Here is a 144,179-nt window from a genome sequence, read left to right on the forward strand (position 1 = left end):
TTTAGAACCATCAGCACGGCACCAGGCAGCCCATCCACCAGCAGACAATCTAATCCTAGTATTTATTCCTGAGCTAAGAAATTAATCTTTCTGATTATGAGTAGTCTTTATTTTGAAGTCTTTGGATTTTTACCTACATTCTGAGGGATCTGAGGGACTCAGGCAGTTTTCAATCATGTGTTCTGCACCATGCTAACGTTATACCACTCTTGGCACACAATGAAAATACTGCACATCACCAAGCCAGCAGCTGTGCAAGTCCAGTTGGTTGCCTCAGTGTTGTTGCTTTCTTCAGCCAAAATCCCAACCTCTTAATAAACCCTTGACAGGAGCAGTTCCATCAGACATGCTGTCTGGTACTCACTGTGTGTCTCCTCTTAAAGCAGGGCAATGGCACAGTGCAAAGCCCTCCCCAGAAGCCTGAATGGCCCTTTGGGACATTGGCACTTGCAGCCCTGCAAGGAAAAGCAGCTTTGATGTCTCCGTGGATGGCCAAGATGCTGACCAGCTTTCAGTCTGGGTTGAGGGAAATGGCTTCTATCTTCCCCCTTGCTCTCTCTCCAGTAGGTACAAAATTTTAGGAGATAAATTTGGGCTGAATATCTAACAAAAATAAATAATTTGAAGACTGGATTTGGTGTGTCCTGGTAAGGACAAGGAAATTTGGGTGCAGTGGCAAACCTGGTGAGCTTGGCCTTCAGCACTGGCTGTTGAATTGAAGATCAACTTGAAATTGCCTCAAAAAATGTGTGTGATGTGACAGACTTTGTGGGAGTGATCAAGTGAAGCTGTCTAGGTAGCCCAGCACTGAACTCTGTTAGATGAATAAACTCTTATAGCTATTCCCTCAGTGCCCTTCAGATATTTACTGTATCTCATGCATTTCTGTGCTTTCTTAAATTTTCCATCTCTTGCAGATGATTGCAATTTAGCAGGACAGACCCATGAAAATCATACAATAGACCCCAAATGAGGAGTGTACCAGTGGGACAAGGATTAACACAGCAGCTTTGGTCCCAAGACATTTGGATGCAGTACCACAACGAGATGAAGAACCCACTCTGTGGTTGGAGCAGCCTGGACTAGGCGCTCCCTGGTCCATCCACCTCTCCACCCTGCAGTTTGAGAGATGTTTTCTATTGAGTTCATAAAAGAAACACCACACAGAACCCCCTGGCCGTGGCAATAGATTCAATCAGTCTCAGTCCATTAATTTAACTAATCAATAGCTGTAAGTGCCATAACTCTGTCTCCTACTTCATCACAAAATCTGAGAAGTTACAGAAGGTCATGTGTAATTATGGGCACTCCCTCCATTAACTTTAGGAAAATTAAACAGCAGTATGTGGGTGTCTGCAGGCAGGTTACTTCTCTCAGTAAACCTGGCACATTCAACTTAAGCAGAGTTGATAAATGGAAGAAAAAGTCATGTTTTTATCAAGGCTTTTCATGGGATTATCATGTCACTGTCACCACAGCAGCTTAGTATGTGTTTTGGATGGCACAGCTGCATCTCCCCAGCTGCACTTTATGGTGCTTACCTCAGCTGCAGGGACCTGAGATAGAGATGTGTCCCTGGTTTTGAATAACTGCTAAGGAAAAGATCCCACTCCCTTGCTCTGGAGTTGGAAAATCCTTGATGAAAATTGCAAGAAATAACACCAAGGGAAAAAAAACCAAACAAGTAATAGTAATAGTAATAGCAATTAATGGTAATAGTAAACAACAACAATAATAATAATATCCCATCTTCCCAACTTTTTTGCCTTGTTCTCACACCACAAAACCTATCTGGGAAAAGGTGGTTCCAAAGTTTTATATTAATCTCCCTTTAAAGCAGATGTTTGCCTCTGGAAAGCCAAAGGTGGACCACATTTGCATTTTCCTGCCTGGAGGCTGGAGGTTGAAGCTTTAACCTTGCATTTCCAGGAGCATTCCAGAGCCAGGGGATACATCCACAGCCCAAGTGTGTCCTCTGGGCTCTGAGAGGCATGGTTAGTAAAACCCATTAACTATAGCAAGACTCTATTTTTTTCAACTATCTCTGCCATAAATACTGCACTTAACAAAGTTCAGTGCACTTTGCATTTTTGTGCACTGTACCAATCCTTGTGTATCCTAACCTGAAAGATGTTCCCTGACACCCTCCCCTACTCTTCTCAGTCCCCATAGAATCTGATGTGGCTGCAACAGGAGGACAATACCCATAGAATGACAAGGAGGTGTCTCCTAGCACTGAAATCAGGACCAAATTCCAAATTCCTTCTTTTGTCATCATTAAGGTCACCAGTTTGGTCAGAACAGAGACAAAATCAAACCCAAATAAAACACCAAATATGACCCACAGAACAGGTTCGTACCAGAGTGGAGCTTGCAAAGAGGATTCCTTCTCAATAAAAGCATGAATACACCTACGTGTAAAAAAACTCAGAGGCTTTTGTCTGTGGGAAGATGAGAGGTGAATAGGGATCAAAATAACAAGGTGGCAGTGCAGCTTTCCATTAAAACCCTGATGCCGTTAGAGTAACTGGTCCAGGGTTTATTTAAGCAGGAAAATAGCTGGGAGCTTAAATAACTTTCAATATACAGCCTCACAAAGGAGAGAGTGGGCAGGCTGGGGTGGATGTGTCGGTATCTTAAGGGAGGATATGGTGCTTGAAAGGAGCAGTGACACGTGGAAACTGCCTACAATGGCACCAGCTGGATTGAGGTGAGAGATAGAAACTGTATTAAAAAAATATTATTTCCAACAACAGTTGCAGGCCTGCAGAGCAGAAAGGGAAGGGAGAGAAGGAATCATGGCAAGAGATAAGGAGGGTAAGTGAAGAGGTGAGGACACCACGCCAGGAATGGCAATTGCTTGGGCTGCAACAGGAGAAGGAGCTCGAAGTATACAATCAGGGATGGAGCTGCCTCCTTCTAGGTCCATGCCATGCAAGCTGACAGTCAGGCTGCCTGCAGGCATCCCTCACCACCCACTTCCATCCCACACATGACCTTCAGCAAAATTCCTTTCCAGACAAAATTCCTCATGTCTGGCTTCAGTGCAAATAAATACACCTTCAGTTTAAGGCTTGAGCAGATAACTGTAATTTCTTTGGGAATGGCTTTTCACAGAGCAGGGGAAATCCACAGTGCTTTTTCTTTTAGGGAATTTTTAAAACGGCCTTTTCAGCATCTCTTCCTGAAGCATAAATGCACTCTGCAGGAAGGAGCTTCCAGTCAAGGCTCCTGTTGGCTCCAAATGAAGTTGTAATTAAAAAAAAAAAAAATAAATGACAGCACTATCCATGAAAAGCTCTCGTACACATTCACTCAAGCAATGTTATAGTACTGTGTCAAGGGCTTTTGCATGATCCATGTACCTAGCACTGATAAGTGCTTGCAAGGAAGCAGTGCTTTTGTACTGCTATTTCACTGTGAAATCCTGCATTTGCAATGCCTTTTGGCAGTAGGTGGTACACTCAGCTCCAAAATTAATATATTAGTTCAAACTGTAGTAAAAAATGTAGTATAAATTAAAGCATGACCATGTTCAAAGCCAAGCTACGGTCTGACTTTGGAGAGCAACTGTTTACACAGGCAGGTAATGATAGAGCAAGAGGGAATGGTTTTGAACTAAAGCAGAGAAGATTTAGATTAGATGTGAGGAAGAAATTATTTTCTGTGAGGGTGGTGAGGCCCTGGCACAGGGCAGAAGCTGTGGCTGCCCCATCCCTGGAAGTGTTCAAGGCAAGGTTGGACAAGGCTTAGAGCAACCTGGTATAGTGGAAGGTGTCCCTGCCCATGGCAGGGGGTTTGGAACAAGATGATCTTTAAGGTCCCTTTAAACTCAACCCATTCTATGATTTTATGGCAATACAAGACCCTGATGGGTCACAAACCATCTTGCTTTCCACCCTGAATAGCAGCCAGCATCCAAGGGTTTTAATTGCATGTGGCAGTAGTTGGTCATAATACTTGGCATTTTAAAAAAAATAGTGAAATAATTGTTAACATCAGTTTGAAAAACTGCCAAACTGTTTCTGTGGTCATAGATTCAGTTTGTTTTGTGGTTATGAGTTATACAGTGCCATTAAAACTCACTCTTCTGGGTGTGCTTGCTGAGAATTGAGGGCTGGAGAGGCAGAGATCATGCAGCGAGCAGCCCTCACTGTTCATCCATGCTGCTTGCAGGAGTATTTGATCTTTATTTTTCTTATTCCTCCACCTCTGACCCATTGTTAGGCCTGGGAGAAATAACAACAGCATGGCTGAGCTTCATTTCCTATCTGTGCCCCGAGGAGAGGTCTGGGGCCACGTTGTTCCCTTGAGAACATCCAGTGTTGCTGAGCCGGCTTCCCTCGCAGGCGCTCTGGCTGCTCACTGGTTCTCCCTTATCACACAGATTTTCATCAGTAACCTGTGAGAACATCCCACCACTGTAATGAACCTGGCAGAAGGGACAAAGACTTGAGGGTTGGAAGGAAAAAGAGAGAAGGAAAAAAAGGCAAAGAAAAAAAAGCAAAGGCAAGTGGCTGGTATGGAGACGCTGGGCTTGCTGTGTGCTAAGCCCCATGTTCAGGACACCCTCCTCTGTCCCAGGAAGCAGAACCTCTTCAAAAAGATACATGGACCAGTTTAGCTGCTTAGTATATAAAGGTTGCCATGGCAATTTAATGCCCAAAGGGACGCACAGGCTCCAGACTATACAGACACCAGGTGGGATGCCACCCCTGATCTGGCAGTGCCAGATGCCATCTGAACCAGGATCCCACAGGCTCCAAGACAGTAAATTTTGTCAAAAGGATGTGCTTTACCAGGTCAGCGTAATTTAAATGCTGGGTTTTGTCACAAGTGATGGCTTACAAACATCTGAAGTGTTCCTAATACAGTCATATTAATGCAAAGATTGTGACTACGAGAGTTGTAAGCGGCTACTGCCACTGGAGGGGAGTGAGTGTGCCTAAACCCTTTCCAAAGCTTAGCATAAGTTCCCACAGGAAGAGATATGAAGGGCATGAAAATATTACACTTCAAGCAGAGAGATTTAGGAGGCATGTGAACCACACCAAGGAGTTCCAGGTGGTATATCAGTTGTTAAATTATGCTGCGATGGCCTCCCCTGAGCTTCCTGCACTGACACATCAGAGCAGGGTGCAAGCAGACATCAGTGCCATGTGCTCAGGGGGATGATGCCTTTCCAAACACAGGATAGAAGAAAGGCCTTATAATTTTGGTTGATTGCTTTTCAAATGAGGCTTGTTCAGATTCTCTTTGTTGCACGAGCTCATTAGGGAACAGCTGGAGGAGGAGGTAAGGGGAAATTAGTAATGTGGGGAAGGTGCCAATGGGAAGTGGATATTGCATGGGTATAGGAAAGACAGGGATCTTCTGAGCCAGGAATATTTGTTTTTGAATAAATAAGAATCTGTAACTGCTGTTACAAATGAAAATTATTTAAAACATGAGCAAGTGTTAAGAGCTGCACGACTTCTGACCACTTCATGCTTTCATCATCCGTGGGTGTGAAGCTCCATTGAGTTAGTGTGGTACCAGAGGCGGTCCCTCATGACAGTCTCTGAAAAAACATGACCAAGATGTTGTTTTTCATTTACAGGTAGTTGGATATTTCTGTCAGTTCTGTCCTCCTATCACTGCATCCTCAAAAGAAAAAATAATTATTCCCATATATGGGTAAACTGCCCTAAGAATTGCTTTCTTTCATAGGGAATGATTATAGCTTGCTAAAACATGTAGAAAACCTAAATCAGCAGCAAAAGTGGCACAGAAGAAAAGCTGTCTCTTCTTCCCTGGCATAATTCTGCTTTCCCATAACATCAATAACCTGAGTCAAGTCTTTGCTGAGTCCTTCATGCTTCTTCAGCACAGAAACTAGTTTCTTGGCAGAGATTGAAGCCCCTGTTAAAAACAAGCTGCATTCAGGGCTAACAAGAAGCTGGTGGTCTCTTGTCTAGTCCATCACTGCTCGTGGCTTTGCAGGACAAGAGCTGAACCCTCTGGATCATTTCTGGCAGCATCACCTTCCACCAGCTCTTTCTGGTATGCAGTGCCAGCACCCTTTACTGCCTCCAAACCCAGGCCCTAAAATGAATAATGAACATTTTTTTCAAGTCAAATTTCTTTCTGATATTAACTCAATTAAGAATTTCAGTTTCAAATTGCTAATTGAAATGCTTTAAATTTTTTTTTCAATCTGTGAATAGATCAGTGATTTTTCTCACCAATTACAAACCAGAAGTTTGGAGCGCCCTATAATGAGATACTTCACAAACAATCTTTGATTCATTTAACTTCAGGGAGGGGAAAAGCAAAATTATTTTAACTAAGACACACATTAAAAAATTAAATCTGTTCCTCAGACATAGTTGAGAAGATAAAAGGACACATTTGTTGAATAAATTGTTCTTGGTAGTCAACTTCAGGTTTGTCCTGTTGTAGTTGCTCAGTGTATCAGTCAGGTATTAGTGTTTGCTTTCTTTTCTTTTTTTTCTCCCCTATATTTTTTCCAATATTTTCTTTCTATTGGCACTGTTTAAGATGCATTTGGACAATATCCTTAAAAGGATGCTTTAACTTATAGCCTGAAGTGGTCAGGTAATTGGTAGGACCTTTCCAAATGAAATATTCTATTCTATTCTATTCTATTCTATTCTATTCTATTCTATTCTATTCTATCCTTAGGTGATGATGCTTGTGCTGGGTTTGAGGAGGGAGAGCAAATCCTCACCCAAATCCCGTGGGATATTCACGGGGGGCAGATGTGGGGGAGCCCATCCCACCCACCAAAGGCTGCTGTACCTGTCAAACCCACCCCAAAGCCATGGTGAGGATAGGGGCTGTGAAGCCTGGACACCTTTCACCTGGGGCAGAGACAGCTGTGCTGCAGTTCCCTCAAGGTACTCCCATCTGGAAGGGTTGCTGCTGATGGGTTGCAGGAGGAAGGGGATGGCTGTGGCCTTGCAGCTGGCCCCTCTCCCCCTCTGAGGGAAATCTGCACCTGTGGCCACGTGTGTGCGCATGCAAAGCTTTGGAAATTTCCATTTTAATAAAAGTAACCTTGCAGGAGCATGAGCAATAACCTGTCTGCTCTTTGGCACTGACAGTTTGGTTGCCCTGAAAAATGAGATTTTGCTACCCCAGCGCAGCGCTCTTGTTATCACCCCCAGCTTACATCAGCACGTTTATTAGGAGACAGCAGAAATAATTCTTTAGACATTAAACAACGTCTTGCTTCTGCTGTATCAGGCTGGCTGGATGTGATTACATCAGATCCAGAGGTAAGCCCAGTAAACTCCTGATTCTCCAGGCTCAGATATTTGGTCCATTTATAGATGCTTAAATCTGGTGGTGAGATAAATAATTAGGTCGCTCCTGCCCAGACTTTTCCACTCCTTCTGCCTCTTGAAAATCCAGTTTCTTAAATCTGACCCACATACTTTGTACTCCTGCGTTTTATTAAGGTAGGAGGGACATTACACATGGATCCATCCCCTGCCTGTACCCAAGCTTAGGTTTTCTCAGCTGTGACTCCAGGCTCTGGTCCCTGCTCCAAAGGGATGGATCATCCCCCAAGGGAGGGTTGCTGCAGCCCTTCTCATGACAGGATGGTCTATTCCAACAATCCCATCCCTTCCAAGATAAAATCAATATCGCAGAACTTTAATCTCCTTCTTCACATTTAAGCAGCACTCAGTCCCAATACCCTGCTTGCACCCTGGTTTGTACTAACTTAGGTAACACTTCTCATTTCTGAAGCCAATTGATTCATCAGTTACCACAGCCCTTCTAAGTCTTCTGTGGATACTTTTGTGCTGCTATTCCCACTTCTGCCATGGGACTGATGAGGCTGCTGGAGCTTGTAAATCAGCACAACCTACAGGAAATCCTGCGCTGCAATTTCCCCTTCACCTTTCCTCCTTCACTGAGGGTTGTCTTCCACCACCACTTGGAGCACACCTGGGAGAAAAAATAATAACGATTCATTTGGACCAAGACCATGACATTTAACTCCTTTCTCCTTCTTCCCAGAGTATAAATTTTCAGCCCAAACCTGTGCAGATGTACTACAGAGAGGGAAATAATCTGCAGATATTGGCTGTTCCCAGCTCTCGACTCACTTAAGGGCCCAGTGACAACTGCTTGGGTTCTTGCCAGATTTCAGGGTGGACTTGTCTTACCCACAACTTTGTATTTTAGTATTACACTATGTCAGAGTTGGTCAAGTACCTACAGAGCTATGAATTGTCCCTTGAGGAGTCATGACAGAGGGATGCTTAATATTCAATAGCTATTATTTCCCAAATATTTGTGCCCTCAATGCTTGTAGGATTTCCTTTCAATAACTCAGCCTCCTGCTATCTAGGACAGTGCTGTATATAGGAGGACACACAGCAAAATAGGACAGGAATGTGATTTTTCTTAAGTAAATATTAAGAAGCTGTGGCTACCCCATCACTGGAAGTGGTCAAGCAAAGTTGGATGGGGCTTTGAGCAACTTGGTGTAGTGGAAGGTGTCCCTGTCTATGGCAGAGAGTTGGAATGAGGTGATCTTTAAGGTCCCTTTTAAACCAAAACATTCTATGATGATTCTATGATGTTAAATAGCGTAAAATCACATTAATGAACAAACCCATAGATCTGCCTGAGGGCAGTGTGACCAGCTTCTCTGCAGGGTGTCATTTTAAAGAGTGATGCCAGCTCCCATCCTGGCTCCTGTCCTTCTCTGCTGGTTTGTAGCCTCTGGCTCAGCACAGCCTTGCCCTAGGCACAGATGCCTCTGCAGCACATCATTATAGACACTGCTGGGAATGGAAGGTACTGGGGGCCAGGAAAATAAGGTCCAGGAAATGGTGCAGCATCCTCACCTCTCCAATTCCTCTGCACACATTAGACTGGAAGGGCTGGGATTTGGCTTAAAGCTCACAGAATGTGTCTCCAGGGGAAATTAAAGAAGCAAATTAACAGCAGCACCTTTTATTTTCATAGAGCACTTAAAAGCACCAGATGCATATAATCTTTATTTTTGGCTCTCTAAACTTAGGCTTTCACATTAAATGGCAACTGGCACTTGGAAAACTCATATTTAGTGCTCTGCAGAGGGAGAAAAGTGTGGGCCAGATGCACTGAGTTTATTTTCTTTAGGTCAGCTTGCACAGCTTTGCTGACACCTATTAATACAGATTTTTAGAACTGCACAGAAAACCAAGCAAACACCACTGACCTTGTTGTCCAGCTATGTTTGAACAGCAGTGGATAGAGCAGGATGGAGCCAGGATGGGGCTTTGCACGGCTGCTGCTGCAGCTGGGTTTGCACCCACAGCCTGGTGGGAGCTGTCACTGCAGAAGGAGCATTTGCTGGGACACTGCAAGCCAAGAGAAGCTGCCTTGATTTGTAGCTGACAGGGTACTTAGGGTTTCATTTTCCTTAAAACACCCCTTGAAAATAAAGTCATAGAGTCAGAGAACCACGGAGTGGTTTGGGCTGGAAAGGACCTTGAAGACCACCAAGTTCTAATCCCCCTGCCACGGGCAAGGAAGTCACGATTGTAGGTTTGAAATGGCAAACACGTTGCTGGTCTGCTTGCTCCTCCTGCGTGGCTTTGGCATCACTCTTTGAATCATAGAATATGATAGGTACTAAACACCATTCCTTGGGGAAGGGCTTTGTATCTCATTCCCTCAAAGTGTTCTGGGAATGGTATTCTGTATGGAGAGAGAAAAAAATGCAGCAGGTGCTGCCTTCCCAAACAGTCATCGTTCTGGCTGAACAATTTTAACTGTTGATATGAAATCTTCATTTCAGTAGACTCTCAGCTAAATGTCAAACTGCAGCCATTCTTCCTGTAACTGTGCCTTTGAAAGCATCGTTATTAATATTACTGGTATTATATTATATGACTTTCATAGTGTGAACAGTTGAACAGTTCATTTCTCCATCTAAGTTAAGAAAGAAAATGTCTTTTTTTAACTTAACAAAATTCCTTCTTGCTAAATATTAAGAAACAAAGAATAACTTGAGGCACACATGGGACAAATATTTTATTAGTGCCCTGAACACCAAAACACAATGTGACAGCAGACATGGGTCAATGCTTTTTTTGTTCCCTGGGATAAAACTGCTCCTAACAGGGCTGCAGAGGGTGCACACAACTCGGAAAATGCTTCCCATTGCTTGAGGAAAGCAAGGGATAAGAAGAACAGCTGCTGGCAAGAAAACCAGCTAAAGAGCAAGGTATTCTATAATGGTAGGGTTCTATAGGCACACTGCAAATGATGCTGCCCATCGCCACGTGCCGCACTCTGAGACAACTATTTCCAATCTGTCAAGAGCTGCGTTTCCTGTATACCCGTGGCAGCGCTTCATTTGTCATCCGTACTCTAATTAACACAGGGATAGGGCTCGGTGTCCGAATGCTCCCAGGGTTCTGGTGGCCGTGCCAGGTGTGTCCTGGGCGACAGGCGGTGGGGACCATGCAGGGAGTGACAGCGGAGATGTCGGGCAGGGTCGGAGCTGCCCCTCTGCCTCCAGAGGCAGCTGCCGCCGCACGAGGTTACAGTTCTGCCTTCTCCTTCGTCAGGCAGCAAACCCTCCCCCCTGACGCCACGTCGCAGTCCCGGGGGTGGAACGGCAGCGACCGCCAGGAAAGTGGCTGGAGAAGAAGGTGGGAGCACATCCCAGGCTCCCAGTGGCATCACTCCACGGGGGCCCAAAGCCCCGAGGGACAGGGACCACTCCACGTAAGTACGGCCTGCGAGCGAGTGCCAGCGGAGCAGATTCCATCGAGCCCCTCGGAGGGATCCCTCCTCCGCTGCCGTTCAGCGACAGACGTAATCCCGTGCTATTAAGCCCAAGATCCCACTGCAAACAGTTTACAGCTGAAGGCACGCTCGCCTTGTTTTCTGGCTTCACAGGGAAGGTTTAAAGGGTTTTACGGCGAGTTTAAAGCAGGTTTCACTCTGCTCTCGCCCGCACAAACCCGGGGTGGATCAAGTAACCGCAGCGGTAACACAGTGTCTGCTTTCAAAACTTCTCAGTCTTCTCAGGGAGCTACGTATAAATTTGATAATTACTGAAAAGAACATGCCCAAGTGAATATTATTATCCAAAAGTTTCTATCAGCCTAATTCGGAAACAATCCTTTCCTTCCTTTACTTGACTCATTTTTTAAAGTTAACTGGCTGCAATTCAAAGAGCAAAACACAGAATCAAATAAATGGGGCAAATTCAAACAGCCAAAAGCGTAATGAAAGAAGCGAGACAAATTCCTTGAACTGCAGCTAACATGAAAATGAATCTCAGCTGTTCATTAGAGACTGCTGAGCAGGGGACATCAGCAAATTAAATCATGAGAAGTAGGAGGAGGCATAGAAAAAAAGGTTTATTATCTAAATCTCCTCTTATTAACTGCAAAATATTTTTTCAAGATTGAACATAGTAAAATATATTAGTGGCAAATGGCAAAGCCTCTTTGCAGCTAAAATAAAAAGTGAGTAGTTGGGCAGAGCAGAAGAATGAGTAAACGAGGAATACACCACTGTGCTTTCAGGGTGGGTTAATAGTGAGCAGTTCTCACCTGAGATACATCCAGGAGTTTTCTTCCTTACTCTTTCTGGCAAAATTCATACTTCATTTTCCCAGGTTAATTCAGAGGTTGCTGGGAGTTCAAGCGCTGCTCATCTGGGTCAAGGAGGGGTTGTTGGTCAGAGACTGACAGGTTTTAAAGCTCTCCCATCTACTCGTTATCAGGCTTTTCTCATCATTGTTCTTTAACATGCTCTGTTTTGCTGGTTTTCGCCTTGAAAGCATCCTTGCTGTCTGAGAAAGTGGGGAACAGGGAGTGTGCCAAAGCTGGTCTGCCTTGGAGACAATATGGGTGGAAGATCACACCTTGAGTCCTGTTCCAGAGGTCTTCAGGAGAGCCCCAAGGACACAATTATCAGACACTGTTAATTGATTTCATGGCTCTGGTAGCAGCATGTGCTGGAGGAGCATTGTCACCAACCTTCACCATGGTCCTTCCTGCAGGAACCTTTGGGATATGTGGAGATGTGGCTCATGGGCTACAAAACCAAAACACGTCATGACTTGGATATTACCTTTGTCATGAGCAGCGAAGGAAAATGGGCAAAGCCAAGCAACTTATGTTGTCATTGGAAAGGGGGGAGGAGAGGAAGAGAGAACTGCAGCTGCTCAGCATGATGGCTGTCCCTAGAAATTGTCCTTCAATGAGGAAAGAGAAAGTGATGGCCAAAAAACATGGAAATATCAGGAAGAAATAATCCCAAGCCCATCTTTCTGCTGGTGTATAGGGGAGAAGGAGTTGGCAGCATTGTGTATGACATCCTCATAAACAAGTGAGGAAGATGTGGCCTTGATGAGACAGATATTGGGTGGGTAGAGAACTGCATTGTTAGGAAATGTGTGAGAAGTTCACTGCCAGAAGGGGAGGTAATGGCAAGTATGAACCAGAGCTTGCTACTCACTTGTGTTTCTGTTCACAATTTGGAGGAGGGACAAGACTGTTGTTTGATGTGCAGCTGGGAGGGACTTGAGCACAACAGAGGCCAGAACTATAATTCAAAGGGCCAGAGAAGTAGTCTGGGAAAAGCCCATGGTTTGTATTCCAGTGGTCATGCTGGTGAGAGAAGGCAAGGGGTCTCAGTAAGGTCAGGGAAGCCATCCTGGCTGTGCCAGGAGCCAGGGAATGTCAGCAGGTGGGAGGCTTGGCTGGAGACAGTCCAAAGAGAACAATAAAAATAATGAGAAGTGGCTGGGATGTAACCTCTGCAGGAAAGGCAGAGTAAAATGGTAAGGGACACTTACCCAAGGGACCCATGAGGAGGAAGAGGGTTCTCTTTCTCCTTGCCAGTTAGGACAAGACGTGATGGACTTAAACTGCAGTTTAAGAGAGGATGAAGGCATCTTTGTGCACTTGTCAAGCTACAGCCTGACATTTCCTGGTAGCACACTCTGCCTCCCTTACTCCTGACTCTCTCTGTAAGCCGGGTTTAGCACAGCATCCATTCCTGTAACTCATGTGGCTTTGGTGAATTAACTACTTAGCCCATGGGAATTGTACCATTATCTTCAGAGGAAGTAGAGAAATAAAGTGCATTTATAAGGTTTTTATTGTTTTCACCCCACTATCAGCATTCCCTTTAAGAGCATCAAAAGACTGAAAATACAGATAGAGACATCTGCCAGCATCTCTGGAGATGGGTGTTGCACTTTCTTCTAATCCAGACCCAGCCTTTGGAGCCTCTCCATGCCTTCACAAAACAGGGGAAAATTTCTTTTATTTAAGAACCATCTGAAGACCCTTTTACCGGGTTTTAACAGGGTGAGTCCTGTGTCAGCACAGTTAAAAAATGCTGGCGCTTCCTCTGCACAGATTAAAGATGATGTATTACCCTTTGCTGCTTGGACCTGATTTACAGCTTGTGTTGCAAAATTGCGTAACACTTCAAAGGAGCAGTGGCAGGGCCAAGGATGCGGAGCAAAGTCCAGGCACATGCTGACTTTGCCCCTCCAGCATTTTTTATTCCTTCTCTAGGTCTGAAAGGAGATCTGTCCCCTCCGTCTTGCACCCTTCTGACCCCCAGCATGGCGTTGCCCATGAGGAGTTTGCTCACCAACCCTGACAGATACCTCCGGTCGTTCCGCCTGTTCCTGGAGAAGTCGACAGAGCATCAGAGCATGCGGGAGTTCATGGAGAGGCAGCTGCCGGATGTGATAGCGAGGTAACACCGAGGTGGCCACACTGAGCTGAGGGCCAGCCTGGGGTACAGTCCCATGACGGTGATGGGCTTGGCTGGGCTCAGGGGGCTGCCTGCAAGAGGCAGATTGCTTCTCCCTGACAGCTGCCCCATCTGTAGGTCTCTGATAGGGCTTGGCTGGAGATTCCATTTGTACACACGGCTGGATGGCAGCTCTCGGGGACGGAGCCTGCCTAGCAGGGAGGAGATAAGGCTGCATTGTTTCCTCGCACACAAATACAGCTTACCCCGAATCAGCTCTGAAACACAGTAACAGATACTACATCCTAACATTAAATTTGATTGAAAGTAGCTTTTTAAAAGTAATCTTTTCAGGTAATATTCAGAGTCTCTCTGGTATGGCTGAACAATTCTCCTGCTTTGCCTGCCAGTGTCCTTTGCTGGACCCCTGGCTTTGCAGGCTGGCTCAGGAGGTGGCAGCCAGCTTCGAATCCTGGCTCTGGGGAGGCTCTCTTCAGGGCTCAAGGTTTCATGGCTCTGCCAAAGCCTCCCTCAGGGATTTTAAGAACATTGTACTCTCCTCTCTTCCTCCCCATTTTGCAAAATGTAAAACTTCTACAAATGGTTTTTAAGCTGCTGGTCGAGACCCAGGGAAGGCTCTGTTCCTCAGAGCACAGACAGAGAAGGCGTGTACCTGCTTATGTGTGCACTCATAATAAAAGCCTCTACAAATCGCCAAAATAGTGGGAAATGGTAAATCTCCAAAGAGCAGAGTTCTGCCCGCTCACAGGCATGCCTGTACATGCACAGATTGCATTGTGGTTTTGTCCTGTAAAATTTAGTCTTCATGGGATCTCCAGTGCTTAACATCTTGCATTTAGCCCTCTCTACTGGGAACTCTACTAAAATGCATAAATAATGTTTTTCAGTATTGGAAATGGGAAGTCTACAATCAATGTTCTCAGCATTGGTGGTGGAGCAGGTATGCTACAGACTTCAATACTGATGTGTTTTTATTATTTTTTTTCCAAAGATTAGAGGATTAAAAATTGCAAGGAGTAGAGTGGGAAATAAGTCTTTCGTTGAAAAGTCAGCTCCAAGGGACAAATGGTGTTAGTTGGTGTGCAACCATATCATCTGAAAACAGCTTGTGCCTCCCCACCCTGATTCTTTTATGTCCTCCACAAAACATCTCCTTTTGGACCATCACTCCTGAAGGGCAGAGAGAAGCTTGAATTGCCCCCTTAGTGTTTCTCCACACACGCACCAAAAAAAAGTGCTAGAATGTCTTAGGTTTCTCAGAATATTAAATTTTTACTTGCATTGTAACTATTTATTGAGGTGATAACTCCCCATCATTGCTGTGTGACAGTCATGGCTGAGCTCTGCTTTGCCTGTATGTATTTGCCGACCACAGTCAATGCAGAAACACCTCCTGGATCTGCTGTCCCCCAAAACACTGGAGCTGAACATAAGCTCCAGAAGAAATCCAATAGAAATCAGAAGAAATAAGTATTTTATCTCAAGTTCACTGGGTGGAAAAACAATACCAGTAAGATCAAGTGGTTTCTTCTTGTTGAATTCTTGCTTGAGTTCCCCCATAATTAAAACCTAAATTTTCTACTCTGCCAATTAAGTCACCACACTTAAATGTTATATGAAGAGTTAATTTAGCTTAAGTGCTCTAGTCATACCATTGCCAAAGACTAATCTCAGTTTTGTCAATCTCTCCTCCATACAATAATTGTACATAAATGGTGGGCATTAGTTATAAAACAGACAGTGTGATAGGGCAGGAACATTGCTCTCCAAAAGAAGGAAACCACTCTTCTGCCAAAAAAAATAATATTTTAATGGGAACACTTTACTCAGTGAGGTACTTCACTCCCTGACCAGGGACAGTCCAGCTTGGCATGATGGACATTCGATAATCAATAATATGCAGGCAAAACTCACTTTGTGATGTAAAATTCCCCAAATCACCAAAACCCATCTGCTCGCTGGCTTGTTCCCATCACAGGTTCTTGTGAGGTCAGGAGGGAGCTGACTCCCAGATCCCTGCAGCCAACCCTGCCCGATGCCGGAGGGTGGTGATGGAGCTGCTGCCCCGGCCCCATCTGCCCTGCAATTCACGGGGATAGAACATGGAAGGAAACCATTTCCTTTCCACTTTTCCCCCTCTAGAGACAAGGAAACCATTTAATGCAGGATCATATCCCATTACACCCACCCGTACATGGCACCTGCCTTCGCCCACAGCCGCTACTTTATTAAGTTCACACTCCAGCGCGTCGCACTCTGTACCTTTAAAAACCATAAAAGCCATCAGCACTGCTATAAAGTAGCAACTTGCCATAAACTATCCCGTTACGTAAAATGTTTAATTAGAAACTTAATGGTGAACATAGTGGTAGCCTTTAAAAGGTAATTGTGTTGGAGAGTTTAAATAATTCCGATAGCCTAATTGCCAAATTGTTGATAATGCAAGCTGCCACAGATCTGACTGTAAAATGCCTCAGGACACTTGTTTGCATATAAAACAGCTGACTGAAGTCAGTTAAGGCTGTGGATTAAATTATGAATCAAAGGGGTGGTTTTTTTGGTTAAAGACAGTACAAGGGTGGTTTGGCACGGAAGAGTGGAAAGGAATATACTAACCTATCTGCATATGGAAATACAAAATTCAGATTTTGGGGGGTTTTATCAGGTCCTGCACAGCCTTTTCAAAGGGCTAAATCATTTTGCAGAAAGTTGGTAAAACAACCAAAAATCAAGCTACTGCAGTAGTTTGTTGCTAATTGTTCTCAAACTTCATCATGGCAGCCTGCAGACAACTGGCTCTGCTCTGATTTTTCCACAGAATGCAGGGTTTACAGCGATAGCAAAGCTGCAGTTATTTCTGCTGCTTCAGAAATTCAATTTCCCTCCCTCAAAGAACGTGCTTCCACTGATGCCATGTAAATGTTGGTATTACTGGTTGCTTTGAGAAAGACATGTGAGTCCGAAAAAATGAAACTCTTCCTCACTTTATATATTATGTCCTCTGGGCACTAATGAGCAATTTAATGCTGAATATTTTCCTTCTGTACCTCAAATATTTTGTATAATGGAGCTATTGCTGACGTGGTGAGAGTTCAGGGGCACTGAAAATCATGAGGGTGGGCAGAGACTGTGCTGGCTCTCCCTCCACAGCCCCTCAGCAAGGGCCTGTCTGGCCATCAGGGCTTGCTGGGTGATCTTCCATTCAGAACATAACTTTGTGTATTTGCAGGGAATTTTGTAACATGGAGTTGTGTGCAAGCACAAACACATCTTTCAGGACAATACATTTGCCTGTAACGTGACCCTTGGCTCTATTATTCACTGTAGTTACCCTCTGTTTCACTCTTTTGACCTTAATTTATTCCTCTATTATTTTTTCCACCTAAAATCTATCCAAGCACAATAAGCAGAAGTGAGCTTGAAGAAAGCTAAGCAAGCCAGCGGGATATTGTCCCTGGACCCGTGCCTCAGTCAGGAATATCATCTCCCTGAGTCTGCTATACACAGAAGGGGTGAGATGCCAAGACATATGGCAGCTATTTTTAAATTTTGAAATGTTGGATCTACTGGTGCATCCATCAATCAAATAATTATAGCTGGCACGAACAGTGTTTAGAGAGAACTATCCCTCACACACAAAAAAAGAAAGTACAGTCATCTCCGAGGTATTCTGTAAACAGGGTTTGGATAAACATGTGCTCTATTCATCATTCTTTTGGGAAAAGTCACGGGACACTAAAGACAAACAGACATGAATATTGTCTCTGATACCAGTGCAAACACATATTTTCTTTGCCCTCCCCCACATGACCTTGTAAACCAGTGAGGCACTTGGCTAAAAATGCTCTTACTGACTCCTAAGGAATCCTGCCAGGTTTACTGGTGACTTGGGACCATCAGAACTGGCACTGTCAGAGTCATTTAGGATATCTCTCAAGAGGTTGGACCATGCCCAGAAAATATGAGGTCAAGCCACAGGCATGACTGTGGCTGATTTTCCCTTGGCAGTCAGAGAGGAGAGATGAAGATAGTTGGAATGGATATTTAGATTTTTCTGAAATCCTAGAGCTCAATCTCCAGTGGCAACCTACTGAAAATACAAAACAGCTGCACGTACCCGTGTGGTACGTCTTCTGTACAAAAACAGCAGGCACCAGTCTTCAAAACTGGGGATGTGATGGTGGTAGAGTTCACATTTGCCTGAGCTCTGCTTTCATTTTGTATTTCATGTCTCCTGCCTCCCTAGGTGAGATGGACCTGCTGATCCTCTCAAAAGTACAAGCCAGATATCCTGGAGTCGCCATCAACAATGAGGTGATAGAGCCAAGTGCTGACCAAATCTCCAAGTACAAAGGTATTTTTACTTTAAATAAATTAAATTTACATTAAGTACGCTAAATGCATTAAAAAGTGTTGAAAGCTGGATGGCCTTACATTCAAATGTTTTCTTGTCAGAAATGTCTCATAAAAGTTAAAAAATTCACTATTTTATGCTTTTTTTGCCATCATTGCTTCTCAACAATGTTCACTCTTTTAAAAATCTTAGGCTCTCACACTGCAAGAACTCTGCATGGCAAATGCTTGGCTAGACAGACTTTAAAAGCCCAACAAGGTGGGAAGGGATTGGTGATTGTATGGGAATAGAGTAAAATACCCACCTTTCAGAAAGTTTTTCTCCTTCAACTTGCACTGAATCAGGATCCTTCCTCGGCATCAAAGGGAAAATTTTAATGTCTCATGGTAATTCTCTGACATCTTAAAAATCGTTTCCAACAAGTAGCTAAACCTCACAGTGGTGCACTAAATTAGTTACCATGCTTTGAATTAGAAAACACGGACAGGAAAGCAAGACTGACAGGAAAGACTTTGGCCGTGTGCTCTGGGGCTTAGAGTTTGTTTCCTTCCACCAGCCCAAAGGTCTGAGCAACACTCAAGAAGAAAAGCAAATCGTTTTCCAAAGAGGATTGAGTGTTAACAAGGGTACTTTGGTCAAATTGCCATACAAAGTGAGCATTAAATAGCAACCCACAGTTTGATTATCACTGGATTAACACCTACTAGGCTTCACCTTAGCAAGTAATTATGGTGTTATGTGGAGGTGACACCAGCTACAAGTAGGAGCTGTGAGCAGCCCAGAGCACAGCACACCTTCCCAGAGAGGGGCTGCTGAATGGATGTGACAGTAATGAATGAATCTCATCAGCAGACTGTGTTGTTGGAAATGCTCCAAACCATAGTAAACACCAGACTGTAAAACCACACTGTAAATCTCCAACTCTTGCTCTTGCTTAAGTCGTTGAAAACGAAGCATTCTCAGTATGAAGCAGCTTGTGGAAGTCAAAGGAAAAAAAATCCCTTCTTCCTGCAGTGTGGGAATTCAGAGTGACTGGAAACACCAAAGGCTCCCAAGAAACACGTAATTTCTTTATATCTGTCTCTGTATTATGTGGACCTGATCTTTTGAAAGATGGTTCATACAAAATCCCATGAGCTTTTACATTGCTCCAGGCTGAAATGGTGAAGGATGGGCAACAGAGCATCTGCTCTGTTCATGAGACATTTGTGCACCTGCACAAAGGATTTCTGTCCTATCTGGGCTATGTAGGACTGGATTTGCTCTGAATATTCCTAAGTGGTCCCACCAGCTACCACCAACAGTCCTATCCTACTTCAATGAACTTCTTTCCAGAAGGAAGTTAAAGAAAAATATAACATGTTGCCCTTATTTTAAGTTTTATGCTAAACTGGAAATGAAATATTCATCTGAATTTCTTTCTTTAAACTTTCTTATTTGGTAATTAATCATGTCCCCAGTAGGTACCATTAATTAGGTTTCTGAGGCCTCAGATTTTCTATGGAGAATTAGAAGCATTATCTGCACCTCTGAGGATTCAGGAGTTATGTTTTCTGCCTTACCAAATACTTTCTCCTAGGGAAGTAGAAGCCAAGCTCACAAGAGAAACTTCACGCTGGGACATGCAGTGATGACAAACTCAGGTTTCTCTTAGGCTGAGACATACAATGGAAGCTCTACTCAAAGCTCCATGGCTGGGCTGTGGCTTTCCTTCATTCCTGGTCCACGGCCAGGTGAAGTCCTCTGGTGACTATAATTGGAGTGTTGGTGGCCCCAGGACTGAGCTGCCTTGCCATTGTACAACTGCAGGCAGCCCAGTTTTGAGGTCACCTGTCAGGGGCACATGACCAGCTTTGAACCAGACAACAGTCTGGGGTGAACTCAAGAGAAAATTAAGGAAAACTTTTCAGAATGGTTTCAGATGAATCTTTGGGCAGAAAATCCACATAATGAGTTTGCCTTTCCTGGAATTTTGACTTTAAAGGCCCACCTTGGCAAGCAATTCAGTTGTCATCCTAGCTCCTCCTTGCAGACAGACCAGCAGCTGAAAGGAACCAGATTGCACCAGATTATTGGTGGTGGGAATATGAACTGCTGCCGGATGATGCCTGAGTTTAAAACAGCAAACGAAGTCTGAACTGCAAGTGCTGGGGCCATTGACTGATAAAGGGAAGTTAACAGAGTAACAGCAGCAGCATCTGAAAGAGGTGGCCCTTTTCCAGCCACAGAAGAATGGAGATAAACACTGATGGAGCATTTCTCATCTGTCTGAGGGGGATGTGTCCCAATCAGAGCCCAAAAGGAGAAACATTGTCGTTAGTGGTGTAAAGGCACCGGTTTTAGCAAATCGTGTTGTCTTGAACATGTGTTCTGTAGCTAAGGCTCAGTCTGCCTTTGGGCCATTTAAGTTTTAAATTTATGCTAACTCCAGCGAAGCACAGGAATTGCATCCAGGCTAGCTTTGTCCTGGAGCAATCCTGGGTGCCAGGCAGGAGCGCAGTGAGATGAGCTCCATATGCCAGCAGATGGACATTAGTATTCCAGCATCCCCTAAATTATGAAATTATCTCTCAGTTTTGCTCCCATAAAAAGGAAAGAAATGCAGTGATGAGCCAGGCCTTCAGTGTAACTTATTCTTTGAATCCACTACTCCAGCTTTCTGCTTTTCTCAGTTGCTGATGTGCATTGTATTGAGGTCTGAAAACACTCCATATATCGCTCCTTGTACTAGTCTTTGCTTTAAAACACTGTCTTCCCTTTTACCTGAAGCAGTTGGCCAAAACTGTGCACTTTCAAAAAATTATTTCAACACAGCAGAAGCCAAAATGTCAAGAGTTAGGTCCTTGTTTACAGAGCAAATCTCCTTCCCTCTCCCACCATCCCAGTTACACAGTCTCAGAAGGAGACATTTGCTTTCTCTGCCATTCTCAGCCTTTAATTGTGCTTCTCTCCACAATAACCCACTCTTTGATCCATCCTTGAACTCCTGTATTTATTTGGGGAAAACCCTCCACCACAGCCTGGCTTCTGCTCAGCCATGTGGGTTTTGTGTGGCACTTATGTTATGGGACCATCAGTCCTTCTCCTATTCAATGTGAAGTGTGCTGCTTGTGACCTCATAAATGTTCATCCCAGCCAATATATTTTAAATCAGCTTGAGCCAATCATGGGGAAGAATGTATTTGTTTTGTTTTTTAAGTCAGGTAAAAACCAGAGGAGCCCAAATGAGGCAGCAAAGGGAAAAGCATCAGACCCTCTTAAGACTTCATCCTACAAAGCCCTTCACAGCCTCCTCCTCACATATGGGCTCAAGGTTTTAAATATTCCAGTGTTGTGTTAAACTGGTACCAAAACTCTCTGTCTAAATATGACTTTTGGATGTATTAAAGCTCTGAGTGGAAATCAGCCACATATTTGCAATTGAGATAACTTTGTCCTGCCTTCTCCTGTATTTCAGAGCGTGTGGCTCAGACATCAAACCTTGGGAAGGTAAAGTTTACCTGGCACGAGGAGACAGCTGATGAATATGAAAGTCGAATGAATGCAGAAAAGAAGTCTAAAAAGTGGGACTTCATTCACATGATCCAGGTAAGAGTCTCTGCAAAGTAAATGCTATCAAAGTCTTGGCTGTTAAAAGTATGCATGAAGTATGTGACCTCATTATTCACTCTAAGGGGAAGAAAGGTGTGAGTTTACTTCTCAGTAATTTGAAGTACTTCAGCATGAGTGAACTGCAAAAATGAAAAGCAGCTTTGAGCACAGTAGTCCTATTAACCAGGCTGTGGGTGGCAGTCAACTAAAAATACATTTTAACTAGTGTCTTCAAAAGCTCCTTGTCCTCTCCATGAAATTGCCTTTGTATTTCCAAGTTCACTGAAGCCGTTACAAGCCATCTTCACTGCAAAGAAAGGCGAATCTCTTTATCTCAGGTTAATGAATGAACATGAGCTTGGTCCTGGGAGAGCCAGAGAGCAGGCACAGCAGTGACAGCCTGAGCCTGCAGTGCAAGCCCACTGCCTGGCATCTTGCCAATGTGCCTTGTTGTCCCGCTGCTCACCTGTCAGGATTGCCTCTATTTGGATTATTTTACCAGTGGTACTAGTTTTAATAGTCACTCTGGATGGCACTGCATGTCTGTAAGCATCTCTGCTTTTTCCAGATGCTCTACTATGTGAAAGATATCCCAGCAACTGTCCGGTATTTTCACAGCCTCCTGGAATCACAGGCAAAGCTCCTCATTATCCTGGTGTCAGGTGAGAGTTGCTCCACCAGTGCTGCCCAGTCAGCCAAGAGCTGTGAGGACCTTTGGGGTTCCTGTGAGTTTAGCACAGGCCATAGAGGTGAACTGACATCCACTGAAACCTGTGTGAGTCATAAACACCACGGTGTTATGAGCCACCAAACCCACCTCATGGGCACAAAACATCTTCCTCTTGCCCTGTGCTTTTCCCCATCCTACAGCCTGTCCAGCTGTGGACAACAGCAGAGGCCCCACATCAGGAGAGAGGCTCCATCCTGCAGCTTTCACTCAGAAGAGCTGCTCCAGCCTCTGCTGTTTGCTGGAAAAGGCTTTCCAGGCTAGGTGCTGCATTATCTCACTCCTGGAGACTTGTGGTGTTAAGCAAACGGCCACGGCGGGGCTCGGCTGTGCCATGCAGCAGGTGTTACAGCACATATGGTTCATTTTCTTCTCAAACTGCCCATTTCCTTAATATCATCATTTTTGTGTAGAAAACAGCATCCTTAGGCTGTTTCAGGTCTCGTAGAGGTGCTCTGTGGTCAATCCAGCAGGAAAATGCAGGAGCAGAGTAAACAATGACCTTTTAATACTGTGAGCAAGTTATGCCAGAGGTACTGAAATGGTGGAGTCCAATTTGACCCTGGAAAGGCTTTAATTTGCCTTAAAAGCTATGGAAATTTTAGTTGTGTAAACAGTCTCATCTGATAATTTTGAAAGGGATGCTAAACATTATTTGTTCATAGGTTTAAGCTTAATTTCTTATTGAATTTGGCCACATCTGCAAACTGTATTTGATGAAGTTGCTTTTTATTTTGTTCATGAAGGGTCCACAATGAAGTGACAATTCTCTGAACCACATTTATTCAAACTATTTTTTATCCAAAATGTTTTTGGTTCAAAGTGTTTTCAAGCAGTTCACTACAAGAAATTACTATTTTAAATGATACTATTTTAAATGATTTAAAAAACCCCTGTACTTGTTCTTTGGCTGAATGAGAATAGATCATAATATCAGGCTATTGCTAATTACCTACACATATTTAATTGAAATTCTTTTTCAGTTACTTAACCTGTCCATTTGGATATTCACAAAACGTGAATAAAGGAAGGAACACATGCTTATTCAAAATTAAAATTATTAAAGTTCTGAGTTCACAAAGAGGATTTGAAGTCCTCTTTGGACAATGTAACTCCCTGTTTTCTGATGGAGCAGAAGTTGCTGGAACCAACAAAAAAGTGTGAGAGAGAAACAGGGCTCAGAATAGAAGAGAGGAAGGCAAGGGAAAACCTTGGGGGAAACAAGAGAATAGAGAGGAAGGAAGAAGTGCCATGAAAATGAGCACTGAAGCAAAAAGAGGTACTGAAAGATCAGCAGAACAAAATTCATTTCATAAAAGGAAATGTCATCTCCAACACAAACACATCAGGCTGTGTTAATTAAAAACCAGTCGCTGGTAGGACAGGGCTTGGGTCAGTTGGTGGAGTTGCAATCCCTCCTGCTCCGACCCTGCCGGGAGAGCAGGCGAGTTGCAGGAGCTATGGATCTGTTTACAGCGCCCTGAAAACAAAAGCAGTGCCATATGCTGAGCCTGTCGAGGGCCATTATAATAATGCTGCGTTCAGGTACTGTATAATTGCTCGGCTCAGAGGCGGCACTGAGTCACACAACACTGACACCAGCAAATTTCCTGCAATTAACGCTCTGCATTCAATTGCCACCAGGTGAAAGAAAATATTGTAGCCTCTCTTCTAAACACCAAACTGTTTATTTGACTATAAATAACTGTTTGCAGATAAAGCAACCGCAAAACCGCGGAGCAACTGGTTTTAGGATTTAGGGAGAATTATAGTTGTAACTTTGAAGAGCTGCTCATTAGGCCTGAAGTTATTTTCATCCTGTCCAGTCATTGTGGGTGATCCTTTTAAAAATGATTTACAGCAGAACTACTGAATCAGACATCCAGACTGAGGGAAAATAAAGATGTGAAGACATAACTCGGGACTTTTCAAATCACCCAGCTGGTTTTGTTTTGTAAAATGTCTCTTGAGAAGAGGTACATGCATCGGTTTGAACTGCTCTGGCCTCATCTGGGGGCTTTGGGGAGAGGTGCTGGAGCTCCAGGGTAGATAATGTGCACCACTCCAGCACTCCCCAGACCTGAGGCACAGGAGCAGGGAGTCAGCCCTCTCCACCATCCCCCAGAACACACTCTAACTCTGGAAAGATCCTGCTCGCAGTGGTGACAACTGCTAAAAAACCAGAGATGATCAAAAATGTGTTCAAATAATGCTTTTCCTTACTCCTGAGCATTTTTCTGGTGGTTCATCTCTTAGGAAAGAGTGGCTGGGAAACACTGTGGAAGAAGTACGGGTCTTCCTTCCCTTTGAATGATCTCTGCTCTTACGTTTCCTCTGGTGACTTCCCAAAGATACTGGATTCAGCAGGGCTGAAGTACCAGCTCTATGAGCTCCCATCCCACTTGGACATAACAAGCTGCTTTATTGAAGGGGACAAAGATGGGGAGCTGTTGCTGGATTTCCTGACAGAAACATTGGAGTTTTCTAAAACTGCTCCTCCTGAACTAAAGCATCAGTTAATGGAAGAGTTAAGAAAGCCTGGATGCAGTGAAAACAGAGATGGGAAGGTGCTTTTCAATAACAACCTATGTGCAATAGTGATTGAGCCATGAATTAACCTCTTCTTGCTTCTTGATCTAAGGGAGAAAGTCGGATACAAACTGTTAAGGACAGAAGTATGTTTTTATAATATTTTTAAATGGCTTAATTCAGCACTGATATATAATTTTTGGAGCTTGTTAAGAAATCAGTATTAACATCTGTTGTTATAAGTGAGCTTTAATAGCCGATTAATTCCACGCTAATCCATGAATGTTTAACTCACTAGGCAGTAAATTGTGTTTTATCATACGGATGTTGTATAATCAGCTATAACTCAGACTATCCACTCAGGCACTACAGAAACCTAACCATTTCCTAAGAAATAATCCACAGCTACATGTGGTTTCATCATCACTTACAGACCAAGTAAGCCAATTACAGCTTCTCAGTGCAGCTAGCAGGAGTGGAGGCTCAGAATGACCGACTATTGGGTGGCTCCTTGATGGGATTTCTTGAGCTTCTGACTTCGATATCTCATACCTCCAGTTACTGTGAAAGTGGCCTCACACCTGCATGTTCAATGGTTGCCTTCTCCTACCTCCGAAGCCAACTCCATTTAATGGCACTGCTTCCTTTTTCCTGGATTTTTACTTTATTGATGGAACCCAAGAGGAAAGCAATGGAAGATAGCTGAGGGACAGGGTTGGTAACAACTGTCCTGGAGAGGTGGATTTCAGCAGTAAGACCTGATGCAAAGTCTTTGTCAGGAATCAGCAGCTACAGTCACACAGGACTTTTTTTTATTTTTTGTATTTTTAATTAACCACACAAACCTTCTGGTCACAGCATTTCCCTTGACAGGCAGCGGAGGCCTGTGAGCTTTGTAACAAGGAAAATGTAAAAATAAAATGTGATACAAAAGTGACCAGTTCCAGTAGCATTTTTTTCATTTTCAGTGGTGTCGTGTCAGGTAAATCTGTTCAGTATATAGGGAGTTCAGCAAGAAGGTGTTTCATCTCCTTAGTCCCTGCTCCATGTGAAGCTGTTGGGGTTGGTGCATTTGTTTTGCTAAATGGTTTTATAGTTTTAGGAACTGTTTTGCTCTCTATGAGGCACAATACATAGTGGAATACAATAAAGTCGCTTGAATGGATTTAATAGTCTGAATACTCAATTTGTCCCGTGAGACAGGTGTGATTTTTGCCATTGAAATAATTTGATTCAGTGTTGAAATGGTTTACTTTAGGTAATACTTTAGCTGCAAGAAATTATGTTTTATTTTTGCACACACATATCTGATAAAATATAGATTATTAATGATATGAAGTGATTTCAAGAGATCATATTAGGCATTAATAGCTGTTTATATTCATTTTGGGGCAAATTATTTGAAACACAAACTTCTCCTAGCGCTCAGATATTAATTCCAGTGTATTTTAGAATGTTTCCTTGATATTTCTCAGCTGTTGAACAGAACAAGATCTATTACCACTTTTCACAGTTCTGTGCACAGACTCCGGCATTACAAGACCTCAGTATATCTGTAAGCTGCTACAGTCACATGCCAAAGCAGGAAAGAAAGAAAGTCTCTCATTAGAACAGATTGCTGCATGCATTTCTAATGGAAAACAAATTAAAGATACAATTATTTTCGTAGCTCTTTTATGCTGTCAGTGACCTTTTCCAAATGGTGCTTGCAAACGAGGTGACCGCTGAATATTGCCACATCAACCCTGTCAGGAGTGAGAGATCTTTGAGAGACACAGAAATGCCCAACCAAAACCAAACCCCCTCAAATCCAACAACAAAACCCAGCAATAAGATGCACATGCAGATCCTGTTGTTTTCCTTTTTTTTTAGCAGACTTAAAAAATAACCCACATGAAAAAAGGGGCTTTAGGGGTTTTGGGGGAGGTTTGTTCTGAAAATGCAGGAGAGAGCAGGAAAGATGAGGAGCAGCAGAGCTGATATGGAGAGAAGAGAGGAGGATATGACCACACACACACAAAAGATGTTCAATGTGAATTCATGAGAGAGCTCCTTCCCCTCTTTTGCTTCTGAGGAGAATTTCATTAAAAAAACTGAGGGAAAAAAATACAGTAAACTCCATTCTGTATATGCTGCTGCTTCTGCTAAGGGACTAAGGGAAAACTGAATCAGCAGAGCACCCTTAAGGGATAAATTATTTTTAGTTTTAAATTTGGAACACACACATTTCCAAGAAGTAAATATTACTTAGTAGGAAATGAGTGTGGGGAAGCACAATTTTATGCTCATTTTACCATAAAAACAGTAGGACATTTTGTAAATCTCTCAAAGAACTTTTTAACAGAGTGAAGAACCACATTTCCGTGTGAGAATCACCCTTAATTGTACACTGAGACACTGCTATTCCATGGCATGATTGGGGAGTGCAGTTTGTTTACGGACTGGGATTTACCTGGCAATTTTGAGTTTACCTGTGTGCTTTCTGCACCAAATTAATTGTTTTCCTCTCAGAAAGTCTGCCTTATCTCAGCCAGCAGAAATTGCTTCGAAAAGCACGTCTCCAGACCAGCCTTGGTTTTTGCAAACCCCCAGGTAGATGTGTGGGCCGATGGGATGGGTCTTCATAGAACCATAAAATCATAGAATGTTTTGGGTTGGAAGGAACCTTCAAGATCATCCAGTTTCAACCTCCCTGCCATGGGCAGGGACACCTTCCCATAGACCAGGTTGCTCCAAGCCCTGTCCTACCTGGCCTTGGACTCTTACAGGGATGGGGCACCAACAGCTTCTCTGGGCAACCTGTGCCAGGGCCTCACCACCCTCAAAATGAAGAATTTCTTCCCAAAATCTAATCTAAACCTGCCCTCTGTCAGTTTGAAACCATTTCTCTTGTCCTATCACTACATGCCTTGCAAAAAGGGAAAATCCCAACCCCACATTTTCCTCACTTGCACCCCTAGAAAACTAACTTATAGGCTTTATACAGAGGTTCACTGAGAGCAGTGGTATTAAACCAGCATAACACTGATTGAAACATGTTAGGCTTCAGGATACCTGTATTAAAAAATATCCCAGAAATGATCCTGAAAGTTCTTCATGCATGGGTGCCCCTTTCTGGCTGAATACATGTTTTAGCAATGAAATGTGACTCTGGGTAAATGCAATCCTTTATGTTGCATCTATATATTTCTCAGAGATGGCTCTGAACAGTGTTTGTTTTCAAATTGGGAGACATTCATTTTTCTTTTCGTTTCATAGGCACATAAACCTGGAATATACAGATTCTAATACAGGTACAGGAGAAAAAAGCTGGAGGGAGGGAGGAGAAGGGAGGGAGGAGAAGGAAGAGGAGGAAGTCTCCTTTGAAACAGCAGGCAAACACCCAGGCCTGTGTCCCTCTGATAAGTAAGAATGAGCTTGTGGCTCTGATGGTGCATCAGGTGATTATTTCCCAATGTAATTCCCATGGGAGGTTTGCTGTGCAGGAAAGGGAATAGCCCGATGTCCATGAGCGAGGTATGGCTTTGGAGTGATGCCACACGGGAAGGCTGGGGCAGAGCCACAGGGGGGGAGGAAAAGGCTGACCCCCTCCAAAGGAGCCCAGACTTCATGTGTATATCCCCCTGCATCAAACACATCTGCCTGAGCAGCTTCAGGGTTGTTACTTTAAATCATACATAGAAAAATATTCTCCCTGCTCCGTTAATTACAACAGCAAATTGAACAAATGCACTCACAGCTCGGCTGCTGTCGCCATTCCTACGTCGGTGTAATTCATGCTTGCAGCCCATGATAGGATTTTTAATGTCATTACACTGTAGTGCAAAGTCTTCATTTTTAATAAAAATACAAATGCTAAAATGAAATGGATTAATATCTAATTTTACATCTTCATTTACATGATGTGCAAAATTATCTTAAATATTTGTTATGGATGGAGTGGCTTTCCACCAATTTAGGCTTTTTTTTTTCATACAGGAGAATGTTAACAGAAATTGTAGCATAAATCATTGCCTTGTACAGTACCAGAAGGCGCATATAAAAACCCATATCTTTAGTGCACATATTTCCCATTAACCATAATCTATTAGTAATTGAAGTTCATTACAAATTCTTGTAGACTTTATTGCTATCATGCTGCATGACATAGTGAACCTGGCTTGCATAACAAGAAGTCCTTGCTGGGAAATATCCTATTAACAATGACAGTGCATTTGTCATTGTGATAATAAATCCAAAGCTGCCTGTAGATTATAAATTATTGTGGCGCCATTTCCACTGTTATAGTTTAAAAGTTTTGTCAGCACTTCCATTTTACCCCTGCTTTACGGGCAGTTATAACCTGACCATAAAAATCTGCAGGGAGCTGAATCCCAGTTTACAAGGTCTCAGCCCTAGAGCGCGTTTCTCCCCTCGGTAAGATTCATATTTCATCCACATAAAAACCTCTGAGGCAGAAGCTGTGTTTATGACAGATCTTTAGGTTCTACATTTGCATAGATTTTAATTGGAAAAAACCAGGCTATTTGTCAAGTTATTTGTCCATATTTCCAAAGATTGTGGCAAAATTTAAAAATTCATCGGGACAAAAAGATGGGAGCTGGGCTGAGCTAAGTGTTCACTGTTTTAGCACCTGAAAAAACCTCAGTCCTTATCTCCAGGTGCCACAGACTTTGGGAAGGCATTAAGCACACCCTGCTTCTCTTCAAAGGAGAAACTGAAGGGAAATGATGCTTCCAAATGCCCCACAAAGATGTTTTGAGGATTAATTACTAACACTGAAATTCTGGCATCCACTCAAGTCATCCTTCATCACGTCTATGCAATTCTTTCAGCTCTATATAGGTTTTAAGTGTTATTAAAAGAAAATTGCCATAGAGTTGAACTTTAAGCGTTAATTATGACTTGAGATATAAATGACATCAGGTCAAATCTTTCACAATTTAACTCTGTAATTGACTTCAGCTCTCTGCACCAAGGGATATCTATCTAGCTGAATGCATCTGTCTAACACATTTCTCAAGCGCCTATAGCAGTGCATCCAATTAGCTGGACTTAACCATTATGCCTCACCAGCTCCTAAATAGTGCAGGATGAAGCCTTCATTTCCCTGAAATCATTGGGAAAACTCCCTCCCACCAGCAAGGCCAGGTTTTCACATCATCCTGCAATACACGCTCTGTTTTTAACTACTGTTTTCATGGGGTGGAGAATGGATTTTGAAGTAAATATAATAATTCTCTTTTCACATCAACAATGTCTTTCATCTCACAATGCCCCAAATTACTTTAAAATCTTGATATGCAAAATCACTTCTCTTGCCACTGAGGTGCAGCAATCTCCTGGGTGAAATTCAGCAGCTGTTGGATGTTTCGTGGCACCATTTCACTGTGATTTGTGGTGGGGTGAGGAGGAGGTGACTGTTGGCAGTCACTGACAATGCCAAGGAGCAGAAAGCAATTTCCCAGGCTGGCACTGAGCAGGGGCACAGACACTAACAAGTCTCCAGCCAAAATTCCAGCCAGCTTCACCTCTTCCTTGGCAGTATAGAGTGGTGGGACATTGGGCTGGGACAATGGGATTGGCTCAGGATAAAGCCCAATGCCCACCCACCCTCCAGCACATCCAACAGCTCATGCTGGTGGTAGAACCAAAGCGAATGCAGAGCTGGATCTGATGGGTGTAAGGAAAAAGAAGTTGTATTTTCACATTAATGGAATATATCTCTTTCCATTCCCAGCTGGATATGAATGGTACTCAGCAGAGATCCATGAGTGTGTGGGTCCAACGTGGTACTTGTGTGAATCAGAATGGGGCTTTGTTCAAGAGGGGTGAAATGAGGACCAGAAAATATTATTACAACATATCACATATTTCTTACTCAGTTTTCTGTATTTTATCTGTAATATCAAATCTCGAGGCAAAGAAAACCAAAACCCAGTGAACACAGAAGTAAATGAATTAAAACCATGTCGTCCTTTCCCACTTTGAAATCTCTCAGTACATAGTTTTCCACTCACACAGACTATAAGGACCTTTGGGACTCTTAATGCTATAAATACATTTTGATACTTTTATAACCATGATTTTACAGAGGTCACAATGAGGTGTCATTTATTTTGGTGAGGGTAAGCAGGATATTTGCCAGCAGTTATAATCTCTTTGTTTTCTTAAATAAAATGAAATGACAGTATTTTAGAGGCAGTTTCAAGGATCTGGTGTGTTACAATGGATCCCGGAGAAGATGAATTACTGGCCAGTGTATAGGTGATCTTGCCAAAAATTAATAGCAATGCAATTTATCATACGCTTCTGTAATTTATCTCATGACCATGTATTAGATTAGATAAAGACAGAAAGACATGTGAATTGGATGGACTGCACTAATACTGAAAACTTACACCTGCTTTTATTGAGGCTGACAAGAAGATTTCTGTTGCCTGCATTGCAATCAGGATTTGGCTTCACATTTTTAATTTGCTTTGTAGTATGATCTTCTCCAGCAATGAGAAAAAAGCTAACTCGACATTAAAGTTTGTTGACCGCATCTATTTCTTATTCAATACAAATTTGTTCCATCATATAGTTCACATTCAATCAATTAAAAAATGTAAATCTAAAAAAAACCACCCACTTAGAAGCTTAAAAAGAAGAGCAATAAGCATCTGTGAAACTGCTGCAAACACCCATTACATGCTACACCATTTTCAAGGTAACAAACCAATAGTTTATTTTGTCCCCTTCCAACATAATCCATACTTCAAAATCCACTTTTCACACCAAATCGGTCTGTCTGGAAGACAAACAATCTGCAGCTCAGAGTGTTTACCTACAACAGCAAAAAGATGTGCTACACTGCCTTCAAATTCAGGAATACCATCAGCTACCTTCTTCAGGCTCGTCGCGAGCCAGTGATTGATATCTGTTCTTTTGCATTGCTTTCCTCTCATATCTCTTTGTCCTGCTGCTATAATCGATCACAGATTTTTCCATCAGGCTCCATGTCAGATTAGGATAGTGAACATGACTGGCTTAGGACAAACTGCTTCAAAGTGCACCGAGGCAAGCTCGGGAGTCAAACCACTCTAACAATGACGGTTTTGGGCATGTCCATGAAGATAGTGCAACAGCAGAAAGTCAGTAATATGCTTTTATGGTAAGGGTTAGGAATTGCTCCTCTCTATGAAGCCTGCTGTGATCACACTGTGGGGCTGGTATTTTAAGTGAGGAGCAATGCCCAGGTCATCGTTTTCCTGATTCAGGAATAAATTCCAGCTTAGGAGTCAATGGATGTATCTGCAGGATCTGCACATACATTCTGTCTGAGGCTGGAGTTGCAAAGTCACATGTAGCTTTCTTGCTTCGTGCTTTATGTGTGCTATCAAGAGCTGTAAGGAGTGAAAGCCCAACAACTTTCTCTGCTCTGCATAGAAATAGATTTTAAAGATTCACTGTGACTGGTCTTCCCAGGAAAGCTAAACTATCAATCCCTTACTTTAAAAGCTCTCTGGGGGATTACTGCTTGTTTTTATAGTACCTAGCACAATTGAGTCTTCATCTTGGTCGGTGGTTTTAAGTGCATCTGTTGTATAAATAACAAATTTATTTTTTTTTATGTGAAGAACAGGGCATTATTTAGGGAAGAGGACTCTAAGGATTTGATACAAATTTGGATCAGTGATCTTGGATGAGTTGACTGGCAGCAATTGCCTCCCCCATGGCTGCAGTTGCTCAGATCTATAAATCCTGAGAACGAAGTTGCTCTTCCTATGGCAGCTGGGTGACCTCTGGGACTCCTGGAAGAGGAACAGATGTTAAACCTTTACATGGGTTCAAGAGAAGACAAGAACATGGTGGATGAGAAGTATTTTGAGGAGGAACATCCAGTGTCCAGCACATGAGGTCCCTGAGCTTAAATAGGTGCAAAAATACTAAGGAAAACTATCACAAGTGCTGGCCCTGTATATATAAGATGTGTAGGATACTGTCCCCTGGCTCCCTATCTGTGACCACAGCTGGAGAAACACTAAATAAATAATCATGATAATCCAAAGATTTAGAATTTATTGTTGTCCAAGCTGAAATACCCATCACTGGAGATACTATACGTGACATCATGGCACAGAAGTGCTGCTACTCATTTGACACACTAAACCTCTTCTTCTGGAATTTCATTCTTTTTTCCTAATAATGACTGACATCTAAGCTAAGGGCAAGTACTAGGCCACTGAAAGCAGCGGTTGCACAGCCCATAGGAGCATGAACTCTGACAACCTGCATTTAATCCCAGGGAAGACACAGGCAGTGGTGCGTTAGTGTAATGCTCTTAAATTCTGAGTAAAAGGCTTTTTGCTGTGCCTGTATAAAAAAACAGGTACTCTTGGATGTTGCCATGTTAGAGCAGATGCTAAGAGTGCCTGAATTACAGTTTTCTGGAAAACAAAACCTGAGAAAGCTCGAGACCGAGCAGACACAGAATATTTCCATTAGCAGCTATTACTGAGACTGGGATCTTTCCTGGAATAGGTCAGGTGAACTGTTGCTCAGGTGGATGTACTGCCAGGGCAGAGGGCAAACTATGAGGTAAGTACTCAGGTGCCTATGGGCTGCTGTAACACCGTGTGCCTGGCAGTAGGTAATGGTATGGTGAGAAAAAAAATATGGTTGCAAAAACCCCAAACAAGTAAAATCTTGTAGTATGCTAAAGACAGAGGCTTTTCAGCACAGACTTTACAGTATTCTGGGTCCTACAGCTCCTGGCTACTCTCTTTTTTCCCTTGTAGAAGTTTAGAGGTTGTGCCTGAGGACAGCTGCCCTAAGGCAGAAACTGGGGTCTGCTGGAAGGCAAAGGATGATGGCTAAAGAAATTTGGAGTTTCTTAACTTGCAGATGAACCTCAGTCCACCCGACTGAACAGCTGATTTAAACCCTTGGGTAGGTAACCCACACAGCAGGAAAGGTTAACCCAGACGACTAAGAGAAACCTCATTCTGGCATGATTTATAGAGAGGGTATGACTGCCCTGTATCAAGAAAGGGACACAGATGCCATGGTTTACTGTTCAAATGGCTTGTCGGTGTGTAAGGTCATTCATCACACATGGCTTTGGACTCCCAGGCCAATACATATAAAAGTCTGTCTCACAACAGGCACAGCCTTTTCAGCTCCCATCTGCCCACAGCAGCCCTCCCAACGTTGCTAATTACAAACCTGCACGTTACTGTATTGGCTACAACTCTCCTCAAAGCCACGGTCACACTGATGTGACCCAAGGGTGGATTGTGTTAATGAACAAAAACAGTGCTCCACTTAAGAGCCTGTTTCAAAGCCCAGAAGTTATAAACTGGACAACCACACTCCCACTTGGAAGGCAGAGTTGCTCTAAGACTGCTTTATTTGTTTCAATTTTTTTGTTATAATTCTGTTTTTCATGGATATGTGGCAGCATGTCTTCACTAACATGCATGGAGTAGCTCAGTTTCTTTTGCAGGCAAAAAAAGAAGATAAAAAATAGACATACAGAGAAGACAAGAGACATGAGCTTGAAAGGGACCCCAGGAGGAGCAAAGCTGGTGCTGTGACTGGGCTGCAGTGCAGGAGAGGCTGAGAATTCCAGGTCTTCCCAGAACAGGTGTGAGAGGGGAAGTGGCACTCTCAGGGAAGAGTTTCCTCTCAGCTGTTATGAAAAGCATGAAAAGCAATTAAAACAACCTAAAAATAGGAAGGTCTCTTCCTCTTTTTTTTTTTTTTATTTTTTTCAGAGTACACTTCTGTGCTCCCAAGGCTCTTGCTGACCTAGATAGAGGTAGGGGGACATGTCTGGCCTAATGCACAGGCAAAAGTTACTCTGTTTGTTAACCAGGGACATGCACTGAGGCAGCAGTCAGCAGCACAAACCCTCAGGGGAGCCCAGGGGCTCAGGCTGTAGCTCTGGGCAGTGAGGTGCCCTGGGGCCGTGCCAGGAGCTGCCCACACCCGCTGAGAATGGAGAACATTCTGACAATGGTTAAACCTCACCAGTTTTAGGACAGAAGTGTTTATTCTGGTCACTAGGCACCTTCATGCCCAGGCGATTGATAAAGCTTCTGCTGGAACTGGGGGGAGTCAGGCAGCACGAGGTGACTGGTGCTTTGAATCACCTTCAGTGCTGATTGTACCAAGAGAGAGGGCAGGGGAGCCGAACTGGAGGGAGACAGTGCAGCCTCACCTCTGAGTGCATGTGCTTCACATATGAGAAACCTTTTCCTTGTGTTCTCCATGTGATTTGAGGAGGTTTGTGAGCCAAATCCCCCCACTGCGAGGTCCTCACTGCAGCACAGTGGCACTCAGGGCACACACACGGGAACGCACAGCACTGGTCCCACCAGTAGCTACCACGCCAAACAGCCTGATTTTAACTTACTTTATTGGAAGAAACAGATAGCTCCAGTCTTAGATACAAGATCTCAGTCACCTAATGCTTTTCAGTCATGAACCTCATGCTGAGAGCTGCCTCTCTGGAGCTCTAGCTGTGCACGCTCACTTGAGAGCAGAGAAAATAGAGGTGGTGTCCTTTTGAGGATCTGGAGAGGGCTTGAGCTGGAGCTTGTCACTGTTGTGGTTTTAACCTCAGTAACAGGTAAATCAGCAGGCAAGAAGGAAAGGGAGAGAGGGCTATGGCACCCAGCCAGGGCCATGTAGTGATGCACACCCAAACACTTATCCCTCCTCCAAATGGTGGGCGAAACCACCGCAGTAGTTGGGAGCTGTAAGAGTACAATGAGGTGTCTGCAATTCATGTAAAAATAGCAACTTTTGCCCACCAAGTGCTACACCACTGCCAAAGGCTTCGTAGGCTCACAGCCATGGTGAGTTTTCGGGGTGGGATTAGAGAACAGTAGGCATTCAAAAATGAGCTTAGGATGCCTGGAAAGGAAATTTGGTGAGTGCTCGTCTTAAAAAAATTCCGATTGTACCAACAGTGTTTACATAAAAGGAGTAGGGAATAGGAATTTGTGTAATGGAGTTCTAATTATAATTCCTTTTGTTTTCCTAAAGAACATTAAAAAGCCATGACGTGACCAATGACTCAAGCCTAAAAAATACTTCCAATTTGATTTTTATACTCACTGTGGCCCCTTGTTAATTTATAGCTAGTGAAATAATAAACAAAACCGATATTCTCATTTGCATCTAACACTATAAAAGTAGTAATTTTTAAAAAGTTACCTAGAATCAGTGCAAAGCTTTGTTTTCTGTCATTAACATATTTAAGTCCAGCTTAGGTAAGGTTTCTTTCTGAAACACACATTTAGTTAAAAGCCATTTAGTGCCCATAACCATTCTGCTGCTCTCAAAATATGATGCCCTCCCAAGCCAGAGCTAACCTGTGCATATGAAATGAGTTCAGTTTAATGTTGTGTTAAAAGAGTTTGGTCTCTGGAGCAGTCACTCTGCTTAATAACATGTAATCATATGCCTTCTATTTAGTTTTCATTTAACTTGCCCCATACAAGCAATGAATCCTGTTTAATTAAATGTTCTTTTAAACAGTGAAATGACACTGGTTCGTATTTTAAAAAATCTATACGCCACAGGGCACCCTCAAGACACAAAATCCTAATAAAGAGGATGTAAGATGTACAGCTAATATTACAGAGCAAGTTTGACATTTGGAGGGTAATTTAGTGAACCAAGTGCTTCCTTACAGGCTTCACACAGGAGCACAGTGGCTGCACTGCCATTTATAGAAGATGAAGAGCCATGTTTGTAATAATGCTAATAAACAGCTAATCTGAAAATTAGACTAGCATGTGGCAAAGGGATGTTGTGCATGTATAATAAAATGCTGCTCAGCAGCAGGATGAAGGCTGTCAGCAGATGCTGAATTCCAGCCACGGTGTTCAGCAGCAGTCTGGGGTGGCTGGGCAAGGCTTGGACTCCTGCACCCCACGAGTCCCCAGGCTGCACACTGCTATTTCTAGGGGATGGTAATGAGGTGTAGGAAAGGGGCACTAACTCTGTTAGGTGCCCCCAACAGAGCTTAAAATAGCTGTGAAGTCCTGACACTCAAGAGAATGGCTTTAAGTTCAACAAGGGCTTAGTTCTCATCCCCATAAGGGGTGAGAATGGGTCTTAAGTGTTTGAGGTCAGGTTGGACAGGGCTTGGAGCAGCTTGGTCTAGTGGAAGGTATCCCTGCCCATAGCAGAGGGGTTGGAATGATGTGGCCTTGAAGGTCCCTTCTAACCAAAACCATTCTATGATTGACCAAGCATCCCTTTTTTGTTTTTCTTTTCTCTGATAATTTAAACCTGGCCAAGAAGTAATTTAGCTCTTCTGGTTTTTTTCCGTGGAAGAGGTAAATGAGGTAGAAAGGAGTGGTAAATGTTTATTTTTCTCCTTTAGAAGAATCAGGACCTTTAATAAAGTAAGTATTAGGGCAATGAAGAAATAAACACTGAAAATGTCTCACCCATTACTAAAATGAAAGTGCTTGCTAATATATGCAGTGCACCTGGAAATGCCCATTCCAGTAATTACAAAAGGGAAAAACACCAGGGAAACAGGCAAGCATGAAGACAATAGCCATTAGAAACAATATTAAATTAAGCATGCCTTTTGAGATTTACAAATTCACTGATTAAATTGTGCATTACAAACCCTGCCTTGACTTCACTTAGCTGGAGTCCTGGAGCGAACCTGCAAAATTCGAAAACAGCCTCTTGTTTTGCATTGAGCTGAAGTCAAGGCTGTTCCTAACTTTGCTTAGGCCTGGTTGGTTTTTTTTTTTAAAGATGCAAAAAATAACCTTTTCCCCCTCCCAGATTCCAGCTGGCAGAAGGCATCACACTCCTCCAGTCTGAGCAAAACAAGGGCAGAAAAAGGGCACTTCATGCCATGCAGCATTAAACTTGGCAAATGGCATAAAGCCCATCAAAATCAGCAGGAACCTTCTCATTGACCGAACAGCCCTTGAGTGTGGCCACCAGTGAGCATCTGGGTGAATTTGGCCACGCAAGTCCCTGTGTGCATCCAGGACAGGGAGCTCCATATTTCCCCAGGGAGCCCCTTCCCACCCAACTATGGGACAGGGCAACTTCCTACACTGCATTTTGGCAAGAATGCCTTTCACTATGGGGCAGAGCCAACAGGCAGGAGGATTAAGTGATTCCTGTCCCTCAGATATTCCTAGACAAGGGACAGCTCCCAGGGTAACAACTGTGAGGCATGGCTCTCTCAAGGCACTCACAACCCTGTGGATGTTTGAGTGTTTGTGCAAAGAAAGGGTGGAACTGAGAACAAGATATGATCTTACCAGTGACAAAAGTGTATCCTCTTCCAGAGACATGAGAAATGAGTGAGAACAAGGTTATTAATATGTTTCTTGGAGTGCAGGGTTGTTTATAACCATTTTCCTATCATTGATGAGATTTTCAGGGCTAATGGAAACTCTCCCACTTTCTCCTGTTCTCTGGGAGATATCCTGAAATTGATTGTGGAAGCCAGCAGCCACTTCCATTTGATTTTGTGTCATTAAACATTAAAAACCATGTGCAGCTTTCATAGAGTTCTTTCTGCTGGAAAGTGGGCTATCAATCCACCGGTGATACCAGTTTGTTGCTAAAACCATGGGTTGCCTGGGAGAGGGATAAAATTGTTAGAAAACTCTTTTGAAGCTAAGATTTTCTTGTAAAAACACATAGCACTTAGCCTGTACTCCTTCTAAAACCTGGGAGATAGGCAGCTATTTAATATTTCCAGCTTTCAGCTTTATTTAGTGGAAAAGGAAAAGCTAAAGGGAGATCACTAATTTCTCCTTCTATCCACCCAGCCCCTCCCTGCTTTTCCCTAGGCAATGAGGTGCGTCTTTGTTCTTAGGGAACCTCCTATAATACTTCCTCCTCCTGTTCCCTCAAAGATTTCCAGTGAGCCAGAAAGAAATAGAACCTTTGAGAAGTCTTTGCTCCCAGGATAGCAGAAGTTGAAGGCTCCTTCCCTGTTTCTCAGTTCATTCCCTCCATACAACCAATCTGGAGGCAATCGGCACGGTGCAGATGGAAATTCCCACTGTAGCTGTTGACGGGCAGTGGGAGGCATTGAGCTCCAATGCAGTTGCAGGCTGAAGGACTTGTACCTGCTGCTGATCACAGTGAGGGATCTCCAGAGACATATTTTGGGAATACAGATATGCAAATGAGTCCTTTCCAAAAACCCAGGGAGGTCTGTGAGAAGTGAATTCGGGATAACTCCATCCCTGTCATACCTTAACAACAGACCTCTGTAGTCTGAAGCTGACAGAAGACCAAGAGAAAACTGAAGTCTCACAGATCCTTTTCTCTCCCTATACGCATCAAGGGCCCTGTGAACCTGTCCCACAGCTTTGCAAGTCACATTTCCATTAGCTGTGCCAAAACCCCAGAGCACTGATGGAATGCTGAGGGGCCTATGGTTAGATGACAAATGGCAGGACCAGCCACCTTGAATGCTGCTTTGCTCAGATCACAGAATCACAGAATATTCAGAGTTGGAAGGAACCCACAAAGATCATCAAGTCCAACTCCTAAGTGAATGGCCCATACAGGGACCAAACCCACAAAGTAGGAATTTTTAGCACCGTGCTCTAACCAACAAAGCTAATCTCAGGGTATATGTCCTGGATACAGATGGAAAAGCACTCTGACTGAGGGACTGTTCCTGCAGGGAGCACGTTCAAGAGGACAGCTTTTGTGCACCATTTCCGGCTTTGTAATTAAGTCTGGAATAACCCGTAAAGTGACACATAACATATTAAACACCTTCTGTGTCCTAGGAAGTGCAAACTGGGTGTTGCAAATGGAGGCTCATATGGCCCAGCTGCCTCAGGCCATATGGTCACTCTGCTCCTTGCTGTGCCCTGGTGTGTTTGGAAGAGCAGCAGGGCAGCAGTCGGGATGCCCGTGTGGACAAGGAGCAGTGACACATGTGAGGGTGACAGTGATGGTGATCGGACAGGGCCCTGCTCAACGTGCTTTCTCTGTCAGTGTTTGTGGACTTGGTTCAACCACTCAATTTGTGATATGTAGAGCAGCCAAAATAATTCTCTGCAAAATAAAGAGCTGAGAGCAGATGAAAATAGAGCTAATAATACAGTCATTAGGAAGAGAGCCAAAGCCCAAATTGCAGTGTGGAGTGTGAAAGGAGAAGTCAGAGAAGGGAGATGACTGTGCTGCACAGGGGACAAAAATACACCCCCAAATAGCAGCTGTCTACAGCAAAGGGACAGCAAGAGGCTGTGTGGCCAGATCTGTTGCCTTGGCACAGGACATCATCCCAGCAGCATGGTACTTGAGTACTGGGCAGGTTGTTCATGGCCTTGTCTTTTGGGCAACAGCTCGTTGAGATACAGCATCAGGCAGAGAAGGAACATCTCACACCATAGCTTGTGTCACCTGGGACCACCACCCCACTCTTACAGATGTGCAAGACACATCCATGAATGAGACATTTGCTGTCACCAACATGCGTCACAATTGAGACAACTATAGCTGGATGTTTCAAAACAGCAAAATGACAGTCCAGAAGGGTTGGAGGTGGTGATGAAAAATCATTCCCAGTCCTTGGATGGGCATCAATAACTGCAGTGTAGAGTGTGTGGCTGGTTTGTCCTGTCCTGTCCTGTCCTGTGGAGGCTACAGTCCTGCAAGCAGAGCTTAGCCTTGTGTTTCCTAAGGCAGGCACAACCTCAGAAGTGGTTAACAGCAGCAGAGCAGTCAGGGATATTTTACTGCCATCTGCTTGATAGTCAGTGTTTCTGACCCATCTAAGGTCAGACAGTGTATTTCTTTTTACCCTCAGGTAAAATCTAATGATAATGGAGCCTCTCAACTGGCCATTCACAGCACCTATTTAAGGCTGCTTAAAGAGGCTGTGAAACTGCATGTCCTTAAAGAGAAAAATTCAAGTGCCTTTTTGTGCCAAGTGCTCTTCGGTTTAGACCAACCTTCAACTTGAAATGGGAGGAAAGTCCTTCCAGAGAACAACAAGAGGGCAATTAAATACACACTTCATAGAATTGTAGAATAGTTTGGGTTCAAAGGGACCATAAAGATCATATTGTTCCAACCCCCCCTGCCATGGGCAGGGACACCTTCAACTCCACTATCCCAGGTTGCTCAAAGCTCTACTCAACCTGGCCTTGAACACTTCGAGGGATGGAGCAGCTACAGCTTCTCTGGGCAACATGTACCAGAGCCTCACCACCCTCACAGGGAAGAATTTCTTCCTGATATCTCATCTAACCCTACCTTCTGTCAGTTTGAAGACATTCCCCTTGTCATGTCACTCCATGCCATTGTCCAAAGACTCTCTACAGCTCTCCTGTAGCTCCTTTAGGTACTGGAAGGGGCTCTAAGGTTTCCTGGAGCTTTCCCTTCTTCAGGCCAAACACTCCCAACTCTCTCAGTCTGTCTCCATAGCAGAGGGGCTCCAAACTTCTGAGCATCTTCATGGCTCTTCTATGGATTTGCTCCAAGAGGTCCACGTCCTTCTTTTGTTGAGGGCCCCACAGCTGGATGCAGAAATCCAGGTGGGGTGTCACGAGAGTGGAGTAGAGGGGCAGATTCACCTCCTTTGATCTGCTGTTCTCGCTCCTTTTGTTCAGCCCAGGACACCATTGGCTTTCAGGGCTGGAAGTGCACATTGCTGAATCCTACTGAGCTTCTCATCAGCCAATACTTGTTTATATAACATCCTTCTGCCCAAGATGATCAAGGCAATTCTCCTTTATATGACCATTTCTGCTGTAATTAAAATGCTGTGGAGCAAACGATGCAAGCCCACACTTCAGAAGTATTGACTGGAATGATTTTTCTCCACTCTTCTTGCCATCAGCTTTCTCAGGTGGTTCGAGTCTAGTCTGTTGCATTCTTAAAATGAGAAAAAAAATATCCTGATTTCTTAATCACATATTACAGAACAATTGTGATTTCCCTCAGTATCTCCCTATACCTCTAGGGAAATAAAGTCTAGGCCAATTTCTCGCATCTCTCTTTCCTATTCCCCCATGTAAACTGAGGTGGAGAGTTTATTTAGTGGTGTGGAAATGTCCACAACTTCAATAATTTTTGCCTGCTTTGTTCTCTTATTGCTGGAGGAAAACTGTTAAAGGATTTTTGGTTTTCTCTCTCTCTTTGTTTTTTTAAGTAACATCATGAACCTAAGAAAATTTTTCTAAAAAAATTTCTGTTACAATTAACACCTAAAATTGCAGTAACAGAAAGAAATATTAGATATATTCACACTCCCTTGATTTTCTCTGTTCCCTTGAAGTTGTCAAAATTTCAACCTGTGTTAGGAATTTTCCTGTTTAGCTGGGGCACTCATGTGGCCTCTGCCAGAAGTTTTTTATCTTCTCACAAAAGTTTAGGCTAGAGAAATAATTTTCTCTCCATAATATTAGTGAAGGATCAAGATGGAGACTCTTGAACCAGATTTTTAAAATCATTGGGGTGCCTAAACCTGAGGGCAAAAATTAAATAGCAGTTTCAAGAGCTCACATTTTGTGAAACCAAGAGGAGTTAGTTACTATTTTTTAATCTTTAAGTACCTGAATATCTCCAGAGCCTGCATCTTTCCCCCTGAAGCCTGTGCAGGTTGAACATGCACTCCCAGCTCTGGTCCAAAGTGAGGACTGAGTGCATATCCAATGGTGAACATAGCTAACATAGAGAAACACCTCCAGAAAAGCACAGAAGAGTGATGAGGGTAATGAAGCCGATGCTACGAGGATGCTGTCACGTGTCACACTGTGTGCCCGTGCAGAAAAGGTCCATCTTTGCCAGGGTGGCAAAAGTGGCTCTTCTAAATAGATGCTCTGGATGAGCTGAATCAGGCAGAAGGATTCCCCTCTTCCCTCTTCATTCCTTGTACAATGCAAAGCAGGAGATACCTATGCCAAACCATTTCATTTCTTCCAGTTTTACTGCCAGCCTTCGGGCTGCCTCATTCTGGACCTGCTGCAATCCAATCTGCTCTTGCTAATACCTCAAATATAATATTTATAACAGCCCAGGTTGAACCAAGGGCTACTTGCACTGACAGATGTCACAAGCTATATCTCTCCTTTCCTTTTTATTGTTTGGTAGCTTCTGGCAAAGAGGGAGAGGATCTGGTAATGAAATGCTCCTTCTCTGCTTCAAAAGCACAGGAATATTTTGCTGTGCTGCCTATTATTCGTGGGGGAGTCATCAAGAGGTAGCTGTCTGGTTATCAATGTGTTATGGAAGGGCAGGATATATGATGGCAGTGGATAAGATATATTTCTGATTAAATTATTGAGCAGCGAACGCATATGAAATTTTGTACTTGTGGTTTTGAGGATGGGCAAATGTGCAACACTGCGGACAGAGGGACCTTATTCTATAACAGGGGGGTAAAATCATTCCTTTGTAACTAAAGCTAATGAGTTCTGCAGGACTATAAATAGGTGTGGAGCTGTTTTGCAGATAAAGCATCTCTTTGATACCTTGCTACGGCAGAGCAACAGGGAAAATTCTGCAGGGGACAATCTTGGCAGATGGTTGGACCAGGAGACCTGCTCAACGTTTTCCATGTCTAGTTTTCATGATTTATACAACAATACCCCTTGAAAAATCGGTTCTGAGAGGACTTTACCGTTCTATGATAATTCACTGTACTTGATAGAAAAAACTCAACCAATATAAATATGTATATTCCCTATGTTTGGAGCTTTAAGTCTAGCTTCAGTTTTTCGACTTTCTTGTCTAGAACCACATGGAGATTTTGTAAGATGGCTGATTAAACACTTTTCCATGGGAATAATAGTGATTTTGGGGGGAGAAGTGAGAATGGTCAGAGGGAAAGAAGAGGGGTGATGAAGACAGTCAGGGACCCTCCGCCCTGCATTGCACAGGAACTGAGCTCAGTCTCTGGTACAGACCAGACTGAGGAAGTGTTCAGTATCTGCTACCCTGGACATTAGCCACAGGCACTAGGTCACTTATTGTCTCTCTCTGAGGAAGAAGGACCTATTTTCACCAATCACAGAATGAGAAAGGTGATGAAATACCAAAACCAGATGTTGGAAAGAAAATAGCTTTCCTTCAAGCTGCATTCAAGTGCCTTGGGGGAGACAATCCTCTTTCTAAGAGAAGTCTGAATCAAGGGGGAAAATAACATCCAAAGGGAGCAAAAGGCTTCAGGGCAAATTTTTTTGCTCAGTACAACTCAAAGTTTAATGTTGCTGGCACCGGGAGAGTTTTACATTGCTCTGTTATGAGCCATTGCTCCAAATGGCAGAGCTATGGGACACAGCTGCTGTCCAAGGGTAGCATTTTCCAGAAGCGAAGATGGAAATTACAACGTTCATAAGGACATCAAAGACCAGAAATAAAAATATTTCAGATAAAGGGCATGTTATCGGGCCAAATTGGGAAGATATAAAAATGCACAGACCAAAGAGCCCATGATGGCAAAGACTGGAGACAGATAACCTTAAAATTAACAATTAGTTTTAAAACAAACTTGCAATTCACTTAAAACCACCGTCTAAACAGAAGAAGGCAATTAAGTCAGTAAATACAGAAAAGCTGTGGAAGGGATACACTCTGTCCCCCTCCCTTAATCTTTCTCAATAAACACACACCGGAAACAAAGGCTCAGAGCTTTCCAAGTGCCACACACAAGCAGAGTGCAGAAACCTGATTACTTGTTGGTTTTAGTCTTTCTTGAGGCTGTAGTCCATGGCCTCAATAGCAGCCACTGGTAAATCCTAGTTCGTACTTTTGATCTTTCCTGCAAAGGAGCTGTGTGCCTCTAAACACACAGTTTTCTTTAAGGTAAACCACCCTGAGAGCTGGATGCCCTCATCTTGTGCAGATTTAATCCTAAAACCACAGAAAAATAAAAGGTATTCTGAATGCAAATCAAACAGCAATTACCCTGATACTTCCCTATTTCAGCAACAAACTGCAGCTGTATTGGCTGTTGGGCAGGGGAACTGTTTTCACTTAAGCTATGGAGAGAGAAGGATACAAATCCCAGAATTTCATTACCTGGAGGAATCCCCACAGCACACACTGCTGGGTGTGAATTGCTCGAGTCCTCTGCTGGAAAAAACCCCTCAACTTATTCTTGCTGCTCTTGGACAAAGCTGGCCAGGACAATTTGCATTGCCTAGAAACCAGGAAACAGAGCTCATGTTCAACTGATTTTGCTCAGCTATTTTTTTTTAAAAAGCCCCAGCCTCAGCAGTCCTCAAGAGGTCTCTCCTATCCTTTAATTTCTTAATATATGTGAAATCAAACAGAAGAAAAATAGAGCAGAAGGTTCCTTCAGTTAAGCTCTAGATTGACTTCATCCAACTTAATGCTTTTTAATCACTCTTTGAACAAAAGATTTAGTCTTCATAATCCTGCTTTTGCTCAATTTGCTGTTCCTTATTTTCTGAAATCTACGATTTGTTTGATTTCCCTTATTCCCACCCCCTGAACGAGTTTGCAGGAGAAAAAAAAAAGTGGCTAATATAACAGGGAAAAATACTATCAGGAATAAAATAAACTACAAATGACAGTGTAAGCTTTTCGTTTATGGCTCTTCACTAGAAAGGTGCACTCAAAAAGACATGGAGCCCTTTTCACTGGGTAACCACCACTGCTAACACACTGACCAAAGCTGCTAACCAAAACTCCTCAGCAATCTCCTGGAGCACAAATGTAATTAGACCTGCTGATTTCAAGGCTAACGCAGCCCTTGTTTTGGAAGACTGAGATTTGGTTTTAGTGGTAGAGACCTTTGCAAATAAGTTAAAGGCTCTTGGCAGTGTCTAACAACATTGCCACTAATCTCCTTTTCTAAACATTTGAACATATGTTTTGTCTACATATACTTCAACCTGACTGTGGTGGAAATTGCCAAATCCAGTCAGCATGGTGGGCTGGGTGAAGCTGTACCTCTCAAGGGCTCCAAGACCTGCTGCAGGACTCCCTGGGTGCTGTGGATGTCTGGCTTTCACCAGCTTCTGCCTCATGGCTCTGTCAGATAGTGGAGAATAACTATGCCCTGACAAACAAGTCTGTCTCCTTTCCAAACATTTATCTCTGATTCATTGGGCCTTCAGGTCTGCTTAGGAGAAAGTAATTTAGCCTCAGGATTTCTGTTGCAAAGAAATATGGTGGGAAATAATGTGGGCGGTAGGAGAGCCAGACCCACAAATCACCGTTTCTCATCACCCCAATCCTGTTCTATCCTGGATTCCAACTTCTGTATTTTAAACAACCATTTTGCAAAGCCCAGAGCTATCTGTGCTCACACCTTCTTCATTTTCACAACATCTATGCCTGTTGTGCTGTAGACCTTCTTAGGTGAGAACATTTGCAAAATAAAAAAATTAAATGCACTTTATCCTTCTTAGCATCTGTAAAGCTAAAAATATATCTCACCTTCCATTAGCTCCTCATTTAAAATAAATCAGATCAATTAAATATCACTTTTAAGATATTATAAACTATTATATACTTGAAAACATATTCATTCTCCAAGTTGTTCATAAATAAATATGTGTAAATTAATCTAAAGTACTCTTTCAAATTTTATCTTTCAATTAAACAATTTCAGTGAAGGTCCTTAAGAAAACTTATTGCTGTGTTTCCTACCATCCCATAAGGTCAGAGAGATGTGATCAAACATAAGTTACATGTAAGATACCTGCAAAATTCTCTTGCCTTCACTTTTCCTTTATGAGAAACAAAGGATATGCCCTTAAACCATGTGGAGGAGAATAGACCATACACCTAGATTTGAACTGTGTCTGGATTGTTTTGGAAAACTGGAACACGATTTCCTCTGAATAACAGACAGAGAGCCCCAGGCACTTTATATGTTCAAAAATTAAACTTACAACTGGCATACATCTGGCAGTGATCCTGTACACTAAATCCATTTGGTTGGCCAGATGGCCTGAGACTTGCAGCTTTTTAATCTCACGCACAAAGCACTTTAGGCTGGAAAAAACCAATAAATACAACATAATACAGCACTGTGACAAAAAGCCCCCTTTATTGGTTTTCCGGCTATAGGTATGGAAAAATATGGGCAAAAGTAAGTAGTATTTTCAAAATTTACTTCCTCAAATGTGTGATATCCTGTGACTGCATCTTATTTTCCTCCATTTCTTATACTTAGCTGATCCTCAGAGAAGGGTGAGTGATCCCTTAGGTGCAAGGTTGGATGCTGGCGACAGAGGGTGGCATGATCTGCCACAACTCATCTTTGATGAGGAAGAATAGGACTGCGAGATTATAATATCTCTTTTACTTCTGCTCTCTTTGGGACAAAAATACCACATCGCTATTTTGCATTTAGAACAGAGGCAGCTTTAAATAGTGAGTTTTCCTACTGTCAGTATCTTTCAGCAGCCAAGGGCTAGAAAACACAACACTGCATTTCCTTTGCTCCGAGTGCACATTTCTTATTCTCAAAAACATTCCTGTATGTTATTGGGGAAAACCTTTCCTCCCATTGACTTCTGCAGGAGGTGCGGTCTGTTCCCTGTATGTTACTGATCAGTTCCTGTGCCTTTATCTGCCTTTTTTTTTTTTTTCCCTTCTAGAGCTACATTCCATTAAAATCAGGGTAAAAACTCCCACTGAATTCACGGGTCTGTGAATAGCCACCTACTAAGTCACCATGATATCACCATAAGCTTTCACCTGAACCATTAAATGAGTGACATCAAGATGGGAACACATTGCTATGAGTTTGTGTTCAGTCCTTTGGTGTTCTCTGCAGCAACAGCACAAGTATTTGCACAGCTGTGTGAGCGAAGCAGAAACTCAGCCTTCCAGCATCACACCCCTGTTCTGTCACTAAGGCTGCCCATTACCGTCACTCATCCCTTCCTAGAGCTATCCCTTCCTCACCCTCTCTTTGGAAAGGGTAATGGAGCATCTTTGGCTTAGGCTTCAGTTATTCACCATGCAGCTAATTCACTCAGAATAGCAGAGTTTAGGACACACAGATGACTTCACTCACTGGCTCGTTTCATCTTTCCAGCGATGCCTTTTTCACTGGCAGCTTCAAAGGCATCTTAGTGGATAAACTGCCTGACCTACTAAAAGAAGTACAAAGAGAATCCCCTTCTCAATTAATTCTTGTGCTCCAAATTCATACTCAGATTTGTTTCTGAGCAGCTTTCATTTCTCTTAATCAGCTACGACAGTTTTAGTTCCCTTGAGTTGTTGCTTGGCTGCAGATCTCCTCCTCTACTGTACTTTTCCCAATTGTTTTAGGAAACACTGCTGCTGAAATGGCAGAGGCCTGGACCTCAGCTGAACTGAATCAGTATCTTCACCACAGGAAATCTCAAATTCACTAAAGTTAAAGAAAGCAGATTTATGTCACCCGAGGCTCCTGTCCCTCCATGTTACAGAGATAGCACATATGTATCTTCCTGCCTAAAGACAGGTCCAAATGCTGTTTCACACTCTTAAATTCCATAAATACAACTAGCTGAGGGAAGAAGATTGCTCTACACTTTGATATAAAAGATCCTACAGTAAATTTCTGCTTCAGGGAAAGTAGAATATAACAAGAGACATTCACAGCAACATGGAAAATAAACACTGTCATTGCTGTCTTACAAACAAGAAAGCAGAGCTGGAGAAAATTTCTTCCAAGGCCATGAGGGGTGTTGAAAGTGGAGCTGGGAGAAGAGGCCAGTGATCTCCACCTGTCAGCTCTGTGCTCTCTTCCCAGAACACTGGGCTGTGCTGGTGTTTTTAATGGATGCAAAGATGTGTGTTCAGAGTCAAGATCTGTGGATTTGTTACAGAAAAAAAGGACAAAACTATAGCTACTGTCTGGGGTGGTTACCTAGAGTATCTGAGGCTTGTAGATGAAGATTTTATCTGAGAAGCAAAGCCATTAAATAAACTCTTGTCCTTGTCCCCAATACTCCCAGTACCCCCATTTGTCACTTGCTGCAACCTCTTCAGCTGGACCAACAGACACAGAGCACATCTGGAAGCAGAAGACTTTAATTCAGAAACCTAACTACTAATTCATGGACCTAACTTTAGTCAAGCAAGTTTGTCAGCCCTGGAATCTGCCTTTAATGCTATTAGTATTCTGGAGGGTCTATTGACGATTTCATGCCAGATCAATTTTGGCACATTAAAGTGATTTGTCAGAAATCCAGCAAAAGAGCTTTCCTAATAATTCAGCTCTCAGGCTCCGCAATGCTGGTGGGAAGGTAATATGTGCCTGCATAGGTGCCCTCAATTTGCTCTAAAAATTTCAGAAAGATTTTACTGGAACTTAAAGCATTTTAACACATTTACTTTACTTCAAACCTTTGCTTTTAATTTTAACACTGAGTAATTCGTAGTTTACTTCAAGGTAATTTTTAGATAAAAGAAATCAAAATTGTCTTTAAGGAAGAGGTGTTTCATTCTGAACTTAAAATCTTCCAGGTATGTATGTCTTTTAGATATAGTTGTATTTCCACCTGTAAAAATGCACATTAGACTATGAAAATGTACACTGGCAAAGTGTACTAGAAACGTAGCCTTGAACCACTTGATGTTACTCTGTCTTTGTGCCAGAGCAATGACAGTGCACAAATAAGCAGACTTAGTGTCCTTTGTGTAGCATGTATTATCTTCAACTTTTCACCCCGTATGTGGATTCATATAAATGTGACAAGCCATGGTTTTTACATTTGTAGATTATATATATCTAGGATGAAGGATCATATTAGCTGACTTTATGGGAAAGGTTACTTACACCATACTCAAAGCTGTGAAAAGGAGAAACATGAAATCCAAGGTCCCTCCTGCCTTTGTACTTTGGTTGAGGCAGGCTCAGAGGTTTAGTAAGTGCTATCAATCAGGAATGCTAAAGATGGTAAAAGTTTAGGTGCTGTCTGGGTTTGATATGTATGTTTTTTGCAGGCACTGTTTTTTTGTGAAGGATATCAATTACCAAAGAAAGAGCCAGGGACGTTAAATAGCTTGAAAGGGGAAGCAACCATCACCTGAACTGCCAGCTCATTAAATGAGTGTTTGAGTGAATATTCTGCAGCACAGAGACAGCCTTGTCCAGGGTCCATCCAAAACAGTGCCACCCAAATTCATAACAGCTAACCATAGAGGAAAGGAAAATAAACATTTCTGCCGCTTTGCATTGTTCCTCTCCATTATGGAGTTTACCATCTATCCTTCTTTATGGGTCTTGGAGAGGGCCCCAGCACCAGATGATGGCTTTGGGTCCAGATGCCCGAAATGGCTCTGGCAGCCCAGCCAGGCAGAGGTGACACCATCTGGCACTACCACCTCGCTTGGTACTGGTCCTGAAAGACTGTGCAGAAAGCCCCTGGTGTGCTCCATGCTGTGTTCTGGGGCTGCCTCCTCCCCAGGGAATTGCTTACTGCAAACTGCTTTTGGGGTGACGAAAATCCACGTTAGGGAACATAAAAATTAACCCTCACAGCCTCTAGTATGATGAAGAGTCTTCTGGTAATAGATCTGAATGCAAATATGCGTTATAGATATAGATGTCACACACAGGAAAAAAGGTATCTTTTCCCTGAGTTTCCACTATGCAGGATGGTCAAGAGGACTAAAGATAATGTCCCAAAAACAAAGAGCACATTTTGCTCTAGGTAAATGTACTGATATGCATGGGCAGCTTTTCCAGTTCTGGCACATTGCTTCAATCTTTTCCTTCCCACCATGTGAACAAATGTTTGTTTGCTTCAAGTTCAAGACAGGCTTTCCAAGGCAAAATCCATCCAGATGGTCACCAGACTAAGGGAGGAGTCTCAGATTTCTCTAAACAAGCTTTTAAACCAAAGAAATTGTTTTCTACAGTGTTCTTCACTGATGATATCTTTTCTGCTGTTGCTCACGACACTGATGGAATAAGCTGCTTTCGTTGATTAAAGCTTCGGAATCCCAAAGGCAGCCTAAATCCTATCAAAAGGTTCATCTTTTCAAATGTTCTTTTTAAGTTCTTTAACTCTGGTTTCTGAATTGTCCCTACTATTTCAGTCCTCATAGCTAAGCTCTTCTTATTGTCTTTATGTAGTTCCTGAAAAAGACATGATCACTGTATGTAGTACACACTTAGTTCAAATTAATATCTATTATTGTACATGTATCACACATGATACCACAAAATTGCACTGTTCATGTACTGCACATGTAGCAGATGTGCAGGATAGATGTTTGATGAATTCTTGTTTATTATTCCTGACTTTATTTCTTTGAAAGCAAAACATTCACACAGACCTGTAACCCAAAAATCTCACTTTACCTCCTCTGTGTTGTTTAAAATATTACATTTCTTTTCAGACCCAATGTTCTTGCATCTTGTTTCAGGAGCAATCACTCTTGTGGACACTGGTGACAGTGTTTGCTGCAGGCTTACTTTTCACTAGAACTACACACTGCTTTCATCCAGAAGCACAATATAACAGGTGAGATCAACCACTTAGTGCCTGAATGACTCCTGTGGTAAAATCATCAGCTGTTATTAGCCCAAACACATTGTTTCAAAAAGGAAGGTCTTCATCACAACCCAGGCCTCCATATCCTAAACTGTTGTGCACAATTCCCTTTACTAGACTGGGAGATTTATAACCATTACCAGGGTGTTGCAGAGCACTTTGTGAGCAGGGGAACAGTGGAGGAGTTTTGTGACTGCTCAGTGCTCCAGGGATGCTGTGGTTCTGGCCATGTGGGATCTGATTACCATAAGGCAACTAAAGAACTTGAAACATGTAGCTTCAATTCCTGCTCCACTGGTATGTATGACCTTGGGATGTATGAAAAGTCTTTCTCTCAATGAAATGGGGAAAAATGTGCTTCCTCACCTCACACAGTCCTGAGGATAAATTCCTGAAAGCTGCTGAGGTGCTCAGAGCCCACAGTAATGGATGCACTGTAAGTACAATAGATTGATAGTCCTTCCATTAACTTTGGATGAGACCTTATAGGGGCTGTACATTTCTTGCAGTGTTCAAAGTAAGCAATTATCATTATTTCCATCTGTTCTTTCTCTGCCTGCGTCCTATAAAAGCCATGGCAAAGGCTGACAAGGTAGAAAGAGTATATGCCTCAGAAATTAGCAAAGTGAAACAAAACCCCTCACCAAAGTATGTATGAAAAAATATAACATATTCTCAGAACTGTGTTATATCCACCGAGCAAAAAATATATGTACATAGTACCAAGCCTGAAATTTCTGCAAATTATTTAGTGAACCATCATGAAGACTGTCTTTGGGGCTTGGGTGAGCAGCACCTCCACATCAGCATGTTCAGGCCAATGGAACAATTGGCTTTTAAATAAGTAATTTCTGAGTATTGGCATTTTTAATTTTAAACCATTTTCATTTTACAGATTTTGTAAAGCTGGCTCAGAAATGGACAGTGACATTGACTTCATTGAGAAGAAAAACACAAAAAACTTGCTACAGGTAGAGAAAGCTGATTCAATGGAGGAATCACTTCTGCCTTTCAAAGTCATGCTCATCTGCAGCAATTACACCTTTTACAAATGTTAAGAGACCCATAAAATCACTGAAAACTGGACAGCTGAGTTTTGGCTTTGTATAAACCCCACTGCAGCAAAAATTGGAGCAGGCTCTCTCTGAGAAGGGAAAAGACAGATTGGTGATATGGTACCAGCATAACCTCTGAAGGGAGAAAAAAGAATTGTGATGTCTTTAAAACTGCTGTCTTCATAAGCCTTACATACACATTGGCCCCCTCCTAAACTCTGTTTAGCTGGTAAAACTTCTCCATAAATCTAAATTCCCAGCTCCTGGGGAAAATGCAGGTTGTTGTCTAGATTACAGATTCTCAGTTCCTCTGCCTGCAGGTTTATGAAATGATGTTGCAGCCCCTTTAAAACATTGCTCTGTTGGTAACATCATAGTCAGAGACTTGGAAATATGATCAATGGTTAGGAATAAATTCACATTTATCGCATTTGAGCCTAGATAACATGCTAGATTTTTTTATATTGCGTCCTTAGCAAGCTTTAGCATCTTTCAGGTGTCAGAGAAAAACTACCTGCAGCAAACATCTTGAGAAAGCTTTTCAGAGCAGCACTTGCCTCTGCTCACCTGCAGCAGGTTCAAAGGATGTGTGGAAAGGATGGACAGGGAGTTACTTGTTCTTTCTCACAAGTGTCACAGCTCTCTTGGGGAAGTGGAGAATTGCTTTTCCAGCTCTATGTAGTAAAAAATCAGTGTTGGTATAAAGCCAGGCAAGAGCGAGGGGAATCAGGAAAGCTTTGAAAAACTTCTGGCTGGGCACTTGAGTGATTTTAAACCTGAACGAAGTAGATGAGAGCAGGGGGAATGGTTCATTTTGCTTCCAGGATGTGAGTTCAGTGGGATTAAGAGATGGTCCTTCCTGTTCCTAAGCGAGCTGATGTGAGGAGTAAAGGTCACACACACATTTCTGAAGGACCCTGTTCTGCCATGCTTTGGCTTTCAAAATATTTTTACAGTTCTTCAGACTGTGTAGAAAGGGACAGCATCACTGACTTCCTTGCTAAGCATTAAAAGAGGACTAAACAGAAATTGGCACCTGATACACATATTGCTCCTAAATTCATACTGCTGTTGTTCAATCAGAGTATACAAATCTGTGTCTATCGAAATGTTGATTTCTTCTAGAGGCTTTTGTGGGCAACTTCAGCTTTAGATTCCCAAACGAATCAGTTGGCAGCTAAGGTGTTAAAATTGTGTAGTCACTACTAGAAAACATGGGTAGAGGTGAAATGTCCATTTGAGAATGTATTTCCATCTGTGTGTGGATAGGCCTGTGTGTCTGGAAATGTTATCAAGGTTAATTAGAAAAATTATCTCATCGAAACAACAAAAAAATCAGGTGAGTGGAATCTCTCTGCCTGAGACACAGTAATCTTTCCCGGCTCGGTTTCAAGTGCAACTGTGATCCATCAAAGTCATTTCCCTGTGCAGTCCCTGGAGGACATCAAAAGTTTAAATCGGAGTGGCAATACTCACATTGCACCCTCAGTATTAATGAAAATGGGTGTTGCCACTGCTTCTTTCAGCAGTGTGCAATTAAAAAAAAAAAAAAGAAAAACTTAAAAAAAAAAAGCAAGGCTGATGTATCCAAGGCATTAAATAGTACTGCCCTTATTTGAAAAGATGTTGTTTCTCTCTGGGGTTTGGAAACACCTCCCCCGAGTTAAAAAGAAATCATGACCATTCTCTGTCTCCATTGTTATTTGATTGTTCTTGTTTAATACTTACTTACATACTTTTTAAATTACTTTGCTTTCTTCTAATAAAACACAATGCATGTCCAGGCAGGGCAGTGAATAGGAGGTGCATCTTTGTAAAAGTGGTTTTAAAAATAAAAGCTAATGATATCTCTTATTCTGGGTTCCACATCACTAGGTTTTTTTCCTTTTTTCAAGTGGGCTGTCATCACCACTGATACCTTGCTGGTTGTTCAGGCCATTGATTTTAAAGTGTTCATTGTCTCCTTCAGTAAGGTTTTTATGGATCAAAAGGTTTCACACAGCCTGATTCACTGCTCGCCTGTCATGCAAATTGGGGACTAGTTGGAAAAGATTGCAACAGAAGCCAGGTATTTCTGTTTTCATGTATAATGATATTTCTCATACTCTCTTTTGCAAGGATTTTGCTATGTCTCTAGTGCCCAGGCTTCTCTCTCGTCACTCACAGGACTCATTCTTTTGACTTCAGTTTCAGGAGAGTAAGATTTAGCCTGGATGTCTCCTCCAAGAAAAATAAACTGTTCACTGTTTTCACACTCGCTTCCTTGAGAGTTGCCCACTCACTGGATGCAGGCTCTTGCCTGATCCCTCTGCTCAGGCACTGCTCCTCACAGGGAGTGGAGGACAGAGCTCCAAAGTGCCAGCCTGAGATCAAGAAGCAACAAAACTGTCATCCGCAAGATCTATTTTTACATTTTGCTACACAACGTCACCATAAATAAAATGGAAAATCACTGCCGCAGCTCTCCTGCTTTCTCCCTTTATCAGTCGTTGTCCTTCCTGCTGCAGCAATACAAAACAAGTGAGAGAGAAAACAAATTAAGTTACTCTCTGGTGCATGGAGGAAAAAAAAAGTCATTTAGTCCAGAATTCCCACTGGAACTGCCAGGCTGCAACAGGGAGAGAAATCTCATAATACTAGTGCTGTGATGTGCAAGAGCATTAAGTGGTTGTTACCTCTCCTGGTCAAACACTGTGCATGGGAAGACACGATTGGCATCCACTCCTCCTAATACTGATCCCCTTGCAAGGGATGCAGGGAACCACAGAACCGTGATGAAAACTCCTCGGGGAGTTAAGAAGTTCTCAGGGTTGGGAAGAACCACAGCCATCAATTCATTAATCACACTCGTCCTCACAACACACCCCCTACAGTTTCAAAGCATTTTGTAGGGCTTATGCTAATGCTTGACATGTTCTTACTCTGACCACAGAGGGGATATAATTTTAGCCCTATTGAATGAACAGGAGTTGGTAGCTATAGCTCTTCCTTACTTATTAATATAATTATTATTTACTACTACTCTTTTTTATTACCATAGCACCCAGGAACTGCAGTAGTACAACAAAAAGAAGCAACCTCAGCCCATTGTCAGTTCCTTCCATCTGAGTGTCTCAAGCTGGTTTGCATTTACTAATTGGTTTCCAAACCTATAATATCAGTGTAAAGGCTTGTGAGATAACCACAGTCCAGCTAAAGCACTTGTTCAGGCACTGTGCCCAGCCTGTGCGTGGTCCTAGAGAAGTGAAGGACGTCTAAATCAGGGCAGCGTTTCAAGTACAGCACAGGCTGCCCCATACACACTCCAGCAGTAGTTCAGAAAGTTTCCAGTCTCCAATTTATCTTGCACAGGTTGCCTCCTTAAATGTATTTTTAAACCTCAATTTTGTTTCCAGTATAACTCACAATTAGAGGCCCTCTTCTCTCTTGCGAAGTGTTTGTTTTGTTCTGCACTGATTTGCAGTGTCCCTAATGAGCAGTTAACAAGATGTCAATTAATCATGCAAATGGGAAGAAATAGATATTCAGATGATTGCACTACCTGGAGCTAAGATTTGGGGCTTCATATAGTTAATTTTCTCTTATTTGGTTCTTTTATTTTTTTGTTAATAATTTCCATGACTTTCTGCTCATACTGTTAAGGAGATGTTTAATCTTTCCACTGTGTCCTTGCCTTACTGGTCCTGAAAAGACACATTCCTGGCAAGACTTATTTCACATTGGATACAAGGGAATATACCCGTGTGGAATGGGTTCTGTTCCTTCAGAAAGCATACACCTTCTGCATGTATGCTGCCCAGATTGCCGGCATGTGTGTGCAAACCCAGCTTTCCTCTGAAACATGGTGATTTCTGGGAATACACAAAGTAACTTTGCAGTTCAAAATGGATGAACATTATTTTGTTGCCGTGCTGGACATTGCACCAATGGTACTTGCAGTGCCTAATGCTTGGTCACATCCTTCCTTAGTCATGGAGTTCGTTTGGAAACACATTTAAGATTGCAGGACAAAACTCCAAAATTCTGGAAATACACATGAACAATGTTGCTTGGTGGAAAATGCTGGGCTCAGGAAAGCTTACACACACACAGTATTAGGGCTTCAACTCAGGTCATCCTCAGAAAAACCACGACCATATCGAGCCTGTTAAACCCCAGTATTTTTTTCATTGTCAGGCAAAGAGACTCGGGGGTTTCCATGCTAAACTATCCTGGAGGATTCAACAAGGGTAACCAAATGATTTCGCTTGCATGACAGCTTAGAAGGATAAATCTGAGTAACTGCATAGATTTAGAGGGCTGAGAAAGCAGAGAATGTTGCTTATGATGACAAAGACATGAACTCACAAGCAGAGAGTCAGACAAGGAGCATCAGTGCTGTTAAATTTTGGCTCAGGACATTTTCTTGACTGCTGCCTGGATCAGCTGGCTTGGACCGTGTAGGTGTGGGTGTTTCAGGATGCTCTGGCTGCCCGACTGTGTTTTGACATGAGGAGATCAGACCAGTGAGGGTGTGAACCTGGGGAGAGCCTGCGAGGACCAGGAGGACAGCAGGATCCTGGTGGAGTTTCCCAGAGGAGAATCTCCTCCATTAGCTACAGAAATCCGATGTCGAAAGTGAGGAGATGCCTGTGAGGGCACAGCATGCTGGGATAGCAGCAGGGCTTGGGGATGGGACTGGTGGCCACACAGCTCCCACATGGCTCCTCCCTGCAAAGTCCTGTCCTGCGCCACTGTCGCTGGGGACTGTGCAGTCCTCACGTGTCTTTTCCTCTTCCACCCTTGGGGAGTTTTGCCTTGTTAATTTGGTATTGCAGTTTTGTGTTTTTCTAAGCAGATGCACTGATTTTTCTTTCTTTTTTTCTTTTCCTTTTTTCTACACCCTTTTCTTTTTTTTTTTTCCTTTAGCCTGGAAAAACTTATCCAGTGATTATTTGAAAGGCTGCAAAGGCATCTGGGGAGTTTCACTTGCGCTGTTATGATTTAAGCTTGAAATTGCTTAATTGCTGTTTCCTATACTTCTCATTTTCAGTTCCCTAATGACTGTATCAATTTGTTGCCTATTATTCCCAATGACAGGGCAGTGTTTTGTGTGAGTGTTTCACCAAGCCATTTTAAATTCTCTTTCCTCTGAGCTGCAGAAGGATCTAGCTTTCCATCCTGGCTTGTTCCTTCTTCCTGTGGCTGTGAGGAATTCCCACATATGGCTCCAAGGGTTGCAGGCGAGATTACGCTTGGCCAATTTCTGAATACCACTAAGCGTGCTCAAAGATTTCCTAAGTTTTCTATCACATATTGCTTTTAATTTAAATTATTAATTACTGATGGGATTCTACTGACTTTTTCTATTGAGGAATTATAGTAGTTATAATGCTATAAAAAACTTGAGTTAAAAAATACATAGCAAAAAAACAAGGACAACAGAGATAGAAAGGCAGGAAAGCAAAACAGTGATGTGAACAAGTGAGAACAGTGGAAAATAAGGTAAGCTGAAATTAACTCACATTTATACCAGGCTAAATTAAAAATTAGTCCACAAGACTCACTGCTACAGTGTTTGTGAAATGAATGTTCAAACCCAGGATGTGTTTTTACTGTTGCAGAAGTTCTCAACCTTGGGACAAACTCACTGCGTTTGATGCAGTTCCCCATGGTAAAGCAAAGACCCCTTTCAGGTCACATTTGTGCAACAGACTTGAGACTTTTTATTAGTGCAACAAGAAGATAACTCATAGATCACTTTATATAGCATTAAATAAATAATTTTTTTTACTGGAGATAAACTTGCTTGTTTTCTCTGCTCATTTTCTGTTGCCTTTCCTTTCAAATGCCCAGTTCTGTATTTTAGCATTGAAAGGTGTGGAATAAAGACCTGTTTCAGATCCCTCTTTGCCATCTTGTGTTTCTAAATGTTGATCTTCCATGTATAAGCTAGTTTGGTGTTAGGAGGGACTCAGAGCTGTCTCTGCAGTCAGTACAGCCTCAGGAGTTGGTTAAAAAAATCCTCATTTTTATTTACTCTTTTATGCTGATGGGCACTTTAATGTAACATCAACCAAACAAAACTTTACCAATTAAGTCTGTTAGGTGAATGTATTTGCAAATAGGAACAGTGTTAATAATCTATTTTTAAATGGATTTGTCATACTGATGACTGGGAGTAGTAGCATTTAAAAATGGGTTATGATTCGAAGAAATCGTGCTCATGAATGGAATGGTGTCCAGTGTAGTGTCAGCTATCTAAAACCATATGGCACATGTTTTAGAAGATGACAGGTGGTAGCCAGTGTTGAGAAGGAGACTCCACTCAGTTCCAAGTGCTAACAGAAGACACACAGCATATGTCCCTCCAAGAAATCTGCATGATCTTTGGAAAGGAAATGCAGATGATGCCTCCATAAATTCTATTCTTTCCCAGCTCTAAAGGAGTAATTTCAAACCTCTGATGCCATAGATTATCACCTGACCACAGTACCTCACAGAAGCTGCTGATACCAATGGTCACTGATATTTCTAAACCTTACAAGCCAGGATTTGATGGCTGCAGTGTATGACAAGCACAGCTTCAGCCAGGATGTAAAGCTTCCTCCAGAGCAGCTGGGAGAAGAGAAGGCTTCAGGGAGACCCTAGAGCCCCTTCCAGTACGTAAAAGGGCTCCAAGAGTACTGGAGAGGGACTTTGGACAAGGGCTTGGAGTAATAGGACAAGGGGGAGTGGTTTCAAACTGACAGAGGACAGGGTTAGATGGAATATTGGGAAGAAATTCCTTACTCTGAGAGTGTGAGGCCCTGGCACACATTGCCCAAAGAAGCTGAGGTCTCCCCATCCCTGAAGCGTTCAGAGCCAGGCTGGATGGAACTCTGAGCAACCTGGTTTAGCTGAAGGTGTCCCCGCCCATGGCAGGAGGTTGGAATGAGATGACCTTTACTGTCCCTTCCAACTTAAACCATTCTGTGATTCCAGGGTTCTCATATTCTGCTTTTATTAAGTACATAATCTACTATGTTTATCAATTTTCCTTGATTTCATTTAACCTCACTTTCAACAATCATATGCATGATTCCAGTTTTCAGGAGTTAATGTCTGGATCCACAGGGCAAAGTCCCAGTAAGTTGGACCCATAGGGCTCTGAGTTCCTCTGCATCAGGTGCATATCTCAAAGCTGTCATCCCACACAGGCAATTTTGATAGCCTGCAAGTTATCTGAAAAGGTCAGATCTCAGTTCCACAGCTCATCTTAGACCTCATACTCATCATGGTGTATTTTATCCTTCAGCACAGCCCTCACTGGAGCACCTGAATAACTTACAGGTTGCACTGTCATTTCAAATATATTCACGTAAAGGGAAAGTTTAAAACTCAAGCAAACTGCCATTCCGAAACATGGCTGGACAAAAGCCAATTTTTGTCCAATTTTATTAAAAGCATTTACAGCTTACTAGGTTACTTTGATGTAGTGCATTGGGTCAAAATACCCACCAAGCACTTTTTTTTTGTGTTGAGGCATGTATTTAGAATTAGCTTAGACAAGGTGCATTACCCTTGAATTATCTGTGTGAGCTAAAGCAAAGCAGATGCAGGAAGAATGTGATTATCTTGGTAATGTTTGTGAAACAGATGCGAGCTCTAGCAGTAGAATAAAGCACCCTTCTATGTTACTAATGTCGTTGCCACCAGGTTAATAATCCACTGCACATCCACCATCTCCTTATTCCGTCTACTGGATAGACATGAAAAAAAAAATATCACTAGGAAAAGGTCATATCAGAAATAACTGTCTAAAATAAGGTCTACCCGTTGAAACATTGAACAGTCTTCTGCCTCCTACGGTATCACATCCCACAGGTCAGAAAAAAACAATAATCATTTGTCTGTTCCCTTCACTTTCTTTTTCAATTAATTTTCCCTCAACACAACATATTCTAAAAGCACAACCTACATGATGAGACCAGACATTATCCAGGCTCCCCTCTGCAATAATTTAACCATTTCTCTGAAGTTTATCACAGATTTGGTGATTTTTGGTGAAAGAAGGAAAGGTGTGTAACTACACTCTCCAAGGCAACATCCCTGTGCCCAGCTTGGCCCAGTTTTGTGGATGGCAGGGAAGGGTGGGAGCAGCCAAATCATCCCTGGGGTTGGCAGCCAAGGCTGTCCTTAAAGGTCCTTGTGGGGCAATTTATTCTGCCTGAGGGTGATGAGGTGACAGGCAGGTGCTTTTCAGAGCTGAGTGCACTCCATACTTTTTTTGTAAAGGGCCTGGAAGTGGGTAGTAGATGCTCTAGTCTGGTATTAGCACATTCATCTTACCTTCCTCATCAAGAATCACTTTGTCCAGCTCAGGAGCTGTTGTCCTGAGCTGTGTAGCCCGTAAGAGAAAATCCCAAAACTCTCAGTCTCACCTACATCAGGGTCTGGTTTCACTCCTGTGCAAATCGGTTGGGGCCATGGCCTCCCTTACCAGCCACTCTTCTCATCCTGCCTGAAGGTGCATCTTGCTTGATTCATACAGAGGTAACACAAGGGATAAAAGTCCTTCATCCCTCTCTGTCACTGGAAATAAACAAAGCAGATGGGGAATCCAGTGCTCTGCAAGGCACTAAGTCATACCTGACACAAAGTTATGATGTGAGATGAATCAGAAATGCAAGGACTTAGGTACTTTAAACCTCAGTCCAAAGTAGGGTGGAATCTGTGGACATTTTTCTAGGCATGACTCCTTCACAGATTTCAATCCCTGCTTAAAAAAAAAGAATCCATAAAGACGCCACACATTTGCCTACTAAAGAAAACTGACAAAGGAAAGATAAAAACCATATATATTTCTATCACCAGGCTCCCAGGGAATAAGAACAGAGCTCTATCTTACTCTTCAGCACTGCATAAGAAACAGAATGCAAAATTTCCTCCTTGAAATACTTTGGCACAAACAACTCTTCTGCACTATTTGTTTAGAAATCCAGTGGGGCTTCACTGAATAAAAGCGAGTATTTTCATACTGGTAGTTGAAATAAGAACCAATTTCATGCACAATTGGCAGCGCAGAAGGAACTTCCTTGATAACCAAAGAGCAAAAGATTTTATGAGGCTGCATACGTATTTATGATTATTTAAGGTTCTTGTTATAATGAGGATCCTTTAAGGAGAGGAATTTTGTATTTTAATTTGCATAAAGACAATAAAAACTCTTTGAGAAGCAATTTCTTTCTATATAAAAAGTGAGAACATAGCACCTTAGTGGCACAGACATCTGTTACTTAAGCAGATGCCACCATGTAAACTCCATCAAGCAGCAAAATCCACCAATCAGAAACCACCCAGACTACATCCGCAGCCAAAATTCAGTAGGTGGCTGGGAGCCTCCAAAACAGGTTGAGAAATGATGGGCTTTTCTTCAATGTCCTCATTAAGCATCCAGTGGCACTTATTTGTTCATCACTAACGAACGCTACTGTATCATATGGCTCCGTAGCTGCTCTTTGGTATAAAGTTAATCCCTGTGATCTGCAGTCTGCAAGTCCTGCCCGTGAGATTCACGCCCAAGGAGCGTTAGCCCTTCGACACGCGAGATAAATAACCACTTCTTTGTTTCTCATTATGACTGTGGTCCAACGTCCTCGTTCGGGAGCTGATGTATCAATACCTCTGAAAGAGATTAAATATTGCCTGCTTAAGTGCTACATGCAGCGATACAAACTCGGGGGATTGTATTCAGCAGCCGAGCAGCACCGGTGAAGTCTGGGGCTGATAAGCCCTTTCTGAAGTTAGCTTACACTTTAAATCAGGAGTTCATGAAAGGCATTAAGAAAAACTATTATATTACTAGAATGGATGGCAGTACAGTTTATATGTTACACCTTGAAGTAAGCAGCAGGATTTTCAATCACTTGATAACCTTGAAACTGCTAAGGTATCAAATTGCTATCATGAATATTGTGCCGGAGCAGAAATAACTCAGAAAGCTGCCTTTGTGAATAATAATGTGGCAAAGAGCAATGTTCTTCTGGGCTGGGCTCACAATAGCACCAACAAGCAAATATACATGAAGGCAAGGCATGTACTTAAACAAGCATATTTGCATTTGACTATATATCAATCAGTTATCAGCGCAGCTACATCTTACCTGACCCATAGAGATAATAAAAAGGCTGCTAGATAACTTTGCCATGCAGGAAAAGGAAACTACAAGGGACTCATTTTTATATATGCACCTGAAAATATTAGGATAAAATATCCTCTACTTCGACGGGCATTACATCTTGAACAAGTATTTTAAAAAAAACCCCCACACACAGTACAGATCCATCCATGCAGGAATTTACTGTAATCTCCCAAACAACATATCTTCGTGGTTTGCATGCAAGACATGTAAACAGATCCTGAGCTCTGATTCTGATTTCATTCACACTGGTTGAAAATGCAGAGATTTCCTGTGTAAGAGAAAGCTGAGCCAGCCCTCCAGACTCCCATGTTTATGCCCTGAATCAGTGGAGTTTATACCAAACTCCTTTTTTGTTCTGAAGTACAGCACAGGTTTAGTCTTGTGGCATTTTCAGGTGACACAGCCTACTGAGATCATCTGACAGCCATGTGAAAACTCAATGTCTGGAGTGATTCATCATTGTGTCAGATTGTCCTGCACTTTGTCACAATGACTGACAATAGGGGAAACTTGGAAATAATACAAAGATTCAACGCTGGCTGATAATGCCTGCATTGTGATTAGAGCAGGCGGTGGGCACGTGAGGAGAATGCTAATTTTGTCCCCCACCCCCAATTTCATACTGCTTGTGCTTTCAACAGCTGGGCCTCTGCACTTGCTTTCTTAATCTTCACTCCTGTGATATTTTTAAATGCAGAGCCTTTTTCTCCAGCAAGTTAAACAGCCATATTATTACAAATGCAAAAAGGGGTAATATTGTGCAGAAGGGTAAATTCTGCCAAGCACAGCAGGGCACTGCTTGGGCAGAAGTATCTCTGGGTGGACCTGCCCTTCCCTCCTCAATCCTAACCTTACCAGAATACCTCACCAACACCCTAAATAACACTAAAAACATGTTGAGCAGTACTTCCAGGAATGCTATAAAACCCAGCAAGCGTGAGTGAATTTGCATGTGGAGTGGGAACTTGAGGAAGGGTCTTATAAAAGATAAGTATGGCAAAGTTTTTCTTTTATTTTGCCTTGGCTTGAAATAAAAGTTTGAGATAATTGCTGGCTCTATTGGGTATTGACACTTGAACAACCAGAAAAAGTGGTTGCAGCAACTTACGTGTTCTAAAGCCCTTCAAGTTTTATCAGTGTTCACAGCAACAACATCAAAGACCACGGACTCAGGTGTGTAATTAATTGAGAGGAAAAGAGAGGCCCTTTCTGTGCACTCCAGCTGCCCAAGTTATTTTGCAGAGTAGAGAATAGGGGAAAAAATAACAACAAATAGCAGCAAGAACCAGCAAGACAAACATTGCTATGTCTACCAAAGTAATGAAGGCAGCAGAACTTCTCCCATTTCTGACAATATAAAGGAAGCAAGTGGCGCTGGCTTGTGTCCTCTACCCAGGGAGAGGCCAGTGGGGTGTGTGGGATGAGATAAACTATCCCAGAGGATTTTTCCAGTGGAAACTGGTGTGGCATGTGCTGCATCACCAGATGGGCAATAGGGACAGACACTGTCTGTGGCTGCTGCCGCTGTGGGTGCTGTGGGATGCAGAGCACATCCTTACCTGCTCAAAAAATCATGTGTCACTGGTTTCTTGTGGGGAAAATGGCAGCACTAGTCAGAAGACACAAGCAAGTGGCAAACAAACACTTTTGCTCTGCCTTTTTTTGCTGCTTTTCTGTAGAAGAGGCTCCTGAAGGAGGCTGATCTAGCAACTGAATAGAAAGCAGGTTTAGAAGAGAAAAGATAGCAATAGCTCTGAGCTCGGCAGAGGATGGAAATTCTATTTTGTCCCCGTTTTAAAACTGGAGGAGCACAAATTTCTCTCAAGAATCTTACTTGCTACAAACTCAGAGGGTGTTTATAATTCCATAGCTCATTCTCACCAGCAGCCCACTTAATTAGATGTATGCTATTATGCTTTAGAAGCTGGGCCCTTGGAAGTAAAAGTAAAAGAAATTTCTGACGGAAGAAGAAGAATGATCCAGTTATCTAATGGCACGAGCAATGTATTTTTCTTCAAGCAAATAGCAAGCTTAAATATAGTAAAAAGAAAAAATGGGCAAACCTGCTACAGCTTGTTACTCTGCTGTGGGCCACTGGCTCTTTGTTTGAAGAGTTGGGTGATGCCAAAAAGGTTCATCACACTGGAGAGAGGCCAGGGTCTGATTCTGGTCTTGCTTTTGCTGATATAAAGCTGACACCCCCCCCCACCAGGCCAAGGTGGAGTCGCTCTGAACTGGCACTGGTGCACCTGAAGAAAAACGAGACCAGGTTAAAACAATCAGTAGAAAGTTATCTGATTTCCAGCCACCATAGCTCAGTGTGGGTTAGGTTTGCATGAGCTGGAAGCTGAGGTGACTTAGGTTGCCTCTATTTGAGACCAAAAGGCTTTTTAATCTAGGATTTTGTATCTAGCAAATATGGGCACACAGCTTGAAAGTGTTTAATGAATTGGTACATTAATTTAAGCTCAACAACACACTTCCCTCTCTAACTGTAACACTGCTCAGTGAGCACAAGCATTATCTAATTTCAGGGTGGTAAGTGAGGATGCAAGAACAGGGGAGATGTTAAAATACACCTACACAATAAATGATCCATAGATTAGAAAGATGTCAGAAGTTATCTGTTAAATAAAGCTCCACAAACATTGCAAGCTGATGGAAAGAATGATTTTATTGACATTGAAAAATCTTATCATTCACCTTATTTTCTTTAAAATGAGCAGTAAAAAGCCAGACATATTTTTTCACTCTGTTGCTTTGGCAAGATGAGTTTGAACCAGCAGCTTAAGGTCTCTGGACCTTTAACTTGTGACAATGGTGATGGAAGATGCAAGTTTCCTAAAATGTTTTAACAACCACAACAGTATCTGTCTATGTAGATATTAAAGATATAGGCAGTGAAAGCAATACAAGTCCACCATGAGATTACAATCTAAACATCTGGGAAACAATTGCAATGTTCAATCATTCAGATGAAATCATGGCTGGCCTTTGGACTATCCATTACAATTTTTCCCCCAGTTGTTTCTTTCTTATAATTAACATCTAGTATTGAGTACAAGACTTCTTAATTTTGTTTCACAAAAAGGACTCCTCCATGTGGACTGCAATTATCTTTGAAATGCCTTAAAATTGAAAAAAGAGAAAAAAAAGAGAGCAGTTTCATTTTTAATGTTCAAGTTTAATTAAGAAATTGTTCAAATAATTTAAAAATGTAGGCATTAAAATACCAATTAAGCTTAAGGCAATTTTTCCTATTAATTTTGATGACATCAATACAGGGGTGTCACATAAAGGTGACCCCTTAGAAACAGGTTATTTTGAATTTAACAATTGGCTATATAGTGCTGAGACAAAATTAATTAATTTATGAAGAACCTACACCTGTTTGGCTGATCCCAACAGGCTGAGCTTTGAGAACCACGTTGCAGTTCTCACAACAAGTAACTTAGCAAATGTAACCTCCTTTCAAGATTTTAATTACTATTTTTATTTCAGAGATGTCCACTTTGGGTGGCCAGACTGTTGAAAAGGTAAAATATTTAAGCGTAGTTTTAACTGAGCAGTATGAACAGAACTGAAGTCTATAGTTGGAAATAAAGGCTATTCTAAAGCACAGTAATTATTGTTAAAACCATTTATTGTTCTAATTCTGTGTTGGTGGATAAATGATAAGTGTATTATTTTAACACAGTAAAATTCCTTTATTGCCTGAAACTTAAATATGGGAATAAGGCAAGTTTTCATGGGTGGCAGTAACACTGAGAAAGCAAAGTCCATATATCTGATTTGAGCATTTACAATTAAAATTTTGTTTGCAGCTGGATGCCCTAAAAACTCGGAATAGATGACCTTGCAGAAACAGTTACCAGGAGTATCCTTTTGGACCCAAAGAAACTAATTCTTAAAGGCAGCCTGGTTATGATGGATTTAACTTAAATTGATCTAATTTCATTTGAGATCCTAAATTGGTTAATGAGGCTGAAATATGCTTTATTTCAGGGAAGTCGTACTGATCTGGACGAGGAACAGAATTTATGCTGATGTTCGAGTTGAGTGCAAATACCACCATCACTTCTTCATTACCACGTTAACTGGTGTGATCTGTTCTGCTCAGCAGAACTTGAACGAAATGTCAGGTTCCTAAATGAAGAAGCTCCTGGCTCTCTGTGAGAAACCGTCTGATTGGTTAAAAGTACTTCAACCTTTATTTAATTCATGCCTTATAAGTGCTCTTTGGCAGGAGCTCTTGGGATCTGATCTTATGTCACACTTACTGAAACTCATTTAATTACTGCAGCTGAGGAGGGCAGGGGGATGGTTATCGCACAGGGAAAATCTAATCCTCTTCTTTATCAGCTTAAACCCTGGACCAGGGAAGTTGGTTAGGATTCCTCTGCTTCCCTTAGAAACATCCCCTGGTTACTTGTTTGTCAGTGCATGACCCCTTCCTTTTGGTGGCTTTTTTACAGGGGTGTTTTCTTGCAGAGATTTAGAGGGATTTTGGAAGCAGATGTCTGCGGTCTCTCTGAACACAGACCCTGTCCTGGAAATCTCTAAGCTGCTGCACCTTGCTATGCTTAAGTTGGCAACAAAGTCATTAAGGGTGGGATTACAAATATCCCCAGTGGTTGTTTCACTTGCCAGAGGAGAGAAATGGAGCAATTTGGATGCTCTGCAACCCCAGGCAGCCACTGCCAAAGCAGGGACAGACCGCACCTTCACACTGCCACGATAGTGCAAAGGGCCTGTGGCCCCAGTGCCTCTGGAGCACAGGTTAATATCAAATTTTAATAAAGACCAAACTCCTGCTGTAGTTTTCTAAGAGTTTTTCATGGGTCCTTGGTGAAAACGATTTTATGCTTTGTTCTAAAGAGTGGGAAGAGGCAAAACCACACATATTCCGCTCTTATAAGCAAAACGTAAAGTGGTTTTGATGGAAAGCATGTGCAAAATATAGGATTCAGCCTAAGGCTAAAGACAGAGAATCAGTGACTTTTATAGCTTTAAAAATTGGCTTTATGACCGTCATTAAATTAAAGTATCTCTCCTTGTGAGGGACTTTTATTTCATCAGGGGTTGCACATCTCTTGGCACAATTAGTCACCTCCAAAGTGCTGTCATCATAAAACTTACCAACTTAAATTGTAACTTAAGAAAATTGGAACAAACCCCCCACATTTTGAAAGAGAATGTTCAGTAGCAGTGAGTCTTAGACCAGGCTGGCTAGATTTATGCAAAATTTTTCTCTGTGTGATTCTCTTTTTACAAATTCCAACCTGACTAACATACAAAACATATGGTATAAATGTTCCCTTTGAAAACTTTTGTGCACTTCACTATTACACAGCTTATGAAGTTTAGAAGCCTTGGGCAAGCCAGCTAACGTATCAGAGGAACGCTTAAGAATTGTTTGTATGCTTGATTTGTTTTACAGTGCATTTGGTCTTTAGTTTTGATTGGATTGTCTTGCTGAAACATGAAGGGCATTTAGAAAGTAAGAAAGTGAATAGGATACATTTGCAACTATATGCCCAAAAGCAAGATCTTAATGTCAGAAGTAAATTATAACAACTTACGTTGCTGATGACATACATTATAATTCAAGGCTTGGCAAACTACATCAAGGTTGTTCTCACCATGATCTGACAAAAATGTCTTTAAAGTCCTGTGAGTCTTGTGTTTTTCAGGTTTATGGTAACCAGAATTTATTTATGCTAGGAATCTCATAAATAAAAAGCAAGCATTACAGAAGATAAACCTGAACCTATTTTTTTTCTAAATGCTGCTGGACCTTTCTAAAAATTAAAACATTTATGTCAATAATTGTTAAAGCGGGATGGTCCCAGTGGTGAGACAGGTTTCAGCCATCATCTTCTACTCTTGCATTTTTGGGTGACCTTGCAGTGTTTTCTAGGGATGGATCTATAAAGGACTTGGATAGTCACGTCTAAACTTGTTGCCTGTAGGAGAGAGTATCCCAGGCCTGTAAACTCTTCTGTGGGTGACATGGGGTGTGAAAATGTGGGAAGTTTTGCTTGTGAAGAGCAGAAAAGCACAGGAGACTTCATGCTCCCCTGGCACAGGGCAGCTCTCTGTGTGTATCCCAGAGGATTTTCCATCTCAGCATTGCCCTGCAGGGATCCAGTCTTGCAGGAAGACGTAGCCCAAGCTCAGGATACACAGGCGGGAGAAAGTAGGGGATAACACCCTTTCCAGTCTCTTATCCATGCAAAAACACCTGTAGTGCTCAGGCCGAGGGTATTCCAGCTCCCTGCTCTGTCTCTGACAGCAGCCCTGGCAGTGGCAGGAGCAGAGCAGTTCTCTCTGTGCAGCTCATTACACTGTCAGGAGCATCCATACCCTCTTCTTGAACATCACTGCAGCCTCCAACAATTCCTATGCAAAGGACATGTTCTCTATATTCCCTACTACTTAAGAGATTTCTCTTCCGTGGAGTTGTCAGGTCTTCCCCAAACTCTCTTAAACCTTCAGCATCCACAGACTCTTCTGACAAGTATCTCTAAAGTTAAACACAGGTTTGGTGAAGGGAAAGAAAATAAAAATCTCCTTTTATTTGTTTTAGATCTGCTCTTGTTTTAGAAGAGGGGCTGGAAAGTGACTGTTCATCCACCCTCCCAACACCACTGATGATTTTATAGATTTTTGTCATATCCCTATCACACTTTTTCCCCAAGCTGAATTATCCCAGCTTGCCTCCTTTGTAAAGGAAAGCCTTTCCAGCAGCTTAACTCATTCATCTCACAGGTATCTGGTTCAATGCCTGATCTCTCCAGTAGGATTAAACCACAAATCTCCCATTTTATGGTGACTTGACACCAAGTTTCTCTCCTGGGTAAAGTGAAACTCTCCCCCTGGTTCAGGTTTTATATAAACAGGAGAAGAGAAAGCAAGCAAGGAGTGACAGCAGCCACTTTCTGCAGGCTGCTGTTGGGGCACTTAGGGGAATGATGGACTTGTGTTTCAGTCCCTGTTCTGCTAAATACTTCACGATGTTGTACTGATTACTCCAAGCTCAGGCACCTTTTGCTCCGATGAATGAGAGCCTGGTTTAACTGCAGGGTGAATGACAACGAGGAGCAAGGTGATTGCTCCCAATTTACTCCAGTGGAAATGGCTGCCACTTTAGAATCAGACCCACCGAAACCCCAAAAATAAAAATGTTCACAAGCCTTAAATATAATAAGCCTGATTTGTCTTCATTTCAGCTGCAATCAGCAAGAAACATCCATACTGAAGTAAGCCTGAATGAAACATGAGATGGCATATTTAGGTTAACAATGGCTGAATTACTCCAGGCTTAGATTCCAGTGCAGGATTTTAGTATAAAAGTGTTCATGTCATCACTGGGTCCAGACGTTGGAACTTCCAGTTCCTGGCACGAGTGTCTCGAGATCACCACACCAAGCCCCAGCAGAAAGGCATTGTGCTGGGGCTGGACATAGCAGGGGCTTCCAAAACCCTTGGATGGGCTGGGGACACTTTGCTTGGATCACCAGCTGCTGGGGCTGCAGCTGGTTTGAATCAGCCTGATTCTGAGCATTCCATAACTCCTGAAGTTTTCATCAAGCCCAAATTTATACCTAGTCTATTAACTAAGCTCCACAGGGGGTTTGTTTATTCTGGTAGTGTACACACACCGAACCAGGTCCATTCTCTCAGCAGAGCAAAGAGATTTTTGTTTTAAAATGCAGCAATATTATCATTCGTTTTCTGAAATCCTAAATATCCCCAAGGAAAGCCCACCAAAAGTAAATAAAGCTTAGTAAACTAAAAATCCCTTAAAAGCACACCATTTAGCTTTAAAAATAATATAATTTTTGTATGGCATTGTTTGCCAATTATGTTGTCTGTGAAGTAAAATTCTGCTTCAACTCTGGTTTATACAGACAGAATCATGTGTGTGTGTGGAGCTGGTTCACAGCATATGCACAATAACTGCATCGTGCTCTGCTGGTCTAAATGAGAAATTAAAAGGGAGTTGTCACAGGAAAATTAAAAAGTGGAAGCAGTTACAAAATCTATTTAATTCAAGCTACTTATAACCCCCTGAAAAGAAACTAATGCCAATGCCTGAGAAATCATGTTGTCACCCATCAGTGACAGCAGGATTTGCTGTTGCTATTTGCATGCGCTTCAACTTCTAGAAGCAAAGCCTGGGCACAGTATTTCAAGGCACTAAGCTCTTAGTGATTAACACAAAACGTCATTATCTGTCTCTAATTGCTTCTTTTTCTGCTTGTTATTTATTTTTATTTTTGTATTGCTTCCTTTGTTACGATAGCACAGCCCATCAGTCCTGTGTTCCATGGACCAGGAGTTACTAATCTTACTTAAATCTGAAGCTTCAGGGTGCAGTCTTGACTCTGAGGTTACCAGGATGAAACACATCCAATATTGGCATTTTCCTCAGAGTCCCAGACATCTCTGACACCACTACATGAGGAAAAAACTTGCAAAACATTCAGTTCCTAGACTGCTTTACAAGAACATTTAATTCTTAGGATGGGAATGTCTAAGAAATGCCAGTTTAAGATAGAGAAACCACAGAAGCCAGTGAGCTTGAAAGTGAATGAACTTGGTGTGAGATCAGAGTTTGGCCAGCTGGGATATGTCAACATTTATGCAATAACACCTGACTGTTCAAGAGAGAATTCCAGTTCAACCTGGATATGAGTCTAAGAAACCCTTGGAGCACTGTCACTTTAATTTCTACAGAAGTTTTTCCTCAGTATATGAGTAGTAGAGATGTTATAGAATCACAGAACAGTTTGGGTTGGAAGGGACCTTAAAGATCATCTTGTTCCAGCTCCCCTATCACAAGCAGGGAACCTTCCACTAGACCAGGTTGCTCAGGGCCCCATCCAACCTGGTCTTGACCCCTTCCAGGGGTATATTTAAGAAGTGCATTAAAAGACAAGTCAAAACAAAGCTACACACTGTGCCTCTTCTCCCAAATGCCGGATTCTCAGGAAAACAGGAAGCTGTTAAGATTTGCTGGATTTAAACAAACCAAACCAAAACCAGACTCAAAGTTCTGCTGCAGAGGATCAAAACCCACAGGTTAAACTTTCCAAGAGTCAAAACCACTGAACTCACTAAACCAGAGTTGCCAGTCATTCACCAATTTGTACATTGATCAGATTATAAACCACAGGGTTTATTGGTCCAGTGTTCAATAGACACTCAGAGTAGATTTCACTTGTGTGTTCATGCGACCAAATGAAACTCTGGACATGCCAAATGGAAATACACCATCCAGCTCTCCCTTCATTGGCAGAACTTCAGCCACCCCAAACTTTGCCTCAGAGAGCATCTAGGTTGAATGCCTGCCTTACCTGTCACAGGTGTGATGGCTTCCATATCTCAGCTTAGAATTCCAAGCATCCTCTTTAGCAAACATTGAAAATATATCACCTGTCATCTCAACAGCAAAGGTTGTTCTAGAGAAAGCAGCAGTTTTCCCATTCAACATCTGTTGATATTTGAGAAAACTATGAGTTATTTGCCTCTTCCAAATACTCAAAAATACTGCAGTGTTTTAGAAAGCCCAGTGGTGGGATCAAGGGCAACTCTAGATATGGAAGCACTACTGCTGTGTCCATTACACAGCTGACAGCACTTATGATCATCAGCTAATTGGGAAAAAGTAAAACACACTTTTGTGGCTGCTTTAAAGAGCCGATGTTTTGATTTCTTTCCGTTTTTTTTTTTTTTTAAGAAATGAAACATATTTCCACATTATGTTAATTCTAAAGTAAATTTCTACTTGCTCTGTGAAAATTGAAAGTCAAATGAAAGGGAACTAATCTCAGTATCTTACTGTGGGAGAACCTGCAGCGCGAACTCAACCAAGCCATTAGACACTAGAGAAACCACATGGGAGGGAGCTGCAGGAAACGAAGCTTCATAAGTTCCACTGGTCACAGAATGACTCATTTCTTTCTTAGTTAGGATTAGCCCTTATAGGAGCAAATGGAAAAGCTGTGAGAAACTCCAGCAGGTAACTAATTACACAATGCAAAATCAAACACAGACCCTCAGATATGTTCTTTACCCCTCTTTGAGTATGAAAGTGTACTCCAGTGCCAAAAAAACAAGACAAAAAAAATTCAGAGAATCTCCATGTTTGCATATATTTTCTGATATCATTCCTTTGAAAATAATGTGGTAAGAACTGACATTTTTGTGAATATATTAATTCCTTTACTGAACTGCAAATGCCACTTGCATGGGGAGGAGAGGAAGTATGAGCCAGATGCAGAAAATTACTCCATTTGCTGGCAGTGGAGCTATTTATATGTTGACAAACAGTTGTGCCAAGAGCAGATGGATATTTTCTAGGACTGAAGAACTGCTAATTGTTTGCTGCTGTTCCTTTCAAGTTTGTGGGGGAAAGCCATTGGTGTTCTGCAGAGCAAGGCATGAAGAAAACAGTTCAAGCCATGCATTTGGCAAAGTGGCCCAGCACCTCCTCTGACAGCGTGGAGGATGCCCTGAAGCAAGAAGATGCTCTGCCAGATGTCAGCTTAACAACTCAGCAAAGCACGACCACGAGGAGCAGCACTTCCCAAATCTTCTGCAAGTCCTTCCCCAAGCTGTACAACTACTGCAGAAGTGTTCAGCGCAGCCTGCTAAACACCAAGTGCTTATAAAAATTTTTAAAGCTATTTTGGCTACCTGCGTCTCACACGTATCTGAACTATGTGGAAATATGAATGTATTTATACTAGAATGCTGGAATGATATCTGTTTAATCTGACAAGGAAAAGGCATCTTTCTATAAATCTGTATATACCTCCCCTCTGCTTGTTCATTTCTGAGGCTGAGCCATGCACTGCCCACTTACTGACACATCGAATCACATTGAAGTGTGAAACAAGCAAAGGCAGATAAAGAGAAGGAAAGTTTTTTTCTTCAAACTGAAGTGCTCTTATCCTACTTTTTTAAAAAAAAAAAAACAAAGAAAAAAACCCTCAGTATCGTGTGTCTTGATATTCTTATATATATTAGTACCAAAGTATAATTTAGTTAGCTTAAAAAGTCTCAAATCTGATTTATCTATAAGACACACTTCACAACACAAACCAATTTTGCTGTAGTAATACCATGTCAATATTTCTTGACAGAAGACAAATGTTGTTATTATTTTGCCATTTCTTACCTTTGTGAAAGTTTAGAATTTTATAAAATGGCTCTTCTTTACATGTCATTGTTGGAAAGAAAAAAAAATGGAAGCTATTCTTATATCTATCGACAGTGATGGATTCTACAGTTAGGTTAAAAATTATTCTAGCACAATACTGATGTTTAAAAAATAAAAAGTAGATGATATTTTTAATGGATATGTTCACTTTTCCTATATAAACTAAGTAAGATAAAGAAGGAGAAAAATACAAGAACTATTTTTTTTGTGTTTTGTGGTATATATTTATCTGCATGCTGTCTGCTGGAACTGTTTGTGCAAATCTGTGCAGACACAATTTCCTCTCCATAGTTGCAATCTTCAGGAAAAATAGCCTCTCTTGCCTTTGTATTCATCCTCCTCTTGGATGGACTTGATCCTTTTCACTGGGTGGGACATATTTAAAATATCATCTCTGATTTACATTTACTTTAAGGGATTACTTTTAAAAATTACTAAAATCCTTGAAAGTAAAATATTTCAAGATTTTTCTCTGTCATTTTTTAAAAATCCCTATAATGCTTAATAAACACAATTCGAGGAACCATGTCTTGCACTTCCACTTGGATGTCCTTCTTGTGCTGATGTATTCCTGTTTCTGTTTATGATTATATCTCATGCCAACACAGAAGCATAAAAGGACCTGAAACAACCACTTCTCTTTGCTTTAAACTGAGGCAGAGAAAGAGGTCACCTCCAGGATTTAGCTTTGGGATTATCTGGGTATAATTGGCAGGGAGGGTAGTAGATTTGCCCAGCTGATGTCCAGATGTAGGAGAGGTGCAGCACTGAGTCCAACGAAGAACAGGTGAGCTCATGCAACAGTGGAAATGCGTGTTTTGATATAAACTGGTCCTAAAGCTGGCCCAGGTAACCAAAGCATAAAGATGAGGGTCTCAGTGCTGTCCTGCAGAACCTCTGCATGCTACTGCTCACTGTAAAATGCAAGAAACACCATTTCTAATTTCATCCCAAGGCCAGCCATAATTTAAGGAAAGGGTAAAGAAACTGCATGAGAGCCACAGAACACTTGCAGAGAGAAATCCAAATGACTTTATTCACCAAGTTATGCACTGGCGAATCAGCATGTTACTCTGCAATATAACTTGGTCAATTTTGACCTTTGCAGAACATGTATGAATCAATTCCATCACTTCTTAACCCACCCAGGTTTCAAAAATATCCCTCCCCAAATCAGGGATGAGCAAGTGGCAGTTCACAGATTACTCACGAGGAGCCAGACATTGAGGTTTGGTATTTAAACTGCAGGAGTGCTAAGCCAAGTTACCAGTGAGCTGAATGCAAAGATATGGCTTCAAATATGGGTGCTGAATAACAAACACAAATATGCAGCTATATGATATCTGTATTTAAATGAATTATGCAGACCAGTTTCAAGAAGCTTTGAGTTTGTGGAATAGAAAGACCTCAAAGGCTATTATGATCAAATGTAACCAAAGTCACAGTGTTTATATAAATATTCACACACTTTTTTCCTTTCTGATTAATTTTTAATTGTGAAAAATCAAAGTCAAGAGAAACACTGGGCATTTTATTTCAAGCTAAAGACCACAGAATGAAAGCCTAAACATTTTCACTTATCTAAGGACCAGCTGCACTGAAATCACTGAAATTACCGCTGTGTTTTTATTTATATTGCAACAGCTATATTGGCCTAAAACTGACACAAAGGGAGAATTAGGCCATATATTTACATTCAGCACATTCTATGGCTCACTTTCATGCTGATTATTTTGATATGTTTCCCAGCTCCATGCTGTGTAAGTAGTTGTGGATGATTATTCTGCATTACAGCAGCTATATGAATGGTCTATCAATTCTTGTATAAAAGTGAATATAACCTGTATTCTGAACCCTAAAAACAACCTCCATTTTGCCTTAATCCTGTGCATTATACAAGCAGAACACAAAAAAATTTACCCTAAAAATAAATTACCTGAACTTTAATCTGAAAATTGTACAACTCCATCACCGTATTTCAGAGAATTTAGGATTATTTTGTTTGTTTGTTTTCCATCTCTGTTTTGTTCCTGGCAGAGGCACAATGTCCCACAGAGCACATTGCATACATTCTGAGGTATAAACTGGGGATACAGCAGGGTCAGTGAAAAGCAGGGCATATTTCAGTGCCTATTCCTGTAAAATTACCATGATTCTCTCTTTCTTTATCTTCCACCAGAGACACTAAGCAGATGATTTTGCAAAGACTTATGGATTCATTAAGTTTGAACCATGCCACATGTTCCTCCAACTTCAACAGAATTGCTCACATACTGAATTTAAGCACATACTTAACTGTTTTCTGTATTAACTCTCTGAATTCTGTATTGAATTCATGAGCAGTTTTCCCTGCTTTCTTGTATATTTTAAATGCAACCAGAGATCCAAACCACTGATCTTTATATTATATAAAATAAAATAAAATCTATGAAGGTGGCTCATATGTTGCTTTAATACATAAAACATTTAACTTGATTAGATTTTTGGGGAGAGGCAGTGGCAGCATATATTGAACCCCTAAGTCTTTTCTTTATCTTTGCAACTTTTTTCTCATGCTATTCTGAAGCACATAAAGCCATGCTAGAGGGAATTTTTCTCAGTCTCTTGGGACTTTTAAAGGATGTCTAATGTTTCGTTTCTAAAAACTTTTTATATCTCTCCATATGAAAATGCTGCTTTTTCTGTGCACCTAACATTATTTGGAATCAATGCTCTGTCTTTGATTCCCTTTTAGACCTGTAAAAATCATACAGAGAAATTAGTTTGTAATGTAGCCCCTTTGATTGAAAGTAGATTAGTGTACAGCAAACTATATAGAAATTCAGCAGCCACATTTACCTGATACCTCATGATTTTGTCATTTTTGAGATAAGCATATGCCACATATGATCATTTTCCTATAATTATTCCCACCAATTTCTCCTCGTAAAATAAAACTGATTTTATATTTCCTAGTTCTGTCTATTTGCAAAATGCTTTTTGAAAAGCTAAGAAAAAAAGGTAATTAAATTTGTCTCCTCAGAACAGGAATGCGGTTGTGCACCCCATTTGTTTCATCAGCAACCACAAAATGCATATACAAAATATCATTTCATTCCTCACCATAAAAATTACATACAATACAGACCTTCTCATATACTTCTGCTTTTAGTAAACTAATGTATTTCTAAACCCCCCAAGTTCATGTTCTTCACTCCCCACCAGTCTCAGCCTATTGATACACAGGAACTAGTTCTGCCTGGCACAAGGAGCAATTAATCCACACTGCCAAACACAAGAGGAATGTAATGCTTTTTCAAATATCAAATCAGTCCAATTTCATTTAGACTTAAATGATTTTTCTGGTCCCTCTTCATGTAGATACCTCTGCAGTCAATTAGCATTGTCACTTTTAATCTGTAATACTCAGACACTGGTCATTTCCCATTAGGGTCTTATTAAATAGATTCTTATGGTCAGATAGAACCTTCTGCAATGTAATACCTGAGGAGAGAAAACTGACAGTCATTATGCAGCTGGCATTTTCTAAAAGGTTAGATACTGCAGATAACCTTAATCACAAATTACACTGCATGCCAGTGAATTACCTCACCACTTTACAATTCCAGCTAAACAGCCATGTTTCCAACCCAAACACTTTTAGATTGCAACTCAGTTAAACTTAACCATCTAGATGTTCCCTAATTAAAATGTTTTTATGCTTTGGAGTGTCAGACTTTACATCAGACTTTCACATTAGACAGAGGAGCCTGTTTCAAAAGCTTGGGAGCTCCAGAGCTTTGTACTGCCTGTAAAACCATATTCCCTTAAACTGCAGATAGTGTCCTCAGCTGAATCCCACTGTGCTGCCCCACCTGCTTGGTAAGAACCTGTCATTACCAAAGCTGCCCAGGCTAAGTGATTCATTTGGAGGAATCCCACGAGCAGCTCAGCCAGGAGGCTGAGGGGGGACAACTTCTGGCACCAAGAATTGCATTGCAAGGAGCTGGACAGTGGCTTCAGATGTGTTATTCTGTCATGGTATGATGCTCAAACAGAATCAGAATTTCTCAGAGTGATCTCTTCTAAAGCAAAGATGACAGAGCATGAGAGTCCAGTTTCACAGGGTTTAGCCAGAAAGGAATCCTCTCTGCCTTGTTAAAAGACACACAATACACTCTCACCCAAATAGAGGACAAGGATTTTTTTAAATGAAATTTTGATATGTGTTGAGATTTTTTGTGACAGATGATTCCATAAAAAAAGATTCAGTAAAGCAGCTGAGAACTCCTTTGAGTACAAAGAAATCCAAAGGAAATGATGGGTTGGCTGGGATGTAGGTAAATGCAGAAATCAATATACCCATCACATGGTCTTAAATAGCAACAGTTAAACCAGGATGCAGCAAAAAAGGTGATAAAATGTCTGATTTGTTTAATTGCTGCTCTTCAAACTCAATAGAAACCCACTGACTTAATGAACAGCAGAGCAGACCTGAGTGACCAAAGCACTTGAATCACTGCTGAGATCATGACAAAAATTTTTACTGATATCATCAGCAATGCTTGAACCATTTCCTAGGGGCACGAATAAACATCTACTCACTGTTTTGTTGTGGTGCTCATGGGTATGGTGGCAAGTATAGACAGGACAGCTTAGCAGCATGAGTAGGGAAGATATAGTTGGGTTGTGGTTTGTGGTGGGACTTTGAGGACTGCTCACTGCATTGACACCATTTTCCCCTGAAATGCCTCCCATGAATACACTTCATAACCAGTTAATGACTGTCACATAATTGCAATGACCTTTCTGCTGTTTCTTGCTTCCACCTGCACCTTGCTGCACTCGCAGATGTCCAGCCTTGAAGAGGATGGCCAGAACCATACCTGCTGGCCCCGTGTTTCTCACAGAGGTACATCACTTACAACCTGCCTTTTCCCCTTGAAAAGAAGGGCCACCCTTGCCCTAAGCTGGTGTACAGTTTTGCTTCTGTAATGAAGAAGTGGAGCTGCTACACAGAGGGGAAACTAAATGGTTCCAGTCTAAAACTGTGGCAAAATGGGGGAACTGACCATGGATCTTCATGTTCTGGTTCCTAGACCTTCCTCTCATTGCAACTCTAGAAAATTTATCATTTATGCAAAAGCAAACTCACTATTAATTAGTTACTGCCACTCACTGTATTCACACCCCACATATTTTCATTATGCAACTTTATCAAAATATCTATTTCATCCTGAGCAGTGCACATGCATTTTTTTTCCCTACTCAGATTTGTTCAAGTGATTGCCTGCCTGATCAATCCTACTGATTGTTTATCTCTGGTGGCATAACAGCACGCGCAGAACTATGCTGCAAACTGACAGGCATCTCACTGTATGGAATAATTCAATGCCTCATTAAAATAGAGAATTAGACGTGGCTTTGGAGATTAGTGCCAAGAGAGTTTTGCCATTTTACATCCTTGTTGATGCAAACTGTAGGGACGTGTAGTGTTGATCAGCAGGATATGAAACAAAAGACACCACAGAGGTCAATGTGAGCCAGCCTGTACGGGCTTTCTCCCAAGTCACAGGAATATGTGTGGGTTTGTTTATTGCTGAAATCCCTTCCAAAGCACCCCTGTTTACATAGTATTAAGGTGACCCAGGAGACAAAAATTGGAATAAAAGCTGAAAGCTTAACATTAATGCTGCTTACACATCAGAATAATTTCTGTCAAACTTTGAGGCATTATAACACCATAGCAATGCTGCTTGCTATAGTCTTACTTCTGTATACTTTACAGATAAGTGTAATATACTTGAAATCTGGCTTGATTTCATGTTCCAATGGGATCTACAAAATAAATCAGGATTAAAAAAATTAGGCAACTTCCAATTATCTTCCCCTGTGTCATGTGGTTTTCCTATAACTTCCTATCAGGGGTGAATAATAGTGGTTCATTGGAACATTGAAAAGGATTTGGAGGCTATCAGGGAAAATGTTGTAATAAAATATTTTCCCTGTATCCTCTTAAAGTCTTGTGCTTGAACCTTGAATTGAAAGCTAGCAAACTGTCTAATATCCCGCCAGCTTTCCTTTCTGGACACACGGGGTTTGGGAAGGGTTACACTGTGGCAGCCTGACTCATGGAGCTGTGGAGACCGACTGAGGTCTCTGGGAGGAACCTCCTTCTATCAGCCTGCCTGCAAACACAGGACTTGAGGACAGAGGAGCTCTGAGAAGCCCAGCTATGTCCTTGCAGACCTTGTGAACAGCAGCCAGTCATATACTGTTCAGCACTACTCATTAGTAAAGCTCACTGGGGCAGAGAAAGGCCTCTCACGTTGCCCTGTACAGCAAACCAGAACTTCTGCTCTGCTGTTGTACAGAAGGACAATCTCTGCCTGAGTCCTTCCAGCCCACATGTTCATGATAACCAGAAAGTGCCTCTTTGTGCACAAGTAATACAAATATTACACAGCTCACTACAGGGAATGAGAATGAGAGACTAAGCTCTAATATTCATTAACAAATAACCACTCTTTCATTAGGTTGAGTGTCAAGGACTGTGCAGAATGGAAAACCGCAGTGATTTAATATAGATTTCTAGTTGGAACATTATGATACCTGTAGAATACTTTACTAAATTACTGATGTCAGTTGTATTTCTCTTCGAGACTAGGGAAATAGGTTATTGGCGCAATAAAACATCTAGAGGCATTTAAAATGTCAGTCTAATAGCAAGAACCAGTAAGGCTTTTAATTACCTTCTGTGCCATTTTTTTAATTGCTTCAGTGGCTGCAGTGCTTAGTGAATTCCTGACAGAGCAGCTGCAACTGACTTAATTTAAAACATTTTTTGAGCTTTTGGTGGAAGTATTAAGAAATACAACAGAAATCCAGGGAACTACGTGGGATATTTTATGTGGTGCATGTGAGGAAACCCTTGGCTCAGTTTGCAGCATGGGCAAGAATGCTTTGAAGTGCTTGAATGGATATTCACACCAGCATTCCCCTGGTCTGGGTAGAAGATGGTGTTGGCTGGCTTTTGTAAGAGCCATGTTTCAGCAATTCAATTTATAGAAAGCAAAACCTATCCCTCGTGGCCCTGGCAGCTGCAGGACATAGAGCAGAGGTTCAAGAGAAAGGCTGAGTGCCAGAAATTGTCCCAGGACCCTGCTAGTTCAAACAGAACTTACCTTTATCTTGCAGATGCATTTGCAGCTCTTAAGGTCAAACTCTTTATTTTTTTTTTCTGAGACAGAAAGCTATTCTACTAAAAGGGAAGAAAGTACAGGAAAATTTTCCCCTAATATAGTTTAATTTACAGATAACTGGTGCACCCCACCTAAAGACTATCCACAGTGATCACAGAGGTGGACCTGAAGAATACCAAAGAACCAAGTGAGCTCATGTTTTTTCCAGCTTACAGGAAAACCACTCAAGATGGAAATGATGCCTGAAACAAAAGCACTTCAGCTGCAGCTATATGTTACCCACAGTGTGGAAGTGTCACATGGGAAATGTAATTTCTCTTTGTCCACAAGGATATAAGGCCATGCTCAGCCAACCCTTTGGCAGCATATGCAGGGTCAGATTGTCCTTGCTGGTGATCAACAACACAACGTGGTGCCCATGCACAGCCTGGAGTGGGCTCTTGCCATGCAGACCATAAATACCTCCTTTCATCCTGTCCCCTCACAGCACAGCCAGGGGACATTTCCCTGCCAGCCTCCAAAGACTCAGGCTCCCCCAAACCTACGTGCCACCTCCAGTGGCACCTCCCAACCACTCCCTGCCCAGCCTTGGATAACCAGGTTGGCTCAGGCAGTTGGACTCCACTGTCCCATCCAGATCACTGCCACCAGCCTCAGGACGATGGGAGCAGAGAGGTCTGGATGTTGGTCCAACACTGTTGAAGTTTCCTGGCAGAGGGAGGTTGGGACGGGGAAAATCACAGCAGAGCTTCGACTCACATCTCTCTGGCAGGGCAAAACCATATGCTTTCAGGTTTATTTCATACTACACTGCACTCAGTTAATAAAATGGACTTTTAATCCATTTGAAAAACCACACGGGGCACAGATTCATCTTGCAAACCTCTCTTTCCCTCCTGGGGTTTATCTCGATTAGGCTGTAAAAAGGCATCATTGAAAAGGATTAGCTAACACCTCCTAGCATTGTTTCAAAGGGTGTTTCTACCCTACAAAAGCACAGCAGTATCATTTTCTGGCTAGAACATGGTTAAAGGAAGCTTTTTTTCCCAATGCCTTCGCAGGGAAGGTATTCTACACCAATACATGCAAGAAGGTGAGGACCTCAAACACACAGCTGGTACACAAACCAACAGTACCTTATATACTTTAATAATTGTAGTCAGGACAAGTTCTCAGACATGACGAATAAGAGGACATATCATGGACACAGGAAAGAATAAAATATTATCTAATCCAGCACATTGATTCTGGTGGACATTTAGAGTCACAAAATAAGACTATTCATCAAAAATTATTGGACTTCTTGTCAATTCCAAGGGGAAAAGATGTGTCTTTTCTAGCTATTAATTTTTGTCTTCCATTGAAACTGAGAGGAAAACATAGACACTAGGTAGAAATGTACTGGCAACCCTTCTAAACTGAGGTTTTAGTTAAGTATACAGAGTAGTCCTTAGAGTGAATATTTAATAGCAATTTTGAAGGTCAACTATAGTCAGTAAACAGGTTATAAATTACTCTGAAAAATTCTTTTGTTGAGTCCCCGCAATAAATCCTTTTTGTGTAAACTACAACATATTCTACTGGGCCCTTTCTGATTTCATTCATACTTACATAAATCAACAGAAAATCCATGGGAGTCAATGGACTTACACTGAAAAGAGTAAAAATTTTCCATTTGATTTTTCTGGGAAGCGTAAATTCATTGCATCAGCTTTTCAAGATTATTATAATTTTAGGGGAACACACGTTTGTGACAAAATCCACCAGATCTTATGCTTTAGTAGTCTAAAAATTCATGTTTACCAAACACTTATCATAACTTAAAATAATCTACTTAAATGGGAGAAAGTGTCATATTTTACAGAAGCTGGAGGAACTGGATCAGAATTACTTAAAGTGAGGTGGTTTCATTTAAAGTGAGGCAGTTTAAAGAGGATTTTGTTATTTTTACTCAAAACGTTGAAAACAGGTTTCAGTTTATGACTCTGCCTTATAGGGCAGATTTTATTCTGCCTGGCACACAGTGATGTCTTTGTCAATTGTTTGAATATAAAAAGATTGCATATTGCCAGATATGCATAGAGATAAATGCAAAGAAAAAGCCAATATAATACTCCATGGACATAAAATGAATCATTGTCATCAGAACTAAGAAAGCCTGGCCGTGTGTGCATTTTTATTTCAGATTTACTCCAAAAGTCTGCTTGTAACTAGGACAGCTGTATGATCTGTGCAAGCATTTCAATGTCCTATAGAAAAACGTCTTTTCAGAATGAGTGGTTCTCCCTTCTTTTCTTACCCATCTATTTTCACTAAAAGTCTACAGGCAATCACCACCTTCTTTGTCAGCTTTGGTTGGACAACATGTCCACAAGTTTGTTAGCAGGTGTGCACTGAAACAGTAGGACCGAAACAGGCTGTTTTCGTTTGTTTGGTTTTTTTTAATTTTTCCCAGAGGATTAAACTAAAATATCATTGTCTGACAGCAGACAGGTGGACACATGAAAAACAACTTAGATGCAAGTCTAAGGAAACCTACACTTCCAGCACAGTAACTTCCAAGCCTGTTACACAGCTTGACAACCTGCAGTTAAGATCAAGGACTTTCTGATGCAATAAAGCAAAGCAGGTACTAGTTTCATTTGTTTTAAATCAGAAACATTCTGGTTTCTTGGTTGCAGTTCCATTTTCATTAAAGCTCAATGCAGTTTAGGAAAAAAAAGTTTGGCAAATCACTCCACAAAATTAAAAACTCCGGTTAACACCTTTTGATTTTATGTGGAATTAAAATAAATACGGAGAATAGGCAGTAAAATGAAGCCAGCCCAACGTGGGAGGAAGCAGAAGAGGACAGTAACACCTTTACAATGAGAAATAACATTTAATATGATAACTTGGGTTATGTTGTGTTGCAGAAGGATCCCTGGAATCTTTAACACAGTGGGGAAAAATTCACATACTTCTCCCAGGTGTATGGTGTATTGTTTTACTCAGGGATTCCCCCTCATGTCAGGGAAAAAAAAAGTATAAAGCCATTCCATATTTAAATACTGTGCTATAAGTTTATATGGTAAGAGATCCAGAGGACCCTTAGAAATTGGATAGAATAATTTTTCATGCTTAAATTCTGAAACTCATTCAAACACCATAAGCAGTGTACTGGAAGGCTACATTTTCTATCTGTTATCACTGTTTTTATTAATCTGTCAATTTTTTTTCATTACTAGCATCATATTATAGGATTTTATTGGATCATTGACTAATGTTTTCTATTTTTCAGGTTCTGATTAATGTGTTTATTGATGCAAAAACCAACAGATATTAGGTTGGGGAACAAAAAGCAATACACTAAATTGAGCTTTAATGTTGGTTTCTTTACCAAATTGTCTAAAAATAAAGAATTAAAATATCTGCTTCCATTTATCATTTCACCTACACAAGTTCCAGTATCCTATCACATGCAAGAGATTTCACACTTGAGACAAAGGTTTAATTATCAGGCTGCTGCTAGAATTGTGATATATTCTCAGGTAGCTATATTACCTGTGATCTCCTAGCAGCATTTCAATGTTTTAATTTTAACCAACGAGACACTTCATTTTGCATCTCCAGAACCTTGTTAAATACACTGAACAACAACAAATTTTTTATTGATCTTAATGGAGGTGTTCATTTCACTCTGACATTCATTTTAATTCCTCTTATTCCTTGCAGTCTTTCATTTGGCATAGGACAATACAATTCATCGAGGCTCTAATATGTTTAATTATGCTCAGTGGAAACATGTTTGAAATTCATTCTAGTTCTAACAGACGTATACAAGCCAAATGCTTCCATAAAAAAGAAAACTCAATAACTGGAGACTTCACAAATTTCAATTCATTCCATGCAGCAGGAAGGGAGGCTAACCTCTTTCCCATCTGCATATTTTGATGAGCTATTTTAGTCCAGAACTTCCTAAATCTGAGGTTATAACTTCAAAAAGGCAAACTCAGCAGTCCTGAGGCAAGTTGCAATCAGCAAACTGCATCAGCTACCGCTCCCTTGGGCACGAAGCTGAACCAGAAAGAAACCAAAACAGCAGATGCCTGAAGACTCTTTTAAGGATGATGCCACCTGCCAGTTTAAAACTAGAGAGGTGGATGGGTCTGAAAGTTCTCTGCACTGTTTGCTATGCTGAGGTGGTGGCTGTGCCTGTGAGGTAGGTTTAGCAAAGCACAGTACAGAGCAATTGCAGAATATACCATCTAAGGAGTCTTTCTGCTGCGCCTTTTGCAATCGGATTTGTCTGTCACGTATTGGCCTCATAAGCCACCAACGTGCCTGTAGCAAATGTGGATAGAGCCTTCCCAAATCTTCGTTCGCGAAGCCTCGCCATGATGAACAGAGCAATCACACCGTAACGCTTTCTCAATCCATCCACAGCCTTACCCTCAGTCCTGTTCAGCTTCCCCCACTCTCACAGGACCACTGTGGGATAAAAAGGCTTGATGGTGGTACTGGCAGGGTCTTGTTGTACCTAATTGACCTTGTGAGGGGCCACCAGCTCATTTCTTGAGCTCATTTCTTCTCCTGCATGAGGAGTGGCTGAGGGCACTTGGTCTGTTCAGCCTGGAGAAGAGGAGACTGAGGGGAGACCTCATTGCAGTTACAACTTCCTTGTGAGGGGAAGAGCAGGGGCATGCGATGATCTCTTCTCTGTGGGGACCCGTGACAGGACCCAAGGGAACGGCTGGAGCTGTGTCAGGGGAGGTTTAGGTTGGATATTAGAAAAAGGTTCTTTTGCCAGAGGGTAGTTGGGCACTGAAAAGGCCCCCCAGGGCAGTGGGCACAGCACCAAGGCTGACAGAGTTCAAGGAGTGTTCGGACTGTACTCTCAGGCACATGGTGTGACTCTTGGGGATGGTCCTGTGCAGGGCCAGGAGTTGGACTCAAGGATCCCTGTGGGTCTCTTCCAACTCAGAATATTCTGTGATTCTGTGATTTTAAGCCACTCTTCTGTGTACAGCCTAAGACCTCTAGCTGACTTGACAGCTGCAATTAGCCACTCCAGCACCTACTCGGGTCTGTCCCTTCCAGGTGATATTTAGCAGGTGACTTACTTTGCCCTTAACCCTTTCTGTGTTGGCCTTTTCGGCAATTTACTGAAATCCACATTGCCCTCTTTTTTATTAGCAGGCCAGTGACCTTCAGAATTATAAGCAAAGAAAGCTGCAGCCGGCAGCAGATCCACCTTAACACCCACCACCAAGTTCAACCACCTCCAGTTTCTAGGACTGTGCAAACATATGGTGTAAAGTCGGGTAATGCTGTGAAGAAACCCAAGAGGCAGAAGTACAATTTTATATTAAAGACATAATCAGCATTAATTTCACAAATTACCATGTTCTAATTTCATTTATTCATAACTCTTGTAGTGTCACTGTTGGTGATTGTGATCTGAAGAGTATCAGCTCTCTAATAACACTGATGTTGGAGTCAACACTGTACTCATCTATTGCTGCCCAGCATCCAGTTAACTGGCTTATCCAGTAAGCATTCCCCTATTTGACATGATTTGGGCATGCACGAGAACTCCAGGTAATGCCACTTCCATTAGCTTACCACTGACTGGGATAATGCATATCATTAAATGTGTATTGTTTTGAATGTGGAATTTTGTGTAAACATCCTCTTAGTTTTCCATTTTCCTCCTCCATTTTCAATCACAAATTTCCTTCACTCACAGAAGACCCTAGAATTAATTCGATTGTTCTTTTTCCTTTGGCTGTTCTTAACTTGAATGCTGTTCTATTTTTCTCTGTTAATGATTAGATTAGCAGTTTTCTGGTTCTGGGTTGTTTTGGATTCACCTTCTCCAGCAATTTTAACTTTCCAGCTTTGATGTGAGTAGTGTTATAAACAGTACTCTAGACAATGGCCAACTCTGCCATATGGAGCAATAAAAATGCTTGGATCTCCTTTTGATTTATAGTGCATAGGACTGGTAATTCAATTCACTCCACTACTTGATTTGTTTTTCATTGCCCGTACACATTGGGATGAATACTTTAGGGATTATTTTAATACAGAAACACCCAGATTGCTTTATTTGTCTAGATATCAGCACATTTCCCAGTTTATGAATGACTTTTGTTTGTATTGTTTATTCATTTACCTGGACTGAATTTCATTTGTCATTGGTAGGTCCTATCATGTCGAGGTCTTCCCAAACGAGCTGTACTGCACACGTGGGACATTTCCTTTGTGCTCTCAGTGGATGTTTGTGTTACTACTTGGAGATTCAGTGTATATTAAGGGGCACATTTTGCTGATGCCAGCTGCAGCCTTCCTCTGCACAGGACTATTATTTCAATCTGTCACAGTCTGACACTAATGCAACATTTGTGTTTCAGCATAAGCCTCACTCCAGCTTTCTTCCTAAAGCCTGAGTTTGTGACACGCAAGCACTAGAACTACTTCAGCTATCCTTAGTTTTCACCTTTGACTTCAAAATCCCTTCGAACTACCATGAAAAGTCTTCTAGGAATCTAAATTTGACTACCTCCTTAATGATCAGGAGAGCAACAGTTTATTGAACTCTGAGACCAGCAGTTATCCATACCCAGGAAATTTCCCCGAGAGAGACATGACTACTTCATGCTTAAAAACACATCTCGCTGTCAGCAAGCCCATAACAGTCATTCAAGCCCATAACAGTCATTCAAATGTTGCAAAACATTTAAAATGGAACACTTTTTAGAATGCATTTCCAACCAAAATTCCTTCTATATAATACACTAAACCTGAATAATAAACCTATTTATTTAGCATAATCTAAGAATGCTTATGACTCATGCTGGAAATCCTGACTTCTCAGACAAAAGAGATAGTCTGTAAAGACCATAGTTATATTTTAGTCCCTGAATTACCGAAAACTAGAACTTTTCTTGATTCAGGTGCATCATATTTTAAATCCCTCTTATCTTCCAAAAGAGTTTAGAAGAGTCATGCCAACAAAGTGAAGCCCAGCAAATTTATAATATAAACAGTTCTGTAGCCTTCCAAAATAAGACTTTAGAATATTACTAGAGACAAGCGAAAATAGCTAGAGTATAAAAACTGGGGGGGGGGGAAGAAATGATGTCACATGTGAACATTAAAATCTAGCAGCAAATTATTCAAAGTTGGAAATGCCCTCCAGCAAGTGTGCTTGGCTATTTCTTTCTCTCTCTAAACATTTCCATTTGTCTTCAGAGACCCTACAGAAGATAAATTTAGGTAAAAGTATGTAATTTTTTCTCAGACTTCTGAGCAAACCTTTTAAAGAATCATTTTGTTTGACAGAGGTTTGATACTACTTCCCTAATTTTATGCTGAACATCTAAACACTTTGGAAAATTGTAAGAACTCAGAGAAGCAAATAACCTCCAAATTTTCAGAGGTGAACCTTTACTATTCATGAATTTCTCTCTGTTGGAAGGCAATAACAGTTTTTGGTGCTTGTATTGTGTCCTTTAATGGCTTTGTCTGTGCATTGCTGCTATCCAAATAATTTCACACAAGAGATAGTTATGTTCACTTAGCAATGCATCTGCTATTGTTGTGACCAGCAATGTTTGCTAAGGGAACTGTGTCCACACAAGAAAAAATGTGGTTTCCACAACCCTTGGAATGCTAAGGAGAATAAATTATACTTTCCTGATGGAATAATATTACATAGGATGTATACTTGAAGGAGGATATACGGTTGTATTAAATAAAAATATTAAGTAAAAAATACTAGCCAATTCATGAAGAAAATTCCATAGACCTGAAGCAAGACATGTTTACCTAAAGCTTTCAGTTTCACAAGCTTCATATTAAGAACAATGAAAGCACTAGATGCAGCAAAGAAATTTTTTTGTTACCAGTTTATGAACACAGGATTCAGCATGAAAATGGCCAGGATGTAATATACAAAATATTCAATGAAACACAAATCAAAAATAGTAAACAGATCACAGTAAGCTATTTTTTACTTATTTTTTGCATTTTAATTTTCATAGAATCATACAATCCTAGAATGGTTTGGGCCAGAAGGGACCTTAAACACCATCTTTTTCCAACCCCCTTGCCACGGACAGTCACTCCTTCCTCTAGACAAGGTTTCTCAAAGCCCCATCCAGCCTGGCTTTGAATTTTAAGAAGTCACTCTCCCTTACATATTTCCTACCTTCTGTGCATTTTTACACTTATCATTATTATTTCCAGAATGACTTTCAGCTTCCCAGGGGCTGAGCCCGGAATAGCCAGCGAGGCTGTTTTTTGCAGCAAAACAAACTGCACAAAGAATCAGCAGTGTATTATCTCTACAAACGTGTACTCTTCCTTACTCATTTTGCAGTTCTCAATCTAGTGGATGTCAGGGTATTTAATATGGCCCATTCTTCATGGAGAATAGTCATCCCATTTGCTGCTGTGAGATTGATAGTGCAGCGTGCTATCAATCCCAAAAGCTCTGATGCAGGCCATGGACCTCAACCAAAAGATTCCTTTCTGTGCTATCAATCTAGCAGCTCTGTATTCTCTCCAAGTCTTAAATCAGTCTGGTTGATATCTTTCCAGTTTCTGTATTCCTGCATCAGCAGTCTGGCTAAACATGGTCATCATTCACTACCTCTGTTTCAGCAGTGGTTACAAACACAATATTGCTTTCTGCAACGTTACACCATTGTTATTGTCATTGCTGTTTATTTATATTACAATAGCACCCCCGAAGTGATCAGTGCTTTCCAAACCTAGGGAAACCCACAGATTCCATCCCCCAAAGAGGAAGAGCCGGAAAGGGATTTTTTTAACCGTAGAAGGACTTTCAAACTTAGACAGCGTAGATAAATATAAACAACAGCCTTGTGTTGAGTAACAGGAAAGTGCAACATTTGCTCCATTATGGATGTTTCCATCCTTAACACACTGAGCTCTGAGGCACCACAAAATGTTGGAGTGGAAAGGCACAAGTTCCCCCTTTCTTAGCACTATTTGTTAGCCAAATAGCCAATAAGTAGCCTCCTTAAATACTCTCAAAAAGCCTTACATGTATTGTGGTCCTGGAAGATATTTTGTGTAAATGTTTAATTGGGTTTCTCATCTTCTTTTTTTACATTATTTTTTTGGGCTAAATTCATCTATAAGATGTAATTTTTACAAACCCAATAAAAATGCCTTCAGAATCTGGATCTTGGGAGGTAAGAAAAATCTTCAGTCAAAAGCTTATGGCTCACATAGAGAACAGTTGAAATGTCTTTCATATTCAAGTCTTAATATAAGCTGATAATTAAACTCCTTACCATTATTGTTGAATGTGGATTTTAAATCCTTAAAATATGGGAATGTCAAGTCACCTTTCCCACTGAGACAATTTAACAATTGAAATTTATGAACCGTACCCTTCATTATGACTTCCATTATGTAAGGGGATCTTAATTTTAAGCCCATTCAATTTTTCAGTAGACGGCTGATGAAATAGTATGAACTATAGCTTGAATAGTATGAACCATAGCTTTTACAGAGATGCTTCTGTACAAAAATAATCAGAGAATATGCTACATGAGTATTTGGGTCTACACAGCACTGCTTCTGTGAATCAGTGTGTTAAGTCAAAGCTAAGTACTTACCAACCAGCTGCTTCTCTGTTCTGCACTTTGGTAATGCAGTAAATGAAAGAGTAGAAGGACTTGGCACAAAGCCAGGGAAACTGCCCAAGGTGTGTGAGCAGCAGCAAAAGCAGGTGAAGCATCACTATTTCTCCCTCTGCAGCTCTGCTGGGCTGAAGTGCAGAGCCAGATGTGTGTAACAGGAGCCTCCTGTTCGGAGGTCAGAACACAGAAATAGGGGAGCTGTCAGTTTATCCATCTGCACCAAACCAGATAAAAGTTAAGATAAAAAACCAGAAGTGATGGATCTTTTATTTTGCATTTTTGTTCATCTTTCCCTAATTAATATGCACAGTAAATATATCTGGACAGGCACCCTGCTTGGAGTGCCCAGATGAGAATCTGTAATGAGAATCAATAATTTAGTGGAGACTCTATTTATTATTCTACTTTTGCTGCCCACAAAGGCTGTCAGAAAGACTGAGGCCCCACCACACTGCACACGGGGCAAAATAACTCCATCTGGAATGTCAGTGTCTGCAAATATAGCAGTCCATGAGCAGACAAGGAAAGGGAAAATAATGCAGATATCCAGCTCAGTGAAGAACTGGAAATTGCATTCATGGTTCCCAAAAAGTGACCCACTGCTCTGACTGGGGTGTGTGCTTTGTAATTTTAGGATTACAGAGGTGCTTGAAAAGATGCATGATTTTACTCCTAACAAGCAGACTCTATACCAGGCAGGGCAAGGCAGCAGCCTGATAACATCAAAGGGGAAACAGATCTAAGTTAGACAAAACAGAGAATGGGGTGATAAGAAAAGAAGTACCAGCTGATGGAGATGGGGTAAAGCAGTGCTGGGCTCATCTTGTGTTCCTGAGAGCTGGAAATGGACTCCAGTGCGAAGTTTGCTTCCCTTCACTGGTGGAAGAGATGATGCCACTGTGCACAGCAGGGCTCACTGCCAGTGTGTTCACCTGCTGGGAATGGTCAGCAGAGACATATTCAAGCTGCTGAAAGCCTGAGCTCCAAAGCTATGTAGGTTTAAGTATAAAAAAAGATGAAATTAAGTACACAAAGCCCTTTCAAAATGCAAAGCTCAAATGGGAAGTTTAGCTAAACAAAATGCTCCACTAGAAAAATAATAGTGATCAGTGAAAACCAAGAAAAACCTTCTTTATGTGTGAATAAGTTTTGAAATGATTTCATAAAAATTTGATAATTTCATACAAAACCACACAGAGGTGAAATTAAAATGCAGTATTTCAATTGGCCCAAGGAGCTGGATTAAGCAGATGAAGACAGAGATGTTTTTAATTACTAAGAAGAAGTTCTTTATTAGTCTCTGGCTTATATATTGATTTTCTCAGATTAATTTATATGTGAGTGGTCCATGGAGTTCTTACAATGCAAGCTTTTGTAGGCACTGTCTGCTGTAAACACCTAATTTCTCTCTCATCTTTCAAGGACCCATTTCTTTATTTTAAACTAAATTTCTCTTTATTCTATAAAAGACTTCATCTAGTTACAACTTCAGTTTGCAATGAATGTATCTAGTGAACTAATTTATGCCTTTTTCAGAATTATAATTACTCATTTTTTATAGAAACTGTTTCCTGCATGAAGAACTGATTGAACTTTCACTGCTTACAGCATGAGACTATAAAGATACTTGTATGAATCTTACAGTAATATCTTTACAGAAGACAGAAATGAGGATATAAAAACCTGAAATACAGTTCACTTAGATTGCAGTTTAGTGGAAGTGCATGACACTTTATCAGTTGTATAAGTCCTTCTAACTAAATTATGTTACAATGATGATGCCATTAATCATGCCTGCAGTATTCTCCCCATCATAAGAGATATCTTCAACATACTCAGGCTCTACTAAAGAAAAATACCACACACTCACTTATCCTCTATTAAAGACAAATAATGGAAGCAAGGTAATTACTAGCAACAGTGATGTAAAAGCCAAAACATGAGCATATGCCAAAAACAATTGGGAAAAAAACGAGCAGTAAATTCTATCAGTAAAACTGTTCTGTTTTTCTGCAATAGAGCAAACTATAAAGTAACTCCATAAAGCTGTTAATGTGATGTAAATCAAGGCCTCCAGAACCAAGGTCATGCAAAAAAAATGGAACTTTCTAAAGCCAGGAAGGCAGAGTGAGGAAAAACTCCATGTTCTATGGTATATACTATCCCGTCTACTAAATAATGATGGCCAAGATGAAGAAAGAATGGACATAATGCAGCATACTGGGTAGGAATGGGATAGAGCACTCCTCAGTATGCAAAAAGTCATCTGTTTAAGGGAAGAATAATTTAAAGATTATTTCAACAAAAGCAAATTAACTACAGAGTTCAATATCTGCTTTGTCATTACAATCCACCCTAAACATTAATGCAAAGTACAAATAGCTATCATTTCTTCCACCTCTACAGCATGTGATGCTAGATCATAGAGAGTTTAGAAGAATCACTTAAAATGAGTTACTAAGCCCACTCTGAAAGAAAAATATTTATTGTTGCTCATTGGCTTTCTTTTGGAGTGAGGGTAGTTCTGCTGCACTGCAAAGAACAACTTTTAATGTGATATTTTACATCTGAGTCCCCACAGCTATCAAAACCCTCCTCATTTATCATTAAACTCTGACCGTAACTGCAGTGATTCAAACACCTCTGCACAAAAAATTGAAATTGCCATGGCAGTGCTCCCAGAAGCCAGGGCGTGTGCCCTGGGTAGATGTGTATGGACAGCACTGAGTGGTTCATGGAACACCATCAGGCCTTACACAGTGCAGCCATCACTGCAAAGTGCTGGTATTCCACCTGATATGATGAAGCATTGGGGCATAAACTGGCTCTGATGTCCAGGAATGAATGTGGAAGTGTCAAATTTCCCTCCACTGGAAAGACTGTGGTCACTTGCCTGGATTCCTACCCACATGTGAGCTCTGGGAACAGCTGCCTTTGCAGCACAGCAAAACCCCCAGGACTTCCCTGGGGTAATTTTCCTGCCTTGTGACTCAGAGGCCAAAAGCAGGGCGAGAAGCAGGGCAGGCTCTGGTCCCGGCTCATGGATGCTGCTGGATCTGGGCTTCTTATCTGTGCAGGGTCCTTGTTCTCTGGCTTCCAAAGGACCTCAAGTTCCTTTCCTTAACAGGGTGAACTTCTTGCCTGTGGGAAGCATCAGGTGTAAGCTGGTGCCAGCGGAGGTGGGATGCTGTACTGGTGGGGAAAGTCCATTTCCTCTGCTTTGCTGAACGCTTTTCTACCCTTCAGGTACCACCCCTTGCTCTGATTCAGGCTCTGTTAGAGGCTGAGAGTGATGGTAGGCACATCTCAGTGACTTTCTTACTAATTTGGATCACTGCAGAATTTGTTCATATTTAACATATTTATTATGTGTTAACATATCACATGCCCAACACAGCTATAGAAGCTGGCACTGCTGTAACAGGAAGTTAAGTAGAAGCCAAATGAAAGCATGTGCCACACCAGTTTATAAACAATTTGCATTCCTTCATCATTTTCTTAAAATCACCTGTGAATTGAACCCCTTTTTCATTGATTTAAACTGTTCAAGTCAAAGTGTTTACCACGCGTCTATGGCTTCTGTCAATGCAAATCAGTGTTTTTATACATTGTTGCACAGAGTAGCTAAAATTACTTCAGTAAACAAAATTATTTAATTTTCCTATATATCATCATTACATTAGGCTGAAAGCTCAACATGTTTTGCAAAGGAAAAGAAATGCCAAGAATGGCACACAGAGGCTTCATCTTCCAAACCTGCAATTGTCAAAGGAAACATAATTTTTTTGGCTCTTACACGGTTTATCCTGCTGCATACCCTTAAACTTCAGTGCCTGAAAACCGCCTCTGTGCATGTGCTGAAATATTTGCATGCAAAAGCTAAATATGTGCAGGAAGAAATGCATCATTAGCTTCTGCACGTTACAGAAAATTGGAACAAAAATGCCCTAAGGAAAAGGTCCCACGAATTTACAGTTGAAATGGTCAAAACCCAATGGCTAAAGAGCAGCATTTAACCATTCAGCAATACATTGGGCTTGTTGTTTGCTTTAGGTTTTTTTATATGGACTGCAACATATGTGTGGGTGTATGCATCTTCTGGTCAGAACCTGAGTTAGATCAAATAAAACACATATCAGCTCAACAGGGTGCCCCAAAACACTCACCAACCAACCCATCCATTGCTGCATTTGCCATCTTAAGCAAATTCAATTTCTTTCTTTGTGATAAAATAAGCCAGTTCAAAGCAGATAACATCTCACAATAATGAGTCCCAATGCTGCAATTTAACACAAACCTAGCAATTCCATTATACAACACATCCAGTTCATTAAAAACAACAAGCCAGCTTGTATATGATCTGTATCACTACAAATCAACCATCAGCAAACTAAGCTGCTGGGAAATGCATGGTCCAGTTGAAAAAAAAAAAAAAATTAAGCCATGTAATCACCTCAAATGACAGCTAATTTAGATTAAATGTTCAGATGAATTTATGTTTAAGATCCATTAATAGTGAGATAAAAGTTGTTTTCATCCAGTAAACTTTAAAAGATCTTAACTCTACCCTATATAAATTCTAATATATTCATAGTAAATATAGTCACTTTTAATTTATTATTCCAAATATCTGAGTTTATTCAAATATATGGCTCATAGTATCAGAGGTCTGGTTAACCAGTATTAGTTTATCTACTGGAAATCTGTTGTAAAAGACAACAGAAATCTATTTACAAGGTATACCTAAATAATTTGGACTCAGTCCTTCATTCCATAAGCTGCTGGACACCTGGCAACTCTCATTATCTATAATGAGAAGCTTCCAAACCCTTTCAAAATATGAATACTGGGCACAATGGGCCCCCAGCTGAAGCATCTTATATATTTTAGCATTCACACCACTATAATGCTACTGGCTATGGTGCATTATAGTTGCTTCACCTTGCTTAATGGAAAGAATCTATCAGGTTTAATGCTAATGAAATATTTTAAAATTCCTCTTGGCTCAATAAAAGGCAAGAGTTGTGGCCAACACACACGGTTCAAGTGGTCAATTCAAGTTTTAAAACAACAATATACAGCTCTTCCTTACAGGTTTACCATTTTAATTGCTCTCTCTAATCCAATTTTACATCTAATAGACCATTCAGAGTGTTTTGAAAACAGCATACATGTTACTGCAGCAATTTGGTTACTGCCTTGCCATCCATCTACTGAATTGCTCTCAATGTATTTGCTGCCACAGTGTCTGAAAATCTCCAGGACAAGAGCTAGGAAGGACAAAATGAGGCAGGGAATGCCCCAGCTAGGCTCTCTGCCTTCATGCTGCACATTTCTGAGAGCTAAGACTTGCATTTTGTATGGGCATTTCCCCATCCCCCGCACAGAAAAAGCAATAGCTGAATTATTCTGCGCTTTTTTTTCACATATAGGAAACACGGATTCCAATTTGTTTCCCTAAATGCTACAGGCTGTGTCTTCTTGGGACCAGGGCGTCACAAAGAGTGGAATCCATGACAAGTACAAATCACAGACACTGACAGAAAAGGCCAAATTTACCCAGCAATGAATCTTGGTCTTAATTGCATCAGCAGGCAACAGGACATTTCTTTCAATAATCAAGGCTACCTTACACCAGCTTAACAGGGAAGTGAAGGGGACAACATTAAAATCACCACAACTGCTGACACACCAGAGCAAAGCTGTGCTTATTACAAACTTAACTCATCCCTATAAGAAAATCTATTTTAAATTGCCTTATGCTTCTGTGAGGGCTGAAGAGGGACCAGTGCTCCCCCAGGGCAGACGTGTGGGCCAGGGTGTCTGTAAGAATTTGGCTACCTGGTGTGACTTTTGCTGTTGTGTGTCTTGATGCTTTGTGAGCAAAGCAGGCCAGAGTTGTGTGCCTTGCTGACAGCAGTGGTTGCTGAAACACAGCTGGGAGAAGGAAGCTGAACCCTAATTTTGGAGCTTCTTGGGGTCACCAACTTGGGTTTTGCCTACATGTTATTATAACAGATTTGGGAGAGTCCTCACAGAGTCTTGGGTGGGCATATGGGCACTGTGCGTGCCCCAATACAACATTCACACATTTCTATACAAATAATGGCAGCATGAGCAGAAAGGCAGTATGTTAATAAACATCCAAGGGGGTTGGAGAAAACATAGTACTCCAACTTTGGCAAAGGCTGAGAAATGTCTCTGCCCTGACACTGCCTCCAGAGACTCCCTGGCCTCAGGAAGAAGAAGCAGCAACTCATTTTGTATGAGGAAGAGGAGTGAGAGGCACCGTGTATCTTCCTCCACACAGATTTCTGGCTCACCCTTACTGCAAAAAGGATAATACAAGGATATGGGGAAGCCTTAGTGGTTTTCCCTTCCTCCTGGCACAGAAATCCCACCAGAGACGACTGAGAGCTACCAAAATGCTGAGACGTTGTCACATGATTTTCAAACAGCTAAAGATTAGCCACCCATGCCAGAGGCATTATAGAACCAATAACAGGTCAATGGGCAGTTTTTATAGTGAGATCCATGGTATTCTGTAAACAGATCACTAGGCAAGAGGTGAATTTAAAGATTTGTTGTCTTTTCAGGAAAAATTCTGAAGATTGGATTCATAATGATCTGCACACAATAATTGACCCAGAAGTGAGGTAACATTAAGAGAAAAACTGTTTGCTGAAGGTGAAACCTAGGACACATTTGCTTAAGATGCTCTCAGTTTTGAGACCCTCAATGTACTGACTAACTGTCTTCCTTTTTCAGAAGTGATCAAGGCACAGACAGATCTATTTATTTTTTATATATGTACAACTTCTCCTATCCAGGTTTGCACAACTTCTTGTAAGTGTTAAAGATCTAATGATAGGAAATTATATAAAGTTTTTATAAAACATGTAGAGGAACAATTTCAGTATAGACTAAAGATGGCTTTAGAGACTTAGAATGAAAATGTTAAGTATTTCTTCCCACATAAATTTGAAAAACACTTATACAAGAAACTAAAATTCAGAAATTTCATTTTGCAACAATAAAAACCTCACTCTGTTTCAGTATTTCCAAAGGTTTTCAAGAGCCCTTAATTTCTCTGAAACCACAGTAGTGAACCAGAAATGTGAGGCTTCCCAAAATACTCCTGGGTCAGGGAATGTGTTAGTCCTGGGTCAGTCCCCAGTGGCCAGTTAGAGAAATTTGTCTGATAGGCTCCAACGATGCCAAGAAGCCAAGGAAGCTGCTTCCTGTAAGTGCTGCCGGTGCAACAGGAAGAATGAATTGGGAGAAATCTCTGCTACATTTTCAGCTGGGATGTTTTAATTTTATGGCAAGTGAATTTTCTCCTGAAAAATGACCATTATGGCACAGCCCCAGACCTCAGTCCTGCTCTTATCTGCAATGTTCCCTTGAACAGGATGGACAGTGAGCAAAACCCTGGAGGCTTGAATCACTCAGGCTGATAAGGACACATTCTGCAGCAAGGGATGCGCTTCCATGGACTGGAAAACATCACAAAATACACTGAAATGTATCAGCTACCAGGCACCAAAGAAACATGGACACCTCTGCCTTTAGGATAGAGTGGGGTGCCAGGATTCAAGGATGTGAACAGTGTTTAACAGCCACAGCCTGCTGATCTGGGCACACGGCTTCACATAACATCACGCCTTGCAGACTGGATTCCGAGATGTTCAGCTTGCAGCAAGGGAGTTCGTGGGTAAATATCTGATTATCACAAATACATACATAATTCAGCAGTTTCCTAGTTTTGAGCAGGGTCCCAAGCTTGGCGCTTTCCCCAAAACCTGGCTTAGGCCAAAACAATTACAGATTTTCAAGTAGGCTTCCAGTTGCTGGAGGGGGGAAGAGAAGGGCAAGAAAAACCTGTTCTAAATAAAATGGACTTCTAGTGCCAGTGAACTGTGTTATCTAGTCTTTGTATCTTGGCCAGTTTTTCAGTTTTCAGAGATGGGATCTAAAAATTTAATTCCATAGTAGGATTTTAATGTTCAGCGACATTGGTTGTCTCTAAGCAGTGGATAAGAGGAGCTAAACAGAGGTGCTGATCACTGTGTTATAAACACAGTATGTATAAACATATATACACATATTGTTTAGTTAGAAAAGTTCTGAGGTGTCATTTCCGATTCACAAAGGACTTTTTGTTGGCAGATCTTCAGGTCAGCCAAGGTTTCATCATCATTGCTTCTATCAGCTGTTCAAACAAGCCCAGAGCAATCTTGAAACTCAGATGGTCTTTTCGACCCCTCATTTCACAAGTTTTACTCCTTAATTGTAAAGATCTTCCCACTGTGAAGCATTCCAGTTTAACACAGTCAATAAATTGAGCAACATCACTTTATGGCATAGGTATGTACTATATGGTGTCCATACCACGTAACATACCAGCTACTATGATCTATAGCAGTTGTTAGTTTTAAGTTTGCTGCCAAAGAGACAAAATGGGAATATTTTCGCAGACATTAATTTTTATGTTATGATTCAGTGACTTGAAAACCCCCAAAACTGTGGATTTGCATGGATACCTGCTGTCGCTGCTCTGTCCTTACAATTTTGTTTTCTGGAAAACAGTAAGGGATTTCTATTTTGGCAAAGCTACAAAATGAGGTGACCAAGAACTACATAGCTGGTTTGGAAATGTAATCTGTGTTTGCTTTACTTGAGAGGACACAGAAGCAAGGCAAACCTTTAGATACAAAACAAACCACATACCATTCTCAGCAGAAGCTGACAGAACTATTCCTCCAACATAGTAAATTTTGCTGGAAATTAAATGAGAAATTGCTAGTTTTCCAGATTCTATACCTTGAGAAGTGATATTCAGTACGAAATATTGCTTCTCAGATAAAGCAGCAGCCCTCGCCTCCGACTCTATACTACAACAGTCACCAATGAAATATAATTGCTGGCAAGAGAGAGGTAAAAAATGAAGCAGGGGGTTAAGTATGGAACTGCCAGTAGGCAGGCAAACAGGGAACCAAAAAGAAGCAATCTTCTCACATGGATTAGCTTGTTTCTCTCTGCTAACTTACCACAATTAACTATATACATCAACAACTTGAAATATAAAATAGAGAAGATAAATCATTTTGGTAGGCTCTTGCTATTGACTTTAATTGGAGCAAGGCATGTAGCATCAATATCAGGCTCAGATGCTCTAATTGAAGTAAACATTAACTTCCTCATATTTGTTATACTTTTAATACCTTTTTTTTCATAACTTCTGTTTCTGAATAAGATTGAAGAATTGGATCACAAGACTCAGTTATTTTACACCGTCACCATGAATCCCAGCAGTGGATTAAAATGGTAGCAGTAAATGTTCTGTCTGTCTGTGCAGCCCTCCCTCTTCCACCAGCCAGCTCAGTGAATCCTGCACATCCAGATCCTCATCCCCTTACGTGGACAAGCACTTTGGGGTTTTTTTTCCTTTCATTTTTTCTATATGTTTTGCTTTCAGAGCTGGCTCTCCAGCTGCTACTTGATCTTTGCTATGATTTGCCTCACTGTGTAGCTGAAAAGTAAGACTAAAATTGCAGCTATCCCTACATTTGCAGCTGGCTTGAGCCCTAGAACCTAGCTTTTGTGACCTCTGGAGCTCCAGGCTGGAGCTGACATTACTCAAAACAAATCTATACTATACATTCTGAACTCACAGAGACAAAAAATCCTGGTTTTAAAAGCAATATTTACATCCTGTCTCTGGAAGCTAAATTCCAGTTGAAAACCTCGCCAAGATCCACAGACTAAATAGCACTGTCCATCTCAAGTCACTTCTCCAAGCATCTCAGACTGTTAATTGCACCTTGAAGGTGGTCTGTGTACGGTTTGGAACAGGCCAGATCAGAAGGCAGAAGTCTGCAATTCTTTTGTTTTATTCAGAAATATTTTTAGCCCATCTTTTACCTGCAAGCTTACATATTAAACCCAATTAAAAATGCACTTTGTTCTTTAAAAATGAAACTCAGTATCAGTCACTCTCCTCTTTTTATCTCTTCAGTACAGTGGTACTGCTGGAGAGAGAAGTAATTAATGAAGAGAATCAAAAAGTTTCTGAAGTGTTTCCTCTTCACAATATAATCATGATTATACTAATGTAGTGTTTTTATTAAATGAAAATCAAGCCAACCTAGGCCTGTGAATGTTACCTCACAGGCAAAGAAACCTTTATTAGCATTCTCTAGCTGCTGCTGCAATTCTTTCAGGGAAGTTTTATTGCTGCAATATATATTCTCAGGTCTGCTACTAGATTTTTTTCTTGTTTATGGAATTTAAATGGTGTATTAGACTAAATTCTTCACTCTGCCTCTTTCCAGAAACAGAGATCCTAGACAGATGAGTTGATGGCAAGAAAACCAAATAGAAATGGAACCCCTAACACTTTGGAATTAGAATTCAGTAAACAGACCCATTTGTACCAGATATCAAATTCTCTGCTGACCTCTGCCGAAGCTGTTGTGGGAGCAAGAGCAAGGGAAGTGTGACCAGGCAGCTACAAGAGCCCAATCCCAAACTCAGAGCTTTCAAGCTGTGAGGAGGAAGCACCAGAACAGTAGCTCTGCAAACTTCAGAGTAGAATCACAGAATTGTTAAGGTTGGAAAAGACTTTCGGGATCATCAGGTCCAACTGTCAAACCCAGCACCATCACCATGTTCGCCACTAAATCACGTCTGTAAGTGCCATATCCAAATATTTTTTGAACACTTCCAGGGATGGCGACCCCATCACTTCCCTGGGCAGCCTGTTCCAATGCTTGACAACCCTTTCCAGGAGAAATTTTTTTCCTAATATCTGATACAAGCTTCCCCTGGAGCAATTTGAGGCCATTTCCTCTTGTCCTGTCACTTGTTGTCTTGGGAGAAGAGACTGACATGCACCTGACAACGACCTCCTTTCAGGTAGACACTTTTGTAAAGTGGACCCTGCTCCCATGTCCTACATTTCAGGAGGGATGGGGGCAGGGAGTGCCTGCCTTTCCCCAGGGTTTCTCTCCATCTGGTAGCCAGTTTATGTAAATAAAGTCACGCTGTGGCCTTCCCCTTGTTCAAATGGGAGCAGGCAGCTTCATTCCCTGCAGCGTTTTGGGCCCCAGGGCTTAGGTTTAAAGCCAGAATAACTCACTGAGTTCAGTGGAGTTACACTAACATTAAAATGGAGGAGTCTGAATCTTTGAGTCCTTAGTACTCCAGTCTTGCTGGTGTTATTTTATTTATTCAGCTCATCTTTCCAGAAAACATCCAATTTAGATAATAGCTATTGGGAGAAGCAATCCCCTTTAGGGATCAGCAGTGGTTGTTATATGATTTCTTAACAACTATTTTCTCAGCAGCAAACAAGTCTGCTACTGAAATAGTACTTTTGTAGCATGTGAGAGTGCAGCTTCCAGAACTACTTAAGTCTATTAGGGCAGAGGAAAAAAACAATAGATTCACAATGGAAGATTAAATAATTTGTAACAAATTTATAGTTTACTTGGCCTCTTTTTCTCCTTGTTGGATGGTGCTTCTTGACCACAAAAGGCCAGGAGACATAGTACACTGATGTACCCCCAAACCAAAAGAGGGGCTGAGGAAAGCTTTTATTTTAATAATTTACTACTGGCTGGACTGTTTGCATATTGAGGCTGTAGCATTTTTGGAATGTAACATGGCTGCCGAAACACATGTCCTCTCAATCCTTACAGTTATGTCTCCCAATGCCACTTCCTTGCATGACACAGCTCGGTGTCTGGGTGCCAAAATACGTATTTTGCAATTAGAACAACTTTTCATCTTTCTCTGAGATCTGTTTAGACCCTACTATTTTCATGAAAAAGCTCAATCAACATAACATCACTACACTCCTCAAAAATAGCTAGAAAAGGAACATAAATTTTCAAATTAAAAGTGAAAGAAATATTTCATTTCCCAAGACTTAAATTTAAATGTCAAAGGCATTCTAGGTCCTTATATGACATCAGGAATACACAGATAAACATTCTCAAATTCCAAGAAAATATGTTTTGCAATTGAAATATGCAATTGAATATGAAATATGAGGAAAAATGTCCAGACATTTTAGGGCCACTGGAAAGGGTTAATAACATCAAGCAATACAATAAAATCTGATTGGATTCTTCAGCCTGCTTATATTACTTGCATGAGATATCACATGGATGAGAAAGTCAAAAAGTCAGAGTGGAATCTTCTGACTTTCCATTTCTTGTTGCTGACAAACTGCCCTACCTATAGCCCTGCTGTGGTGGCAGCTGTGTGGGGGGATTGAGGGCTGTAAGTCTCCACACACAGAGTTAATGATTCAGTAGGTGGATATCTATTAACAATTCCACTGATGATACACAAAAGGCAGAGTGAATTTAAACAGTCTTCTTTGGTTATATGAATTTTCCAATAAAAATCAGAAAATAAATCAAACTAAACCTCTCTGATAACATTTATTAGAAATGGCATTTCTCATTAGCTGCTTTTCATTAATTCATGTCTCTTTATTTTGGAGGACCTAAATTGAAGCTTACTTTTTGACAGCAGTCAGGAAAGCTAAGAAATGTGCAAGGAACACATTTGTAGACAGAGCTATCCAGCCACACAAGGTCAGTTTGAGGGTCTGCCTGAGTCTGCTGCTCCTGTGGACCCAACACCCCAGAACTTCATCTGATGCCCACATTTCAAGCCACAACCCATAACTATAGGATAATATGAAAAATTCTGACAGTAATGAATTGATTTCATCTGGAGAATCAGCAAAGTAAAAGGGAAGTAGATAAATTAAAAGATGCTTATTAAAACTACAGGAAAAATCCAGAGCATACACAGCAGTGCCACCATTCAGGACTAAGGTAAGCCAGAGGACTATGCCAACAGGAACCTTATGAAGTTCAACAAAGACAAGCACAAATAATCCCCAGAAACAACACTGGCTGGGGACCACCACTGCAGAAAATGACCGGGGGGGCTTGGTCAACAGCTGGATCAAGCCCTGAGCAGACTGGTCTGAGCCCAGAGCTGATCCCACTTTGAGCTGGAGTTTGAACTGGAGATCTCCTGAGGCACTTTCCAACCTGAATTACTCTGAATTACTTCTATGAAACACTCAAACAAAGTAGCTAGCAGTTTGTCAGCTATTTAGCCACTCTCCTTGGCCTAGCACAATACCATCCTACCAATAAACACTGGATGATACGATCCTGGGGAATGCTTCAGAGCCTGCTGATAATTCTAACCATCACTTTGACTACATGTAAAATACACTCTGGGTACCTGCACTTCAGTACACATTAACTCAAGCATATCACATCCGCATCTGCAGTGTCGTGAGAGTTCACAATGATTTTACAAAGACCTTCGGACTCACAGGGATACAATTAACAATCTTATCAAAATCCTCGGCACTAACACAGCCCAACCTTACCAACAGTTACCTTCCCTCCTAGTAGCAAAACCTCCTAAGGTAGACGTGCATTAGGCCTTGTGCCCTCTTTGAAAAGCTTTAAAAAGAACTACAAGAAATTGATGCAGATTTTGAAGTTTTCAAATTACTGGAATTGTTGCAGCAGAGAGCTGTTTTTGAGCAATTGCAAACACAGAGGGCAATACTTATTCTCAAGGACTTTGGGATAAAATTGACTTCAGAAAATAGCTTCTAATATCCACTGACTTGCATTTCTGGGTCATGCGCAGCCTCATATGAAACTTATACAAAGAACAAGAATCTCTGTTCTGCCGCTCTTTTTGTAGAGGAAGGGGTTATTATTTTAGGACTTTTCTTAGTGGAAAGGGTTGAGCTAATTTAAAGGGAGGGCAGGTTCGTTGTTATTCAACAGGCAGAGTCTTTTTTCCCTTGAATCTGTGCAACGCTTGTTGCAATCAAATTTCAGTAAGAAGTGCCTATACCATCACAGAAGCCATAACTAGGTACTGAGCAACTATACCTTGTTCAGTTGTAGCATCAGATACACACAAATATCAAATGCTATTTGCATGATATCCTTCATTAGCAAAGGTTAGTTACACCTCTTGCACTGCTAAGGTTCTTGGCTCTTATCTCTAATTATGTGCTGGCTTGCCCAGCTGCACAGGGAAATTGCATTGATACAATCTTTAGAACTCACTTAGACCTGTGAGAGCAGGTTTGATTTAAATTACACAGATATCACTGACTCTACCTCGGGAACTCTGAGATCAGAATTTGCTGTCTATTATTAATAATAAAAGGATTCAGAATGGATTTGTCATGGAATGTGAAGCAGGGCAAACTGTGCCTCCTGGGACGTGACCTCTGAGAAACAGATTTACTCCAGCATATTATCTGAATAAAGGCATCCTATGAAATCCACAGAAGTCAGTGGAAAGATACTCAGGGGACCAGACTGGCAGATCTAGAATTGGAGCACTACATAGTGCATTAGGTCCCCGACAGATCTACCTATCCTGGAGCACCGCTCCCAAGCCAGAGGTTTGCAGAGGTTGGGAAATGTCTAAATTGAGAGAGACCCTGAAGCTTTGGGGCTGGATTGGTGAAATGGAAGAAGCCTGAAGACTGGAGAGGCAGATATCTCACTCATCATTCTGAGGGATCCTAAAAGTAGGTAGTAGAGAGACTCATAATTCATAGCCAGTTATCCATACAACAACTATCAGTAGCTACTAGGACACAAAACTAGTCATAGCTAGCTGTAGTAAGGAAGCTTGATGGGTTGAGTGAGTTGCATGTGGTTGTACTTTAAGCAGGCAGGAGACAGGAGCCAGGATGGCAGGGACATCACTTGCTTCCTGGCAGGGAGAATTCCCCTGGGGCTGGGATAGTTTGGAGGGCAAGGATCAAGTTCTCCTTCCCCTTTACTGGACAAAGTTCTGGTGAAGGAACTGGGGCACCTGGGAAGAATATCAGAATGCTTCTCCAACTTCTGTGACCACCACCTGCCATGCCATCTGCTGCTGCCAGTGCCACCTGAGCAAATCACTGCTTGGATGGAGCACCAGGGGCAGCAGCCATGGGAAGGGCAGAGATGACATTCCACAAGCCTGAAGCCAAAGAGGCCTCCAGAAACCCCAGGCAGATCTGTTCATACTCTGTCCAGATGTACCATGGCCATCACACACACTGCAATCATCCGAGATGAGCGAGTGGCGTTTGACAGCCCTGACCTATGTTATGTCTCTGTGCATAATTGTATTTTTCATAGGCTGGGTGTGATGGCTTGAATTCATTTATTGACTTTGATTCTCTGGCTATTAAAACCCCCCACATTTTCATGAATTTCATATAACTTGAGAATACTTTCAATTTAACAAAGAATAGTACAGATGAGAGTTCTCTGAGTTGGTTTGCTTATCTGCACTCCGTGTTCATTTACATCAAAGACTTCACAAATTTCAGTGCTGTCTGATAAAAATATATTTTAACCACAAACATTTGTTAAGCATCTGTATTTTCAAATAAGCTTAGATTACATTTCAAAATTACTATAATGAATATACTGTCCAAAATTGTCTGACCTGTAGAGAACCAACTTCAGTCATCTCAAAGGGATCTGGATGTGATTTGTTTGAGTTTGCAGAAGCACAAAATGGAATTATAGTGCTTGCTAACTTCCTAACATGGTTTTTGAGGCTAGAAAACCGCTGCTTGCATTGCAGCAGGAAAGCCAGACCTTAGATTTAGCAGATATAGTTATGGCTGAATGCTTGTGCTGTTTGTATGTGTAGAGCAGGTGAGACAGATAGTAAGTTTGGCCACAAAATTGCTTTTAACCACCTTTGCAACATCAATCCGAGATACTGCTTTGATTCACAGAACATGCAGCTTGAACAAACAGCAGTTGTACAGCTTGGTTACCCTGTGTATTGTCAAGCTGCAGTGAAGTACCTACACTTGTGCAGGAGGGAAGAGTCTCTGACGTGGCTCTCTAAAGCTTAAGGAACTCGAGCTCACAGGAGAAATATCCTCCATGGCCCAAGTGTATCTTGTTTCCGGGTGACTCATCCAAAGTGACACTCTTTCTGCTGCGTTACATTTTATGGGCTAGTAGAGGAAGAAAGAATATTTTGGTTTCAAGTGTGATAAAGGATCTGATTTGTGAACAGGAACCGTAAACAGTAAGCTGCTGAAAAAGATAGAATAGAAATGGTCTAAATGTCGTAAGCAATGCTAGTGAAGGGTCAAATTTTTAGATTAAGAAAAATTTCAGACACTACTCTCAGAAAGAACCAGATTTCTCTCGACAATATCAAAACATTACTTTTAAAAAGGAGCAACTTACTGCTACCCAAGAGTTACTGTGCCTTTTTTTTTAACCAGGGATATGTTATAATCCCCCCCTGACAAACAGCCAGAGCCTCTTGGTTTCCTACAGGCCCAACGCTTGTAGACTTGCCAGGTTACCACATGGGAAACCAGTTCATGAAACTGAAAACTGCAAAGGAACCAAGCCAAACGCCATATGGACACACTGCCAGTTCAAACGCTTTTGCAAGTCTTGGTGTTCCTTTGGAAGTCTGGGTTGAGTGAGTTCTTCCTCCTGCTCAAGCACTGTATCAGACATCTACAAGGTCAAGCCTTGGGAGCAATTCTTGAGTTTAGAGAGGATGTCTTTGACCTTAATGCATTTATGTTTTAGTGCAACAAGTTCAGTGATTACCAGAATTACGTCAGCCACACTCAGCTGTTAAACGTTTGTGATACAGTCACCTCAGGGGAAGCTGGGAAAAGGTAAATAACATAGAGATGTGATGAAATGAAACACAGTTGTCTACAAGAGCAGGAGCATGGTGACTTCCACAGCTTGATACCAAGAGGTGCTTCTGGGCATCCTTCCAAGAGATAGTATTAATTAGCAAGTATATCTAAGCCCTGATTTCACACTCCTCCAGTAATATTCGGTCTTGCAAGAGATTGCAGCAACCTGGGTGGCTCTTACATAGGATTCACATTTCACAAAGGAAGCTGTCCCTTGTGCTTCCCAGCTGAAAGAAATAGCAAGCTGCAAGAACTTTCTTTTCCTGTCTCATTTCATTAGTTTTGACTTGCAGTGATCACCCCCATAAGGCTCCAACGGGCGCTGAACAATGGCTGTGTTGACTCCCCAACCAGTTCTGAGTGACACATCTCTGGCAGAGAGTCCAGATTAGAAGGCATCACATGTATCAAAACTGCTGCATTAACAGTAATTTAATAATAAACTAATAGTCATTTAATTTGACTGGCAATTTTTAACTCTTTTTTTATCTTATTAAACAGATCAAGTAGTGTATATATTGAAAATGCTCTGTTCCATTGTGGTTGCTTTATAAATATGTTCCTATTTCAGTGAGGTTACAGAGCACATAAAATTTTCATATAACTGAAATGAGCTGTGTAGGGTAAAAGTAAATGCCAGCAGGCATCTAAATATTGTAGCATCTGTTATATTTTACACTCTGTGATCACAAATCTTATAAAGCTTCACTGCATTTTAGCAGCATTCTTCACAAACTATTGAAGATTGATGACTAGTGTAATTGCCATATCTGATATGCTATCAGTTTTAATATACTGAGCTACTGCAACTGCCCCTTTCTTCATACTATCAACCTATGCCTATTTCATATTTCCACAAAGAGCATATTGTACCAGCAGCCAGTTATATTACTACCAACTATTTTTACACATTGTGGTGTTATCTTAATTTTCATTGCAATACATTGTTATATGTGAGTACAGACAATACATGATAGTATGCAGCAAGATAAAGCATGACCTTTCCTTTTATTAATAACAGCCAATTCCACATATTTCAATGGTATTGTATTTTTTTTCCTTTTCTTGTTGGTTATTACCTGTACTTTCAAGATAAGACTGGTTCAGAATGGGTTAGGCTGATGAAAACAGACTTCCAAATTTCATACATATTTGCAGATTGTATTATGAAGAAAGAACAGTGGTACCTATGCATATGCAAATTTATAACCAAACTGGAAGTTGCTAAAGTAAAAAAACCCTACCTGGAGTTAGAAGGAGATCAAGAATCCTAACAAAATAGAGTTACATGCATAATGAATATATATTTAGAAGCACAAACAACTACCTCACCACCTTTCCATCCATCCTGTTGACTAATGATGTGCATGATTTGAAGAAGAAATTAGTTTAAGGAGCAGCAGTAGCACCTTGTTGATCAATTCAACAGAAAGCTCAGAAAAGAGAAGCAGATAAAGTACATTTAACTGGCTAATCAATTAGAGCTCTCATTTGTCATCCCCAGCCGGGCCCATTACTCCAAGCTGCATTTCAAGTACATGCAACACTCTGCTTTATTTTCTAAATAAATACAGCATTTCTGCTGGTGATGAGAGCACAGTGTCAGTCAGAACTAGCTGTTGATTTTTCTACTAAGAGAAGGCTTTTAGTTTACAAACATCATCCAGTTGCCATTTGGTTAGTTCTGACTCAAAAATATCAGAGGTTTAAACCAAGAAACACAACCTGCCCTTTCATTAGTTGTCTGCAGACACGGGACATACTAACTTTGGTGAGCATCATCTATGATACTTAAAGCTAAAATCTGGCAGCAGGAACCCATGTATGAACCCTTTTTCATATAAAAAGCACAGCTGGCTACAGCTGAATTCCCCATGGGACCAATAATTTCTTGGTCTCCAAGAAGATGCTCTCAGGGCTCTCCTGAGAGCAAAAATTTCTATAGATTGTTTAACTCACTCATCTTACTCGTAGAGGGCTTGTAAATGTGTATTAGCACTTATGGGTATAATAAATTCAGAAGAAAGGTGTCGGTCTTTGAGTAACAAGCTGAGTTCTTTTGCATCTTTAATAAATGGTTCTGTGAACAGTATGCAAAGTCACACGTTTCTCATTAGCTGAAAAAAAATGAGAATGCTTCAGAACAGCAAAAGAAATATTAAAACACTGAACATCTGCAGAGATATGGTTTAATGAACAAAGACTATCGAAGGCACTCACTGTCCTAATTTCCACTAAGTTGACAGACAATGCCCCAAAACTGCCTTTCATATCCAACATTAACTAATAAGCTAATCAGAGCAGAACAAGCCATTTGTGTACGACTTTAAAATAAAGAATGGCAAGTATAGTTCTGTAACATATGTAGCATTTTGTTTTTGTTTTTAAACAAGAGAATGATTTGTTTTGCTAAAAGATGCACACACTTATGCTAAATAGTCTGTTCAGTATAAAAATGCCCAGATTTGTCTAAAATTACCGTACATTTTGTCTGAGCTGCAATAAACTCTACAATTGTGAACTCTGGCCAAAATTCCTTTCGAAGCTTGTAAGATGTAGCTTGCCACAGCTCTGCCATTTGGCCACTGAGTTTATTTTCTGTGGTGACCCTCCATGCACCCATCGGTCTAGCATCAATAGGTGCTTTGCAAAAATGTCCTTTTAAAATGCACCACAGCACCATTCATTGCATTTGCTGCAGAGGCTAAGCTTTATTCAACAGAAAAATTCTATATCTGGTTAAAATGCCTATTGCATGACTCAGCAGAAGTATTTCATCAGAATGGATACCATAATAGGGATGTAAAAGAAAAGAGGTTTACTTGGAACTTAATTTTACCTAGAACTGAATTTGCACCCATGAAATTTCGTGTCCCTTGTGGCTTACAACTTGGAAAATGATCTGCAAATATATTTATGGAGGTATTTTGAAGTCTGTCTTCTGTGGTCATTTGCTTGAATCTTGTATCCTTACTTGCTCCCATCTCCTTACTGTTGTCTGGATCCTAAGACCAGTGCTGGGACTAACCATAGCATGATTTGGGACTTTGGTGCTAGTGTGATTTAGTACACATCACATGCTATGTAAACAGAAACCATTCTAAATTATAATAATTATTGTAGTCGTTAATTTTTAGTAGGATCCATCCATGAAAATATATGTACAAGCAGGCATTTAACATTTAGCATATTCAACGTAATTTTATCTAGGCAGTGAAACCATAGAAGACTAAAGATAATGAACTCAAAATTAGATTGATAGCAACTGAACCATATCCAAATACATAAAAATAGAGTCTATTAAGGAAAAAAAAACCTTACAGGACTACTTTTTAAACACAGAGTTCAATCATGTAGCTCACTTCTTTTCTGCACTATTCCCAGGTAAGGAGGCCATAGGCCTTTTAAAGCAAAGACACCACATGTCCATTCTACTCAGCGACCTGGGATGCTCAGACAACACACTGGGAACATGAACAGTGATCCTTTGCCTCACACAGACCCTTTTTATTGTAAGAAACACAGTTCAAAAAGGGAGCTCTGCTCACAGAGGATAAACCCACCATTAAGCACTGAATTAAATTACAGTGGATCCCTGAATTAGATGTGCAGAAATCTTGGTGGGGTTTTCCGGTTTTGAGGCTTTTTTTAGAGTTTGGTTTGGTTGGCTGTTTTTTACCTATAGCAAGTCCCCAATCCAGTACACTGTGGAGCTGCACAAACAACCATACTGAATCAGGAGAAGGGCTGTGTTTTTAGCAGCAGTATTGGTCTATGGCAGCTTAAAGTCCCTGTGAAACTACTGCTCCAGACTGAAAAGCCAAATTTGCAGCAGAAAGAAAAGACACTGAAGTGAAGACTTCATCCCTGAGATTAATTTAAACAAAGGTGTCCACCTGCAAACACGTAGTTGAGAGGCCCAGAGGCACAAACACCGTGGTTTATCTTATCCAGCTGTGGCATTTATGGGAGAAATGGAAAGTTTGTATTTGCATTGCTGACTGGGTTATAAGGTACACAGAAATGCTGACCTTTGTACTTTTTGTTTTATGCAGAGAGTATAGAAGCACACCAACATTCCAGTTACAAATGAATCGATTGTGCAGATAAAAGGTTTATATTGTACAACTATCTTTTGTTGTTGTTTGAACAGGCCAAACTAAGCCTGCTGATCTCTGAGAAGAAAGGTTAAAAATGTCCCTCTGGCTGCCGAAGGTTATCTCCTCACCCTAGACAGAAGGAGAACGAGGAGCTGAACATGAACCTTGTATTCCTGAGTCAATAAGGGTACAAATACCTTTAAAGCATGAAAGTCACATATCAGTATGCCAGATGACTGAAGCCAAGACCTGCACCTAGGAAAATTTAAAGGCTCAAGTCAAAGACTTAAATTCTCTCTGGTCTCTCTCCCCAGTTCCTCTCCTATATCATGGCATGAATAATTTTATTAAGTTTCTCCAGATTGGAATGATGAAATTTAACGGAATTAGTGTTTGCAATGCGTTTTAACAACAAGAAACAATGTGTGAGTGCTAAATGTTCTGCAGTTATTGGTAAGACTCACTCTGCACCAATGGAGGAGCTGGTGTCTCAAGAGCTGGGAGTGTTTTTAAAAAGACGTAGATCTTGTTAGAATATATTACTGAAGCAAAGCAGAGTGAACAAAGGCTCTATGAGCACTACCATGTCAACAAGACTTTATTTACACAATCCCATCATTCAGCAGCTGCAATATCTAATGCAAGACTAATACGATTCTTCATGTGTCTGTCAGCGATGATACTCCATGACCTTGGAAAGGTGGAAACCGAAGAAGGAAGAACACTGAGAAATCATGTTAAAATAAGAAAAAACATGGAGAAAAAAGGTGGAGGGGGAAGTTCTTACAAGATATCAGGAGCAGCACTATGTTAATAGTCCCATTGGGAACAGAGTGTGTCTGACCACTTGATGTCAGACTTGACCCACATTTCAGTCAGCCTCCAGGGCAACAGAAGCTTCAGATTAATTTGATACAAACATTACTACACTTGAAAGATGTATTTTGAAAGATATTTCTTTAGAACACGAATTGTGGAAGGTCAAATATATGAAATAACATGAAAAGCAGTATTTGAATCTTGACCTATTCGAAGGAACTAATAAACCTTCTCACAACCAGAAATTCACTTGGTACTCAAATCTTAATTATATTGAAATGCTTAGATCTAAATATGTCTTCAGTGTGTAGGGAAGCTTGCTAAGGCCTTGTTTCAGGTCTGTGCCTAGCACAACTCTCCAGAAACCAAACAGACAGAAATTTGACATCCAGCAGTCCCTCGGTCTCTTGGAAATACAAAATACAGATCTACTTTCAGTCCCCCAAACACCAGCAATTTTGATTAGCCAGTATTAAAGCATTCTATTAGTCTTTGCAAGGTAGAACACTCTGAAGTTATGATCTTACAGCTCCTTGCAGGTGCAGCTGTGCAGGCTGTACCGATCCCAGCCTGCACCAGCATTGCTCACCATCACCTCCCTATCTGAGGTAATCATCTTCTGGGTTTCTTGCTTGGAAAAGCATGAGGTGTTCAAGCAATAAGCTTTCTTTCTGTTGATGAAACATGGTTTAACAAAATGGCAGAAAACTAACCATCAGTTTCTAATTTGGGCAAGATAATTCCTTATTGCAAATAGGTACATTTTAACATTTCATAAAGCTTTTCTGCCTCCTTTTCAATTAAAAAGCAAGTGAATTAGCCAACATTTAAACTGCTTAACAAAGTTGGGTGCCTTGGACTTAAACTGGATAAAAAAATGTACACAAATGCTCATCTGATGGGTGGGTGGATGGATGGATGGTGGTAAATAGAGCAGAGAAAGTGATGTGCCACCAGGCACCAGAAATGGCAAACAATAGAGGTTACTCCCAGAAGACATATACCCACAACCTAAATCCCCAGCTCAGGAAAACATTAACCAATACTGCTTAACTTAACTGTGTGCTTAAGGTTGCACTGAGTTCAATGAGATGGAAGCATTTACTAAAAATTACACTGGAGTTTAAATGACTGTTGAAAGAATGAACTTTAAAATGTGCTGAAACACCTTCTTGAATGATGTCTAAGTCTTCACAAAGGTTTGGATATCAAGAAAATTGGAGTGGGTCATATGAAGAATTAAAATAATAGCACAGAAAGCACAAGGCAGAAAGAAGGAAATGGACAATTGAGTGTAAATTTAAGCATCTCCAATTTATTCACAAAGGCACCAATCCAAGACATTTGTGCAGTTAAGTTAGGCATGAGCTTAGATTTCAGTGCCTTTAATGGGGTTTAAACACTTAATTTTGCTGCTGTCAAGGTTTTAGGGATCTAAACCAATATGGCCCTTAAGATCAGGATTTTCTGTACTTTCCTCAAGCAAATGAAAAAGAGAAAAACATTGGCTGCTTCCCTCCTGCCACTGCATGGGAATACATGATGATTTGTGTATCCTGCAGCACTGATGTTATCTTTATCAAAGCATTCAAACACCAACATTCATTACCATAACCTCAGCAACTGAAATCACTGGCTTGAAACATGCAGTGCCATTTTCTACTGTGTACACAGATTTTCAGCAGTCATAAAAGACAGACCTTTCTAGGATCCAGTGAAGCAATACAATAATCTATATTCCCAGTGCAGAAGTAGAAAAACCCCCACAATTGAAACAATATAGTATCAGCAGAGCGTAACACAACAAGCATTACAAATAAAAGAGGATGTGAATGATTGTTAGGTAACTAATAATAATCACAGGAGTACTACTGTCTAAGCAATTAGATTTCAAATTTGAGTGTATTAAAAACAAACATGGAAAGAGGTGGCTGAGCATTTAAAAATTGATTTATTTTAATTATTAATTGCTACCTGCAATTTATGTTTATTCTATTTTTTCAAAGTAATATTTTATCTTACTAGAGGGAACGGAAGAAGGTAAATATATTATTTACCAGCTTCCCCATGAAATTTAAGGCAGAAAGTATAATGATTTCATATGTCCTAAAAAGGGGGCATCACATCTCTTTGAATTTAGATGGCTACAGCAGAAAAATGTCCCAGGCTACTGGAACAGAGCATTTATCCTTGTATCTCGTGGTCCTGCTTCTGACTATAACTCTGCTACATTTTAAAGGAAGATATAAAACTATCATACAGTGTCTTATTAAACAATGAGTGGAAGCAAAAGAAGAATGGGTTTCTTTTTCTTTCTAACTCCTCTAATGGTCCAGGTTTTGCTCTGAAGCCTGAAGATGTGAAGGACCCGCACTAGAACTGCAAAAACCAGTGGTAACAGTGGCTACACAAGACATGCAAATTATTCTGATTCCCTCACAAGCTCTTTCCTTGTGTATCTGCTGCTGACTAAAGTTCAGCACAATTACCGATTCTGACTCTTTCTTAATCAGAAAATTTAAGAGGTTTCTTAATAATCAGCACCGACACCACAACAACTATTGGAACTACAGGTGTAATTACAAATCTGTATCCATCTGCAAACCCCTTTTCCAGACAATAGGAAAAAGAGGGGATATTTCCTGAATGGTATTCCAGGCAAACCCTACACAGAAGGGTAGCATGGATGCATACCTCATGTCAGGGTTTTCAAACTGGATAATATAAGCTGCTCTCTTGAATGTCCAATGTGTAGATGTCAGATGGTACATTTTGGCTATGGAAAGAAAAATTATAGTTGATCTGAGCTGCTGCCAGAGAGGCTTGGGAGAGTTTTCTGTAACAGAGAGTGGAAAATCTCACAGTGTATAAGGACAGTGAGCCAAAGTGCACCTGGATCAGATATTTGCTTACCAGAGCTTTAATATTTTCTGCCTTTGATCAGTTTATGACTTTGTGGTGCATGAGGCACTACTACTGCATTTCATAATTCCCTCTAGTTTTTTAATTTATTCCTGCACCTGAATGGAAAAGATATGCACCAGACCAGGGAGAGATCAGGTCATAAGTTGTTTTGCTTAGATTTGTTTCTCAGAATTTCTGACGATAAATGAAGTGCAGGCTTGCATGAAGGTGGCCTGGGGTCAGTGGGATGGGGAGGGAGGAGATTCTTCCAAGAATACTAATAAATGTTGGTGACTGGGACAATGAATCATTTGTAGGTCGTGTGGGCTCTATGAGGTTGAATTTGTAGCTTTTTTATACAGGTGGCTGAACAGATTGCAAGCAAGGTATCTCCTTCCTTAGAAAGGTCAGAATGGCCACAAAACTCAATCCCTTCACAGCAAAATATAAACCCAGTGTTTCATCCAAGCCCTCCTATGCTAAAACTAGGGAAAGTTGTTATATAGGTGGGACCAATTCAGTTTTGAGAGTTCTCAAAATTGGGGCAGTTACAAATGTTTTTAGAGTTCTACATGTGCTTAAATTAATTTCTATATTAAAATCCAAACCTGAAGCAGCTTTGCAGTCAGTCAGTATGGTTAGGTAGCATAAATCCAGAGTGAGAGTAAGACCCATTGGATTCTGCCTCAGCAGAGTGAGGAGACAAACAGATATGTTTTAGGGGAGAAGGAAATGGGTTTTGTCTGTGTTCCCCAGTGGAATATCCAGGGAACATCAGATGAAAGTAGCAGATGTCAGATTGACATAACGAAAGATGCTACCTCTCACCATTACATAAAGCTGAGGACTTCCACAGTAAAAATGGATTAGATAGATTCCTGAAGTGGGAGAGGATAAATGGGCAAAATTATTGTCTTCTGACAAAGGAAATTACCACTGATGACAAACCTTCAGTATGTAGTGTCACCTAGTTGCTACATTCTTTGATTAGCATCAATTATCAGTGACAGTCAACAAGGCACAGAGTTGGCTGAACCCCTCCTGCTGCTGAAGAATGCTGTGCTCACAGTCACAGGGGATTCAGTTATCAGTAACACTCTTCTTGCCACACCTGTCCTACAGGGACACAGCATTTCAGGGTGTTGGATTCCAAAATTCGGATATCAGAGAAAGGAACTGCTGAGTTTAAACAGAAACCTCAAGTCACACTAGTTGGGAAAAACCCTCTTCGTTGACCTGTGGAATTTTCCTGCCTTCTCCAGCAGGATGTGAAGAGTCTCTTTGCATGGTGTTATCACATGTCCTGTAGCTGCTCTCTGTGCCCTGTGTCATCTGTAAATTTAAGTGTCTTTCCCCCATGGAAATCCCCAAAGATAAATAGGTTTTTCCCCATGAGGTAATTCCTAAGACCCCAAGAAGTGTAACTTGGATTTTCCCCTGATGTCATCTCTGTGAAAACCCCAAAATGTGTAAGTCAGGTTTTCCCCTTACGTCATCCCCTGAAACCCCCTAATTGTAATAATTGTAATAGGTGCAACCCCCTGATGAATATGTAGACCCTAAACCCTTTAAATATGAACTTGTAAGTCCAATAAAGCATTCCAGCTTCTTGCCCCCAAGCTGGGATCGTCTGAGCTTTATTGACCTCTTCATCAGGGTCTGACCATGGTGTCAGAGCCAGGAGCTGGTCACAGGGTCCATCAACAGCCCAAGACAAGGCAAACGATGAACCAGGTCCAGGGTTCATCCAGGGAGCCCAGTCAGGGATGAAAGGAGACAGGCCAGGGATGAGACAGCTTATTCTAAAATATAAGAAGGTATTTTAGTAAGAAAATGCACTAAACTGGGAAGCAATAGGGCCACTGATTATTTTCCTCAAATATATCTGGTGTTTTTATCAGTACACCAAAGAGTTTGCATCAAAGAGAAATTAGTTTTGGACCATGGCTCCTTTGCTTGATGCCAAATTCACTTTAGCATTGATGTCAATCTACCTGTCTAAATGACTTCCTTTGTTGGGAAAATAATTGGCAAAGTGCAAGCAAATAGAAGACTTCAAATACATAATTTTGGAAGGAAAAGGTTCTGTGCTGAAAATCAGAGATCTTGAGGATAATGTAACAATATTTGAGTCTAAAAATAAACTGTTCCAACATTTCCCTGCACTATGTTCACATGCACAAAAGAAGAGCAGATGTAAAAGTCATAGAAACTGGTTGTTCTTTTCAAATAAAGTAAGTTAACTATATTTTAGTAAGAAAAATCTTTTATGTAAAAGATCCCTTAGATCTAGAACACAAATGGAATATTAGTTATTTTTAGTGGCACGAAATTTTTTATAACCTTTGACTCAGAACATCCTACTAAAAGCCTCCTTTCAAAAGCATGAAATATCTGTCTAAATGTCTATATTATTTAAACCAGCAATTAGTACCAGATGTTATTGCGTTTTATATTTAGACACTAAATTTCAATATCTTAAAGAGAAAGCACACTCTTGAAGGACAGAAGGAATAATTTTCAAGTGCAATTACAGCATATTGTTTTGATTCTCTCTCATTAATTTACCTGATTGCAAAGTAAAATTAAATGAAATTATATTTAAATTTAAAATTGGACCTGTGAGTAATGTAACATCTTATTATCTTACTGCACAGGAAAAAATAGTTTTAGTGTATATTTCACATTTCATTAAGCTCCATATCCTTCATAAAGCTGTTAAAAGATCTGGAGATTATAAAGATGCCATAATGTTATGAGTACACAGCATATCACAGCTGTTTTGTAACAACCCCCCAAAAATGTCAAAGCTCTTTTTTGACATAAATCTGTGAACAAAAAATGTACTCTAAGAGCATGTGATGTAAGTAGTTGTCACTAAATGCATTTGATTGATACTCACACTGAAAAGCTAACTTGACCTGTTCAGTGTCACGAGGACTTGAGACCTGAATGTCCATGTCAAGATTCTGATCCCAAGGGACAGTGAAACAGCACTGGCCAAGTCTGTGTAAACTTCAGGCACCAGAGGCAGCACCTGATTCACTGGTAGACCTTTGGGATAACACACACACAGGATGTGTGCCTTGCTCTTTGGAGCCAACTCCAAACAGCATTCCTGCCAAGGAGGTAAGGGAGCTCCCCTCAACAGCAGGAGCCTGATTTGGCTGCTTGTTGGAGCACTTGGCTGGGAAATGCAACCACTTCGGGTAAACAAAAGCATTGGTGTAAATTGTTCAATTCTTGGCAGCGTCAACAAAGAAGAGAAGATTGTGAGGGAGCCCCTCAGGGCTGAGTAGAAGCCAAAAGCTGAAATGCTTTATTTCACTTCTGTCTGTAAAAGACTTCAGTCTCCACAGCTACCAACAGTTGCAAAGGGGACATAGGGTTGCTTTTGGTTTTGTCTTTTGTTTTTTGGGTTTTTTTTAATTAAATATTTATGGTGGTGCTTCCATGCACAAGAATATATGCTACAAAAATATTTAGAGACCTCTAGATTCATTTAAAATCACACCTTTGTGGATGTGATTGGAGAATCTCCTCCTGGTAGTTGAGTTGTTCTTGTTCTGCAGACATGACTGTCCAAATCCAGACAACCAGACAAAAAAACCAGACATAAAGATGCAGACACCTACCCAATATTTTTCTTCCCTAAATAGAGATTCCCACTTTGCTCGTTATAATAGAGCATCTTAATATAAATTTTAGACTTTAACAACCCATTCCTGTTTTCAGAAAAATTGTCTTCCCCATTACCAATATAATAAATGGCAACAGGTTGCAAGCCTATGAGACTGTTGTGAAGACTTATATTAAAGCATTCCAAATATTTCCATGAAAATCAGTCACCACAACTACCTGTACAAAACCCTGAGTGCATACAGCACAGTCTAATGTTCTAATGTTCTAGAGTTCGATGAGCAAATGCACATTTCACCATAATTCCAATACATGCCCTGAAATCTGTTTATGTAGCTGCATCTAAACCCACAGGCTAAATAATGCAGTCAGTAACTTAAACAAAACTTTCACCAGCTTGAGAGGAAAAGCTTGAAAGCACATAAGGAAGTCTGTTGGGATAATTCCTTCAGACCTTTATTCATGAGGCTTATCTGTCCCACTGAAGTGAATGGGATATATCATATCAGCAAGAATCAGTGTGGGCTCCCTCAGGAGAATTCACTGTATGGAAATACTTCTGATTTTATTACATTCACCCTGAATTCAGTTCAACAGATGCAAGCCATCCATGTGTAGACCTTTGATACCAGCTATTAAATTAAGATCTAGGATATTTTGGTGGTGTTCTGCCCAAACCTGTCCTTTAAAAAAATATTCAATCTCTGTTACACATTTTACTCAAATAGTCTTGTATAATTTCTCCTAACATTTATTCACACTGCTGGCTTTTCTGTCCTCACTCATGGTAGAGTCTATACCTCACTGGTTTGTCACTGTATTTACCTAGCAGTACCTTTGGCCAGGAGGAAGAAGAGCCAGTCACCCATTCGCTGAAGGAATATAGGGAAGTCTGACTGTACTGGTTCCCTGGGAAATTCTGAGGGGGAACACATCACTGCCCCCAACACTTTCCTATGCCTTTTGCAGAACACCTTCCTCTGTCCTCCCCTAAATTCACTTAATAAGGAAAAAAGCTGGGAGCTGGACAGGGCAGGGGTAGAGCAGTGGTATGGATGGAGCTGCACCACTCTTCAAGATGGAAAAGGTGTCCATGCACACAATATCCCACCCCTTCTTTTTGCCAGAGGATGCTCAGGTCCAATGTAAATCAATAAAGAAGGTAATCTAAGTAAAGTGCAGGTCTGGGAACAAACAAAATCTAATTCCTCTGGTCAGCTGAAGGTATTTGTACAAGCCTACCAGTATTATCTGAGGGAATAAACTGAGGAAATGACATTTCGATGATCAAAAGTGCCATGCATATTTAAATTTATTCTGATCTTCTTGTTCTGTATTCTGGACAATTTTCCCTATTAAAACTAAAAAGAAGAGCTCCAACCTGATTCATTTTTAAAAACGCAATCTGTACAAGGAAATACAGGTGCTTATACTGGGAACACATATAGTTGTAATGAATTTGGAAACTGATGTTTTGTTGTAGATTTTTATATTATCATCTCCTTTGAGAGACAGGCCAGCTCTTTCTTTTGGGTAGCTGAGAGCAAAACTCTTTGTGAAATTGCAGTCTTAAGTGCTCAGCTGACAGAGATCTGTTTGTATCTGTCTATTGTAGGAGGGTTTCTTCATCAGTACGTAACAAATATAAGAACTAATTTTGGCTCATGACTTATTCTTTTAAAAAATAAGATGAAGAATTTTAATAATCTCTTCTACGCAATTGTAGTCAGTTCCTCAAACATTGCTCATGTGGCCTGAGATAAAATTTTGTCTTCTCTTTGAAAATCTCTTTGTATTTTGTTCCCTAACATTGATCCAATATCTCTTCTTCAAAGTTTGTATATGACCATAACAACTGTACTTTAGCAATGATCCATTCCCCCTTGTTAAGGATCTTGCATACTTGTGTAAGAATTCTCCCACAATCTCCCTTTCCTTAGCTACAGAGGAGAAATAAGTCAAAACTTTCTTCATAAATCATGTCTTGATTACTAAATCATCTTGGATGCCCCTGCTGCACGTTCTCAATGTCTTCCTTTAAGGAAATGGCTAAAGCTGAGCACCGTTTTCTAATGAGACCAGTGGCAGGCCAAGATAATTCCTGCAGCTTTATTGAGTATATTTCAAAAACTTGTTTGTTCTTCTTCATTTTTGTCATTGTTACCAGGAAACAGTGCTAATGGTTTACTCTATTATCTGCAGTCCCTTCTAGGTTCTTTCTTTACTATGAATTCCTTGTTGTGTTCCTATTTAGACTGCAATCTTCATGCTTATTCTTTTAGTAATTGGGTACATTACTTCACATCATGCTGTACTGAATTTTATGAACCACTTACCCACCCAAAGACCAATATGCTTGTGTTATAAATATTACATTTCTGCTCATTCCAAGCAATGCTGCTATCACCTGTATTTAAATCCTTAATCTATTCCACTCTCAAAACACCTCTCAGAAGGGTGAGCAGCTGCAGTTAAATGGACTAACTGCTATGCAGTCAATCATAAAAAAAGGAAAATACCAGAGAGGATTAAAAAATAACAAAAGCCAACCCACATCATCTGTGAATGGCCAGATTCTCCCAATGGAGTCATTTAAACACCGAGGGAGTTTCCTGATTCCTTAACCAATTACAATGAAAGTTACCACATTTCATGAAATCCATCACTGCCTTCTGGTCACTCAGAGTGTCCTTTAAAGGGCTGTGCTTCTTGAGACCCCAGATTTCTCAAAGGGTTGCCCTAACACCCAGCCTTGGTCTCTTTTTTGTTTTCTCTGCCTAGATCTGTGAGCAAAATTCAAGCATCTCTTTACATAGACCGCCATCCACATAGCACAGATATCCACCTCTCCAGCTTGCGCTTGTCTCTACAAGCCCTCAGCAGTATCTTGGCCTTTCTCCCTGGCGTCTCCTTACAAATATTTAGCTATTATGTCACAATAAGGATAACTAAAATGTTCCTGTTAGCCCCTTTACTCCATCTCATGTGACCCTGCTACTCCTTTTCTTTCCCTTTGTGATGTTTTTTGCCTGTCACTCAAACACTGAAAAGGGAGCCTAAGATGTGTCAAAGCCTTGATTCTTTCTACATGAGAACTGTGAAACTGCTTTTTCCTTCTAATAAGATGCTAAAAATCATTCAGACTTACTGCTTTCAGAATTTTTTGTTCTTGCAAGTCTTGCCTCATTTGTAACTACACAATAAGTGTGACCCTGGTACCCCTCTCTTTTTTGCCCCTTCCCGAGTCCCACTTCTTGGTCACATTAAAGGTAAGTTACTTGTTCTCACCCTCATGCCCTTCACAGCCATCCCCTCACCAGAAATTACAACTCCTGCCTCCACTGTGTCTTAGCAGGGTTTCCAGATAAACTATTTCCTGCTGTTGTCTCCACTTGGGATGGTTTTCCCCCCAGCCACTCATAGAGCTATCCCATTATCCTTCAAAACCATTCTTATACCATTCCTTGGCTTGACATCTCTAATGGACAAATGTTAGGCAGCTGGTATGCTGATACTGTTTGCCTTCATGCTTATCAACTGTTTAGGAGTTTCTTTGCACTTCACCATCTGTCCATCTCCATCTGGTGTCTCCAGTCTTATAGTTTGGATTTAAGCTCTGGTTGTGGTGACTGTCTTCTAAATTTTTTTCCTTCTGTTAACAGAGTAGCAAGCACAGGGGGTTCTGGTCCATGACTGCCATTTGCAAGATACTGTGTAAAACCAATTATTCAGTCAGCATGCCAGTGGACTATTTGCTCTGCATGGAGCAAGTATGGAACAGAGGGTGCTCGTGGACACCATATTCCTTTTGAATCTGTAACCAGCAGTCATTCCCTTCTCCTGTTGCTTCCTGTTTTTCTGTTAGTGTACAAGAACATGAAGGAGAGAGAAGGTAAACAAAGTCAGTTGTCAAACCATTGCCTTACTCCTTTCCTTCCTCTGCTTTTTCAAGAATCTCTAGGAAAGCAAGCTCAAAAATTATTTCTTCAGCTGCTCATGAAAGAAATGGAGGAGATTAATTGAAGCAGAGTGACAGCAACAACCTCAAAAATCATGCCTGGGAAAATATTTCTGGTATTGACAAAGAATGAGGGAGTTCTGGAAGAAATTAAGTGGTGAGTGCTAGCACAATGTCCAGAGCACCATGATAAGAGACATCCAGAGATAAAAGGACAGAGAGAAGAGCAGAGAAAAAGCATGGAGTTCAGGATGCATGAAGCCATGATCTGCACAGAACAGAACACAATGTACAGGTGCACAGGTGAGAAAAGAGGCAAAAGACCACACTTGAGGAATAAGAAGGCCAGAAATATGAAGGGAAGACTATGATTTTGACAGCATGGAAAGAAACATTTTTCCCTCCTAGACATCTGAAAATCCTCCAGAACACAACTACTGTTTCTAGAGCAGAAATCTACTGTATTTTCTTAACTTCTAACTCATGTCATAAATACAAAAAAACATGTTTATGATGGTGAACACAGCTATTGTTCTGCTCATGAGATCCTGAGCAACACCAAGCATCTACTCTGGAAATCTTTAATGCCTCTGAAAAGAGTCAGATTTTTACTTAGCAGCTCTGAAAAAGTGTTCAGTTCACTGTAGGATGGACCCTTCATTCCCTTCTTTTAAACTCAGATTTAGGAAAAAATCCTAACCACAACACCAGATGTGATTCTAGCAACTTAGTTTTTACCCTCAAATAACTTTAGGCACTTCAGATGGTGCATTTTTGGTTCGTTGTTTGGGATTTTTTTTATTACTATTATTTTTAAATAGGGATATATGAGCTATGAAATGACAAATGGCAACACCATACCTTTTTAATGAAGTGTTTATCTATGTTTGTCTTTACAAAGACTTTTTTTTTCTACAACTTAGAAGCTTGTATGAAAAGTTAAAGAAGATTCAGAATGAGTGTATTTTAAGTCAGTAAGGAAATTAGGCTGAGTTGTGTTTAGGAAAGGTCTGTTGTATCTCCTATATTAATCAGCAATGATAATTTAGAGGCAATCTATCTGTTGGCTTAGTATTTCAAAAGACAGATCCAACTGAACTATTTAAAACAGCTGTTGCTGAAAGTCTCGGGCACAGTTCTCAGCCCGTATAAATCAGCACAGTTCTGGCAATTTCAATGGCTCTGTGCTGATTTACATAGCAGAGAATCTAGTGTTCCACTTTTGCAAAAGCTATTAAAATGGAGGCAGTAGATTGACCGTGGCTTAGTGCTGCTAATCCAGCTGCCCTTGGTCTCTGTATTTTCTCTGCTTACACTTCAGAGACATTTCCTGCGTAGGTAAGCAGCATTAAACTAAGAGTTCTTCAAAGAACTGGACAGTATTGATTGGCAGATGTTTTAAAGCCATTCCTGTGCTCTGTTAGCAATAGTTTCAGACCAGTATATACAAGCCCAAATTTCTGTAGCTCTCCTGGCACTGGTGACACTGTGAGGTTACACAGTGGCAGAAGGATGGCTTCTGTAAGGTAGGACCCATTTTTCAGGAGTCAGGGCTCAGCCTTTATTTCAGTCTGTCCCTCATGAGATACTTTACCGTAGGAAGTGCAAAAATAAAAGCTTCAAGACTGGCTTTGCTCTCTGGGATTCATTGTGAGAGCAGATGTCAGACCTTGTTCATAACTTAGCACCAAAACTCTTCTCTGCATACAACTGACTGTCAATTCTAGGCTACATTCGAAGCAGAAGCCAGCGTTCTTTACCTCCCTTTCTTCCTTCAGTATTTCTATTCTGTTGCCTTTTTTTATGAAAATAAAATATACAGTTTTCTATAGTAGGCTTGCTGGGATAGGGACTTCTGCTTTCTGTATTATCATGCAGCACAATGGGATTTCCTCCATGGACTGCAATGGTTCCTGTGCTTTTTTATTATATTTTCAGTCAGAGACCTTGGTGGAGAGCATTCGGAAGCATCTCCCCCATCTGACAGCTTGTGGCTTTTACATCTGAGACCAAATCTTCTGAGACACCAGGAGTACAAAATGAACATGGACGTGCAAACACACATACAGCAAATATTCTGGTTTTTTGCAGGGACCTTCCTCGTCCCTGATAATGTCTGCTGAGGAGTCAGTATGAAAAGAGACCTGAGGGGCGGGAGAAAGGTCATTTTGTCCGATTTTCTTAAGAAAGGTCTCTTTTCACCATGTTATACAGAAGGTGTCCTGAGGAACAACATATACACGTAAAAAAATGGGTGCTGGGAGTTGTGGGGGACTGATCCAAACATCCCACTGCTGGCATCTTCAAGTCCTGGAAAAGTTCCTGTTTTCTTCTAGAGAAAAAACGACCTATTGCATTAAGAATATTAAAGCTTGCTGCTTGCCTCAGCTCTTGATTAGGAAATTAGTGCTGCCCCCTCCCTTCTTCTTCCCAAATTACAGCAATTGTACCTGTGAGTACAGGTGCTGTCAGAAACCAGCATCCATTAGTGTATTTTCTGGTTTCATGATTAGCTGATACAAAACTGAAACGTAATCAAGTAAGGATTCATTCGTTTGATTAGCCATTGAAATTATTCTGTGCCTAATCAGATGCCTGGCTATTTTGTCAGCCTTCTTTATGGAGTCTTTATCTCTAATGGATGGTCCAAATGCATTCACAACAGTGGAACTGATTTAAGTATATGTGTCAGTGTCCTCTGACTCATCTTGGAGAGTCAAAATAGGCAGAGGGAAGAACAGCTTTGATGTGAGCTTATTTCATTCCTCACCTACAATAATAAAAAAAAAAGCAATTCTGAATTGGGAAGACTTGTACAACAGAACAAGACTAGAGATGTTAACAAAGAGAATGATCTACTGGAACAAGGTCTCTCTGTGAGCTTAGCTATAAAAACAGATACGCAACAAAATAGATCCAGGCTTAAAATCCCTATCCTAATTCATAGCAGATAGGCTTCTCACTCATGGACACCAAGGTTTTTGTACTCTCAAATCTTATATTACTTATTTTTGGTAAGTTTTCTGTATAGTATGGAGGAAGGGTTTCCTTAAGACTGAACAATTGTAAAGAATTCTTCTGGGCCCTTGCTAGAACTCGTGATCTGATTGTAAAAAGAGACAGACAAGTCAAGAGGTAGCACATGCAGTTTGTTTTGGAAAAAGTTTGTTCTCACTTTTCTCTCTCTCTCAGGCTGCAGTTGCAAAGCTTCTTGTCCCTCTTCCTAAATACATTGTCCCTGAGGCATTACCTCTGTGGCTGATGGGCAAGGCCAGGTCTGTCCTGGAGCCATCTGGCACTGCCTGCATCGGACATGGGGGAAGATCCCGGCAGCTTCTCACATCAGGCATCCCTGTAGCTCCCTGCTACCAAACCCTTGCCAGGCAATCCCAATGCAAAGAGATATCCTCCTAGCACTGCAGAACCAGCCCTCAACAGGCCTACAGCAAAATTCATTTCTGCAGCTTAAAGCTGTAATTTTCTGCCCCAGGCAGCTGCCTGACCTGCTCAAATCAATAGTAATTTTTCTATCTAGCTAATTATTCAAGTTGTTCTGTGACCATTCCATGAAATTAATTTCTTGCTTATCTTGCTCCCTCCTCACATACTCTTGGGTTGTTACACTGCAACACATGTTTGAAAGAAAACTGTTTCATGCAAGGTTACAGAAGAGTTTTTGCATCTAATTAACACATTGAGGTCAAAAACTTGCCAAACAGGAACATGAAACTGGCTGTATTTTTAACATTCCTACAAGACTAAAAACTCTTTTAAATGCTAAATACCCTAAAGTAGTTTTACCTCATTTCCACAGAAGTTATCTGAGCACAGAGATAATCCTGTTTGCTTCAATATCTTTTCCCGAATATTCTTTAAAAAATATCACTGGGTAAAATTACCATGTGTCTTAGTTTCTCTTCTTATTTCTATTAAAACAGGTCACAAACACAAGCAATAGTGATCAAACATCACCTTAAATTGAAATGGTGCTGATCTGTGACAAAATCATTTTTGCTCTTCTTATTTTCAATGTTTTTTCATCAACTGCTGCTATTTAAAGCTAAGAAGAAAAGGCTAAATGACACAACAGTATCTCAAATAATTTCTGAACTTACAAGAAATCGAACTTACAAGAAAGAACTATTTGGGATTTCAAGTTCAGAAATAGATAAATACTATAAGTATAGCAAATATGATGTATAGACATTAGGAAGCACTTTACTGGAGAAGCCTGAATGCCAGAATTCAATTGTGATTTTCTGCCTTTTAAACACAAACTCAATTTAAAAATTAAAGATTAAACTTTGTTTACACTATAGTCCAAGACCTGACTGGAGTGAACTCCACAGTCTTAGTCTGCTGTCATTGAATACTATAGGAATTCAAGTTCAGGTGCCAGAGGAAAAAAAGAGTATATCAACTATTTCAACAATCACTCTGTTTATAAAGAGAAGTGGTTTTCCAGCCTCTGGTAATTAACAACTATTTTATACCAGATGTCAAACGGTTATTATGATTTCAGGGTGGAATGAAAGAATACAAGAGTGCTCTCAGGCTAAGGAAGTGGTACAGGAAATTGATAACTAGACTTGCTTTTAAAGTGTGATCTACTCAGCCCCACTCGCTTCACACAAACAGCAGTTTGTATTAAGACCTTGTCTTCAGATGAGGCAACTCTCTCTTCCCTCACCCATCAACAAAATCCAGCTGTCTCGAGTGGTATTTTAGAAAGGTTTAATACAGCTTGCAGTTTAAATTCAGCTGGATTCAAAGTTAAGATATTTCTCAAAAAGGATTCATTATCCAGGATGGAAAGGATAAGAGGGTTTGTGTATTGCCTCTATTACTATTTTCAGGACAAGAATCAGTTTAACTTTGTATTAGCCTTGCAAGAATTTCTCACTGTCACAAGCCTTTCCTTCACCCACCATGGAAGGATTCTGCCCTCCGTGGTTAGAACAGGCCCATGCAAACAGCCGGGTACAGGACCTTCTAAAATAGATCTGAAAGAACAGTAAGTAGATCAGCTGTTGGAGTTTTCCACCTTTATCACTTACCCCTCTTCCTTTCCTCTCCCATCTGTGTCAAGTCCTACAGCCATCTCCAGTTGAGGAGAATTTGGATTAGAGTCAAGAATGCTATTAAATTTTCCCTGTAAACAATTACTAATAGAAGTTTAAACAAAGGATTCTAGTTAGGATTCCAATTAATGCTCTGTAATAATGTATTTTATGGCTGATTTAGCATTTTTTCCTCTGCAGGCTTAATACTAGAAAAATTGATTTATTACTTGTGAAATGAGTTAATGATCCACTATTGACATCAGCAGGCTCATTCATGACTTTAGAAACCGATTAAATGACAGTGGTGACTGATTTAGTAGTAACCACCATCAAATACCATTTAAACAGTTCTTGTACTGTGCCTGCCTGACACCTGGTGTAGGTGACTCCCTGCTCAAGAAGGAGAAGGGGGAGGAGGCTTTCTGCTCTTTTCTAAAGGGAGTTGGAACTCCCTCTGCTGCTTTCTACTCCTTGTAAGTGCCTCTGACCTCTTGCTGCCCCAGTGAATCACAGGATGAAGAGTCTGGTGTAACTATGAACTAAGTTCATAGACTACTTGCATGACCATGATAGGCATCTGCAGATAAAGGTGAGACCTCTGAATGCAGTTACCTGCTTTGGGAGCTATTTGGTGTGACTCATCTAAATCAGACTGCAGAAATGCCAGTGAGTTACTGCTGATGGCCCCTCTAGGGACTCTGTCCTCCTTTGAGGTGTGTCAGTTATCTTGGAATGGAAGGCTCACATGCAATCAGACAAAGCTGAGTCTTCCTCACCTTAAGGTATTCCAGATGTCTCATGGGTTCTGAAGACCCAGACTATCCAACTGCCCACTTTCTACTGGACAGTTACAATGGTGGCCCTGCCATGTCCTGAAAGAATGCAGAGCTTCATCCTGCTGCTTTATGCAGACTCTGAGCCAGTGTCCCTTTCGTGGGAGTTGAAGCAATGATCAGATGTAATAATTTTCAGAGGCACTCATAAGCCACTGATCACATCCAAAGTCATCCAACCCCTTCAGTCATTTATTAACAGCCTACCTCCTAATACCCCAAATCATAGCACAAGAATTTTCTGTCTGGAAGGAGTGAGAGGACTAGAGCCCTTCAATTGTTATGTGGAAAGCTGTAAGTTATACTGAAATAGTAAATGAATGAAGAGACACTTACAAAGAGAAAGCTAGCTGTCAAGGTAGTAGGGGAAAAAACTCCACAAACCTGAAATGAAGTCAGTGACATTTAAAAAGAAAACTAGAGAATCTATTCAGCTTGGCTTTGCAGTCCAGCAGCTTGGAAATGACGGCTCATGAGATGTTCTGTAACAAACAAATGTATCCTCTGGGCACAGTACATATTATCGATCCTCAAGCAAAAAGAGAGGAGATTGAAAAACACTGATTAGAAAAAAAAAAGCTGTAAGAAAACCTCAATTTCAACTTCTATTTCAAGTTTTAAAATAAATGCAATTGCAGATGTATACTTGGGAAAAGTGCTTCATATCTTCTGACACAACACCTTCATAACTGCTGCAGTTCGACATGGCATTGTAATTCACAGAGAATTCTCACAGGCTTCAGCTGATGTGGACACTAATTGGAAAATTCAGTGAACAAAGGGAACTATAAAGAAGTTACATTTCAACATACAAAATAGTGTCCTCAGAAAAAAAAAATAAAAAATACTCCTACAGTGTGATGTAAGCTCCTCAAAAAGCTTGCTATCCTGCAAGGAAACTCAGGGGAATTCATGTACAATGTTAAGCAGACATGAATGGCTTGAGTTCTGAAACAAAATGATTTAAACAGCTCAGTGTTCAACCCTCCTGGTGGCCTCTCAGTTAAAAGATTGTGGAAAAGAAATTCTGAAATTATTATCACTAGATTTGGCCCATATTTCATAATTCTGTATCCAACTAACTTAATTCATTTGATTGCAACTCATCACAGGATAACAAGCAAATGTGTTTGTACAAACCTTGTCCTTTGTATAAATAACAAAAGCAACTCCCCCCACAAACTAACCCACAGCTTTGGATAGTTCATTTCTAGCTTAGTACTGCCCTCAGAAGGACACTTTTTAAATGTTAGGTGAGAAAAGAAGAAAAATTTTAGTGCAGACATGAAAACATTTGTTGTACTCAATATGTCTCTTTTTGACTCTTCCTATGTAACTGAGAAAATTTATATATTAAAAAGTAAAATCTACATATTGTAATTGTGTTACAGTTTTCCATTTTATAGCTGTCTTTACAACCTTGTGACCTGCCTCTTTAAAAATATGCCTGCCTGTAGAAATCTGAACCAAGACTAGGACTCATTCTCAAAACCAAGTTTTTTTAAAAGCAAGTCTTCTGTGATCATGGGGAACAGAGACCAAAAATAGTCTCCTAGTCTCATTTAATAGCATTCATGACTTTTTGTTGAATTTCCGTTAATGATTTCAGAGGTATTCCAACTGGAGTTACATTTAAATTAAAAATTAAATGCACTTATAACACCTTATGTAAATACATTAGGATTGCTTAGTTACAGTATTGTTTATTTGAGAACGTTTTTTGCAGTATTGTTAAAATAGGCTATCAAGTTGCAAATGCTAAAGCTATGAATAATTACTGTCAAATTGCACAGTGAATTGCAAGTTACTACACATGTTACACCACAGAGATGTTGTGCAGTTTGTTTGGCTCTGGAAACACTGCCAGAGCTGATGCTAACCACAAAATTGCTGAGATTTCGAGTGACAGAGTAATGAACAAGATAACAAAACAGACATTTTAAGTAACTGGACAGATAGTGCCCCCTTTTCAAACACAAATATGTTTAAAATTAGACTTTACATTCATATTTCAGCTAATTGAAAACAGCTGATCTGAAAAGGTACCAAAAATATACTGGTCTAGTGGGAGCTGATATTTTCCAATATCATCCAAGCCTGGCCTGCTCTGTTTAGGAACTTTCCATTAGCATTTCCCATTGGCAAAGTCTGAAAACCTGCCTGCAGGTTCTTGTTCAGCATCTTTTGCTCAACTTCACTGCCTTTTTATGGAGCACGATAATGCTTGCGCTTTTTGTTTGTTTAGTTGGTTTTCTGTTTCTTTCCTTTATAGTTCTTAGATTGAAGGATTTCCTGCTTCAAGAAATTTTCCTCTTGTGTTTTCTACACTGACAGCACACTGATAAGTCTCCAGAAATCAGCTGTGTTATTAAGTGGTTATTTATGTATGAGGTCATGGTAATTACCATTCCTAATGCCTTGCATACCCTAATACCTTCAGGCTGGTAATCTTTAGCATGTCTTCTTCCAGTAAGTGTTAAGAAGCTTATCCTTGAGAATTTCAAACAACTTGGAGAACAAGACACAATCCTGTTGCATTGCCAGCCTCACTTTTAACTGACATGCCTTTTCAGCTTCAATTCTCACACGTGTTAGCAGACTTTTATCATCCAATCTTTATAGTAATTCCACAGGGTTCCATCAATTCTCAGTCTTTCCATACTGAGTAATACACCTGTTTAAATTCCAAAAGGACTATTTCCTGGCCCTATTTGTTTATTTGTCTCAACCAGGATGTCTAAAAAGCACAAACATCCTCTTCTGAAGCTGGATAGACTTTCCTGCAGCTTGTAAGAGCTGTAAGAGTACCCAGGAGGCATATTGAACAGATTAATGCTCTTTGAATACATATACAGATTTCTGCTCCCCTTTTCGAGCAACAAGAGAATTGCTGCTACTTCACTCATCTTTCCTCATTATATGTACATTTGATTTGTCTGCACTAACTTACTGGCATTATGCTAAGTGATGCTATTTAATATACCTTCCATACATATGATTCCAACTCACATTTTTCATATTTACCACTAGTTCTCTTTTCTTTAATTCCACATCTTTGATTGGGCTCTTACTTTCCTAGAATAGTTCTTTTTATCTTACTATAAATAGTAAATATTATAAATAATACTGGTTCTAGTCTATCTGCTTCAGCACAAAACCAAATCTGGACTCTTCCACAGGTTTCCAACTCATCTCAGTACCTTGCCTTTCTAAACCACATGATAAGAAAGAGTCAGTTTGGGTCCAAGGAAATAGTCAAAAGCTCCATGGATTGTCTCCTCAGCAGACTGCAGTTGTTTCAGAGGTATCAGCAGTGTTTTGAGGGAATGTTTTTTCATCACGTATTTGCATGCTAGTAAGGAGGAATCTTAAGCTCTTTTTTTTTGTTGCCACAGGAAATTTTAGATAAATCAACTTCCTGTGCATCACTGGTGGCACAAAGAAAGAGATGAGGAATATATGGGTGGGAGGGCATGCTCCAGAGCTGATGAATGTAAGCTGATGCGGATGTTCACCCTTACTCCTTCTTAGTAGCAAAGCCAGTTTAAAAAGTTCCTATTTCCCCCACCTCGTCCATTTCTTCGCCTCTGTTGTGCTCTTGCAACCGTGTGATGTCTGTGCCCAGAAGGATATTAGAGGGGACAGGCATTCTATGAATGTCCTAAGACAGTTCTGCCTCCACAGAAAACATTTTCTCTAAATATGTCCTTAAAAGGCTTTTCAAATCATTTTGCTAATAAATATAAGACTTTGATAATGACACAACTCACCCCTAATCCTTAACTTCCAGTATAAACTCGGATAAATTAACATGACTGAAATATCTTCACTGCTCAAGACTGGTGGTCAGTAAGCTTTGTATTCAAATATTTTCTTTATTACCCTGATGGTGAGTCTTCCTTTCAGCACTTCCTATATCATTCTGCCTCTCACGTTGTCCCTCAGCAGAAAGATTGACCTCATCTAACTATCCTTTCAATCACTGCTAATGTTTAAGTCTTAACGCTGGATTTCTCTTGAAGCTTGACTCTACTCCCATTAAATCTTAGTACTAAAATCTCATTTACTTCAGTGGGATTAAGCACCATTGTAATCCTTTATATTTGTGGTGTCATAAGAAAGGCAGATTTAAAATTTTCAAATGAAAACAAACAAACTGACCCAAGAAATTATTCCCTTTTTTTTTTTTGTCAGCCTACCACCTTCATTTGTTCAGGTGCAGACACAGAGCAGGAAGAGTCTCTCCAGCTGTTCTGAAACAAGAAGTGAAAGCTTTCATTGCAAGAGAGTTTTACTACCAAATCTCTCCTCATGCACCCTGCCCTTCCAGGGCAACTGGCAGCTCACTGGCAGTAGGGTCTGAGCTCCTTCCAGTCTCTCCTTTCAGACTGTTCTCACCGCTACTTTTTCCCATTGCCTTTTATGCTGTGTATAACCCTTTATGGAGGTGACTGACAAGCCCCTCAAACATTGCATGAATGGGCTCATCAGCCACTTCAGCAGCCTCTGCACAAAGAAAGTGGACTCAATTTTCTCAGAGTCTTGCACATCCACCCTAACACACCTAGACACCTTCCAAATCAAATCAGCTGGTATCCCAGCACTTCAGATGGCAGGCAGAACTCATCTGTGACCACAGCATCCTCAGGCACGCATCCAGTGTGCTAGCTAGTGTGGAAGCACAGAAAACAGCCTCAGCCCCCAAACATGCCATTTTATCTCTACTGTTATCCCCCCCACAGAAGAATTCCTGTGACCCCCTTTGCCCTGCCCAAAATGGATTGTGTACTCTGATGAGGCTCAGAACTTTCTTCCTAAGTTAACAAGGACGTATTTGCTGACTGGTAATAGTTTATCTTCTCCAGGCCCAAAATGCTGATGCAAACGTATCATTGAACAGCTACAATGATCTGCTGTCAGGAAACCTAAAGAGGACTCTGAGAGCTTTAGACACCTCCTCCCTCTGGATTTGGGTTACCATCTTCTTGCTGGAGGTGACAGTGGGGTCATGGTGCAGAATCAGTAATCCAAATAGGCGAATTTGACAGCACACCTACAGGAGGGCTGGTACCCTCCCTCTTCCTCCTTCTTCCTCTGCTTCTCACTGTCTCCTCAAGGCACTAAGCCCACACTGCTTCAGTCAAAACAATGCTAATTTGATTTCTAGTTAATATTAGATCTGTTTCTAAAGGCTGGTGGAAGGAAAAGGATGAAATCAAGAGGTAGGAGCAGAAGCAGGACTTCCTTTTGGAGATCAGCAGGCTCTCAGAAATATAGTATCATTCAAAAGTTCATATTCATGCTCCTGAGATGCTTCAATGCCAAGCATAGATACAGGTTAAAACTATGAGCAAAAACCAACTCAGAAAAAAACCATCTCCCTCTGGGCACTGGTTTTACTGTTGCCAGCAAGAAATGCAGCATCCAGCAGATGGGTAGAATAAACTAGTGGAGGAAAACGTGGCAACGTATTTTGAAATATCACGAGAAGATGAGTTAGAGCTCATCTCATCATGCTGTCATGACACCTGGAACATTCCTCTATTTTTGCTTCATGAAAAGCTGAACAAATTGCACAACTGAATCTATCAGCTGAAACCAACCACGTCAATCAAATCTGCAGAAAACCACTCAAGAAATCCAAACATATTACTATGGGGACAGCACCAAAATCTTCAGCTGGACCCATTTCGCTGTGTCAGCATTGTCACGTGCTGACTGTGCTGTGAGCACACAGTGCTCTGGGGTCAGAGGAGAGGGCTGAGCTCATGGTTGCCAGCCCAGCAGCCCGTGGTGCTCTGTTCTGAAGGGTTTCTGTCCCTGCTGCAGATGTATTGCCAGTTTACAGTCCCCTTGTCTTATGGTAACCCAGAATGGGTGCCAAGTCTCTTTTAAAACATTGGGCTAAAGACCTCTTAAGCTGCAACCTCTGCAGGAGTTCAGCTCTCCCAGTGTGATGCTGTAATTCCACATATCATTTAGGGCAGTATAAGTTGATGCTGTGTCCATATCCTCCACATGTTTAGCCTCTCTTTTCTGGTTTGTACATCTTTCTTGTATGGCACAAGCACTTGTCTAGTCACAAAGTGAAGCAGATGAGGGACTGAAACAAACTAGGTTTTGCTCCCCCAAATTCGTTCTTTTTGACACACATCTGCACAAATGCTTGTGCTGTCACCAGGTCTTTTCTGGAAAGACGTCATGTAATGACTCAGTAAGTATCCCTGGTCATGTATTAACAGCCTGCATGTCACCTGCAACCTGGAATCTAGTTTCTGTGTTATGTAGATCATATACAAGAAGTTCCACTAGGTTGCTTCAGAATTTACAAACAAGAAGCCCAATTTAAGTTTGAAAGAAAAAGGGCAAATTTTATCTGGCTTGGCAGTCCCTTTTGAAGGTGTCCTCTGCAGCTCTGAAGAGTAACTCAAAATAGAAAATAAAGAAAGATGCAAAGATCTCCAGTTCACAATCATATTCATAGTTATTTTTAGACTAAATAGTCACACTTTTAAATAGTCAGATAATAAGCTGCCTTTCAATGTTCAAAATGTCTAAATATTAATTCCTTTTAAATAAAAGGGAATTATAGGTATTTATAATCCCTGTAGGTCTTTATAATCCTTGCCATTAGCATGTAACCCTACCCAATATGCAATTTTGCAATTCTATGACTATACTTTCACATTTATGCAAGTGAGCTCTTCAATGTACTGCAGCTGTTTCCTCAATCACGTAAAGTGTTTGCTTTTTGCAGGAAAACACACGTAATTACATTAGGTTGGCTGCCAAGAAATAATAGTCCTAGAAGTAAAACCTATGGATCAGACAACTGGTACATCAGTCTGTATGTCACAGCACAGCTGCTGTCGCTAGAAGCTGCAGGATGACTCCTTTGTAAACTTTCCAGCTTTTCACAGGTTCATGCCATGTTTCTTTCCCTCCATTCAGCACGATAGGTTAATGCTGGAAAATCAGCACCCTTCATGTCTCCTGATAATGGTATCTGCTTCTAAAAAGGCAAATCTCACAACCATCTCTCAGGTACATAGCACGTGTGCACATGCACACACACGCTTTCTGGTGTCAACTGGATTTTCAGTGGAGGCAATTATGTAGCAGAGAGTCTGAGTGTTCAATATGGGATCCTGGAAATGACTGTAGAAATTTATTGGAGGAGACAGAGAGGTTTCGGACATCAAAAGTTTGGCTGTTCCTCTGGACACAGAAGCTGTTCCAACTTCTCTGGGCCCATCTGCACAGTGGACCTCCAAAAATTTGAGAGACCAGCTGCCCAGTAGATTATATAATGGAAAAGCAGCCATGCTAACAGTTCTACCTACTTGTTACTGAAAATCATACAGCATGGAGATAACTTGTGAATAATTTAAATGTGATTTCTTAAACTATGAGGGGTAGTCTGCTGGTAGCTGTACTGAACTATTTGAATCTTCTCTAATGTCAACTGGTTAAAATAAAGCACACCCAGATAACAACCTGCACTGGCCACTTTGCTCCACTGAAACCACTCTGGGGTGGAGTAAGAAGCAAAACCTGGTAGGTTTTGCAAGCAATTTGAGACTGTGAGGTTGATGTTTTTTGTAGGGACAGGCAGAGGCTGCAAGTCAAAGACAAGGGAGGAGAAGATGACAACCTATTAGCCACTACAGCTCTATGTGATCTGGAAAGCTCTGAGACATGTTTCTAGGGGTTCCACATCAAGAGAGTGCTCTCGTCTCGCACAAAATGTCCAGGCAAATTTGTAAGGATCACTGAAATCAGAGAGGAAAAACTGATTTCTGCTATCTTCAACCATGCCTTTTATGAGCCTTTCAGACTGACCCACACTGCAGCCTCTAATTTAATCTTTTATACACATTAAATGTTTTATCTGTTGTACCATTTTATGGTCTGTGAATTAAGGAAAATAAAATTCTCGCTGCAACAAAAACCTCAGCTGTAAACCATTTGCCTTCACTTGCAATACTGTAAGCTCTCTAATCTCCTGCTGGTTTCTGCTTTGGTATGGCCACGAAGGCTGAGGGTGTAAACACCTCTACCCAGCACCCCAAAACGATTGTTAAACTGTTAACAAAACACTTTAAAAAGTCAATACATAAAGATATATGTGTTTCTCTAGCTAATTATGTAATACCTGACTGCCACTGTGTCATTTAGACTTCAACAATTACTTTGGAAAAATGCTGTCTTTATTATCCTGTCAATTTTCAACATAAAAGAAAACCACTTAATATGCATCTTTTAAAAACAGTAACTCTTGACTCTGTGGATATAAGTGGCAAAGTTCTAGAAGCTGCAGTGATCTGATCTCATGCTGAATTTGGCTTGTTACAGATTGAAAATTGTTGGTTTTTTTATTAGATGAAATAAGAAAGCTTGGTTAACAAGACCATATATTTAGTAAAACACCATCTATATATAAACCATTTTGCAAATCCCATCTCTCAATTTTTTCTCAAATGAAAGCTCAGAAATGAAGAACAGTCAAGAGCAACATTTTGTCACAACAAATTGCTTTTTTTTCTTTTGTTTTCTATTACCACATCTCCAAACCTGACCTCCCTGACCCTTTCCAAAAACAAAGATTCCTCCTCTTCTATCCTTGGACTGCCCCTTTCCACATAACCCACAAAACTCTCATACTGAATCACCAGTCCAGTCACAGGAAGCTGGATGTTCCTCACACTGGAGAGCAGCTGAGCCACAGTGACACGAGGCACGTTTGCACCAGCTGAGGACGTTGCCTTATCAGCACACACAGCCCCTGCCAGCTTGAATATGAAGGCCTGAACTTGATGATTAATTTCTGCACAGCTGAGCCACCAGCTCTGTTCCCTCATTATATAAATATTTTCTCTCTGGCCTCTGTTGACAAAGCTTTGTCACCCACTCATGAGAAGGGGCTGCTGGTGCTGGCTCAGTGTGCAACCCATGAAAAACCTGCCGAGCATTCTGTGCTGCCTGAAGGACAGGGAGAGCTCCAGCCACTGGCAAGTCAGAGCCTGCAAACCTGTGCTGAGATACTCACAGGCATGCCAAGGTGAAACCCAACAAGCTGAGACTTGTTAATGTTGGAGCTATGATCTGGTCAAAAAGGGTGCTCTAACCTGCAGTTTGTCCTATTTCAGACCAGGCAGGTGCAGAGCTGTGGCAGTGTGTGCTGCCAGTGGTACTGGGCAAAGCCTGCATGTCACAGAACACACTCATCTTTAATTAAATTCAATTATCTGCTTCTGGAGCTAAGTAGTTAGTAACACAGCCTCCCAGGAATTACCATCTCTGCTGAAAAAAACAAGTAAACAGTCACAAGAAAGTGTAGTTTAAAATATGAAAAAAAAAAAGATAACTGTACAGACACTACTTTTTTCTTTTAAAGAGAAACTGACACACAGGTTTAAAGCAAACACCAAGTTTGTGAAACAAACTTTGATGAGGTGCAGAAGACCGACTGAACTGATGCTAAGGATTTCACAATCCCAGGGAAGCATCCCATGGCACATTGTAAATGAACTCCCACTCAACCATTGTAGAGGAGGCAAGAAAACACTCGTTTACAACACGGCACAACATCTGCAGGCAAAACCAGTCTCTGTGAAGACTCTCTGAACCCAGAGCAGATGAGTTACAGGAGCTCTTGTGAAAGAGCCAGTGTTACTGTTGAAGCCACTCAGTGCAGGTGAGGCCTGAGGCAACAGCAGTAACACAGGAAAGAGTGGTGACACAAACCAGTCCCCCAGATTTGGTTACTATCAGTGGTTAATGCCTATTTCAGAGGAAATAGATTGAGAGAAATTGATAATTAATATTCTCAAACCAATCATGACAAATGACTACGGTAATTGTTGTCATCTGAGTAAAGATATAGATCTGCTAATTTTCCACTTACACAACAACTCATTTCTGTGTTAGAGCCCCTGGACTGGACGAGTCCCTCAAGCTTACTAAAAGACTGAATCACTACTCTGAAGAGGAGATCCAATTGCTTTAGGGTAATCAAAACAAACAATTACTTCTCACACGTCTGCAACGGGAAACAATGAGCTTTCAGCTGCTTCTAGAATCAAAGCTAGAATACAGGCAAGCATGGCAAGGTACAGGATCCCTACCTGAAACAGAAACTCCAACAGAGCAAAAGAATTAGAGCAAAGGGAAGTGTGTCATAATCAATAGCTTTACCCCAAAGACCCTCTTGTTTTCTCTTTAGGCTTATTCCAGTTTCTAACACAAGAATTTCATTGACTTGGACTGTACGTCAATTTTTTTCACTTTTACTGCATGACCCAGATATCATGCTCATTAATGTGTTTCAAATACAAGTTAAGCACATGACAAATTGTTTCCTCATCTGTATTCTGTTTCAAAACCAGCCCCAAAACAGCTTATCAATTTGCACTGTTATTATGCTTGAAAGTTTCTCACTTTAGACACTTTTTGCTACCAATAGATTTGTCTCTTCAAAAGATAAAGACACTTATTTAACTAGAAAAGATCACTAGTATAGAAAGAAGTTTTAATCCTACACATATCCACATAACTAAGAAAAAGAAAGTAAGAGCCCAGATATATCAATTTTACTTTGAAGGACTTACTAAAAAATCATAGGCTAAAGAAGCTTATTTTCTTGGAGATGATTTTTTGTCACAGCAATATCTGACATCAATGTAAGGCCAGCGAAAACTTCCTTAGTATGCAATGAAGTGCCTGGAGTACTTCAGTAATTACACATTTGGCAGGACATAAACTCGTCTGCATTTGTGAGCAGTCTGTTAGTCGAGGTGCAAAATGTAAGGGGCACAGATCAAAAAGCAAGCCCAAATACCACATGGGGAAAAAAAGTAAGGAAGGAATGTATATGCCTATAGCATCAATGGCCAACTGATCCAATCCCTCTGCATGTGGCAGAATAAAAGCTGCAGAAGCCAAATCCCTTCCTTAAACTCTCATCACTCTTGAAGCCATGAATACTCACCAATTTTAATGTAAATGTTATCAAACACACAACCATTATTTTAAAACATAACATTTCTCTCAGAAGTACATTCCCCAGGTCTCCCAGCCCAGTTTGCAGTGTCTGTCTATTGTTAGATTGCAGCTCCTTGGGCCAGGAAGTGTCATTTTTGCTGCCTCTTACAGCACTAAGCACATTATTGAAGCTTAGCATCCATAACTATGAAAAGCAAAGCAAAATCCCATAAGTTAACTTTGATGTGGTTGCAGATCCCAGTCCTGTTCTGACATCAGGAAACTGGACTCATGAAGGATTTGTGAAGGCTGCTAGAAAACATGATGAAGATATTTAGAGCTCACTTACAGAGGGACAAATGGGCAAGTTAACACATTTTATTGCAGTTTATTTAACTGCATGAAACCTCTCTCTGGGCACTTACAATTAGTGATTTGAATTTGCTTAGGGGAGGGTCTCTCTACATAAGGAATTAGTGTACAAAAATCTGGGCTACAAATTTCTGCATTTCTGGTGGCTGTACACTCACTACCCATGCAATGATGGTCCTCACATATATATATGTGTGTATATACATATGCATACTCACAAAACCCATGCCCACACAGGGAGTTAGCATAAGGAGAAGTAAACAGCATGCCATGCATTCACACTCTGCTGAACTGCACTCTGAAGTGTCAGATGGCAGTGATAAAAGTCAGATCTTCGGGTACGTGTACCTTTGTCATGAAACTTTAATCCAGGCTCCCTCAGTTACTTCAGAAGGCTTTTCCTCCATGTAGCATGGGGAATGTGCAGGCTGGCACAGACTTTTTAATTTCTAGTTTCTATGGGGTGACAGTACTGTACCATCTAAGAAGGGAATTAAAATGCCTTCATGCTGGGTGCATACATAATGCCATAGTGAGAAAGTCTGTCTCATCTCCCACTGTTGAATATTTATACAGAAATGGTGACCGGATTCCCCAATGAAGTTTGGGGTTCTGATGCATTTGTAATTTTTTGCATGTCTGTAACAAGTCAATCACAGGCCTAAAATATTTATCTCATTTGGAGATGACAAAACCCCAGGGAGCATCTGCTTCTCATGATCCAAAACCCACATGACAGCACGTTTGAGCAAGACTAGATACTTCTCTCATAAATAGGTTTTAAGAGAAGCTAGGAATTTTAATTCAACTTTAACTCTTCCTAGAGTATCAAAATTGCACTCCTGCCTGCCTGTATCCATTTTCAATGCATCTGGGAATGTTTTTACTGCTGTAAAAGCTAGAACTTAAAACACAGCAAACTATCCTCTGGAAGCTATTGATACCTATGTGTAAGCACTAGTAAGGACTCTGGAACTGACCATCAGATCAGGACTTCAGCTTGACCTTCCTGAATAGGACACAATGAATTAGGTCCACTCAGATTTTGCCACCACTATTTTAGAACAGAAACCACAGAACCATACAGCATCAAATGCATGCTTAGGTACTTCATTCTTTTGGTGGAAAGAAACACAAATGGTCTTTTCCTCAGGAGATGCGTTCACAGCACTCCTATTAAAAAGCAGAGACACCAAACACTTGTACCAAGTTATATTACATATTCAATCCTTCTATTAGAAGGAGAATGATTGGATGTGCTCTGCCAATTCAATCCAATTCTCAAGCAATACTCTCCTTCCTTGCTATTAAATATCTCAGACTCCCAGTCTGTAGTAAATGGAGTTGGACTCCTCTGTCTTTTACCACAGCATTTCCCACTGATTTAATCAGTCTATTCATATTTCTTGCTGACCTGATTTTTCTCCCCTTTCACTTCTAAATCCTCTATTGACTTGAATTAATCTTGCAGAGGGCTCTTTCGACTGCGAGCTCACTGAGTTTTGAAAGTAAGCTCTGGTAGCTCCCAGAAGGCCTTCTCATACAACTATTTAAAAAAAAAAAAAAAAAAGGTGAAATGCCTAGTGAGAGAGGTAGCCAAGTGCCATTGAAAAAAAACACAGCCAACCACACCAACCACACACACAAGAAGAGAATGAAAGAGACAGTTAAAGCAAATCTGTACATGAGAAACAAACTGTTTCCATTCAAGTCAAAACTCATTTTGTGTGAAAGAGTACAGTTTTTCACAGGAAAAGTAAAGACAGACTTGCTACTAGAATAAAGGACCAGCCAGTTTCATGTGTAGCTACTTAGGCCCTGCAATAAGGTCTCTTCATTCTGTGCTACAGGCAAAATACAGATAATACATTGCAACCATCGAAATCTGTAGCTAGCTACAAGTCCTCAAGCCTTAAATACAACATGAAGCCATTTAACAGGATTTGATCCCATATTCATAATTTTGTCCCCATCTTGAAACTGAAGAATATTTACAAACAGTTATCTCTACCAACAAGGACATTTCAGTATGATATAAGCTCAAGTTATTCACCTAATACAGCCTCCCTAAATAAAAACTTATTAGTTAAGAGATTGTGAACAGAGAGCTTTTCAGGCTGCTGCAGTTTCATGTGAAACACACACTTATTTTCTCAACTTAATTGCCCCTTCTTAGCTGCAGCAAACTGAAGAGAGAAAAAGGCTGCAGTTTCATGACATAGACTGAACCTTGATTATACGATAATTAAGTGTACTAGGAACATAAACTCAAAAAGTATTTCATAATAATAAAATTCAAAAAATATTTTGTAATAATCAAATACAAGCTCGTGTACAGTAGGAAAGAATAATTTCCCTGCAGTGAAAAGTGTGGAAATAAACATCCACGGGTGTCCAGAAAAATATGAAATGGCTCTTTACTTCTTTTTCTCAGTGTAACAGTCACACCGTGGAGAAAAACTCTTCTTCCAAGTACAGTGGTTGTACTTACCATTTCTACTACTATTTTATAGGTAAGAAAATTCTCTTAAACTGGGTTCAAGAAACAGCATGATCCTGCAGTGCTGCATAACATAACACAGCTGTAATAGAAATTCTTACTATTGTTTGCATTTCATATAATTTTATGGTTTTGGGTACTGGTTCCTGAAGTGTGGTCTATGGATCACTGTTACTCAGCTAAGTCATGACAGGGGATCTAAAGAACTATGTACTCAGTATTTTCAGTAAAGAATTTGATAGAAGCAAATGTATCCCCAAGAAATTTAGGGGTCCAATATTGATCCATAAATACACACTCAACACCCAACCCCTTGGTTATGGGGGAATATTATCAGAAAGCTGCATTCTCCATGTAAAGAGCAAGGATTCAGGTTTCAGCTGGAAATAGAAAGGTTATAAATGGCCACAAGCTAAACTTTCAACCAGGGGAAGATATTCTTATCCAATTACAAGAAAACTTCTTGTCCCTTCCTGTGATTAAACCATTTGCCTGCACTATTAATACTGCCATAGCAATATTTTTTATCTAGAGAGGCAAAAGCCAGCGCATGAAAAAAGAGCAGCCGTTTGGCAATGGAAATAGTGTGAGTTTAAAGGCACAGAAGGCACTACTTAATAGCAGAAATGTTATTAACAGGTCTTTATCCCTTGTTTTTGCTAAATTTTTCTCTCCTTTTTGCTACGTTCCTGGTTTGTTGGGTTTTTTTTGAGTTTTTTTAATATATTACTAAGAGCCTTGTTAGTTTTTATCATGAAAAATATTGTGTAACTATTGTGCTAAGACAGAAACATGAAAACACATCTTTCCTTGGGTGCTTAGACATATGGGAAGAGGTAAAGGAGAAAATCATTGCAGCTGGATTGACTATTGTGTTTAACAAGTGTGCATGTAAAAATATTTATGAAGATAAACTTCATATTATAATAAAAGAATCTTTTTGACTGTGTTACAATAGCAGAGCTGTTGATAGCAGTCTTATGAAAGTAGGTATTACAGAAACCAGATTGGTGTTACATCTCATTTACCTTCTTTATGAAACTGCTTTGACCTTTGAAAATCAGTGTAGATTCTTGAGGTGATTATATAGCTGTCTGTAAGTTTATGCCCAGTATCTACTGAAAGTATTTACAGACTTAAAAGAAATAATTTTCACTTTTAATTGCAATAGTAAAGCTATTACCTTATTACTATTCTTACTCACCTTGCAACTGCCAAAGCTGCTGTGGGCAAATTGCCCCTTAGGTAAAACCTGCACATGAAGTTGCTGAAGTAATCTTGCAGTATTGGCATTTAAAAATGAAGTAAAAATGTTATTCACAGTTTCACAGGAGGAGCGATGAAAAAAATTAACTCCAACCCAGCCAAAACCAGGACAAGCCATAATGAACATTTACTGGTTTCAAAGGTATTTGCTGAACTAACTCACACTTTTTTTTTACAAAACTATCTCATTGTTTTATTTGTCTCTGAGAGTTCTATGCCATTAGCTATTTGAGAAAATTAAATGCTGTTTTCCATCA

General features: G+C 40.8%; 1 protein-coding gene across 6 annotated transcripts; it reads left to right on the plus strand.

Annotated features, from left to right (window-relative positions):
• Positions 1-10,634: 10,634 nt before the first annotated feature.
• On the plus strand, positions 10,635-76,110 carry HNMT (histamine N-methyltransferase). 6 transcript variants are annotated; one of them, XM_017830212.1, is made up of 7 exons: positions 10,635-10,740; positions 13,557-13,743; positions 14,649-14,701; positions 18,008-18,115; positions 21,573-21,703; positions 22,275-22,368; positions 24,690-25,899. In XM_017830212.1, the coding sequence occupies exons 2-7, from the start codon at positions 13,607-13,609 to the stop codon at positions 25,043-25,045; spliced, it is 879 nt and encodes a 292-aa protein (XP_017685701.1). In that variant the 5' UTR covers positions 10,635-10,740; positions 13,557-13,606; the 3' UTR covers positions 25,046-25,899. The 6 variants fall into 6 exon arrangements, with proteins under 6 accessions (XP_017685701.1, XP_017685703.1, XP_017685702.1 ...); XM_017830214.1 differs by lacking the exons at positions 10,635-10,740; positions 24,690-25,899 and adding an exon at positions 76,072-76,110 and having other exon boundaries at positions 13,482-13,743; XM_017830213.1 differs by lacking the exon at positions 10,635-10,740 and having other exon boundaries at positions 13,482-13,743; positions 24,295-24,802.
• Positions 76,111-144,179: the final 68,069 nt, after the last annotated feature.

This window comes from Lepidothrix coronata, unplaced genomic scaffold (genome assembly GCF_001604755.1).
Source record: "Lepidothrix coronata isolate B3197 unplaced genomic scaffold, Lepidothrix_coronata-1.0 Scaffold175, whole genome shotgun sequence".
NCBI classification, from domain to species: Eukaryota; Metazoa; Chordata; class Aves; order Passeriformes; family Pipridae; genus Lepidothrix; species Lepidothrix coronata.

Coding starts and splice junctions, on each gene's coding strand:
- HNMT (XM_017830211.1), top strand. CDS start 13,493: ATGCGGAGCAAAGTCCAGGCACATGCTGACTTTGCCCCTCCAGCATTT. Junction 14,702..18,007: donor CAGCATTGGTGGTGGAGCAG/GTATGCTACAGA, acceptor CTGCCTCCCTAG/GTGAGATGGACCTGCTGATC. Junction 18,116..21,572: donor CCAAATCTCCAAGTACAAAG/GTATTTTTACTT, acceptor CCTGTATTTCAG/AGCGTGTGGCTCAGACATCA.